At 43.4% G+C, this 140,757-nt stretch overlaps 11 protein-coding genes and 1 long non-coding RNA gene across 41 annotated transcripts in view; 4 read left to right on the top strand and 8 right to left on the bottom strand.

Moving 5' to 3' along the window:
* Positions 1–2,769: 2,769 nt before the first annotated feature.
* Positions 2,770–22,150, bottom strand: letm1 (leucine zipper-EF-hand containing transmembrane protein 1). Of its 5 annotated transcripts, none has more exons than XM_027029445.3 (15): positions 21,892–22,150; positions 15,589–15,646; positions 14,888–15,335; positions 12,376–12,519; positions 12,035–12,172; positions 11,447–11,650; positions 11,249–11,368; positions 11,007–11,138; positions 10,449–10,610; positions 9,922–10,044; positions 8,804–8,938; positions 8,344–8,537; positions 8,081–8,113; positions 7,098–7,254; positions 2,770–6,921 (listed from the first exon to the last, which is right to left on the bottom strand). In XM_027029445.3, exons 1-15 carry the CDS (start codon positions 21,953–21,955, stop codon positions 6,769–6,771), a joined length of 2,265 nt encoding a protein of 754 aa, XP_026885246.3. In that variant the 5' UTR covers positions 21,956–22,150; the 3' UTR covers positions 2,770–6,768. The 5 variants fall into 5 exon arrangements, with proteins under 5 accessions (XP_026885246.3, XP_026885245.3, XP_026885244.3 ...); XM_027029444.3 differs by having other exon boundaries at positions 7,098–7,236; positions 14,888–15,356; XM_027029443.3 differs by having other exon boundaries at positions 14,888–15,356.
* Positions 22,151–23,732: 1,582 nt separating this feature from the next.
* On the top strand, positions 23,733–41,608 carry nsd2 (nuclear receptor binding SET domain protein 2). 3 transcript variants are annotated; one of them, XM_081724115.1, is made up of 24 exons: positions 23,733–23,950; positions 25,761–26,549; positions 26,982–27,174; positions 27,266–27,432; positions 27,550–27,996; positions 28,109–28,198; positions 28,314–28,488; positions 28,649–28,714; positions 28,839–29,011; positions 29,575–29,671; positions 30,051–30,163; positions 30,522–30,620; positions 30,713–30,836; positions 30,964–31,164; positions 31,283–31,462; positions 31,603–31,759; positions 31,947–32,149; positions 32,252–32,355; positions 32,707–32,976; positions 33,207–33,323; positions 38,569–38,710; positions 39,369–39,475; positions 39,573–39,771; positions 39,989–41,608. In XM_081724115.1, exons 2-24 carry the CDS (start codon positions 25,788–25,790, stop codon positions 40,294–40,296), a joined length of 4,494 nt encoding a protein of 1,497 aa, XP_081580241.1. In that variant the 5' UTR covers positions 23,733–23,950; positions 25,761–25,787; the 3' UTR covers positions 40,297–41,608. The 3 variants fall into 3 exon arrangements, with proteins under 3 accessions (XP_081580241.1, XP_081580242.1, XP_081580243.1); XM_081724116.1 differs by having other exon boundaries at positions 28,652–28,714; XM_081724117.1 differs by having other exon boundaries at positions 26,985–27,174.
* Positions 41,609–41,760: 152 nt separating this feature from the next.
* On the bottom strand, positions 41,761–80,907 carry kiaa1109 (KIAA1109 ortholog). Of its 18 annotated transcripts, none has more exons than XM_081724106.1 (87): positions 80,752–80,907; positions 77,387–77,498; positions 77,125–77,241; positions 76,942–77,020; positions 76,613–76,677; positions 76,258–76,420; positions 75,863–75,944; positions 75,495–75,688; positions 73,843–73,922; positions 73,529–73,676; positions 73,285–73,441; positions 73,117–73,195; positions 72,890–72,981; positions 72,681–72,798; positions 72,403–72,558; positions 72,067–72,164; positions 71,742–71,923; positions 71,538–71,644; positions 71,064–71,227; positions 70,657–70,866; positions 70,405–70,542; positions 70,115–70,291; positions 69,873–70,001; positions 69,652–69,771; positions 69,198–69,478; positions 68,619–68,863; positions 68,237–68,432; positions 67,321–68,116; positions 67,154–67,224; positions 66,869–67,042; positions 66,657–66,777; positions 66,383–66,529; positions 66,166–66,287; positions 65,859–66,043; positions 65,517–65,738; positions 65,186–65,397; positions 64,948–65,099; positions 64,675–64,825; positions 64,420–64,572; positions 64,086–64,326; positions 63,838–63,983; positions 63,524–63,749; positions 61,899–62,063; positions 61,635–61,813; positions 61,348–61,523; positions 60,348–61,066; positions 60,007–60,252; positions 59,834–59,927; positions 59,275–59,325; positions 58,666–58,872; positions 58,315–58,550; positions 57,841–58,085; positions 57,614–57,719; positions 57,264–57,361; positions 56,859–57,044; positions 56,597–56,765; positions 56,292–56,503; positions 55,934–56,132; positions 55,748–55,807; positions 55,349–55,575; positions 54,838–55,062; positions 53,877–54,007; positions 53,578–53,701; positions 53,309–53,418; positions 52,615–52,702; positions 52,234–52,308; positions 51,205–51,308; positions 50,785–50,982; positions 50,425–50,605; positions 49,968–50,151; positions 49,034–49,195; positions 48,808–48,947; positions 48,409–48,601; positions 47,817–48,020; positions 47,452–47,628; positions 47,172–47,309; positions 46,865–47,077; positions 46,588–46,738; positions 46,251–46,408; positions 45,956–46,142; positions 45,409–45,626; positions 44,860–45,111; positions 44,406–44,609; positions 44,121–44,315; positions 43,829–43,963; positions 43,002–43,173; positions 41,761–42,860 (listed from the first exon to the last, which is right to left on the bottom strand). In XM_081724106.1, exons 2-87 carry the CDS (start codon positions 77,484–77,486, stop codon positions 42,641–42,643), a joined length of 14,910 nt encoding a protein of 4,969 aa, XP_081580232.1. In that variant the 5' UTR covers positions 77,487–77,498; positions 80,752–80,907; the 3' UTR covers positions 41,761–42,640. The 18 variants fall into 18 exon arrangements, with proteins under 18 accessions (XP_081580232.1, XP_035387618.2, XP_081580235.1 ...); XM_035531725.2 differs by having other exon boundaries at positions 51,205–51,437; XM_081724109.1 differs by lacking the exon at positions 52,234–52,308 and having other exon boundaries at positions 50,055–50,151.
* Positions 80,908–82,471: 1,564 nt separating this feature from the next.
* Positions 82,472–86,970, bottom strand: LOC113589683 (phospholipase A and acyltransferase 3-like). The gene is made up of 4 exons (XM_035531614.2): positions 86,115–86,970; positions 83,441–83,540; positions 82,898–83,166; positions 82,472–82,724 (listed from the first exon to the last, which is right to left on the bottom strand). The coding sequence occupies exons 1-4, from the start codon at positions 86,121–86,123 to the stop codon at positions 82,602–82,604; spliced, it is 501 nt and encodes a 166-aa protein (XP_035387507.1). The 5' UTR covers positions 86,124–86,970; the 3' UTR covers positions 82,472–82,601.
* Positions 86,971–87,105: 135 nt separating this feature from the next.
* c9orf72 (C9orf72-SMCR8 complex subunit) lies at positions 87,106–93,185 on the bottom strand. 3 transcript variants are annotated; one of them, XM_027029448.3, is made up of 10 exons: positions 92,925–93,183; positions 91,381–91,875; positions 91,177–91,272; positions 91,031–91,095; positions 90,651–90,723; positions 90,395–90,511; positions 89,938–90,173; positions 89,577–89,634; positions 89,238–89,347; positions 87,106–87,712 (listed from the first exon to the last, which is right to left on the bottom strand). In XM_027029448.3, the coding sequence occupies exons 2-10, from the start codon at positions 91,825–91,827 to the stop codon at positions 87,526–87,528; spliced, it is 1,389 nt and encodes a 462-aa protein (XP_026885249.2). In that variant the 5' UTR covers positions 91,828–91,875; positions 92,925–93,183; the 3' UTR covers positions 87,106–87,525. The 3 variants fall into 3 exon arrangements, with proteins under 3 accessions (XP_026885249.2, XP_081581251.1, XP_026885250.2); XM_027029449.3 differs by having other exon boundaries at positions 87,538–87,708; positions 92,925–93,185; XM_081725125.1 differs by lacking the exons at positions 89,238–89,347; positions 89,577–89,634 and having other exon boundaries at positions 92,925–93,185.
* A 2,582-nt stretch (positions 93,186–95,767) lies between these two features.
* On the bottom strand, positions 95,768–109,300 carry lingo2b (leucine rich repeat and Ig domain containing 2b). Its single transcript, XM_027029434.3, has 2 exons — positions 109,010–109,300; positions 95,768–98,496 (listed from the first exon to the last, which is right to left on the bottom strand). The coding sequence occupies exon 2, from the start codon at positions 98,488–98,490 to the stop codon at positions 96,667–96,669; it is 1,824 nt and encodes a 607-aa protein (XP_026885235.2). The 5' UTR covers positions 98,491–98,496; positions 109,010–109,300; the 3' UTR covers positions 95,768–96,666.
* Positions 109,301–114,411: 5,111 nt separating this feature from the next.
* On the bottom strand, positions 114,412–118,084 carry eif4eb (eukaryotic translation initiation factor 4eb). Its single transcript, XM_027029437.3, has 8 exons — positions 117,911–118,084; positions 117,726–117,801; positions 116,673–116,773; positions 116,382–116,477; positions 116,224–116,287; positions 115,953–116,066; positions 115,716–115,855; positions 114,412–115,544 (listed from the first exon to the last, which is right to left on the bottom strand). Exons 2-8 carry the CDS (start codon positions 117,777–117,779, stop codon positions 115,430–115,432), a joined length of 684 nt encoding a protein of 227 aa, XP_026885238.1. The 5' UTR covers positions 117,780–117,801; positions 117,911–118,084; the 3' UTR covers positions 114,412–115,429.
* A 98-nt stretch (positions 118,085–118,182) lies between these two features.
* Positions 118,183–121,143, top strand: fam241a (family with sequence similarity 241 member A). The gene is made up of 2 exons (XM_027029438.2): positions 118,183–118,367; positions 119,268–121,143. The coding sequence occupies exons 1-2, from the start codon at positions 118,263–118,265 to the stop codon at positions 119,550–119,552; spliced, it is 390 nt and encodes a 129-aa protein (XP_026885239.1). The 5' UTR covers positions 118,183–118,262; the 3' UTR covers positions 119,553–121,143.
* Positions 121,144–124,900: 3,757 nt separating this feature from the next.
* Positions 124,901–127,977, top strand: LOC113589673 (alcohol dehydrogenase 1-like). 2 transcript variants are annotated; one of them, XM_027029436.3, is made up of 9 exons: positions 124,901–125,038; positions 125,543–125,644; positions 125,906–126,047; positions 126,177–126,264; positions 126,367–126,586; positions 126,763–127,023; positions 127,134–127,266; positions 127,368–127,506; positions 127,598–127,977. In XM_027029436.3, the coding sequence occupies exons 1-9, from the start codon at positions 125,021–125,023 to the stop codon at positions 127,626–127,628; spliced, it is 1,134 nt and encodes a 377-aa protein (XP_026885237.3). In that variant the 5' UTR covers positions 124,901–125,020; the 3' UTR covers positions 127,629–127,977. The 2 variants fall into 2 exon arrangements, with proteins under 2 accessions (XP_026885237.3, XP_081580648.1); XM_081724522.1 differs by lacking the exon at positions 124,901–125,038 and adding an exon at positions 125,391–125,409.
* A 1,806-nt stretch (positions 127,978–129,783) lies between these two features.
* Positions 129,784–132,894, bottom strand: LOC113589679 (uncharacterized). The gene is made up of 2 exons (XR_003412012.3): positions 132,138–132,894; positions 129,784–130,867 (listed from the first exon to the last, which is right to left on the bottom strand). It is a non-coding gene; the product is annotated as an uncharacterized LOC113589679 (long non-coding RNA).
* An 87-nt stretch (positions 132,895–132,981) lies between these two features.
* On the top strand, positions 132,982–136,277 carry LOC113589678 (alcohol dehydrogenase 1-like). 2 transcript variants are annotated; one of them, XM_027029442.3, is made up of 9 exons: positions 132,982–133,095; positions 133,607–133,708; positions 133,970–134,111; positions 134,241–134,328; positions 134,431–134,650; positions 134,827–135,087; positions 135,198–135,330; positions 135,432–135,570; positions 135,662–136,277. In XM_027029442.3, the coding sequence occupies exons 1-9, from the start codon at positions 133,078–133,080 to the stop codon at positions 135,690–135,692; spliced, it is 1,134 nt and encodes a 377-aa protein (XP_026885243.3). In that variant the 5' UTR covers positions 132,982–133,077; the 3' UTR covers positions 135,693–136,277. The 2 variants fall into 2 exon arrangements, with proteins under 2 accessions (XP_026885243.3, XP_081580570.1); XM_081724444.1 differs by lacking the exon at positions 132,982–133,095 and adding an exon at positions 133,456–133,473.
* A 289-nt stretch (positions 136,278–136,566) lies between these two features.
* The window catches only part of metap1 (methionyl aminopeptidase 1), a 10,939-nt gene continuing 6,748 nt past the window's right edge, over positions 136,567–140,757 (bottom strand). For 2 of the 3 annotated variants that reach the window (XM_027023617.3, XM_027023616.3), the window contains 2 exons: positions 138,793–138,858; positions 136,567–137,654 (listed from right to left, as the gene is read on the bottom strand). In XM_027023617.3, coding sequence (XP_026879418.2) covers positions 137,488–137,654; positions 138,793–138,858 — 233 coding nt within the window. In that variant the 3' untranslated portion in view covers positions 136,567–137,487. The remainder of the gene's footprint in view (positions 137,655–138,792; positions 138,859–140,757) is intronic. The other variant, XM_081724443.1, reaches the window with a different exon arrangement.

Here is a 140,757-nt window from a genome sequence, read left to right on the forward strand (position 1 = left end):
GGGCAAGAGGGAGAGTGCGAGAACACTGAGATTTTGAGTGTCTCCTGAGTACCCAGAGGCATTCCTCAATCTGAGTCAGTCAAGTACAACAACAATTTCAAATGCTGTAAAACTCCTCATGCACAACCTCTCAGTAGAATGCCACACTGCTCACCTAAACCTAAACCACCCGAGGAGTCAGCCAGTGACGCACGCTTTTACAAGCCAGCCTTGTTTGCAAAGAGATGTTGAACTTAAGGTGTCAACACCCAGCCTTAAGCCGCTTACAGAGAACAGAGCACTCCAGCCTGCCAACCAGCTACAACAAGTTTACGTACAGGGCAAAGTTTACTGGCACATGGCACTGGCATTAAGGACGTGCACAGACGGCACAGGCTTCATTCTTAAGGTATGGGTTCGGTTCTTCAGACGGCTGGAGGGTCAGATGTCTGTCAGTCTACCATCATCCACGTCTCATATATGAGGGGGCTGCATTGGTGTAGGTTGGATAAAGGTCACGAGAACAAATTCCATTCGGTGACCAGATTTCACAGTTCTTTGTTGGAACGGTAGCTCTGAAATGATGAATTGATAAAGTGCATGATAGTTTATGGAACTTATAGACTGCTACTACACCTTTTCACACAATACACCTGAAGCGTAAATCAACTTACAAGTCCACTTGTTATCGCACAAATGGAAATGAAACTGCTTCATTGATATTTCAATATCAGGCCGTGCCTTATTTTGAACCAAAGCTCCCCCTACTGGTACATATTTCTACAATCTACACCTGACTCCGATGAATTGGTATACAGTTGTAAAGGGTGTAATATTTAAGCGTGAATGAAGAGAAACCAGAGATGTATAAAGTTGTACAAGAAAACAAAGCTCCATTATATGGCCAAATGTATGTGAACACCCCTACTAAGTATTGAGTTCAGGTGTTTCAATAACACCCATTGCTAAATGTGCATAACATCAAGCACACAGACCAACATTGGTAATAGAATGGGTTGTTCTAAAGAGTTCATTGATTTTAAAATGTGACCCTATTATAGGATGACACCTTTGCTATAAGTCAGCTCGTTAAATTTTTGCCATTTTAAATCTGCCGCAGATAACTAAGTGATAGTACTGTGAAATTTCATTTGCATTTTTAGACGCAACAGCAGCTCAGCCACGAAGCGGAAACAACAACCTCCGAGAGCATGGCACCTAGCGCAGCGAATTCAGCGAACAAACTCCGAGAGCAAACTACGTTTCCAAACTGCTTCTGGAAGCATCAGCACCGAAGTGTGCTTTGACCTTCATGGAACAGGTTTCCAAGACCAAGCAGCTGCACACAAGCCTCAGATCACAAACCATAATACCAAGCATCAGTTAGAGTGATGCAAAGCACACTGCCACTGGACTCTGGAGCAATGGAAACATGTTCTCAGGAGGGATGAGGCATGTCACTATCTGGCAGTCTAGATGACTCTGGCTTTAAAAGGATGCCAGAAGAACACTAGCCATCAGAGCGCTTAGTGCCAAGTTTGGTGGAGCAGGGATAACGGCCTTGGACTGTTTTCAGGATTTTGGGGAGGACGCCTAGTGCCAGTGAAGACTAATGTTAATGCTACAGGCTTACAAAAACATTTTAGACAGCTATGTGCTACCAAGGCACTTTCCTGTTGCAGCATGACAGTGCCAGCCAGTCCAGGATCAGTGTCTAACGTCACAAATGCCTTTTTGACTAAAGGGACTCAAATTCCCACAGACACGCCGCAATATTTCGGAAAGCCTTCTCCGAAGAATGGAAGCCCTTAAAGCAAACAGACGGAGGGGGCACCGCCATATTAACACCCATGTTTCTTGAATGGGACTTCCAACCAGCTTTAGGTGTGATGGTCTGTTGTCTACATACTTTTGGCTAGTGGACTTACATGGACGGAACGATTTCAGCTCATTACCATAAACTTGACTATTTTTGCTTTGGCCACTAATAAGTGAATTCAGCGTTATTGTACTCCCATGGGTCCAACTGCTACCTCAGATCTGAATCCTACTTTCCAGCATTAAGTTGGCCCAAGGCCTGCTGCACCTTACCCCTGAAAAACAACTCAAGCAGTCTTAGCGTACATACTGCCACTGACTACACCGCCCAAGCTGCACTGTCATGGTCTTTCAGGCATTTAAAGAGTTTAAAAACACTCATATTCAACGTGAGGTGCAACTCTGTATAGTCCATCGACGGTGCTGCAAACCAGTGCTATTCGCTGCCATTATCTTCTGTAAAGTAACAAACTACAAATCATTTCTTTTACTTAACTACAAATTTTAAACTGGGTTTGAATTTTAAGTCATTATTATGCAATAACTTCTACTCCACTGCATGTAATCCAGGTCAAATATTTTAACTATTGCTTGTTAAACAATTGTTTAGTTACTTGACTAATTCAAACATACAGACAACCATCAATTGCTGTCATCTTTCTTTGTGGTTGGCTAAGCAATGTGGACAAATTACAAGGTCCTACAAATTACCACTGCAGTCATGAAAACCAACAAAAATGTTTTCATGACAAATATATATGCGAAGTGTTTTCTTCCAGTTTGCTCACCGCACATTTCCTTCCAAGACATATTTGAGTGATCGTTACAAGGTTCTCTTTACCTGCCAGTCACTAAAGGAAAATCAGCTTTAAAGAGTCTGCACAAGTTGAACAAACCAGTTGCCAACTGGTTTCATCAGACTTAAATGTGTTTTAAAGGTTCATCGTGAGCATGACCAACAAACAAACAAACCCATGTTATGCACATCTTTATGGAAAATATACATACACACTATGGTGTGCTCATTTTCTAACACACCAAAACAAGCACATGGACATCGACATAAAAATTTATTTTTAAAAATTTAACTGTTGGTAGCAGAAACATTTCACTTTCACTCACTGTCCGAGAGACTTTTTACTCAAGTAAGATGCTGATAGCATATTAATATTTTTACTAAAGGATCATTTCTGAGTAGGTCTATTGTTAACCTTACTCATCATCTCACCTTAAGAACACACTACATACACCTTCAAAGTTCAGAATACAAACCTGCCTAGTTTCAATCTGATTTTTTTTTTTTTTTAAACCTCATTCAGTCTCACATGGCGTACCCATCCAAAAGTAATGTCCCATTTTCCATTTGACTGTGGGGTTCTCTATATACATATGCCCAATTTATTATTTTTTTAAAACTTTTTCACGTCTGGATATGTGAATGCACCATGTTTAGCAACCAGTACATCATAACTTTTCTGTTTCCAACAGCAGATGATTTTTTTTTCCTGAAGAAACATCTTAAAAGATGTGCAAATTACATTTTTCTTAACCTCTGTGGTTCATAAGACCAAAAGAAAAAAAAGTCTCAAAAGAACACGCCTCCAGAATAGGATTATTTTCCACAGGATTTAGCTGTGTCCTTCTTCCTAGAAACATTCATTTGTTTAGATAATGCTTGATAACATCCTTTTGAACCCTCCTTGCCCAATGAAACGTGATTTAAGAACTCGTTTCTGCCCACTTTTGCTCCAGCTTTCCCAATATGCTACCAAAGACAGAAGTTTGAATGTAAAGCCTGAGCCAGGAAACGCAGAACACACAACAAGGCTGGTCCAGGAACAATGCCGAGTTTGCTTAGAAACAGCGCAGTAGCACACGCACGCTAGCGCTGCCGTCAGGATCAACCTCGGGCACGCCTGGGCACTTTTGAAGAGAGTTCTGCTATTAGATCCTGGACTGTGAAGGGTATTCCAGTTTAGTCACAGAGGGCAAACATTACAGTCCAACAGTGCTGAAGCAGGGCAACAGAGATAGGGCCCTAAAAGGCAAAAGCCACAAGACATAGTATGAATGAATTAAATTAAACGAATGAAAGAGAAACAAAAGGGAACCGTGAAACCCAACAAAATACGGACGAATGGACGGTTGGCCTGGATACAAAGGGGAAATGTTACACTTGCCGAAGATTAGTTTACTGCAGTTTATTCAGCACTTCTCATACCGCCTGTATGAGAACCAAACTGGTATATCTACATTAGATTTAATTTGGATAAAATGAAAAGCTTTTATGTGTCAGTTGTAGGAAACTTTATATAAAAAAAAACAAAACACTGGTACTCTGTTTTCTGGATGATTCTCATATGATTACAATAAGATTATTTTATCTATTTTGTACTTGTACCTCGTATTCGTTTTTTTTTTAAATTAAAAAAATAAATAACATCAGAGGACAGAACTGCAGGCCATATTTCAGATATTCAGCAACGTCTGCAATAAGAAAATAAATTACTTGAATTAAAAGTCAACAGTGACATGAATAAATATGTAAATATTGTGCATCCTCCCAACGTTGCAAAAGGAGACTTTTGGATATTCGGTGCCATATTTAGAGGATTAATGTCTGCCTATTTACTTTGCTGTTTATGTCATTTCTAGTTTTGGTTGTTTGGTTAAGCATCTATTAACCAAGAAAAATGTGAGGTGCTGAAATACAGGACATCAGGCTCAGCAAATACTTCACACATGCCGCTCATCGACTCGGTGATGCCTTCCCACAATCGTCCAGTGGCCGTGGAGGGCCCAGTTCAGCTTAACACAGGGCTATCAGCTGAAATGCAGATCTATGACTCAGTATATCATAAGCTCCTGTTGTTCAGACAAGCTCCAGACTACATCCTGTCCTCTTAGGGAGACACTTCACAGGCCGAAACTCCCATGGATCCTGCTCTGTGGTTCTAGTCTAACCTAGTCTAAGAGCCAATATAGAGGCTGAGCAAATGCTCACATGGATAGTTATATGGGCATGAGTCAGTAATACAAATCTACACACAGCATTGGAAAAAATGCCATGGATTGAAACAAACTTGATCTTTGGTTCAGTACAGTAGCCATGACCTGGCGAGTCTTACCTCGCCACTAGGGCTCATTCTCCTATGCTTGTGTCTGCACCATTATAAGGTGATCTCTGCCTTACCTGTGTACAGTGTCTTAAAAAAAGCCCAATGATCTAGCTTTACACTGCAGCAGGGCGACCACACAGTGCCTGTTCAAGCTTGAGAAACTTGTCTCTCACTTTCAAAAAATCCAAGTCTTCCACTCGGATCCACTGTGCTGCTCTAAATCGCCTCCCGATTTCCCCTGCCCCACTGATCTTGAGATACATCACATAAATGTACCTGAGTCTAGTTCAGCTCCTCCAAATCATAATAAAAAGCATTAATCATAGTGCAATCATACATGAGCATTACATATCCATAACCATAATCAAATGAGATTAGAACGCGCAGAGCAATTCATGCAAGTGGTTTACTAAGGCCTAAATGCTAACACACAGACAGATGCTGCATAAACACAGGCTGGTACTGTGGTGAAGAATGACCTCTGACTTTTGTGCCTTGCTATAGCTAACAGAATATTTGAAGTAGGCACCCCGATTCCAATAGCCTCATTCCCTTAGATTCTCTTCTCTGTCTGACGGAACACAGACAGGGCTTTAGGGTCAGACGCTCTTCTGTCTGTATGACGTTTAGGGCTCAGAATGATGCATTTACTGTCTAGTGTGCCCTGTGCAACCACGCTACAAGCTGACAGAACGCTGCATGCACACATGCTCTGCTTCTGCTCACTACTCTCTCCATGTATGGAGTGCGTGTTTAGCCAGTCCTTGGACTGTCTGTACCCAGACTGGCCTTACCATGCTGGGTGTGAGCCCAGCCCTGCGCTGACCCCGTATGCACTGAGTAGAGCTCTCCATCTTCATTTATCCAAACAAACACACATGCAGGCACATCCGTGTGAACACACACACACTCCCACACACACTCCCACACACACTCCCACACACACTCCCACACACACTCCCACACACACTCCCACACACACTCCCACACACACTCCCACACACACTCCCTCTTCAAGCACATCTCTCCTGTGCAGTTACATACTGCAGCACAGCATAGCAAAACAGGGAGTCCGGAGCTAGCGTTTGTTCCAAGGCTAATTATACTTTTATGTGTAACTATTCTTCTAGGTTTCAGTAAGAGGTGAAAAGAACTCCAAATAATAAAGATTATTTGAATGGAGAAATTTTGTCTGTGTAATGATTAATCTTTAAAATCTAGATATTTTTTTCCTCCCAATCACTGAGGTTTTGTTTGCATAAGGACACAATGCAGTAATAAGAAAATAACACCAAAGAGCTCATTACACGCATGCAGCCAAATCTAAACTCATGTAGGGAGTTGGTCCAGATCCCACATCTGTCCGGAGCAGCTGTACACTGGAGCAAAAGTTCACCGCCTTGAGTTCAAGCTCTCTGCAGTACCTTTGTAATTTCACCCTCTTTGGTTATTGGACAGATACAACAGTATGCTCACGGGTCATCTGAACTACAGTCAACTGTTCTTCCTAATAATTCCGGTGTGAAGTAAAAAGAATTTGATTTAAATAACACAAAGGCAACTGAACATCATGAGAGCAGCAGCAGCAGAATGCTGGTGAGGATGATGGGTTGCAAAAAAAACAAAACCCCAAAACAAAACAAAACAAAAAAAAAACAAACACACACAGAAGTGACTCAGCTCACAAACTGTTACAACACAACTGTCCTCTAATGGTTAGAGGGTGATGTGAAAGTAATCAACGTATATAATTTCATTTCTTTTCAAGTATGAAACCAGGGAAGCCCCAGCACCAGTGGCTCCAGTGTCCTGCTCCTGCTCCTCCCCCAGGGGGAAGCTTGCCAAGCAGGGCTTAGCTCTGGACTTTAGCTGCCTGCTCCTTTTCGGCCTTCTCCTTGGCCTTCTCCTTCTCGACCAGCTTCTCTTCCTTCTGCAGCAAAGCCATGATCTCGGCCACCTGCGTCGTGGAGATGTCTATGTCCTCCTTGTCGATCAGCCCCACTGCCTAACACAGACACACCAGGAGACAGGCGCCTTGTTAGCCCCACTTTCCAGACCACAAAGTACAGAGAGGAGAGAACAGGAAGTGCTCGAGAGGTCAAAAAAGAGCAAGATGCATACAAAGCACATGCTGCTCGCCCTGTCTTTAGTCTCCTCTGATTCACAGTCTCCTCCTGTTACCTTGATAACATCATCAATGTCTATCTTGCCGTCCTTGTTTTCGTCCAGGGCGTCGGCGATGCTGAGCAGCTTGTGTTCCGGAATGTTCTGGATCTGCTTCATGATGGAGATGAGCTCGTTGATGCTGATCAGGTTCTCACTACAGGAGAGGAACATACTGCATACAGGAAACAGTTACTTGCCAACACAGGGAATAAGATTGGGGGGGGGGGGGGGGGGGGCGAGCTGGCTAACGAACCAATTATCTACTGCCACTGCTGCGCTGGGTTCACCAAACACAGAGTGCACTTCTATACATCTATGTAACTTGTGATTTAATAACCATGTTTGTTTAATAACCATCCCACACAAATGTAACTATTCTGAGTGGCAGAATTTAGAACATACTGTGTTTTACGTAAACCCCTAATAATCTAATCAAATCACACATTTTTTGCATTTGATCAATGTACCAGAAAAGGAGGGATAGCAAAAGAAAAATGGAGGACTAGTTAAAAGTGCTTGTACTTAAACGTTAGGGTTTATTGATCTGTATCACCAGCACCAAAAATTCCCGCAGCGTGAAATCAAGACGGGCTTATCTAACATGACCAAGGTTCTCAACAGCCACCGAGAGATGCCTGCACCTTGCTTTGTCGTTTCTCTGCTATAACACACACGTTTGGAGAGCACTGGGTCTAACTGCGACCCCTCAAACGTTTAGTGAAGGCAGGAGCAGAGAAAGCCGTAAACTCAGCAGTGTATTGTTCTCCTAGGACAGGTGTTGAGAAGCAACTGTGTGATATTCATTAAATCCACCTGTACAATTAGTGAAATAGCTCCCAGTTATCAGATCACAAGCTGAATTAATGATGAAAGTGATAAATTAATGAAGAAGAAAAAGAAAAAAAAAAGAAAAAAAATCAGGAAGAACTGACAAATGGTATGCATGTTAACGGTTAGCAGGCAAGAGACCCCATAGATGCCAACCCTCCTTTTCTTACCTTTTTAAGTCATTATGTTTCTCAAAGAACAATCTATAAAAAATAAAAAGGAACTATTAATTCAACTAGGAACCCCATGTATGTTTTTAACCTGACATCAGGTTTACTGAGGACCATAAATAAAACCCATTTTCCATGATTTCCTAGCCTGCATAACCTACCCACTACAAGAAGACACACACAGACACCTCGGTTTGCATACAGACTGTTCTTGCAGACATGTCGAACATTCAGGCAACCGAACAAATGTCTTCCTCTCTTACCCAACAGGCGGTGCTGTCCCCGTGTCCGCCTGCCCGTCCAGCACCTGCTTGTCTTTCTCCAGTTCGCCGACGAGCTTGTCTATGCGGCCGATCATGCGGTTCACCCGGCGCGACAGCAGCTGGCTGGCCTTCGACTCCTCCACCTCCTTCTCCTGGCCCGTCTTGGAGAGCTCCTTCTTTATCTCCTCCAGGTCCTGAGGCACAGCAGCACAGCTTATGACGTATCCTTTAAGTCCTAATAAATACCTCAACCTCTTTAGAGAAGATCACTTACTTAGTTTAGTCCCAGTTTGATTAAGGTATTAACTGAACAATGCCGCCAAGGAGAGAGAGTGCCCCCTAGGGTGGGATAGCTGCAAATGCAGCTAAACCTCACTGACGGTCATATAGACACAGTGTTGTTTGTAAGACAGCCCGCCTCCTCCCGTGGGTTGACTCCCAGAGTGCCTTTCGACCTCACCTCACTATACTCTTGCACATCATCCTTCAGCTCCTCCAGCTCCTCCTTCTCTTTGGTGAGGAGTCTCTTCTGCTCCTTCAGTTTGGTGCAGGCATCACTCAGCATGTCGATCTCCTCTTTGGTGATCTCTTCACCCTGCAGAGTCGAAACATCATAGTTTAGTGAACGCAACTCCGCCCGCCCAGTTCAGCATGCAGTGAGGCGGAGTTCCTGAGCAGAGAGGGAAAGACCCAAACGTCCTACGCTGGCTAAAGCAGCAGGTCTCCTATATAAAGGGCTAGGAGACAACCACAGCGTAACAGGGTTACAGGGTCAGTGGTTAGACACACACACACACTAAAGAGGAGCAGAGTGAAGCAGACAGAAAGGCAAACAGCCACACGAGATATCCCTGCGCTTCAGGACACCCTCACTGCTACTCGGTAAGGAAACAAAATCAAGACATGAATCCATTTCTAGATCAATCATTTTATGTAGTAGGACTGTTGATGAGAGGTATGAAGAGCAAATGGGCCTGCAAGCTTTTCCCTGAAGGAAAGACAGATCAGTACATAACATCTGCTACTGAACGCAGCACGAAGAAAACAACACACACACCCTGAAGAAATCAGTCAGTTAACTGAAGCCACAGGAACTCACGAATTTAATTACCAACAGGATGGTGTATATATAAATATTAAGTCTTGTAGTTGTTCAAATACCAGCCTAAATTAAAGACGTTCAATGGTACATTAATGAACCTATAAACACACGTTTTAAGATGTTTGTAGTGTTTTTGTGGATTTGACATGAATGGTGTAGCCTGAGCTGGAACATAAATTCAGCAGCAAGATCTCCCATTTACCTTCTGCCACAGTTTTGTGATTGTATTTTAATAACGTACATGCATGTAAACACTCCTATAATTAATTAGTTTACCTTTGCAGCAAACAGAGAACCTTTAGAGAACAAAAAGTTTCGATTAACTTCAGCAGTGTTGAGTGAATTTATGTGAGTAGGATCGGTGTGCTGATGCTGAGTCACCTTCAGAAAAGCTCATGCTGTTTAAAAACAATGAACTAATTCAGACAAAACCTGGGGCTTACCGGTGTGTGTGTGTGTGTACGCATGCTCCTTACTTTAACACCTTCCAGCATTGGTGCTGTGTCTCTTAATATTTCTGATTGGTTGGCCATGTCTACAGTTGCCAGTGCAGGTTCAGTGTCTGCCTGTATGTCTGTCTTCACATCCACCAGCTCAGCCTGTAAACACACACACACACACACACACACACACACACACACACACACACACACACACACACACACACACACACACACACACACACACACACACACACACACACACACACACACACACACACACACACACACACACACACACTGGTGCTCCCAAACCTGGCTGCATCATTAATCATACAGGCATGCTGCATCATTAATCATACACTCATGCAAAAATCTCACAAAGATTAATCCAAAATTCCCAAACAATTAAACAAACAGAAAAGTCCTAAAGTTACAAGCAGTGAAAATAGTGAAGTCATAGCAGCTAGGACTGTTCTCAGAAGAGCACAGCCACACTGAAAGAAGGCAGTGAGAGTGATGGACAAGCTGACCCTGGACCAGTGAAGGCCACGCACTCTCACCTGCTCCTTGGCTCTCTCGGCAGCATCAGCCAGCCTCTCCAGCTCCCGCTCCCTGTTCTCCTGACGGATGGCTGCCTCCTCCTGCAGCGTGGTCTCCACCTTAGTCTTATTATCCACCTTAGAGAAGTCCAGCTCCGCCACCTTTACCTGGGCTTCTTTAGCCTGGTGACAGACACACCCACCCAACAGGTAATTAGCATGAGCTATACTAATACTGAAGTAACACGGGAGACATTTCCACACTTTTCCATATCCACACCACCACCACCGATTTCTTCAAAATATGCAAATTATAAGCTCTGCCAAATATAGCGCTTTCTTCCAGAGACAGTAACAAAGCAGTAGGTTCTGAGGTTTCCATATGCCAGAGTCTAAATCTTGCTCCATCGTGCCTCAAAAAGTGTGATTCGCTATGCTCCTTACCAACTTACGTGGAGTAAAAACTCCGACACCGACACGTCATCATAGAGGGCCTCGGTGTGTGACTTCCCACTTTGTTTAAATGTCTGCGCCCTCATGTTCACCCCAGCATGGCAGGCGTAGGAGCACTGTACTTACCACGATCTCCGGCAGCGTCTGCAGCGTGGTCTTGAGCTGGTCTGTGGGGGACAGCGTGTCTGGCAAGTACATCGCCCTGGACAGCAGCAGCAGGGACGTGGGGATGTGCTGGTTTAGGTGCAGCTCCAGCCACTGACAAAACACACACACACATGCGAACGGCGTCACCACCGCTGGGGCACTCCTGTGGTGACCCTCTACAGCACGGCACCCGCGTGACCCGGGTGGGCGCTGCGCGTTACCTGCTTGAGCTGGTCTCGAAGCCTGTCCTCCGTCACGCCCAGGGCCCTCATGCCACGCACCCTGCACGCCGCCTGTAGCTCAATCACATTCAGGCTGTCCACTCCCTCCTCCGCGATCATCTGTGGGCACAAGATCGCAGCGTCACACGGTGCACGGGGTTGACTAGGGGAGGCGGAGCCGGGGGCGGGGCCGGGCACCTTGTCGTCAGCGCGGATGGCGCGGAGCTTCAGGAGGAGCTGGAAGCGCAGGAAGTTGTTGGTACCGATGGAGCGCAACTCCAGCAGCCGGCACAGAGCCACCAGCTGCGGCCGCGTCAGGTTGTCCAGGGTCAGCTCGTCCTCAAACAGCTTGGAGAAGCGGATGATCTGCTCGTTACTGGGCCTCTCGCCAGAGTCCCGGATCTGCCAAGGTGGGGGGGGGGGAGGAGAGAAAGAGAGAGAGAGAGAGATGACTGACAAAATGATAGAGCTGACAGACTTGTGTTAATGGGGAACTTCTACAGTATGGCCACACAGGGGCAATGTAGCGCTTCGGAAATGAACATTTACTGCTCTGATGACTCATGACATTCTACACTCAATAAAATATGTGCCAAATGTTTGACGATGCTGAGAAGATTCAAAAGTTCTGAACGTGTCCAATCTAGGTATCGGTCCTCTTTCTTATTTAATGTGTGGTTTGCACTTGTTTTGTGTTGTGTCAGGGTCCTCGAGGAACATCATATTGTCCATTAAAGCCTCTGACTTGTCTTGACTAATCACCATTATCGGGATGTTGGTGTTTACCTTCTGAAAGAAGGTTGAGAACTCCTCGGTGACGTTGCCTTTGTCTGCCTTGTTCCTGAGAGCAATCTCCTCCACAGTGTCCTGCAGGAACTTGGCCATCTCCAGCTTCACTCTCAGCTCCTTCTTCAGCCGCTCCTCCTGCAACACAGTACATACTGCTGATGGCTCACTGCAACCTGGACAATCCACACGACGAGACCGTCTGCCCTTACTTCACACCACAAAAATACGCTACGATCCATTTTTGCTCCGTGCAGAAGCCATGGACAGTACAGGTACAGAAAGACCCAATCACAACAGGTAATGTTCTGAGAACAGTGGCAAGGGGAAGTTTGCTGTACCTTCTTGGACTGAGTCTCAAAGGTGGATGGGAGCATGTTGGGGAACAGCTTGAGAGCAACGGGTAGGAGGAACTCCATAAACGGAACGATGATGAAAACCAGAAAGGGCAGGAGCCGGAATACATCAGCACACGTCCTCAGAAACTGGAAAAGGGCAAATATATACAAGTATGTTAAACACAGCATAGCAGATAAATGTCTATTATACAAGGAAAGACTGCTAACCTTCTAATACCCACTTTGATTTAAGCTCCAAAAGCCAAACACATGATTTTCACAGACATGAACCAGTGATGGTCAGAATATGAACACAGAAACAAGTACTGAACATAAAAAAAAAATTAAAAAAAACTCTTGAATTTCTTCTAGACGTGTCCATTTCCCCAACCAGCCGTAGAACCATCTGAGGGACTTGTTCAGGAGAGATGCGGGGCGGGTTATAGTAAGAACATCTATCCCACCAACCCCCTCCTCCCCAGGGTCTCCACCCCCTCCTCTCTCTCTTCCTTCCCCATCATGCATGGTTGTCCTCTTTAGCCCTCTTTGGACGAAATCTCCACTCATCTCCAACATAAATGATGTAACAGTTAGTAACAGCACTGACCGACCAGAGCTATGAGGAAAGCGAGTGGCCGCCCCTCCCCGAGTGAAACCCTGACCGCCCCAAACTGAAACTTGGACTCCACAAGCGTGTCAGAGAAGTCCGGCTTTAGAAGAAGGTTCCTTCGCCCTCTCTCCACCTGCAAGTCAGGGGTCCTAGAAGAACAAAGCCAGCCATGCTGAAAAGAACCTTTGTGCTGTCCCTATTGACATGTATATCACCCCGGTGGGGGTGGGAGGAGGGTTTGGGGTTGTTTTTTTTTTTTAAAAAGGAACGAAGGAAAAAGAAAGGCAGTAGGTTGGATAGCTTTAGCAGGAAAGAGGGAGGGGGAGGAATCGGGGCATGGATAAGAAGTGACGTCAAATCAAAAGCCTGAAGCCTGGACGCGAATGAGCATGTGTGAGGCGGCAGGGCGGAGGAACAGTAGGGAGATGGAGGAGATGCCAGCGGAGGCCAGCACCATGTGTGAGGCCATTTAACCTGCTTTTCTTAAAGAGAGGCCCCCATGAAGGCTGAAGGACTTATGGGACGGGGCGGTTACAATACGCATTTACATTCTGTGCTACAGTAACTCTGGCGTTAATCTACTTGAATCCACTCCTATAAACTACCTGCAGTGAAGCTCTGGGACATGAGTGCCAGCATTTTAGTGTCACAGTTTAAAACAACGCAGTGTGAGGATTTTATATCATACCACAAAGGTGCTGTTCATTTTTAAATGGCAATTATTAATTGTAAATCAAGCACATAATTTGCTACATTTTAATGTAAAACAAGATACAAATTCCTGCTTAATTTTTAAAATGCACATTTGCTTCGGTGTTAAATACTTATAACATTGTATTTCTCCACTAATGCAAAGGTGCTCAAGGTTATGTGCTCACTAATGTTATTGCTTTGTATTACAGTGTTACTAATCAATATCTGACAATTATCTGATAATTATCTGATACTATGCCAATGAAGTTTGCTCATCTTCACGAAGGTGAAACCAAAACCAAGAGTGTAACCCAGTGTAACTGCTGTGGAGTGATGACAGACAGCAGCTATTTAATCTATCTAATCACTGCTGTGAGTCACAAAGAGGAGGAGGCATCTGGCAGTACTTCCTGAAGAGTGTTCTGGAGGAAGGGCAGCATGTCTAATAAACACGACCTCGGCAGAGAGCTCGCTGGAATGGAACAGGCAGCAAGTCGTGTCTAAAAGACTGACATAGTCAGACATTAGCGGCATGCAAAGAGTAAAGCAGTGTTACGTAAGCACGGTATCTGCCAGAGTCGCTAAAGGAATGTTTACTAACAATATGATCTCACACATAACATGTAGAGTGAGACTAGGAGATGTAGTGTAAGCACAAGATCTGCCAGAGAGGATCTTAAAGGAATCGCTCTCACTAGACTCCTTGGTAATGTTGTAGAAATAAGTCACTACCAAGAATGGAATAAGGCAGTTTGCTTGGATTTAAAACCAAAGAGGGAGGGGAACACCATGCTAATGGTGAGTGCGATGTGACAATAAGCTAGTGTGTGTTTCAGTGGGGACACAGCTAACCTCCCTCTTACCTCAGTCAGAATGCATGCAGCTCACAAAGGACTATGACATTACCGCGATATCCACCGTGCGTCCGGCCAGGAGACAGACACGCAGAGCCGAGAGGGGATTTAACTCGGAACAACATGCCAGGATAGAGGCACTCTGCGGGTCAGTCGATCATTAGCCGGACAGAGCAGAGGTCTGGACCGAGAGAAAGAACGGAAGGAAGGCAGGAAGACAGACGGCAAGGAGGTAAAGCAGAGAAGAGGGAAGGGGGGGGGGGAAGACTGGGCACTGCACGGGGCTTCTGCTGAGCTGAACCCAGGCTTACACTGCACAATAAAGACAGAGACCACTGGAAACGTGGGGCGTGTGTACCTGTCTCCTCTCCCGCCGGGACAGGGCATGTCCGTTCAGCACTCTCCACAGCATGCGCGCAGCGATGGTGGCATCGATCCAGAGCAGCCGGAAGCCGTGGTAGTAGTGTTTGACCTCATCAATGACCCGCTGCGTCAGCGAGCGGCGAGCGGGCTCCAGGTCCACTGCCGGGCTGTAGACGGGGCCGCCCTCCTCCAGCTTCTTGTTCCGGTCTTTCAGCGAACGCAGCGAGCGCTCCACCTTCGAGTCATCGCAGAGGCGGCCCGTCGTGTGCATGCCACGCGTGGCTGAGGCCCAGGGCCAAGCTGCTGTCCAATGGGAGAAGGAATGGCGGGGTAGGGCGGGGTCAGGTATCAGGATGGAGCAGCGGAGGCGAGGCGCGCTCGCCGAGGGGCGATGATGCGGGGGGGCGTGGTCCAAGGACATGAGCGGTGTCCAAGCCACACAGCTAGGACCAAGAACATCAGGACTGTGAAGAGAACCCCACATCAGTGCACTCTCTACCTTCACCACTAAACCCACCACTTTAATCATTTCCAAAAACATTTAGCCCATGACGTTCAAATATCTTTGTGCACGCTGGATTTAAAGTGAATGGTCTTTTTAACCCTTGACAGACTTCACTGAATGTTCACTGAGGTGTGTATTGGGTTCTTAGGTGGGAATATAATCAGCTAGTGGACCAAATTTCATTTGGTTACCTATTCACAGCAAGCCGGAGTGCAGCACAACTGAAACATGTTCCGTCTGTGAGCGTCCCTGAAAGAGTTGAGAACAGGAATTAGACTGGGTGCACACATGACTTAAGAATCCAACAGAGTCATCAGTTAAATCCATATTACTGTTAGTGTTTCTTTACATTAACAGTAATATCACTGTTCGGCAATCAGTTCCTGTAGACTGTCATCTTTGTCCTTCAGTTAAAATTGCTAGTGTTTTGATTATGACCTAGACAGGTATTTGCATGAAAAGAATATAGTTTATTGTGTGAGAATTGGAATCATTTGATCCATGGAAAACCAAAACAAGATCTTGCTTTGACATCGTTCCAAATGTCCAAACAACATACAACAAAAGAAGCACTGACTTGTGCGTTACTATCATTAAACCAGCTGCCAGTAACACAAAGACAGAGACATGAGGTGAGCTTTCAATGTCACGGCCTCTACCACCACCACAGAATTAAAAAACCATGCAGAAAGCCTTAAGAAATGGAAGGGAGCTGGCTAGAGTTTTGCAGGAACCTACTGAAGACAGGACTGCACCAGTGCAACATTCATTGTGAAACTGTTGTATACTGATTGGCTTTGCTGTGTTCTGCCGCTTTGTGATTGGTGGTATTATGACCTTTTCCTGTATTTAGGAATTTGGAATTAAGTTGAAACCAAAAATACAATTTCATTGTTATTTAGTAGTGACTAGTGCGTGAGCCTCCCTGGTTGGCCACAGTGGCATAATGCTAAGAACGACCATGCACGTCAGTCATGAGTCAGCATAGGTTAAGTTCCTTTGGTAAGGACACAGAAGTGACCTTAAAACCAAACACCAGGAAAAATATAAATTGTCCACACAGGTGCCAGGAGAGAAGGCGCCCAGGGCAGACGCTCTCAGTACTATACAGTGAGACACTACTGCCTGAAACCATGTTAGCTGTTAGTGCCACAGCTCCCAGGAGAAATCATACTCTCATACGCCACTTTTTTTTAACCACAGTGCGGTAAAGAATCTCAAATACACTAATCACCTCTGCAGTAAAGCAGCAAATCAAATTTCCTCAAAATAGAGTGCCATACCTCAAAACACCCGTTTCCTCAAAACCCGTTTCCTCAAAATAGTGCCATGCTAGAAGCTCTATGGTTTTCAAACAGGTGTATCTGACAGCAGCTTTGACTGACCTTGCTTGCTTTTTCTGTAGCCTTGGAAATAAAATTGCAGATTTATAAGCGGCTCATCTTAGACTTATTCTCCTAAAATCAAAGATTTAAGTTTCACTAAACTGCTCACAGATTAGACACTGCACTAGCTCTCTCTCGCCAGAGTTTCTAGCTTTACCCAGCTTGAACTTTTTCATTTTAAAATTTTACAGAAACTTATATAAATGACAGCTGTGACAGACACAATAACTCCTCATGTAACCTTAGCCATATGTTCACTGTCACACAATTTCTGGTTTGATTATTTTATGACAATATTTAAAATGAGTGTGTGGGGGTGGTTATGGGGTTTTATATGACTATTAAAGAGTAGCACTGCAGCAATTTCTGCGCCATTACTTTTGTTTTTGTTTTCCTTGTCCTGGGTAATGTCACATTGGTAGACAAAATGACAATTTATATTGTGCTGGAAAGTACTAAAAAAAAACAGAATGAAAAAAAAAAAGAATACTAAAAATTTGTTTAAGTTTAAAAATGTATCAATGTCATTAAGAAGGGACAAAGAAAATAGCTTTATCTCTGAAATCAGAACTTGTCCATACTGGTCATTTTAGTACATTGATTTAGCCAAAGATGACCAAGGTTATCCCCTGTCTACTGGTCAACTTAATACCAGAAAGGTATGTATCCTCAATTAACAATAATGTTGCTTAGAATATACTGAACATCCAGTGATGACTCTAAAGTGAAAAATATATAAATTAAATGAATTTTTTTTAACACCCAAATGCAAGAGACAAATGTGCAAGTTAGAGCAATCAAACCTTGAAAGTTCCACTTATGTAACGATAAAGCATGAAATAACACAGAGTACATGGAGTTTATCAGAACTTTAAAGGCACCGTTTCAGGCACGCCCTGCTTCAGCTGTGCCATTTCAGCAGCAGGTCAGACATGACAGCCTTCCTCGCGGACTGCGTGTCCTGCGGTGAGGGAAGCCTCCTGCTCTTGGGCTTTCCCTCCTGGAGTGTTCGGCGTGGGTAAGGACGGAGCTAAGGCCACCAACTGTTTAACGCTCATACGCTTAACCTCAAGAAGATGCAGCTGGCTAGAGATCGCTGCCAGCAGACCACTACTTGTAAGAGAGAAATATAAATGAATGTCCATGTACATTCATTCAGCACATTTGAGAAGCATTAAATGGTTTGTTGTCCTAATGGTTTAGTCTCTGGTAAGTTGCTTGCCAAATTTACTGCAATCAGTGTATACTAATGATATGTAATTACTATTAAATGTTGATGCTTCAATAGAGAGCTGGAGACTCTTCTCTGGCTGTTTCACCAATCACACAGAGGTACCAGGACAGAGGGTGAGGGTGTGCCATGTCGGTGTGTAAGACATGCATGTTCATCGAGTACATGGACTCACACAAAACAGTGGCCACCACAATAGCAATTAATGCAACTGAGACTGGTGTGTTAGTCAAGAAAGACCTTTACAACACAATTGCTGTAATTTGTCCCGTACTGAATATCTGCTCTCAACATTAATGAACCTACAATTGTTTTAAGAGGACACAGACAAAGATGTCAGATGTTACATGTTCGTAATGTCTGAGACTCCTTAAGACTCCAATTACCAAAATTACCTAAAGTGTGAGCAATCATTGATTGCATAAATATATCTATCATAGAAAGACATTAAAACAAACATTACATCTTCCTCAATACCCTACCATATCAACTGAAAAGCTGCCTTTTAGAATCCATAAGGATAAATGACCTTCAGGCAATTATCCTCCTTCACTAGTTTTAACATGAGTAGATGAGGTAAGAAGAGCACGGTCAAAACTCCAACTGGAAAACAATCTCTTAAAGTCACAAAGGCTTTAAAACACCTGGCTTCACCCTGTCCCACTAGGGTGTGCAAGGAAGAACTAGATACGGAAAAACAACATTTGAAAATGAAATGAAGTGAGTGGTTTTCTAATTGATTTAAATACAAGAATGGAAAACGGGGAAAGGACACTCAAACTAAAGGTAGTGCTGAGCATATGCTGTGCCTGCTTAGACAGCCTCTCTGAGCAGTGTCTCTTTATCCATAATAACCATTCTCCAGCACTGTCCTCTTTCAGCTTTCTCAGTGTAGTCATTTTTCCATAAGACACCCTTTCCATGTTATTTTAAGCTACACCGCTTCCTTCTCTGTCCATACATGCTCTTTATCAATTTAGCACAAACCTGAAAAAAGCAGCAAGAATATTTATTCCACGAAAATTTAACAAGGAATTTTAATTTAAAAATCAAGAGCAGTCCGTTTTAAATAGTTGTCTTGGCTTAGCCAAATGACCCTGACTGCACCCTAACCTCACTGTTATCAGGACAACATTAGCCTCTTCAAGGCTCATTTCCTGTTCTGTCTCCTGTCTTTCCCCTACTGAATCTGGCCCTAGAAGATCTCTGCCCCACTGTCCTAAGGGTAAGCCTACTCATGGCTGAAAATCTCTGCCGCTCTGGTAATACAGTGCTTATCTGCTTTGGAAGAATGGTTTAGATGCTGGCAGATTCCCCCTTTTCACAGTTGCAGCGCACTGTGAGAACACTGCTGGTTCCAGCAGGTTCATACATGACCTAAACTCTCTCTGTTTGGAACAAAAGGCTGCGTAAACAGCCTACAGTGAGTGTGGATTTATAGATAAGTGCTGATTTACAAATTAATAACTTCTTTTGTAGACAACTGATATTGTTGCTTTTCGGTGCTGGGTTCACAAAGACCAATTTGTGACATTAGAAAAACTTTTGATGCTAAACTGGAGAGTCTGAAAGCATTACTGGCAACAGTACCAGGTCTGGTGCTAACTCACAGCAAGTCATTTCCCAGATCAACTTCCCTGACACACATTCACGCTTGTGTTCACATATACTCTCATCCTGGTAAACTGCTTGAACGCTTATGGATAAAACATGTGTTAATAGGGTTTGATAGTGCCACATTATACCATGAACAGAGTCATGAGTCCAAAAAGGCTTAAAATATTTGAACAGTGATATTCTAGTTAACTTAGTTCTAAATAGATATGTGGTGCTTGGTTTCCTGTTGCCATGGGGACCACATCTTCAGATTTCCACTGAGAATGTAACACTAAAGCCCTGACTTTTAATCTAGTGCTCTTTTGTCCCAGTCCTCAGGACTCTTACCTCCACCCTGCAGAGGTAAGCACTGCATTAGAACATGGTGTTTACACAGGTTGGCATGACAATCAACCTAAGGTCCCTGTCCATATTCAGGAATGGTTCTGGCCTTTTGGCTTATAGCAACGTTTTTCAAGATGTGGAAGACCAGAGTGCATTTCAGGCAACTGACCAAAGGTCAAGTAACTTCCTAGGCTCAGAGCAACATCTATAATTAAGATGTATTGTGTGTAATGCAATGTACCCTACTAACAGTACTGTATAATTATGCTTACACGGCATAATCACTAACAGACAACCAAGGAATAAGTGTAACATTGCACCTATTATAGCGTGAATATCACATTATAACAGCAGCTTGAATAAGGCCTCAGAGAAACCCAAACAGAGAGCAAGACAACTATGATGTAATATGATATAGGTCTTTGACTAATCATTATCATACTTAACTCAGGGTGTAGAGCATAAGATTCTGGAATCCACATTACAGTAAAGTCTATTCCACCAGTCAGCAGAACAACAAACACGAAGTGATTTATGCAAGCCTGTGTAAACAGTTTCTTTGACTTGGTCTCATACTTCAGCTTCTGCTTCTATACTGATGTTTCTTTTTAAGTGAAACTGCTGTTCCAATATTTTAATTTGAGTCATGTTTAATGTCAACTTTCTAGATGTCAGCAGCCTGTGTCTGATTTATTACGTATGAAGGGCATATAAACATCAATAACAATAAGAAGAAGATTTTTTTCTCTTATTTTTTCCAGGGTTGGGCAAGTTGATTGGTCAGTTGCTGGCTCAAGTGCTTCCACCAATCAGAGTCATGAATCAGTTTACCTGTGATGCTAACTGCCTTGAGCTAGTTTCTCAAAAATGACGGATTTCGTGGATTTTAGAAGACAAATGCTAAAATAGCTAACGCTAAATTTCACAGCAATTATTAAATAAACACTTAACTACATAACCAGCTAGGACAGTAACTTAGCCTCGCCAGTCTAGCAGCCTACCTTAATGGCTGTTTGGAGAACACTGAACATCAGGCTTCATTCTCTCTCAATGATATGATGCTCTAATCTTCACATATTTTAAGGATAAATTAAAACCAGAAAAAACATTTCCTGAATGTAATTTACTAACAATATTTTTTAAAAACACAGTTTCAGTTAGAAATCACCCACCTAGGTTAGCTAGCTAGGTTAGCTAGGATAGCTAGCTAGCTAACCACAGTATAATATGGTCCTAAACACCCAGCACGTGTCAGACCGCCGGCTGGTAATGCTACTGTCAAACAAGTTTTTGCCTACGAGCTAGCCAATTTAGTTTAGCTGTGACGGGCCCTTAACGCACGGTTGTTTTGTGGGTCGAACAGATTAAATCTAGCTAGCTAAATACCCAGCTCAGTTCGTCAATCTGATAATCTTGTTACTATACTGGCTAGCTAGATAATGTTTGCTTAAGATACGAGTTTCAGCAGTTAAGACTGCTTAATCAAGTACTGCTGAGCAACGTTAGCTGAGGATCTAAGGTCACCACAGCTAGCTAACTTTTAGTGTGCCAGAAGACGCAGAAAACGTTTTAAAAGGTGAGCCAACACACCACTTAAGTTATAGCTATCGAGTTAGCTAGGTATAAATACAACTTGTCGTGGCCATTAGTTACACACATATAAAAAATCTTAAAACCAAACGTAACAGTAGGTCTAAATGTAACAGGCATCTTACCGTTATTAGCTAAATTAGCTAGCTAGCCGTAGCCTACTAACGCTAATACGCTATGGACGTTAGTTAGCCCTGTGGTTTGTCTCGCTGAATCTGACATACAAGGCAACGAATAATACATGACACATGTGGAATATTATCCTAACCATCACAGCTACACACCACAGAACATTCACAACATAAAGAATCACAATTTAACAAACAATTAATGTTAGCTAACGTTACCTTTTCTGAATCTAGACGATGTCGTCCACGGAGTCCGACATCTGGAGAACAAAATTAATGCCATTTTTATGACGGTGTCGATAAAAAGATGACGTTAATCTAACGAGTGCAAAGACGTACGTCAGGTAGCGTTAGGTTGTGTATAGTTTAAAGGACAATTTTTAAGATATATTCCTGGCTAGTTACAAAAAGCATAACCCCAAATCCTCGCTCCCATGTCCTTGTTCTCTATGCGATGATGAATCTAGAGTCTTACTAGACTTCATTCGCTTCCGTCTTCCTGTGAGTCGAATGCGGCCAGCAGAGGGCGCTCCACCTGTTCCTCTCAAAGCTCTGGGCCACTGTATGAAGCATTTTCAGGGCGCCTTATACACAGTATTCAATTGCTGCTGAGAAGCTGGCATTTCCCCCCAAACGCTCTTTCTCTTTTTCCCCATAATTTGTCGATACAGGGTCATTACAACCGTTCGTTTTCTGCATGATAATAGAGCGCATTAAGTTCAAATTTCACAACGTTACATCGTATGTCCAAAAGAATGTTGTCTATACCCCCACAGTTGAAGCCGAAATCCCATTTCTATAGAAATCCATAAATAACTGTGAGGAAAATGTTAGCCAGGTGTGAAGTTCTTCAAATCTTAAACTCATAATCCTATCCTATCACAAAGTTTGCAATGATAGATTTGCTTCAACGCAATGCCTTAAGCCTGTCTTCACACATTGGTCTGTATGACTTTTTAATACTTTATTAAACATAACATGTAGGTCTGACTTATAAACACATGTCTTTTTCTTTCATTCTTTTGTTTAACCTTTATTGGCACTGCAGCCATTGATTATTTAGTCCAGATGCATCCTAGTCAGTCAGGTTTAGTTTTGTGTACTTTCTTACTGGGAATACACGTTGTAGCCTACACCCAGTGGTGTGGGCTATAACGTGTATTCATGGTACTTCCAACACGTCAAGAACGGAATTTCAGTTCAGATTGCACTATCGGCCCTCCCATTGTTTGGAGAACTTTGCATTGTAGAGATCATATTGTACTTAAAGAATTCTTGGCTAGAGGATAGAATATAATTTGCCAATTTTATAAATTTTATAAATGTATCCTTTACATTTATATGTACATTTATGGAATTTGGCAGACGCTCTGATACAGAGCGACTTACAAAAGTGCTTTGTCATTTACTCATAGAATACACCCTAGCCAGTAGAGTAGGTTAGAATCCAATATAGCAAAGATCTAGAATACTGAAGAAATACAGGGATCAATGCTGATGCATTTCTAAGGTTACACTTAGGTTACCCAGTCCCATGGTTTTAGGCCTTTGTAACTAAAATTCACCCACCAGACACTATCACTAAACTACAATTATTGGACCCTGTTTCAGTTTCAGAGGTTTACCATGTCAAGAATGTGTTCTTAAGAAGGGAATGTGTACATTCTGTGAGAGTATAGAACTGTATTTTGTTCAATCCATAAAAACTCTCAGAACTCTACTTTTATACTTTGAGCCATTTATACTAACAATTTTCTTGTAGGAATACCCATATGATCTGGCGCGCTTATTTATGGGTTGCCAGGCTTCACACATTTCAAATTTATTAAAATCAATTATTTATATTTTTGTTCTTTATCCTGGAAAGAGTTCTATTGCTATACTCTTTTATCGATGTATTTCAAAGTAACTGATAGAAATTATATTTAATTTAGACATAAACTACGATAGCATCAAATCCCCTGCACGTAAATTCCTAAAAGATATACAACTGGCAACCTTATAATACATCCGCCCTCTTTGTAGAACGTCACATTGCGAGGATGCCCTCTTTGGCTCATTCCTGTAGGCCGATCTGTTTCTTGCAGCGACGATTATTTTCAAAAACAAAAACAAACGACCATAGGATTACGTTTGTTTAAAGCGAGTTACAATTTTCGCAGTTTTGTGCAACTATTTTTACATTTTTGAACATGCTCTGCAGCGAGTCAAGACAGGGAAGACGTAAAATATTTGAAAAGGCCGGGTGAATTCTGCCGCTGCTGCCAACCAATCGGAAGTGAGTATTTTCGCGCTGATTGGAATAAGTTTCCCGCAAGCTTTGACTCGGATGAATAGAAGTCGGAATAATCGTAATGCTTCGAACAGGTTATTTTCAGCTAAAATCCATAATCAGATCGTTTGAATAATAAAAAAATTTGAGTCTATTAAGTTATCTAAAATTCCAGAAGATTTTAACTAATAGCTACGTTTCTGGGAACGCTACCGTCTAGCGTGTCACTGAAGCAGCTGTGGTGTGCTATGCTAACTAGCCTTTTGCCTCGGTGTCTCAGTCAGAATGGCCAACAGGCTCAGTACATTGAGAGGTTTCAAATGGTGTACTCCAGTTAGCCAGCCTAGCTAACTGACATGTCAAATGCTTTATTTATGAGTAGTTCGCTAGCTACTTATAAGCAGTGAGTAATTTCATACCATTGTAGGTTGACCGCTAACGTGTTTTTTCCGCTTGCCTACAGCGGTTCAGTGCAGTTTCTGTTCACACCACCGTTAGCTGGTCAAACTCAGCTAGCGCAGCTAACATTTAGCCGGGTTTGGCAAATTGGCGTTAGTTAAGTTATTGAAGGCTGCAGCCTGTGCCGCATCGCCAGTCTAACGTTAGTTAGTAGTTAATCTAAGTTGTCGATTGGTTTAAAATAGTTTAGCTTTGGGAATCGCTTATTTAAATAAATATAGGCTGTTATGGAACCTGATTTAAGTCCATTGCTCAGGAAACGTTTTCCTAACTGATGGCAATCTCATCATGATTTCTCACATCGCTGTAGCTAGTTAGAGGCGACTGGCTGAGACTACCCATTTTGAATTACAATAGCTTCCTACCCCGTTTAGGACTAAGCTAACAGTTGCATGTGTGTCCTTTCATATCGTTGATTACATTTGGCCCTACAATGGGTTGGCTAATATTAACACGCGGAAAACCGCATTTGAGCTTTATGCACTTAAGGCACGTCGCTGATGTCATTCAGCTTTAGGATAAAGTTAATGTTAAAAGTCCTTGGCGCTCAGATAAAAATCTAACCTCGCATTTGTAACTTGCATGCTTTTTCCAGATATCTAAACACTATTATTGGTAACTATCGTAAACTAGACGACTAGCTATCTAAAGAGAAAGCAGGGCGAATTATTTCATTCAACAGCAAACTAGCTGGCCACCCACTCACTGAAAATTTAGCTAAGATGGTAGCCATTTTTATGTGGAGCTAGACCCATTTCGTTTAACATGGACTCTGATTTTTTTTATTATTTTTTTTGTCCAATTACCGAGGCCAACTGATTTTATATCCTGACTGTTAGCACGCAATTTCACTCCTGGGGTGAAACGTACAGTTATTCGCATTTATAGGTCCTCTTAAAGCCGCCGCGCTGTAGCGGCTACAGGTGCAGCTGTCTGGAGACGCTGCTTGGGCTTTTCTTTCTGTATGCAGTGCAGGGATTGGCAACGGGGAAAGATATATCGGAGTACAATTATCATACTGTGTCTCCTTTCATCAGCTTTTTGGTAGATTTATCGTGAGTTTGGTAAGATCGCATTTGATTCGTTTGCCTTACTCCCCTCGATCGAGCTTTATGTTGTTCTCTTAAGCGTATGTAAATAAAGTGAGGTACATACTTAAGAATATATGCAAGTATGCCTTTTGTGATTCCAGAAGTAAAATGCAAAAGAAACCTCAGTTTGTGTAGATATATATTGTCAGACATCTTTTCTTCTGTTCTCTATTATTTAACTTACCGTTGTAAATACGGATGACGTGAACGTAAACAGTAAAGATGAATTTTGAAACGGCTCTCTCTCATTTGAGTTTGTGTTTTAGTATACAGCAGGCCTCTCGCTGGCACTGATGGACAGTAAGGGAAGTTCTCTGCCTGCAATGCCTGAGCCAAAGAACCCCACTAGTATGAAACAGCTCTCGGACTCCCCGGGTGGATGTAAGGGACGTGGTGACGGAAGCACAGATCCCGCCCTTCTGATGGATAAAGCTGCCACTCAGCTCGCTGCCACACCCCAGGACAGTGTTCTGCAGATACTAGGCAACCATAACCACACTCACGAGCGGCTAAAGGATCTCACTTCTCGCTTGTTAAATGGTGATCAGGATAAAATACCAAAGCTCTACACTGCCCCTGCTGCACCACCCATCCTCAAAGGGGTGGAGTCTGGCCCTCAGCACGACGGCCCCCAGAGGAAGGCAGACTCCTCCCCTGAGCTCACGCTCAAAATAACCAAGCGATTGGCTAATGGGAACTCGCCGCCGCCGTCAAGCCTTTATGAAGGCAGCTATGGAGAAGAGGGGGCAGAGGAGCCAGACACGCCTTTGAGCCTCCCAGAGGGCATTCTGGCTTCTCCGAGTGCTACAAAAGAAGGCAGAAAGAGGAAGAGGGCACCCGTGAGGAAGAGGACACCACCTAATAGAAGACATCCCACTGTTATCCCTGCTGCTATTGGCTCGGAGAGGTCCTCTCTCATACTCGCCGCTGTAGAGCCATGTGATCAGGTCACCGTGTCGCATGACCTTGTCCCTGACTGTGGGGTTCTGCTGCTCAAGTCACATGACTCTGCTGACACTGAAGTAGCTGCCTGCGGAACTCCGATACCTGCCGTGGTACGCCTCTGATCCCGGTTCACTGTCCTCCCCATGTCTTTTTCTTTCACTGTTACTACTCACTACTAGGGTAACTATCCACTTAAGTGTCACAGTTTGTGCAAAAATGTTATGTATAGAGCAAGCACTCTGCATTATTGAACACATCATATGCTCACTGCATGTTGTTCTGAGATGTTGCAATGTTAAACCAAAACATTTTTAAAATTCATATTCAAGACAATTTTGCAATGTGGGTGGCATAAAAGCACCATGAAAGAATTGCAGAGGGTAAAGGGAACAGCACCCCTCCTTGGGGGAGCAAAGCAAAAAGTGTAGTTCAGTATTGGTAGTGGTGGTTAGAAAACTACTCCATAATATTCCTGTGTGCTACTTGTCACAGCTACAGTTGGCCCCAGCATAGGATAAAGCCACTGTCATTCTTTTGTGCAGCAGCCCATGCCGGAGGCTGAGGAGGATGCAGGCGTGCAGGGCGTGGCCGACATCCAGGCGGTGTGCACGGACGAGCAGTCTCATGTGCAGTTCTCCGTGGGAGATGTCGTCTGGACTAAAGAGTCCGGATACCCCTGGTGGCCATGCATGATCACTACAGACCCGGAGTTTAACCTTCACTTTAAGCAGAAAGGTAGAGTACCAAGGCGACAGGAGCAGTCGTCGCGTCGCTGTCAGAGTGGGCTGCCTTCCCTGACTCGGTGACCCGTTTCTTTCTTGCTTAGGAGCCAACAGTCGGACGGGGTTGTCCTACCATATACAGTATTTTAGCGACACTCCCGAGATAGGCTATATTGCTGGGAAGAATATGGTCGTGTTCTCGGACAAAGACCAGTACCAGACACTGTGCCGTGGCAACAAAGAATTTGACTCTCATGCAGAGGTCAAAAAGGTACTGCAACTGTTCGCTCCCCGTATATGTTTTCTGAGCAGGAATAAACATGGGACATATCCTTCTCACATTTTTTTTGTATACCAATCCTCACGTGACTTGCAACCTTCTCTTTAGTTCTCGATTCCACGTAAGCTGCGGACACCGTGGGAGACGGGCATCTCCCAGGCAACAGAGGCTGTAGCTCTACCTTTGAAGGAGCGCCTGGCCAGGTTCACCTTCGCGTATGAGGACGGCCAGCCGCGGTTCGGCCCCCGCATGCAGCAAGAGCTCCAGCAGGGCCAGGCGGGGCAGGCGGACCTCCCTGGGACAGCCAGCCTCACACCCCCCAGCTCGAGTCACTCCAGCCCCCTCACTGTGGAGGCCCCCAGCATCTCCCTCCCCCTCCACGCGCCCGCCGACAGCAGCACTTCAACAGGGAAGATGCCCCTCGCCACTAAAGCATCTACAACCCCAGCCATGAGGGGACAGGGCAACCAGCACAATGTTCCTGCGAGGAGGAGGAGGAGGAAGAAAGTCTTGCCCCCTGCCGTTAGTCTTCCTCACGCCGACCCTACTGTACAGGTTAGAGCTGTGTGGCTGTGGTCACCACACTGTAATGAGTAACTGTATCCTTTGTTGGGTCTCATTTTGTTTCCATCTAGCCTAATTCATGTTGACTCTTTTTACTTTTTAGGGCATTTGTGTTGCCCCAGATAAACTTGAACCTAAGAAAAAAAGACAGACTAAATCTAGGAGGTTGACTACAGAGTCATCACTGAAACAGGTGGGCGGTCATGCATTTGGTCTTTATTCTGCTGGCCTCCATAACTGCACAGTGACCTTTGTAACATGCTGCTTACTGTGTGTGTGTGTGTGTGTGTGTGTGTGTGTGTGTGTAGGAACACATCCTTTTTGGTGACATTGATCCTCAGCTAAAAGCACATCAGAAGAAACAGAGAAAACTAAAACAGAAGTTTCCAGCAGCACCAAACTCTCTGAAAAAGAAGAAACTCAAGGCCGCCGCTAGCATTGCTGCAAGCGCGAGCACCGAGTCAGAAAGGCTAGCGTTCATCGGTGAGGCCCAAGGCTCGGCCTTGCTTTATGAATGCCTTTACTTATTAAACGGCGTGCTGACTGCAATGCTGTGACCTGATACTTTGAATAGTTTCAACAATCTTGCATGAACGTTAAACGAGTGCTTTCTTCCGTCCCACCTTGTGTCTTTCTTTGTTAGAAGCTGTGAAGGTGAACACCATCAGGGGAAAACAGAAAAGGCTCAAGGCAGATGCTATCTTTAAAGGTTGGAGAGAGATTGTGTAGTCACCAGCCTCACCACTCTTTCATGGCGTATTAATTCAGAATTATCATAACATCCTTTTGGGCTTCTGAGCAGACAGTAATGAGCAACTGTATCCTCTGTGCAGGTATGAAGAAGGGCTCAAAGCGCGCACTTGAAGATGTCAGCGAGGGGGAAGAGCAAGAGGAGGGGGAGGAGCAAGAGGAGGGAGAGGAGCAAGAGGAGGGGGAGGAGGCGGAGCCCCAGCCTAAGAAGAAAGCCAGACTGAGGGAGGGGCTAAAACAGCACCAAACTCTAAAGGTATGACCGTCGCTGACGAGGCCCTGTTACTACTCAACGGTACAGATCTAGTGTAACATCAAAGTGGGAGGCAGTAGGGTGAATCTGTTCTGTGGCATTTCGGGTTGAATTATGGGGACAGAGTGCCTCTGGGGCAGGTTGTGGTTAGAAAGCGTTGAATGGGTTGTGTGGAACTCAGAAACGAGTTCACTGGGCATAACTTACATTTACGGCATTTAGCTGACACTTTTATCCAAAGCGACTTACAATTATGACGGAATACAACTTGAGCGATTGAGGGTTAAGGGCCTTGCTCAGGGGCCCGGCAGTGGTGGTGCTTGAAATAGCAACCTTCCGATTACAAGTCCTTAACCACTGAGCTACCACTGCCCCTAACTATAATATAGTATTTCTATAATATTATATTTCTATAACTGTAATGTTTCTTAGTAATGAGCAAGCCAGGATTGCTGCCCTGCTCTGCTGGGAGACCTTTATCAGCAGAGCTGCCAACCATATACGGTGTTTGCGTTTGTGTTGGCTTTGATGGCGCCGCTCCGTTTTTCTCCCGCTCCCTTCAAAAGGAGCAAACAGCCGAGCCGACCATCAGCGTAAATTTGAGAAGGAAACGGAACTCTGCCAAGAATGAGGAAAGGAAAGGGCCCAAAACGCCAGTCTCAGGTAATGAGCCACGGAGCTGTGGGGGGGCTCTCTGATGTTGGTGGTGTTTCTTAAGCCCTCCGTTCTGAAGCTTTTCACTGGATGTTAATACAGTTCAGTAGAGCTATTAATTTAAGCCTTCAAATCCACAGTTCTCTATACTAAACCCATCATGTAGCTTGTGCCATACGTGGATAGAAACAATGAGAATTGACCTTTTAAAAATATTATTATTAATAATAATTTTAATTTATATAAGTTTTTCATACCCAATGTCACTTTACAGGAGCACAGGGAAAAATTCAGTGAGCAGAAGAATGAAATAATGAGCAATGACTTCTAAAATGGTAAAATTATTTAAATTTAAGTTCCCCATTGGTCAGCTTCCTTATTGTGACAGGAGAGGAGCCTCAAGTCAAGGCCAAACGTGTTAGGAAAAGGAAACAAGATTCTGGGAACCAATCCTCTGCCGCATCCAAGAAGCACCGCCCATCAGCTCAAGTAGAGCCAGAGGTATGTTTGCTTAAGCCCAGATATATGCCCGCATCTCTCGAAGGCAGTACGACAAACTTTCTTTGGAAATTCCTCACTAAGAAATCAGAGAAACTGAAATTTTAAACAAGTTTTACACTTCAAGGCTAAACATTTGGCAGAAGTGTCAGTAAAGAAAAAGAACCCATCAAGTCTGCGTTCACATCACCAGACAGGAGGTGGTGTTTCTAGAGCAGCGTAGCCAGTCCACTGGACTGGTGTATGAGGTTATCTGGGATCCTGTTTTTAAGTCCTGCTTGAAATTGTCAAGGCATTTTGGCTTTTTTTTTTTTTCTGCCTCTTAACTGTGAGGAATTATGAAATGTGATGTGTGCTGTAGACTTTGTGTGAGGAGAGACCTGATTCTCCCAGTGACAGTACTGATGAAGCCCACGCAGTCAAGAAGGCTGAGCGCACCAAAAAAGAGTGTGTGTGTCAGGTTAGTGTGCATATGCTAGAAGTTGATGTCTCATATTTTGTACGTTGCAGGCATGTTTTGGACAAGGTGTTTGTGTATATGTGTGCGTGTAGATTTGTGAAAAGACAAGTGAGGATTTGGTGACATGTGAGGGCCAGTGCTATGGCTCATACCACCTGCAGTGTTTGGGTGTGGACCAACCAACAGACAAAGTTCTTTGTGCTGCCTGCCGCACAGGTGAGCACGATGCCCCGTTAACCCCCCCCCCCCCCCCCCCCACACACACACACACACACTTGAACAACATATAGTGCCTGAGCAGGTTTGACAGTCCGTGTGCGTGCCCTTCACTTCTCTCCCTCAGGCGTGCACGCGTGCTTCTCATGTAAGCAGTCCGAAGGCGAGCTAAAGCGATGCAGCGCGCCGAGCTGTGGCCGCTTCTACCACGAGGCGTGTCTGCGCTTGAACGCCCTGACCATCTTCGACAACCGAGGCTTCCGCTGCCCCCTGCACACCTGCCTAAGCTGCCACCACAGCAGCCGTGGCACCGCCAAAGCCACCAAAGGTAGCGCACAGCGCCCCCCCCGCCCTCACGGCTGCCTTTGAAAGTCCTTTGCCCCCAGACGGCGCTCTTTGCGGGCCGCGAGTGGTCAAACGCTGACTTGTGTTTCCTCGTCGTTCAGGGAAGATGATGCGCTGCCTGAGATGTCCCGTGGCCTACCACACGGGAGACACATGCGTGGCAGCTGGCAGCGAGATGCTGAGTCCCACAGCGATCGTATGTACCCACCACTTCAGACCTAAGAGAGGCTACAGCCATCACTCACACGTCAACGTTAGCTGGTGCTTCAGCTGCTCCAAGGGTGAGATCATGACTGATAAAGCTTTGACTTAAGAGGACCGCTTATAGACTGCGTCTCAGCAGTGTATAATGACACTTTTTGAAGTTGAACCCCTTCTTGGTCTTTAAACTGTGTTTAAACTGCGTGTGCACACGCGATAGGTGGCCAACTCCTCTGCTGTGAGTCGTGTCCAGCTGCGTTTCACCCTGACTGTCTGAACATCGCCATGCCTGATGGCAGCTGGTTCTGTAACGACTGCCGCTCTGGCAAGAAGCCCAAATACAGAGACATCATCTGGGTCAAACTGGGCAACTACAGGCAAGTTCCAGTCAAATACATGGGTTACCGTTGCAGTACGCCGCCCACTCAGACAGGACCGTCATATTCATATCCAGACACAAACCTGGAGCCTTGTGGTGGGTTATCCTGTAGTTGCTTGTATATTGAAGGCTGTCTTTGGAGGTTTTGAACAGAAAAGGACACTAACCCCGCTCTAAAATGCCAGGTGGTGGCCAGCCGAGATTCGTCACCCGAGGAACGTCCCCACCAACATCCAGCACCTGCGGCACGACATCGGAGAGTTCCCCGTTTACTTCTTTGGTTCGAGAGACTATTTCTGGACCCACCAGGGCCGAGTGTTCCCCTATATGGAGGAAGACCGAGGGAGCAGAAACCAGAAAACTGGCATTGGAAAGGTCTTTAAGAACGGTAATGGCTGTGCACTTTAGTTTGGGTTTATCATTGCTGGTGTAATCCCAGGGCAGCCTCGCTGACACCGGTACGTCTTCTTTTCTCCCCGCCGGGCTTTAGCTGTGTTGGAGGCTGAGGCTCGGTTTAAACAGATCAAAATGGAGAGAGAAGCCAAAGAAGCCCAGGAGAACAACAAGAAACCTCCTCCTTACAAATACATTAAGGTAGCAGTTTCTCACATCCAGGAATTATCGGGTGGATCCCTCGGAACACCATAACTTTCTGCTTTTCAGTCAACTACATTCTCCATCGACTTAAAGTAGGCCAGGCTTTGTGACAACAATGTACTTGTATCTTCATCGCTGACACTGGTCTTTGAGGTATCTAAAAATTCTCCTGTATCTGTGTAGCACCTCTAACTCCAGCCCTTTGATAGAAGGGAGATGAGATGTTTCTATGTTTTTTTGGTTTTTTTTTCCTTGTTTTGGGGCTTTTTATTTCACACTTGTGTACATTTTGAACTGTTAATTTTACCCCATGCCCATGTCTTTATACGTATGACGTGCTCTCTGCAGATCAACAAGCCGTGTGGGCGCGTGCAGATCTACACAGCCGACATCTCCGAGATCCCCAAGTGCAACTGCAAGCCGTCGGACGAGCGGCCGTGCAGCTTCGAGTCGGAGTGCCTGAACCGCATGCTGCTGTACGAATGCCACCCGCAGGTGTGCCCAGCCGGGGCCCTCTGTATGAACCAGGACTTCACCAAGCGCCTCTACCCCGAGACCAAGATCATCCGCACGGCCGGCAAGGGCTGGGGCCTAGTGGCCCTCCGCGACATCAAGAAGGTGAGGGCCCGTGGGACTGGGGATGAGCAGTTTAGAGCTGCAGTGTGTGATTCACAGACGTGCCTCACAGAGTTAGTGAATGAGTATGTGGACAAACTGGTTGTGTGTATGTAAGTGTCTGGTTTGATTGGCTCAAGTGTGAGTTCTCAGGGACTTTGTGATTTGAAAATGTGGAAGAGCTGGTTGGTTTTCACGTGTGTTTATTTGACGGGCTGTTGTCTGTCACTCAGGGGCAGTTTGTGAACGAGTATGTTGGTGAGCTCATCGATGAAGAGGAGTGCAGAGCCAGGATCAAATATGCTCAGGAAAACGACATCACCCACTTCTATATGCTCACCATTGACAAGGTAATCCCCATTAAAATCAGGTGTGTGTGTTTGCTCTTCCTGCACCGAGGTGGCCTGTGCAGTGGCTGGATGGTGTGCAGTAGAGCTAGAGGAACAGTATTTCATTGGGAGTGCCACTTCACAGCCTACTGTGGTGCTACAGTACTAAATACTACAACCACTCTCACTAATTATAAAAAGGAAAGAATGAGCAAACGCTTTCTGAAATGTACGTATTGTGAAACGGCACCTTTTTGTTGTGTGGTTGGCGCGTGTGTTGGGCTGCGGCTAGTTCAGTCTTGCTACTTCGCAGCTTGCACTGTGTCTATAAAAATTGTCTTGACGTGTTTGGATAGTTACCCTGACTAATTTTGCCACCCATTCTAGCCTAAAATGGGTGTTTCTAATGTAGTGTAAAGCTTATGTAAGCTTTATCTAGCGTAGACTGGACAGTATTAAATTTAAATGGGTGTTTCTAATGTAGTGTAAAGCCTATAAGCTTTATCTAGCGTAGACTGGACAGTATTAAATTTACATGGGTGTTTCTAATGTAGCGTAAAGCCTATGTAAGCTTCGTCTAGCGTAGACTGGACAGTATTAAATTTTAATGGGGTTCTTGAGTAGCTAATTTACTATATTTTAGGATTAGCTCTGTGGTTTTCTCCATTTTCTTCAGAAAGTTAAATTGCTTTCTGTTTTGTCAACCTCAGCAGCCATCTTTTAGTACCTTATTTACCCTGGTCCAATCAAGCGAAATCTCCTAACCAGTCGATGTGTTTTACATGTGTGTGGTCAGACTGTCAAAGCGATAGACATACTTTCCAAGTATAAGTTAATACAGATCCCTGAAGAGTGAGTTATTTAATTTAAAAATGCATCATGGTTTCTAATAATAGTGAGTTTCCGGTGGTATCAGGACATCTCCAGCGTAGTACAAAGCTTCAGCGAGAAAGAGGTGAAGGAAAAGATTTCTAATTATTTAGACCAAAACGGATCAGCATTGCTGGGGATGCCAAATACGACCGTGTTTGCCGAAGGCTGTAATTAAATCCCTAGTATTATGGGGAATACTTCAAATAATACAGCCAGAACTGAGAGTGGATCAAGTCCAGCACATGTCATGTTAGCTGGAGACTGCATATCTGTCATGTTCTGGAGGCACATGAAGAGGGGGAATAATACCAGCTAAAATACTCTCCCACCAACCCTTCTCCAAGTATGATTTCATTTTATCCATTGTGCTAGATTCCATTGTTATAATTGGAGTATATATCCATGATCATCATCATCTTGTCATAATGAGATTATCTAAAGGTTTCTTCACATTTGAATTGAGAGCTAAATAAAGGAAATGAGTGGCTAAAACAACAGATCTATAAGTAGTGGAATAAGATGAGCTGTTAAGTCAAATTAAGTTGATATCATTTAAAAACTGGCAAAGGTGTTACCTATATAAAGATCAGTGAAATTTTTGACCCTGTTTGTCCCCTGTAAACAATAGGATTACAATTGTAAATGCTGCTGCACACTGGAATTGGAGAGCAGCTGAGGGCCTGAAGAGTTGGTGAGGAGTGAGTCACGTCCACGCCAGTACTCACCTGGGTGGTGTGTGTCCCGCGTCCATGCCAGTACTCACCTGGGTGGTGTGTGTCCCGCGTCCACGCCAGTACTCACTAAAAAGCAGGATAGAACATTCATTTTAATAGACTGAATTCTACCAGCCAAGGACAGAGGAAGAACATTCCATCTTGTGAGATGTGACTTTAAGGGGAGAAAGTTCTCGATGTAGCGAGAATAAAAGGAATGGCTAACATTCACTAGTAGAGTTCTGAAGATGGATTTGAAATATGAAATTTGAAAAGGAATTTAACTGGGTTTAATTAGCAGGGCTGTCTTGCGGTAGCATTCACTTTCTGTTAAATCTATTTTGCAGATTGCACCAATAAGTCTGTAATCTCTTGTACGTGAGTAACTGGGTCGGTGACATAAATCAACAGGTCATGAGCATAAAGAGCAGAATCTGTGGTCCACACCGCCATGATGAATGCCTGTAATTGTTGAGCAGAGAGGGGACAACCTTGGAGGTTGCTGCGCCAGAGAGGAACATATGACTGTAGATTGCTGGTAGAAACGCAACCTAATGGCAACAGAGAAAGGAGACGAATCCATGAGATTAATGTTTTATCAAAACCAATTTTCTGCTAAACGTTCTCTGAATCTGAGAAATGGCTACATGTGCAGTGACTGGTGCTTTGTTTGTCTCATCTCTCACAGGATTCTAGCAGGTTTTTTGGTTGCCACTAGACAGTCAGTAAGGTTAATAACGTCTCCTAGAGATCAGGAGCGGGCGGTGCTGCATATTGACAGTCGAGTTCTAGAATGGACACTGTACGTTGTTCCACATGGGCTTTCTTGTTTTTGTATATATTGGCCAAAGAAGAAACAATATGACCTTGAAGACCTGCGTTCAGTGTCTCCCATGGCAGTGAGCTGCCGGTCGCCATGGCCCTGTTCAGTCACAGCCTCAGCCTCGTGGGCTGTGAAGGGAGTGTAATTATATGACCACACAATGCAAACATGCTGCAGTCTACTAGGAGATCGATCGATCTATCCATCCATCGAGAGCCAGTGGAAAAAATGTCTTTCAATTTAGGTTTTTTGTTTTTGTTTTTGTTTGTTTTTTGGGGATTTTCTGTCTCTTAAGAGTAAGACAAACATCTTACAATGCAGTTTTTCAAAAATTGTTATTCTTAGTTTAACAGCAGGTCCACTGTAGAGGACATCAGGATAACTTTAATGGGAAAAAGCTTTTCTGTATTTTTGACATTCCAACTACACAGGTGATATTAAACCAGGTGAACTTTTTCACATTCTGTATTGACATATTTCAATTAAACAAAAATCATTTTTCATTCTGTTTCTTGAAAATGTTAAATTCTTGGTTCTGCTTGACATTTTGTAAAAGTTCAGCATTCGGCCACACAAGTGCACCACTCCCATGTTTTCATTGTATTCTCTGATGACTGCTGGTCTTCTCACTTGGATGTGTGACTTCTGTTTGGACCATCTTGTGCAGATATCCTCAGGATCTTTTCCATGTATGGTAAAGGCCATTTAATACTGGTTTGTCATACTATTTTGTAATTGCCAGCTCAGGACTATTGCTGACAACCCTAATTAATGCTCTTCTGCCTTCTTTTTGCAATTGTTTGTCAACAGTTAGTTGACGTGGCTTTGGGACCCTGTTTTTCATTAGGGTTCTAGTTGCAGCAAGACCCTTTTCCAGCAATACATCCATCAGGTTCAATCATGTGAAATATTGGTCAAAGAACAGCTGACTTCCTGTGGGTACAGATTCAACAGCTGCCCCAATGCCTGATTTAAAAAATATATATATTTGTCAGCAAATGTATTCTTCCCCTGATACACTTCAAAGTCTAGCATCAAACCATCTGGAGAAGCAAGGAAAAATACCTTCAAGCCAGTAGGGTACGGCTTGCCTGGAACAAACTGCCTGATTCCTGTAAAAGGAGTGATTTGCTCATCGATACAGAGCTTTCTTGGTTTTGGAAGGCTAAGGCGTCCCTGCCTCACTCTGTCAAAGAGGTCTTACTTTCCAAAGAATGTCTGTCTGTTTTCTTTGTTTCTTCTGTCACATCCAGGTCAGCGACTATTTTTAGTGAGTTTCTTAGCTTGAAGAACTTATCTGTTGCTAATTATTGGCACTTTTGTTTTTTAGGACCAAAACATCTTGATTCTTGGGTAACCAAGGCAGGCCATATGAACTGATATTCCAAAGAACACCTTAATTTCTTGTGGTGTGGTATTCAATCCTCTAACTTGCAGTTCCCTTTGATTTGTGAACATTGCCATGTTTTTAAAGATGTTGCTATCAATGTACTGGGAAAAGGACTCAGTTGGACTCCAATTTGCATGGATTGTAGGATCATGTTGGTAATCAGATGGCATAGCTAGCACAGGACTAAATCTATAGGGATGCAAAAATTCCAAAATATGTTGGTAAATAACCCGAGTAATTATTTTATCTCTAACCACTTTGATCACAATGAAATCTAGTTATTTACCATAAAATACTTTGCAGCAATTAATAACAACAGTGTAGCATATGATGCATGTTACTATGGATAGCATCATGTATGGTTACCCTGGAGACAATGAGAACATGCTTGCTATTCCTTGACCACAGAGGACGGCGGGTTTCGTGTTCACCTTTGCCTGTTAGCTCGTCTGATGAGCCTCCTGTCTCTTCTTCAGCGCTCTCTACCTCTTCATCAGCAGGTTCAGACTCATCCTCAGCATTTTCCTCATCTGATAAATCTAAATCTAAACCTCTATTATTCTGTACAAAATCTCTGCTTTTGTCCTGTCTACTACAGCAATGTGGAAAAACATTGTAAAAATGAAAGACATCAAGATTATCCTGGTGTCCACCATAGAGGACATTCATAAGATGGCTATTATTTCAACACAGTAATAAGAAAGCTACTCTCAAACCTGACTACATCATTCCTGACATGTTAATAAACAATACAATATAAAAACAGTTAAACATCAGTAACTAATCGGTATTTGACTTACCTTTTCTCTTTCTATAAAATGTACTTGTTCCTATGGAAGCCAGTTTGTACTGACAGGAGGAAAAAAAAAAAAAAGTTGGGACCGTCCCGTCCAGACACACATGGTATCACTGGAAAGCCCAGGATGTACTCTCTGTAGGACAGCAGGAATCGACAGACTGACTCAAATAAGAGGAAAGACGGAAGCAAAAACACAACGTCCAGGACCAAGGAGACACATGAATATGCGGGGTCTCAGGAGGAGAGATATTAATTAATTATATATATATTTTAAAAAATATGACTGATCCACCTACAGGAACACTGGAAGGACACCAGTAATTATGCAGTTTTTACTGGCTAGACGTTTGTGCATATACTTTTCTTCTTAGCGTGGCAGGTTGCAATTTTGATAGCAGGCTGTCAAGCCAATATGCTCATTGCCATGTTAGGAGCACAACCAACCAGACCCATGTCAGCTACAACTGATGAGTCAGCTTGGTTGGTTTTTAAGCAGTTCTTAATGCGTGTTTTTTTGGGGGGGGGGTTTGTTTGTTTTTTTTATCACCAATCATGTAACATATACAAAAATTTGTAATGTTTTCAATACGTTCCCTGTGTAGCATTCTTTTAGAGTGATTATTTTTAATACCGGCATTATCTTTACCTGTGTGTTTGGTTGTGTGTAGGACCGAATCATTGACGCGGGGCCTAAAGGGAACTACTCCCGCTTCATGAACCACAGCTGCCAGCCCAACTGTGAGACTCAGAAGTGGACCGTGAATGGAGACACGCGTGTGGGGCTGTTTGCAGTGTGTGACATCCCAGCAGGTGAGTGCAGACGAAAACCCCGAACACATCGGGCTACAGGTGTGCCTTTATTTCTAGAGAATGAACAAATTATAGAATGATTAAGTGAAAAAGTACATTTACAATTAACACAATCTGGTGCTTACAGCGACCAATTGTGCACAGTGTATTCTCCACCAGAATAGGCCAAATTTGCATTGGAATTTTCAAGGCATTATTTGAAATATTGAATGGTAAATATAGCAGCATACATTTACACAGCACTTTGGGTTCATATGAAACAGAAGCGCATGCAGCCTTTATGTTGCAACAATAACGGACCACTCAGTTCTTTAATTGGCTGCCTCCAAGTTTTGTCCTTCAACATTCAACTATGACCAATAGGCTGCTTGCCTTAAGGCATATCCTATTACAGCTAAATATTTTAGTCAGCACTTCATTGGTAGCCACTAGACCATGTGACGACCAGAGCGGCTCTATGCTGCCCTCTGGTTGGCTGCAGAGATGTCTTGTGGTTTTTAAACTTGAGCACTTGTGTTTAATATTTTAATTATTTACTATTTGTTTTTTTAAGACTTATTCATAATGCATCAGTGCGAAATGGTCAGTTCTGTGTAGAAATCCATCCCACGAAGTGGTGATTTTAGTCGTGCAGATTACTGAAGACATTGTGTTGTAGGTACGGAGCTGACCTTCAACTACAACCTGGACTGCCTGGGCAACGAGAAGACCGTGTGCCGCTGCGGCGCACCCAACTGCAGCGGTTTCCTAGGAGACCGACCCAAGGTGAGGCACACCTGAGTGTGCACTGTCGAAACTCCTTGCCTTTGCCTCTTGAAGAAACGTTGTGGCCCAACTGAGGTTCCGCTTGCCTTTTCCACAGATCACCCCGACTTCCGAACTGAAAGCCAAGCCCCAGAAGAAGAAGCCGCGGAGGCGGCGCTCCCGGAATGACGGGAAAAAACAATCGGAGGACGAGTGTTTCCGCTGTGGTGATGGAGGGGAGTTGGTCCTGTGCGACAGGAAGGGTTGCACTAAAGCCTACCACCTGTCCTGCCTGGTCCTCACCAAGAGGCCCTTCGGTAAGAGCAGTTCCCCTTGCGCTAGCCTGGGCTTTCACAGACTTGTAATTTTAACAGTGAAGTGTTGCTCTATTGTCAGAGACTGAGCCTGTTCCTGTTAACAGAAGTATTATGTATCTAGTTCTTGACTTTTTTTTTTTTTTAGCAATATTAAATATGTGGAAGAAATATAAAACAAGCTTGGTTTCAAGATCACTGATTTTTGCCCGTCGAGCAGGTCGCTGGGATTGCCCCTGGCACCACTGTGACGTGTGTGGGAAGCCGTCTGATGCCTTCTGCCAGCTGTGCCCCAACTCCTTCTGTAAGGCCCACGAGGAGGGCGCGCTGCACCCACATCCTGTCTCCAGCCAGCTCTGCTGTCAGGAGCACGACGACTCAGACCTGCAGCCGTTGGCTGAGCCTGCCCCTGCACCAGACCAGCCCATCAAACCTGCGAAGCACAGTCGCAAAGGCGGGGCCAAGAGCAGCTCCAGCACAGCGCCCGAGAAGGGCTCCAAGAAAAGCTCTAAGAAGGCAGAAGTGTAGAAGTGAGGGGGCCGCCACCTCCCTCCCTGCGCTGCCCCACCCCCTTTCTACCCATGATTCAGTGGTGTCGACGTCGTCGTGACTGTTTCTCCCAAACTGAAAGCACTGTGTGTGTCTAATCAGGGAAGTACGCGAACACTGTAGAGCTCCATAGAGTTGCCACATCAGGTCCCTCTGCCATGCTCTCAATCTCTCGCTCCGAATCGGGTGTGCGCACAAATGAAAAACACACTCAACCCACAATCGCATTGATATGTGTTTGAACACAGGGCTAACTCACCAAACATCCTCATTACTACCCAGCATTACCGACGCCAAACTTGAATATTTTTACACCCATTTTAATCTTTGGGATAGATGCTTCTTTTTTAACAGTAGATATGTATATGAAAATGTATATGAAAGACCAAAATTATAATAATACTGGAATTATTGATAGTAACAGACTGCAAGTACACAGCGTTTTGTGGTTGTTTGTTTTGATTTTTTTTGGTGGGTTTTTTTTTATAACCAGTTGTATTGTTAATTGTAAGACACTATGGATAGGCCTTGAATTACATTTTGTTTATAGTCAGTTATAGCACACATTTAACTATAGAACACCACATTTTTAGCACACTTTTTTGTTAGCTCATTTTTTGAGTTTACGTAACATGGATCGTAGAATGTTAAAGTGAAATCCTACCTTTTTCAGAGTTTAAAAAAAAAGCCAGTAAATTCAAACAGGGCCATGTTTGTGATTGTGGGTGGAATAAAGTTTCTTGAAGCCACAGAAAATGTTCAGAGTAAGTGATCCTTTTTTTTTTGTGAATGGATTGAGAATTAACAGTACATGGTTTGCAAGCCAGAAGCCCTAAACAGAGTAAACCATTACCCCATACAAGCACGTCTTTGAGAGGCAACAGCAAAAGTACTGGGTCCCTGGATTCTTGCATCCTTGGAAATGTTTACTGTTTTTAGGCATGGAATGCAAAGATTTTTCAAATGCAACATTAAATAAACATAGGTCTTTTATACATTCTTATTGGTTATGAAATTATCTTGATTTCCAGGAAAGTAAAATGGAAATTCAAAGAAACCATGATACTGAAAGTAGATGTAAAACATTTTAGATTTTTTTGGCAGTTTTTCTCCTTCCTCGAAGCATCACCGGTGTCTTGGCATTCAAGATTGCCTCAATTTTTTTTTTCTTTTTTTTTTTAGTGAGTTCAAAAAATGATAAATCACCTATGCACTTTCTGACCAAACATGAGCATGAAATGGACTTAACTGTCAGGCCTTACAGACCTCAGCACTGGCCAGCTCTATGCTGAGCTGTTCACCAACTGTTAAATACTTGAGTGTGCTTTTATTTCTGACGTTTGCATGGTTGTACTTGACAAAATGGCTTCACTTCTTTTACAGAGCCCAGCAAACCTAGACAGCAGAGACCCTGCCCTCTGTAGCATCACAGAAGCCTGTGCACATAGTGCAATGATTTTATTCAGATAAAGCCCACTGCACCTTTGCACTTGTTTATATACAAGCCTATTGCACTTTGCTTATACATTAAAATCATGGGCCTAAAACGACTTATGGATTATTCACTTTAAGATATTAAATAACCCATTGTGCATGTCAATAAAAAAAAAATCACATGGCATTAGAAAGATTCACATTTTAAAATACAATCCCAGGTTGGCTCTTGTTAGAACTACTGTTGTAATTGATTTTTCAACCTGAACCCAACAGCAGATGTCACGACATTTGGTCATTTGAAAATGATAGTGGTTTTAAGATGCCCCAGCTTCCCACAAAATCTGAAATGGTAGTGCAACATAACTGATGTATGTGCCCCAAAATACTGACTTTAGTTAGTTAGTTTGTTTTTTTAATTTAAATGGACTCATTTTTCACAAGCTTGAGAGGGTGACCATAACACCAAGAGACACTAGCTGTGAACTCCCGTTATAAAGAACAGCTCAAACACTCAGATAGCTTCTGTCTCCTTGCCAGTCACTGTTAGTGAAGTGTTAATGACACTAAATATAAAAGGGTGTATAATCCATGTTAAGAAGTCCAGCTGCCATTCAGCAGCAAGTTACAATAGATTGCTATTTCGGCTCAAACTGTACAGACAATAAAAGAACCACCTTCAGCTGGTTCTGAAGGAGGACAGACACGTGCGCTACAGTAAACATCTGTCACAGTAATTTCACAGAGGAAACCAGTGAGCGAATATACAAAGTGCACTGTACAATAGTGGTAATGTATCCAGTGTATGAGATGAGTTTATAGTCACATTCCATCCGGATCTCACATCTGAATGTGTCGGAACGAAAGAAGCAGGCCGAGGGAAAGAATATTAATGTTCCTCTTTGTCTCTCTGTCCTTTCTTCTCCTTTTCGTCCTGCAGTGCAGTGCCAAGTTTCTTAATGAGAACAGACAGGACTTTGTCCAGTGGGTCCATCACGCCTCTCTGAAGCCACTTGGGAATTGTAGTTCTTGCATGGTGGAAGCCCAGTTTCTGAAGGATATAGTCCACTCCTACTGGGTCAATTTTCCTGCCTGTCCATGAAATCAGCCTGAAACAGACAGAACACACACACACAAAGAACACACATGCATAATTCAAAACCAAACTGCTGTGGCATTGCAATTTACAATGCTTCCAACTGAGTGATTTAAATGGGCTTTTATAATGTGGGTCTTCGCAGCAGTTTTACCGCAGAGTGGGCTCCAGGTGCCAGGTGTTGCACAGGAAGTCCCTCCAGTCCACGGTGGCGTAGTTCACTCCCTCCTCTTTGGGCTTCTCTTTTGCGGGGGTGCCGTCCTCCTGCTGTGTCGTCGGGCTCTTCTGACCCGGTCGTGACAGAAACATTCGTGGTGCAAACAGGGCTGCACACACACACACACACACACACACACACACACACACACACACACACGCTAAACTCTAAGTAGACTAGCTCAGAAAAGTTCTGTGTAAAGGGAAGTTTTATTAAACAATTTTAATAATCATCATAAGTTTAATTAAATTTAATACCAATCCAGCAGTGCTTGATAAAATATGTTAGTCCTAGATCTCACACACTTAAAAACAGCACTGTAGACCATGTGTGCACCTCTGACTATACTTATTTACAGCCAGCATATTTTGCTGTTGATTTCAGAAAGCTGTGCTTCGATGTTTACCGTCCTGCTTCACTTAAATGCAGACAGCTGTTACTAGGAAACAGCAAAATTAATTAAAATATTAAAGTGCATATATATGGATATTAATTAAGCGCTTACAAAGAAATACCATATATCAGCCATTTTCCCCTTTTAGTGTAATCAATTATTATAGTTTCTGAGTTTGTACTTTTACATTAAAATTACATTAATATGCTTTATTTAGACTTACCTTCATTCATGTTGGCATTTAAAAATAAAAACTTGTAATAATGCTATATATTGTTTTTATTTTGTAGTAAATGGACCTGTATGGTGTAAGTGGTGGTGTTTGGTAGTGTGTGAGGTTTGGTACTAGTGCCAGATCAACATGCTTCACCTTTCTCCTTCTCCTTCAGGTAAGCAGAGACCAGGTCATGCAGGAACATGATCAGCTCCGCGTCCATGGTAACGCAGATGTGATCGGTGAACTCCGTAACCACACTGCACTCCACTTTGGGCTTGCTCTGGGAATCTACACACACACACACACACACACACACACAAGTGCCTTTTAACAAGCAGCTACCTACAATCCCACATAAATCAGCAGCACGCTCCCCTTAAGTGGAGACCCAATCCCTGGCGGTGTATTCAGCATGGCCGAGCGTGCTCTGCTGCAGGGGCAGTACCGCTGAGGGAGGGCTCCTCCGGGTCCTGCACGTGGATGGATTTGAAGTCAAGCTGCATCCTGGGCAGGGCGAAGATGGTCTCCGTCTCATGGTTGTAGCTGGACGAGCCGCGGAAGCCGCTCAGCAGGCTGGAGCTCTTTGCAGCGGCTCCGCTCTCCGACGTGTTCGCATCCACGTTCCGCAGCTGGTGCAGCTCTGAGAACAAGCAGGATGCACTTTTTTTAAGGAACTGCTTCGAAAAGAAATGTGTGATGCGTGTGGCGTGCGTGGTCCTGTTTGGTTTACCTTCATTTCTCATGGCAGTAACATAGTTAAACCATTCTTTGACCGTCGCGACTCCGTGAGGTGGGTTCTCATGTCTGCGGCGGGTGACCTTGGTGATGGTTGCCATGGGACTCTCCAGTGCACCACAAGGCTTGGTTACCATGGTGTTGTGTCCTAGGTGAAAGTCCAGAGTCTGAACGATGTAGGTGGAGTCATCGCTGGAGCCTAGACAGAGAGAAATCCCTGGTAGTTATACGTTCACCAAGCAATATGATGATGGTTCGAAAAGTACTGATCCAATTAGATTCATGAACATGACTGCACTACAAAAAGAAGGTGGGGTGTGTTCCAGTGCAACATAAAATCAACATAAGTGTGGCCCACTCAGAGAGTGTCTGCACTCATAACTTTGCTACAGTAAGTGTTGATTCCACTATAGCAGTGTGTCAGAATGTGAGCGCTGTGTTAACAGTACCATCCTCCCAGATCTTCTGCGCCTCTGTCCAGAATGCAATGTTGGGCTCCTCCAGGTGGAACAGCACCCATGACTTGGAGCGGAAGTTGGGCCCATGGAAACAGGCCAGGGTCATGTGGTTGCCGTGGAGACTCATAGAGCCTCCCAGCTGCACAGCATCCTCAGGGAGGGGCATCTGGAACAGGGAGATGTGGCAGCCAGCCACCATCTTCAGCACTGCCGGCCAGTGCCTGTGATGCGCTGCATCCATGTCTGTGAGGAGGGAGAATTATTTAGACTTAACTCACTAAATTTACATTTAGGGCATTTAGCTGACTCTTTTATCCAAAGCGATTTAAAATTATGACTGAGTACAACTTGAGCAATTGAGGGTTAAGGGTCTTGCTCAGGGGCCCAACAGTGGCAACTTGGCAGAGGTAGGGCTTGAACCAGCAGCCTTCCGATTACAAGTCAAGTACCTTAACCACTGAGCAACCACTAAATTATAGTTCTGATTGCTCTTCTACAAGAGGCTCACAGCCAAGTTCAGAAGTTCAGCAGCTTACTCACAGAGTTCAGCAGCTCCTTTCTCCACACTGGCAACAGGTGTTTTGGGGGGCAGGTAGGGCCCCGGGCCCCAGGTGGACAAAGCACGCTTGCTGGTGTCGAACTGCTGAGTGAAGAACTCTTGCAGCTTCATGCCGATCTTGATCAGATCAGGAGTGGTGGAGCGGGAGATGATCACTTGGAAGATATCCCACTGCAGGTCTCCATGCACAAAGATCTCACTGCATGGCAAACATTCACACATATTCACCTTCACATATGTGACAATTGTGGAATCACATGTGGATTAATCAAATAACTTTAACATGAATGTACATATGAATTTTATTTTGAACAATACATTATTTGTCATGACCAGTAAACTTTCCTAACAAACTGTAGATCAGTGTGTAGTACCATATTGCATTTTGCTGATTGCTTTCTAGTAATTCTGCAAATTGATTCTACAAGTATTCCACAGTAATTCTTTATAAATATACTGATCAGTGCTTTGGTCATACTTTTTTTCTTTTCTCTGATAGGCTGGTCAGTATATTTGTAAGCTCCTTACCTTTTCTCTGAAAGGCTGGCATCAGCACAAAGGTTGACCTTCCACTCATCCTGGAGCTGCAGGTCGGCGTTGCTGAAAACCCCCATCAGAATGCTGGAGCCCATGTAGTCGAGGCGGGCCTCCGTGGAGCCCATGGTGATCTGGATCTTATGGCTGGGCTGCTGGTTGGGGTGCTCCGAGATGTGGGCTACACACCAAACACAAAATCTGTGAGCGGTGCAGCGGTTGGCAGCAGATCAGAGATGAGGGAACCTTTAAGGAGGCGGGCGTGCGGGTGAGGGAGGCGTGTACGTACAGACCATCTCCAGCGTGTTGACATCGATGTTTCCTCCCACCACTCCTCCTTTGGAGTCCAGTTTGGAGCGGCCCAGACCTACAGACATGCTGATCTCACGATCTCTGTTACTGCCCACTGACAAGCGCCCCTGGCTCTTCAATCCACTCGTCGTCCAGCTACACGCATGCGCGTGCGCACACACGGACACACACACACACACACACACACACACACACACACACACCAACACACACAAAAACGCTAGATACTCTGAACATGGTTTGGCTGTATGGCAGAGTACACCGTTTGTGTTTGGCTAGCAGGTGTGTGGCATGTATGGCGGAGCTTCTCATACGTGTTGTTGCCCATGACATTACTCATATTCATCTGGACGTTGAGCTGTTTGAGGTTGATGGCAAACACCACCAGTGTCTCCCATGGTGAACCCTGCTGGGCTGCTGACTTAGTGTTGCGGAAGGACGGCGTGGAGGTCTTGGTTACTGAGTCTGCAGGGAGACACCGCATTATCGAACAAACCACAACGTGTGTGTGTGTGTGTATATGTGTAGAAAGGCAATAATAGGGAAAAATACTGTGCGAGTGTTCAATGACGAACAAAACTGTGTGCGTACCTCTGCGGGGTGCGGAGGAGTCAGATACACTGCGGGAGCGCCCGGGAGCAGGGGATTTGAGGTGTGTGTGGTTGGGTGTGGCATCACTGAAAACACTGGAGTGGTGCTGGGCGGCCTGGCCGTCCCATGTTCTCCAGCAGGCTTTGCGACTCGACTCTGGAGACAGGTGCTGTGCTACGCTCTCCGCCGAGTCGGGGGTGGCTGGGCCAGACGCTGGCGCACACACAGACACGTATGCACACTTGAGCTGGGATAGCAGGGTCAGTACTATACGGATGGAAATGAAATGACGGTCATAATGTCTGACCTGGTAGGTTGATGGTCTGGTCTCCTAGGAACAGTCGCCTGGCAATGCTGCGGCGGTACCAGGCTCTTGGGAAGGCCAGGATCTCACTGAGACGTCTCATGTCATACTTAAACGAGGCTGAGCCAATATCACACACCGCTAAATTAGAACACAAACACAACACTGTCTCAGTCCCTGTATAGTGTCCAGCAATAGCAAAGCCAAACAGAATTCTGACTGAAATAATATTAATTCTCTTGGAGCATTCTCTTGGCATCTGGATGTTGTAAGGTCAATGTACCTGAGATGTTAATGAGCGTGGTATCTATCTTGCCTCCCTTGCTGGCCAGGAAAGTGTCAATAAATGCAGGGCATCCTGTACGTCTTATCCTGGACAGACTGACTTTGACAAACTCCAGGTTAATGGAGAGAGAATCCTTTCTGCCTGTGACAGAGGTACTCTCCTCCTCTACTGATCCTGCAACACACACACACACACACACACACACACACACACACACACACACACACACACACACACACACACACACACACCACTTTACAGTAAATTAATGTTCGCATTCAACTACAAATTCATATATAAATGGCAGCACAACATTGTTTAAATGCTGTTTCATAGATAAGCCCCCCCAGCTGTGTTCTTACCCAGTGGTCCCGGTCCGGGAGGCAGGCCGGCTACGGCAGACTTCTGCTTGCCAGCTCCGTAGGGATGGAATACATAGAGGGAGAAGTCAGACATGCATGCTGTGAAGCTCAGCCCAGAGGAGTTAGTGGGTGGGCCTGATAAATCGGATTGGCTGCTGCTGTGCCGACTCCGCCCCAGAGGGCTGCCCAAACCCAGAGGTGGACCTGATGAAAGACACCACAGAATGGGTTTAGAACGCAGTGCGGAAATGCAGCTTTAGGGGCTGCTGACAACACCTTGTTGGACTCTCCGAAGCGCGTTCCCTTTCGTGCGCGTTTCATGCTCCTCTAGCCTGGGCCGCACACTTTGCATTTTTAAACCATGCCATGAGGTCGAAAAACCTGTGTGTTGAGAGCGGCGCAAGAGCGCTATATCATCCACCACTGACCAATCGAGGATGCAATCAACTCTCTCAGTACAGTTTTGATGTACTCTCACTGTCTAGAAGAAGTAAGTTTTGCTTTTTCAAGTGATACAGCACACGTCGTGTTAAAAAAAGTGCCGTGTGAACCCCCCCCCTTACAAGGTCACAACATTAACTTTTCCTCCTACCTTTGCTGCCAGGTATCCTGTGGGCGTGCACAGATGGAGGAGTGGAGGAGGGCGTGTGCTGGGTGTCTGGGTTGGCGGGGCCAGGGGGGTCCAGCTCTCCCCTATTGGAGGAGAAGACGAGGTCCAGAGAGGGTAGCTTCAGCATGCACTCCACACGAGACATGGGCAGACAGCTGAAGCGGATCTGGGACGGCTGAAAGACACAAATCCAGCCCAATATTCACTGCACTGCTAAAACCCCTGCGTGGGGCAAAGGAATTACTGTTTTAAATTCAGAAAGTACAACACAAAACTAAGAAGAATGTCAACGTGAGATGGACTGATATGAAAGTGATGCTACTCTTGGCATATCTGGATATTTTCCTTCGGATCTGGACATTTGTGATGGGCTTGTAGTACCTGCACTCTCACGTAGACAACCACGTCCACGGGGAAGGAGGAGTACGGAGAGGCAGAAGCCGACACCAGTGAGACCTGAGACTCCTCCAGAGGATCCACGGAGTCAAACTGACCAACATCCTCCTCAGGAGCACTCAGTGCTACATAAACACACACACACACACATTTATGCCATAGAATAATTCTTCACAAAGTGAATATTTCTTCTATAGATGAGGTGTGCCACCTGTGTAGTTCCTGTCCACGGGGGTAATGGGAATGGTCTCTAAGGCTTTCTCCAGAAAGTCCAGCAAGCAGGGGCTGATCACCATTTCCTCTGGAAGAGTCTGCAGGGCTACCCACGCGTACAGCTTGGCAGTCTTCACACCCCCCCCTGCCTTGCTTTTAGCTGCACGCATGAACACACACACACACACACACACACACACACACACACACACATACACACACACATACACACACACACATACACACACACACATACACACACACACATACACACATACACACACACACATACACACACACACATACACACACACACATACACACACACACATACACTAGTTAACCTCCCGAGGAGAGAATCAGATAATTGAAGTACACCATAGTGCCTGGACAACAGATTTGTTCTTCCTGTGACTGCAGGCCAGGCACTACAGTGAAGTCCACATCTGGAAACGTGCGTGCACTGCGCAATGCAGAAATGGCATAACTGAACAAGGCTGAGAAGTGTGCATATTTCACAAAGCCACAATGCATTTAAAAATAAAACGCATCACCATACCTTTCCAGACTACACATTACTGAGAACCTTTTCAGTGAATTTTCCTCCACAGGCAAAACTGAAGTAGAAATGTATCCCAAAGCATTCCAAAGCCAGTATGCCATGCAAACAAAAGTGATGGTGAGATCACGTTTACATCAGCCATGCTGAGCTACACACACATGCTGACAGTACGCATAAGCGTGTCACGGGCAGAGATGAAAACCACAGTGATATGAGCACTGAACTAATGCAGGAGCAACGCGTGCTGATTGGCCGGCCATGCTGACTGGCTGGTCGTGCTGATTGGCTGGCCATGCTCCATGAAGGCAGGCTGGGAGCATGCAGCCGGAGGCGCGTGGAGAGGGCAAAGCGAGAGACTGAGAGCGTGTACCTGAGGGGAGGGGAGGGACAGGAGGGGACAGGAGGATATTAGTCTTGTTGGGGGCTGTGGCCACAGGGCAGGGCGATTCTCTCATACCATACAGCTTGGACTCTTTGGAGAGGGTTCTGGGCAGCGAGGAGCCCCGCGAGGCGTTAGGAGAGTCCGTCTTCAGAGTCTTGGAGTTGTAGTGCAGCTGTGGAGACAGTGTGACCACGAAAAGTCAGGACCCACCTACTGCCAGCAAGGACCGTCTGTCTCAGGCAACTATATTCGAGTGTAGGTGTTATGTGCGTGTGTGACATCCACTCTGGGGACACAGACAGACAGACAGAGACAGACAGACAGACAGACAGACAGACAGACAGACAGACAGACAGACAGACAGACAGACAGGGAAGGAGGGCACTGATCCTGCGGGAAACATCGGATGGCAGTGGTTTGTGTGGAGTTGCAGGCGTGTGTAGACCTTGACATCCACTCCAGGGATGTAGAAGACGGTGGTCTCCATGTCGCTACTCTTGCTCTGCAGGGAGGAGGGCACCCTCTTATTGCTCAGCATGTTGGAGCTGGACGTGAAACCTGGCTGCAGCTTCCGCTTCTTCGGAGGGGACTCTTGATCAAGACTCCGCGAGCTCCGATCGCAGTTCCTACAGAGAGGAGGGAGAACGTTACTTATGCGCGCGCACACACACACACACACACACACACCCCCATACCCACACACCAGATGCCCACCACACGGTAGACAAGTTTGGCTGAACTTGTGTTATATGCGTGTGTGTATGCGCGTGCGTGTGTGCGAGAGAGAGAGAGATCTAGTATTAACCTGCGCACTGAGAGGTCTTCATGCTCTGGAAGCTGGGCGGTGGGGTGTAACACACACTTTCCACTGTCGATCTCCACACGCACATCCAATTCAAAGTCAATGTTCCGTTCGCTGGGCGGAGTCAGCGCTCCACGCTGAGGAGGTGTGGATGGCCACCGCTCACCAAATAACGCTGCCAGTCCCTTTTTCTGTGTTGATCTGAGGAACATTGATGCTTGCTGTCAGTCAAGGAGTAGGTGATAGTGTGTCTGTGTGTATTTTGAATAAAAGCTAGTATGGAAATGCAGTGCACTATATGATAAAGTTGAATTCATACTTTATCAAACTAATTACATCAGCTTAAGACTGCCCTGAGGTTTGTGGTTTGCTTTCCTGAGTTAATGTGAAGTGTGCGTGTGTGTACGTGTGTGTGTGGCTGACCCTGGTCGCCGGTAGTAACCATGTCTCTCACGGTCAAACTCATCATCTTTGTCCGAGTCCTCTGAAGAGGAGGAGGACAGGTCATCACGGCGACTGTCATCAGGCTGGAAGGGAATGCTGGGTGAGAAGACTTCAGGCGTGGTGAGCGGACTGAGCACTGAGTATGATGGGTAACGATGGGTGGGATCGTCGGCGGTGACAGACAACAAGTCCATCTCTGTCTCCTCCGGGAACTTCAACAGTCAGCAAGAATTAACTGTCAGAATGTTCACTGGCCCCATTTATCTGTCTGTCTATCTATCTAAATCCATCCTACAGGCTTTAGGAATTTTGTCAGCCTTTTCAAGGACCAAGCAATCTCTCCAGAATGTTCTACATGGCAATGGATACTAAGCCAATCTTTTGTCATCTGCATCTTTTTGGGGTTTAAAATGAAAGACAATTCAAGGCTAACCACTAATATAAAAATATATCCATTTGTGAACACAAATTTCATATGAGGGATTTACACAAACAAATCCACAGGTCCCTCAGCTCCTCTACCTGGACCCACTGTACCTAACTGTCATCGTTTGAAAGGTTAGTACTTTGGACAGTGCACCTGTCCATTTCCCTTAAGCCGATTTTCCATTAGGTTCCCAAATCATGCACTTCTCTAAAATCCAGCGGAGGAGAGAGGGATGAAAGATGCAGCCACAAGAAAGACAAGACGGATGAAAAGGAAGATATGATGAACAGCATGCCACAGACTCAAACCCAGGAGAAATGGAGAGGAAACGTCTAGTCAACCAGCAAGACCTACATAAGAAGCAAACTGGGAGCAAGTTTGAGAGAGTGAGAGCAAGTCCACCTCATTTCAGTTTCAGAATAGCTGTGGCTAGAGAGGCAGGAGCCAAACTGACCCAGTGCAAAACCAGAGGCCTGGACAGAGGCGTGGCAGCTCTGTGCTCTGCGGAGATCTTCGATTAGGTTTTGAAACAGCAGATTGGTTTATCCAGAAAAAAGGTGATTTTCACATTTGGGCAGTACCTTGAAGACAGAGTCTGCTGGACTCTGGGGAGGAGGGTGTAGAGTTTGGGGAGTGTCCAGTGCCACATTACTCATCTTAGGCACAAATAGACATGAAAGAATGTATGGGGTCAAAGTGCTGACACAGGAAAAGCTCTGCTGGAACAAAGAGCCTGTCCTGACATGAGACACTGAACACAGAGAAATTAGACTCCAAACAAAAGAGGTAGAAAAGAAATAAACAAAATGTACAAATGGCATACAGCAAACAAATATAAAGCAAAACATAGCACATAATGCTGTAAACACAATTTTACACACGCATACTCTCAAAAAAAAGCACTCGGCATCACACATGGACACACTCCCATGAGCACACACACATGTGCACGTGCACACTACCGTGTCAATGTTGAAGGTAACTCTTGGTCCTGGAGAGGCAGCATCCACCTTAATGTCTGGTAGGTCATCCATATCTCCTAGTCTAGAACTAAAAATGTGGGCACACACATGCACAAACACATCATTGTCACATAATATGCATATAAACATCTCTCTAAAGAGTAGTGTAATTGGTAACTAACTGCACTACTCTTTTTAGTGTTTTTACTAATTAAACTAATATTTATAATGTTCTTACTATTTACACTACTAGTGTACTGTAAAGAGTTCTGTAATTAGTAAGCACACTAAAAGGAGTTCTGTAATTAGTAAGCACACTAAAAGGAGTTCTGTAATTAGTAAGCACACTAAAAGGAGTTCTGTAATTAGTAAGCACACTAAGGAGTTCTGTAATTAGTAAGCACACTAAAAGGAGTTCTGTAATTAGTAAGCACACTATAAGGAGTTCTGTAATTAGTAAGCACACTAAAAGGAGTTCTGTAATTAGTAAGCACACTATAAGGAGTTCTGTAATTAGTAAGCACACTATAAGGAGTTCTTTAATTAGTAAGCACACTATAAGGAGTTCTGTAATTAGTAAGCACACTATAAGGAGTTCTGTAATTAGTAAGCACACTATAAGGAGTTCTGTAATTAGTAAGCACACTATAAGGAGTTCTGTAATTAGTAAGCACACTAAAAGGTGTGCGCGTACCTCTGTCTCTCTATTCTTTTCATGGCTGGTCTGCCTGTTGCTGAGATGCTCTTGGACCTGTTGTAGCTGGGTTTATAGCCCAGACCCCACTTATCTTTAAGAGACGCCGCCTGAAACACACACACACACACACACACACACACACACACACACACACACACACACACACACACACACACGTCGCTAGTTTTCTAAGCGCACAGGGATAGTGAAAGGGGGCAGTAGTGAAGGGGCTGTGTGGGGGGGGGTCATAAAGGACTGCTGCTCACCCTCATGCTGGATCGGCGCAGCTTCTTGCGCACATCCCGGCGGATATCATTCACTGCCACCGACTCGAGCTGCTGGTAGCGCTGGATTTCCTGATTAATAGTGCCCTCACTCGCTCCTAGTTTCCTAAAAGAACATGAGAGAGTGAGAGTCAGAGAGTGAGGCAGAGAGAGAGAGAGAGAGAGAGAGAGAGAGAGAGAGAGAGAGAGAGAAAGAGAGAGAGAGAGAGAGAGATCATTAAGCTTCAACTCAAATCAAATCACGCTTCGCTAGTCAGCCTGAATTATCGAATCTGTCTTACTTGAGGTCGTCAATGACTTTGGCCTGTTCATTAAGCTCTCTGATGTCTACCAGGCGCTTGTTAAATTTCCGCCCCCGGGCATCGATGATCTGATTACCCACAACCACCTGCCTGCGTGGGTCAAAGGACTCCTGCATGAAGGAAAAATCCAAGAACATCCCATTAATATAAAACAAGCACCGAGAGAGCGAGAAAGCTAGAGAGAGAGATCCCAAACTGAGCAGTGCGATGCACCTAGAGCAGCACATGCCTCAGGAATGTTCTGCGGTCCCACACACTTATTATACCACGATAATGAAATCAAAGCACCAGCCCACCTCACTCACACAGGGGCACACACATGCACACTCATTACTGAAGCACGATGAAATACATCCTCACACAGCAACATACCCTTTGAGCCCTCTGTGATTGGAGGAAAGAGGTATTGAAATGAGATTGGTCACCCATTTCTTACAGTGAGAAGAAATCAGGTATCAGACAGTGAGCAAGAGGTTCCAGAAAAGTCCAAGCTGACCCTGCACTTCCAACACTGACAGGACACCAGCAATTTCAAGTCACTGACTTCTAGTCATAAAGTCTGAAATATTCTGAAAAAGTTGATCTATACTAGACTTCATCCCAACCCAAAAGTATGACAAAATGTTAAAACTATAAAGAACTGTCAATGGACGATCACATGTCCAATATGGTGTTTGTAAAATGACTCGGAATAACCAGAATGAACACTGCCCATGAGTTGTGAGATGAGGTTTGCTTTCAGAAGATTTTCCACCCGAGAGCCATATGAATGCAGAGAAATAAGAATGCAGAGGAGAGAGAGAGAGAGAGAGAGAGAGAGAGAGAGAGAGAGAGAGAGAGAGAGCGACCGAGCACAAGAGACAGAGAGCACCCAAGAGTGACTGAGAGAAAGACAGTTGACGAGATGGCCAGAGACAGCCGGGAGCTCTCTAGTACATACACAGCCCCAGGACAGGGGTCTAGGGTGTCTAGCTCTGTGTGCACTGGCAGAAGGAGGCAGCCGAACGCTCCTCGACTTGGCGCGAGTGATGGACGAGGCAGAAGCCTCCCGAGAGTCGGAGTGTGCCGATGGAGAGGGGGGGGGCAGTGGGGGGCTAATGCCCAGAATTCTGTTCACCAGCCGCTTCCTGAACGATACTCTGGGGCTGAGATCCCCCTCCAAAGACTGTAAACAATGGTCAGACATACTCATACAGCTAGCAAAGCACACTCCCACAAACATACAAACACGAAAAAAGAAACACTTGCTCTGGGGTTCCCATGTAATGTAAATACTGACAGGAACGCAAACAAACTCCCAAAAAAGATATTAAACAAGTGATGTCAAGACATGTGACAAAAAGAAAACAAATTTAAAAACATCCGTTTCATTATATACACACACATACAGACATGTTGACCAGCACCAGCCGTGCTGGCTAAAGATTAGACGTTTAGGAGGGAACACTGACCACGGTCACAGTGGGGGACATGTCATCACTCTCGTCTTCGTCGGACAGGTCAGCTATGGTCTCAGAGTTCAGGTCGGTGATGTCATCTACATCTTCCTCGCCGGTCAGTGAAGTGAGGGTGTTGCCCAGGGCATTGAGCCGTTTGCCAATGTTGGGGTCCATGTGCACGTCAATCCCACACATCTTCCACAGCACGTTGAGAGTCCAAGTACCCGCACTGCTGCTCTCTGCAGGATGGACATGCAGTTTGCCCTCAGAAACGCACAGACCCTCTCACACAGCCACGCCCACCACACCCAAACATGTACACACATGCACAGACAGACAACCACACCCACTGCACCCAAGCATGCATGCACTCAGGTGCAGACACACAGGCGCGCGCACACACACCCGTACCTGCAGCAGCTTGGCCAGTGGTTCTTGAGCAAACCTCATACGTGCCATCAGGCACAACACCTGATGACAACAGATATCTTGTTTAAATCAAATCCAACTACCGAGCTTCTATCCAGTGCTAGCTAATGGTGGAGCAAGCCTCATGCCCTGTACGGACTCGTGCGATTGCTGCTGAATGCTACTCACAGGCGTTCATGACCAGGTCTCCTCTGACCTCAGGCTTCCAGTCGTCCCACGAGGTCTCGAAGCCCTCTGCAAAGCGTATGCAGAAGTTCTTGAAGTGGCCTTTGCTGACCAGAGACTCAGACGAGCAGGCCGTGATCAGAGTGCTCTCTATGGTCAGCACCAGCGCTGAGCCAGTGTCAAAATCCAAACTGTGATTGGCCTAAGAAACAAAAGCGAGGAGGCGCAAAACATTAGTGCGTCCGATTAGGCCATCCACCCATGCTCCTGTGTAAAACTGCACACAAGTGAGCATGTGGCATGTTCGTTTCTTAAGTCACTGCAGGAGAGCGCGCGTGTGCAGACGTGGGCATGTGTTCACCTGTGAGGTGCTGGTGATGGGCAGACAGATGCCCAGGTCATTAACTGTGAGCTGCAGGAACAGCGTGCTGAAGGCCTGCACACTGCTCTGCTGGATCCCTGGGAGTTTGTCTACCACCTCTTTAGTGGCCATGTGGATGTCGGAGTTTAACGCCAGCCGCTGCTCCTTCCAGTTATCGTAGGCCGCCTTATAGTTCAACCAGAACAGTACAGCTGAAACACACACACACACAAAACTATCAACGTGCCGATGCAAAAAGGTGTAATTATTAATTTACAGACTTCCCTAGTACAATATTGGCTTACCTCTGTCAAATGCTACCGGTTGGGCAAATACTATTGGACGGTTAAGTGTGATAAGGACTGCCTCTTTGTCAGAGCAGCCACTGATTTCCTCCTGGAGAGCATTTCGTAAGCCAATCCGAGTGCGGAAATATGCAACCTGATGGAAATCTGACCCGGCCTCCTCGTAGACCTAACACAAAGAGCAGCATCACAAATTAAGAAGTATTACAATAGTGCGTGAAGTGAACATTGGTGTATGGGAAGAAAAAAAGAAAAAGAATACCTGGTGTTTGACAATTTGTCCCAGTGCAAGGTTCAGATCCACCTGACATTTCCCAAACAGCTTCAGATAGCTGCTGCCTGTTGGTGTAGCTTTGCACTGAATTCGATTGGACAATTCTAGTTCGATTAAACCAGTCTCAAAGCGCACAGCTCTCATAGAGGGAGTGGTGGCAGTCATCTGAATGCCCTACAATTAGTCATTCATTAGTCATGTTGATCATATACGGTGCTGTCATTATTCATGATTAAGCACACTTAAGAAATTCAACCTTAGATGCATAATTTCTATTTAATGGGGAAATGGTGTTTAATCAGCATGGCCTAATTATTAGAACAAAATAAAAAGTGAGGCCTGACTAAGCAGCCAGTCTAGCCAAACAAATTAAAATAAAGGGTTATATTATACCTTAAACATGAGGTGGAGAGAGTAGAGCAGGATTTTAGGCTTGTCCCCATCAGCGGACACGTCATATTCATTCCACAAAGGAATGGGCTGCTCTACCCCTACACACACACACACACACACACACACACACACACACACACACACACACACACACACACACACACACACACACACACACACACACACACACACACACACACACACACACACACACACACACACACACACACAGAGTAAACATCGCACCACTACATATGCCAATATCCCACACTTGATATGTGATTCAATCATTGATTCATTGCAGCACCCGTAACACATTCATCATCATTAGAATCTGTTGGGCTGCACACCTGAGACTTTCTGGATGACCTCATTAACTTCCTTCATGAAGACCTTCTGCAGGAACACCAGGTGGTTGAGCAGGTCTGTGGTCAGACTGTGTTCAAATGACCCGATCTGAAGGTCAAAGAACAAACTCAAGCTCAGTTGCCATCCACAATAAAGTAAAACGCGAAGCCTGTGTGATCGACAAAGATGGGCGTAAATCCACCTCAGTCACTCGGTGCGACTCACTCACCTCAGCCAGGCACCGCAGGTAGTTGCCCTGCAGGTAGCTGCCATGCTTGGTGGGCATGTCGTCGGGGGCCCAGGCCGTGTCGCTGTGGCCCTCGTGCTCCTGAATGATGTATTCCCCTGACATGGTGACCGGTGGGAGGGTCAGGCTGGCAGAGGGAGGCATGGCCGACATGTCCACCGGCGACACCTTAGACTGGAAGCACAGCTTGTGATTGGGCAGTTCAAACGTGAACCTCGTCTGGGCCCCTGCGAAGCAACGAGGAACATTATAGCACCAATTTAGCACAATGCTTTCTCCTCTACAGTACTGCTACAGACTGAATATTACACATTCAGGGTGTAGCAGCTTCTAGTTTGAGTGACCAATAAACCAGGATCTATTAAAAAAAAAAAAACCTCTTAAAGGCAGAATTCAATAACTCATTTGGCACATCATCCACACATCACTATCCAGTAATAATGCAATTGCCAGTACCAGTCATCCCATGGCTCTTCATTCTGCCCATCTTGTACTCTGCCTTGAGGGAGGGCAGCAGGGCGGCACCGATGGTGATGCCATCCAGCATGGCACTGAACTTCAGCACGATTGGCTTCTTCTCCAGGCCTTCGGGTAGCTGCGGGAACTCGATAGCTTCGACTGGAGTCTGATTGACACTTGAGGCCTTGTCAGATGGCTGTGGGGTGGGTGTGTCTTCCCTGTTTGGGGGTGGGCTGAAATTAAATTGATCCGAGTTAGTATCTGGAAGAACATGGGATACCATGAATGTAAAGTATGGTAGTGGAGTGAGGCTTCTCAGTTGTTTTTCCAAGTTTGCATCTGACTCACGAATTGGCAGGCTGCCGGATGAGGTCGGAGATCTGCTTGGAGAGCTGGTGCGAGCTGCGCACCATCATGCTGTGCAGCGTTGCAGGGTGTTGTGGGATGTTGATCATGATGGCGCCCACTTTAAACACAGCAGCGTTATTGGTCTTCAGCCCACGCTGAGCGCTGTACAGAGCCTGAGATTTAGCAATGTTACACTTCACCACCGTCCTAAAACACACACACACACACAGACACACACACACACACAAATAAAACAAAAATCACCAAACCTTTACAAAACCAGATTATACATGGAAATTCAATTTATGACATCTGTGAATAAATGCATTTGTCCCCTTGCTTGTCTTGTTTGATGTCACTGTTTAACAGTAAATGACCCAACACTGTACACAGACTAGTTAGGCATCACATAATGATCACTTTTAGTAGAGCACACGATGGAGTAAGAAAACATACAAATGTTCCAAAAAAGCCACAGACAAGCTCTGCAATTTATAGTGTTAAACTGCGTCGGTCACGGGAGTTGAGCTCACAGGCAAGAAGTGATGAGAGGTTGTAAAAAGGGTTATGGGGAATAAGGAAGGTTTGTAGAAAGGAAGTGGAACATACAGAAACTCTTGCTTGGCTGTGCTGGTAGGGGAGGTTGGGAAGTCCTCCAGTCTGCCAGTGAGAGAGGCAGAAAAACAGAGAGAAAGAGACAAGAGAACATGAGAAAGAAAATACAGACAGAAAAAGAAAGACAGAAAGACAGAAAGAAAGAAAGAAAGAAAGAAAGAAAGAAAGAAAGAAAGAAAGAAAGAAAGAAAGAAAGAAAGAAAGAAAGAAAAAGTTCTCTCAAAATAACCCAAGAATGGCCAATATGTCCATTAGATAAAATCTAAAAAACAAGGTTAAAAAATAAACAGATAAAATAACTAATAAGGAAACAAGTACACAAAAGACAAAACACTGTCAACATGTCAGAATATCACACTGAAAGTAACATAAAAATTTATTTAACATTTTTCACTGCATACCAGAGGTAGCACACATGCTGTAATTAAGTTGTGAAGTGTTTTGTAGCGAAGGTTTAAAAATACATATTGGTGCTTAGGTTGGTTACAGATCAAATTTTAGAGTTTAGGTCAAAATGAGTGGGCCGTATGGCTAGGCTTAAGCTCATACTGACTGGATGTCTGGTGTAATGCCCTCCAGAAGCACAATGTTCACACCGCCGATGTGAGCCGACGCACAGGTTTCAGTCATCTTCTGATGAAGGATATCTGTGCAGGGCGAGAGATGTGTTAATGCGTGTGCATGGGCACTGGGAATGAAGAGTGGGTGTGATTTTGTAGCAGTTACCCTTCATTTTTTCCTTCAGTGTGAAGCTGCCGTGTATTTTCTTTAGTTCTGCCTCCATGGTCAGTCCTCCGATGTCTGCCTCCAGGTGTGTACGGTTCACCATACCCACTCCGAACACGATCAGCGTGACATGCTGAGGCTCTGAGCTCACCAAGCTCCGTCTCCGCCCTGGCCGGCTTGGCGGAGACTCCGCCTCCGAGTCCAATGCCAAGCGGCATGAGGGCTCTGCAGGGCTCCGCCCACCATCTATGAAGGAGAAAAGCCAAAAAAACTCTTCAAACGCAAAACAGCTAGAAGGCTCAGCCAAAAGGCCTAAACAGCGGCAGTACTGCTTTGCCAACCTGACAGCCCGTTTTCTTGGGTCTTCTCCAGGATGCCTGTCGGGTCCGAGATGAGTGAGTAGAAGTTGAGCAGCTTGTACATGTTCTGCCAGCACTCGGCCGACGGCTCACTCTGCTCCGACACCGTGATCGAGTCCGAGTCGTCCATCTGGATGGCCACGTGGTCGGCCACATCTCGCGAGCCTTTGCGCGACGCCTTGGACGTGCGCCTCTCGGACCTTCCCAGCGAGCTCCGCCCCCGTGGCTCCCGGTTTCGCGGCAGCGTGTCCATGCCCGACCCGGCGCCCACACGCTTGTTCTTCTGCGCAGTGAGGCGCAGCACACCGTTCAGGCTGCCGCGGGAGCTGCGACTGAACTCGGACGAGCGGAACTCGCGGTACGGGCGCCCCTTGAAGGTGGGTGTGGGCGAGGCGGAGCCGGCTGTGTAGCGGTTCAACTTAATGTCCGTCTGCGTGGCCTTGATGTCGTCGATCATGGTGCTGAACTGGTGGATGAGGCGCACCAGTGCCATGTCCACGTGCTGGCGGATGGCCTGGCAGGCCAGCGTGAAGTGGCAGTGCACACTCGCCTGTGGCCGCCGGCTCAGCTCATGGAAGGAGAGCGCGCTGGTCGACGGCACAGACGACATGCACTTCTCCAGCACGACGGCGTTCACGCTGAACGTCTCGATCATCAGAGCAGGTTTGAACTCCAAAGGCGGGAGGTTCACCATGCCCTGCCTGCGACACACACACACACACACACACACACACACACACACACACACATACACACATACACACACATACACAAACTATGCTGTCACACAGTAATAGATTACTGCTTGAATATTGCCCTGTACTACATCTAATACACTGTGATGAACATGACAATCAGCTAAATCTGACTAACCAAAAAAAGTTATAAGCCATGGTTGCCATAAATATCAATCCTGATGGCTCTAATCACAGTAACTTTGCAGGCGTGGATCTGCATGAAGCCAAAGCGAGATGTGCATTACCTGCGCACTTTCTTGTTCTTCCTGTCTTTGCTGGTGTCTGAGTCCACAATGTCAGCCCTCAGACACTCCAGAGTCCCACTGAAGGACAGATGCTCTCCGAAATACATCTTATAGCTAAGTGGGGGTGCATCCTGAGGCTGAATCCCAGTGTGACTCAGCAAAGGCTTAAACACCACCTAGACACACACACACACACACACACACACACACAAAGTTAAAGATATGATCAAATTAAATTTCAAATGTATTAATTGAGTGTGGGAGTTTGGGTGTGTGTATACACACACCTGTGCATCAGCCAGCTGCACCGCTGCAGGGCAGAGGTTGGTCTCGTCTTGCTCCAGCAGGTCTTCCTGGCTGGTGCTGTGTTGTGAGTGTGAGTGCTGAGAGTGCGTGTCCATCGTGTTCTGATCACTTGATAGAACTGTGTTAAAGTCAGATGCTGACGGAATGGTTGGGAGCATGCCTACAGAGGAACAATACATTATTCATCACTGTGTAGAAACACACACATGCCAAAGCCACAAAGGCCCACATGCATGCCCACACACCTCCTGTCTGCAGGCTGTTGTGCTGAGAGCGGTTGATTGGAGACTCCTGCACGTTGCCCCCTGAGCGGTTTCCCACAGCGATGGACATCCAGTTGTAGAAGCTGACGGAGCACGGCTCAGACAAGAGAGGATGCTCAGTGAGCACATCTGTGCCAAGGCTGTTACCTAGGCAACACCAAATGGTGATACTTCAATGAGATTTTTTTATTTATATTTATATTTATTTTATATATATATATATATAAACACACACACACACACACACACACACACACACCCTGGCCAAAAAAAAGGTCACCACCTGGATTTAACTAAGCAAATACGTAAGAGCCTCCCATTGGATAATTACTGCATGGGTGATTATGTTTCAGCTGGCAACAAGTTATTTAACCCTAACTGATGCAGTGAGTAGCTTCTCATTTGTTAAACAACCATGTCAAAAGACACATCCTGTGGTCGTGGAAAAGATGTTTCAATCTGTTTCAGAAGGGTCAAATTATTGGATCAAAAAGAGAAAACATCTAAGGAGATTGCTGAAACTACTAAAATCGGGATAAGAGCTGTCCAACGCATTATTAAAATGTGGAAGGACAGTGGGGAAACAATCTTTGAGGAAGGAATGTGGTCAGAAAAAAATCTTGAATGATCGTGATCGGCGATCATGTAAACGTGGTGAAATCAAATCGAAGAAAAACAACAGTAGAACTCAGGGATATGTTTAATAGTGAAAGTAAGAGCATTTACACACACACACACACACACACACACACACACACACACACACACACACACACACACACACACACACACACACGAGAACTCAAGGGATTAGGACTAAACAGCTGTATAGTCTTAAGAAAACCACTTGGCAGTGAGGCTAACTGGCAAAAACAGCTTCATTTTGCTAGGGAGCATAAAGATTGGACTCTGGAGCAATGAAAGAAGGTCATGTGGTCTGATGAGTCCAGATTTACCCTGTTCCAAAGTGATAGGTGCATCAAGGTAAGAAGAGAGGCGGCTGAAGTGATGCACCCATCATGCCTAGTGCCTACTGTACAAGCCTGTGGGGGCAGCGCTATGATCTGGGGTTGCTGCAGTTGGTCAGGTCTAGGTTCAGCAATGTCATGTGCCCAAAGAATGATGTCAGCTGACTACCTGAATATATTGAATGACCAGGTTATTCCATCAATGCATTTTTTCTTCCCCGATGGCACGGGCATATTCCAAGATGACAATGCCAGGATTCATTGGGCTCAAATTGTGAAAGAGTGGTTCAGGGAGCATGAGACATCATTTTTACATATGGATTGGCCACTACAGAGTCCAGACCTGAACCCCACTGAGAATCTTTGGGATGTGCTGGAGAAGACTTTGTGCAGTGGTCCAAATCTCCCATCATCAATACAAGATCTTGGGGGAAAATTAATGCAACTCTGGACAGAAATAAAGGTTGTGACATTGCAGAAGCTTGTGGAAACAATGCCACATCGAATGTGTGCTGTAATCCAAGTTAAAGGCGGTCCAACGAAATATTAGTGTGTGTAACCTTTTTTTTGGCCAGGCAGTGTACATATTTAGATTAGATATTTAATGGAACCACTTTCCATCTGAAGTTGGCAGTATACCTGTACGTGTCAGAGAGCTGCTCTTGGCTGCCACTGGCTCACTAGTGCGAGGAGGCGTGGCATCCAGCAGGTTATGGAGGCTAGGGAAGCTTCCTGTCAGGTAGCTTAGCAATGACTCCTTGCGCGGGCTATGATTGGACTGAAGCCCTGTCCGACTCACATGAGCTGGCGAATCAGCTGCTGTGTCTCCACTTGTGTAACTAAGAGACTGGTAAGGATGGGACCCCTGAAAGCAATAACGACAACAGTATTACAAGTTCATAACACATCACACCAATAACACAACTGAAAACTAAATGACATTCGTCACATACCTTTATCCTAAGACCGGACTCATTGTGTGTGTGAGATTTAGACAATTTCCTCATGATCTCAACACCACTCACAGGAGCCGAATTTCCAGTGGGAACAGGGCGACTGCACACACCCTCCAGTAGCATTGTGTGCTCACTAACAGTGCCTAAACACAGCATGACAACCAGAGGAACATGTATTATAGATCAAAACAGCACGTATGTACAGTGTGTGTGTGTGTGTGTGTGTGTGTGTGCGCATGCGTTACCTGCATCAAATTCAAACTCCACACCATCAGCACTGGTGTCACTTTGAAGGGCAGCGCCACTATCCACACAGATGGTGGGGTCCAGATCTGTAGGTGCGGGCTCTTTGGGTTTTGGCAGTTGATTGGGTCGTAGCAGGCCAACTGCCTTAAAGGCTTGGGTGACGATGATGAACTTCATCCACTGTCGCGCCAAAGCGACCAAACCTTTTTTCAGTGTGACCAGGGCAGGGAGGCCATCATTCTGAGCAACGAGAGAAGAAAAGTTAGAATGTGCAAAAAAAATGTTCCTCCCTTCCTCTCCCCACCCCCACACAGTAACAGTATGAACTCTTACCATAGTAGCCTCCTCTATAATACTGTAATCTGCTTGTTGTAGGTAGCGGTGTAAAATATTACACAACAAACAGGACGGGTTTTCGTGAAGGTACCGTGCTCGCTTGGTCACGCGATTATACTTGCTCCGTAATGGGATGTGAATGCTCTTTTTCTGTTACAATAAAACACACACACTTATCAGATCAGTGGGACTACCTTTGAGCTGAAAGTGCTGAACGTGTATTCGTACTCATCCGGGGGGTGTATTTCTGACCTCCAGAGCCTCGGTCATGATGCAGCCCATAACGGCACACACACGCAGGGTGGCCTCCATTTCCAGTTTCTGCAGTGAGGATTTCAGCTGGTCGATCGGCACTAGCCATGCACCAACTGCAGGGGTCGCTGTGCTCAACAGGTTCAGCTGCCTGTTACAAAACAGAGCATCCGGAAAATCCGGAACAGTGGAAGGTTTTTACCTTGGTTTAGTAAGAGGCCAAGTTTGTTAGGGGCCAAATGAACTTCCACGTGACTGTTTGACTGTTTATACCTGGACATGGCCTGTGTTTGCGAGCGTATGTTAGTTGGAGCGGCAAAACTGAACCAGATCTCCTTTATGGTAAGCTTCATACTGCTGGAGTCAGGGGGAGGGGGCAACAAGGGGAGGTCCTTCTTCAAGTCGTCAGACTCCACCCCCTCGTCCTTAAAATGACCAACATTTGTAGCCAGTGAGAAAGCATCACGAAACAGAGGCTGGCTCGATCAGATAGAAGATGACGCGTCAGTACCTGCTCGTCGGAGTCCGAGTTGTTGTTGGGCTCAGAGGTGGGGCTGTGTGTATCGTTGGGCAGGTTGTCATCAGATACATCAGTGCTGTAGCCACTTCCTGTCTGAGAGCCACTCGAACCATTTGATTTTGACACCCCGCCCCTAACACCAGCTTCAGCACCACTCATCACTCCAAATGCGCTGTAGAGCACTGCCCCTGACTGACGTCCCCCTGGGAAAAGCAGAACGACCAAGCAAACACACACACAAACACACACACACACATCTATTTCACAGCATGACTAATTACTTACAAAGCAATGTAACCATATTCCTAGTCATGGACAATACCTTTAACAGTGAGGTTCTCAATCCCACACTCAAACATGATCCAACCCCATTTCTCAGGGCTCGCCCCAGATCGGGAGGGGTCAGAGGCGTGATCTGGGATGTGGTCCATGGTGACTGAAGCTTCTGTCTCATCCACTAAGGCAAAGTCGTCCGTCTCCTCTAGGCTGAAGAGGACTTTGGACTTCTCAAATGGAATGGCAGTTATAGCACTCGCACCCAGATCTGCAAACACAGCAAAAACCTCATGAAGTGACCGGCAGGTTAATGCAAATTCTTAACCACGTGAACTGCTACAGAGCTGATAAATGGTGCAGGCGTGAGCATGGCGATCTGGGCACCCACCTGACGAGTCCAGCCCACGCAGCTGGCTGTGTATGCGATGGATGTTGAGTCTGGCCGCGATCTCTTTGCCTTTCTCCACGCCAGCATTGGAGCGCAAGGAGCCACTGGACTGAGGTGCCATCTTGGAGGCCGATGAGAACTTCTCCAGCACTGCGGAGGTCTTCTCCGTGTCCTCCACTATTCCCCTGTACATTACGCCATGTTAAACGCAACATAACAGTCTCTTTGCTCCCATTATTTACCATCCTGTAGAAGAGATATAGAGAGTGAGAGAGATGAGAGCATATGGGTGTACGCTTCTTCATACCTGTTCATTCGGAGCTGGGTAGCAATTCTGTCGAAGCAGAGGGCCACAAGAGAGACATGTGTGATGTTCTTATTAGAGGGAGAACCTTCTTCTACTGAGGCTTGCAGCACACAAAGATTCACCTGCAGATGTGTGCGCAGACACACACAGTCACACACACAGTCGATCTGCAGATTTTCTATGCATCACAGAAGCACCGACACACAGACACAGATACCTTTGGGATGGTAACATTAGCTTGCAGGCCCTTTATTTTCACATTGTCTGGTTTGATTGACAGGTCTGTCTGGCCGTGTGACATGTTCAGGGATCCTGGAGTGGTGCCTTCAGTCTTAGAGATTTTATGCTCTGGCTTGCCAGTACTCTGCATCGCACACACATGTTGAAAGAATTATAACTGATGTCTTTGTCTTCATTTATCTATATTTCACCACAGCAGAGAAACATGCCTGCATTTTCCACATGCCTGGAGCATGTACACGGTTACTTACGGACTCGGACACCGTGGACTTGCTGATCTGATATGCCTCATTCAGCACTTTGCCATGAAGATCATCTAGGATGGAAGCTGGATGACGTATGCTGGCATAGTGCACCATGGACCTGATGTACCTGCAGGACACAATACAGCAACATTGAGCCTACATTATGTCATCCATTAAAGCTCATTAATAAACATCCAGGTTGCTAATGGAGTACTGGCCTGTCCAGCGCTTCTGCCACCAGGGGTGTGAGCACCACATTAACTGCTCCTTTCACCTCGACGATAGCGGTGGTCCTAGTCTGGGCCAGGGGCTGATCCATGGTCCAGTCTTCCGTGGTCGTGTCCTCATCAGTGTTTTCCATTGCTCGCTTGTCAAGAGGGGTGTATGGAGTGCTAACACACACAGACAGACACACGCACACGCAAACATATCGGTAAATACTAGACATATGCTCATAAATGGCACATACAAGAGTAAGGCATCGGTGCACCATGTCACGTTACCTGCTTAAATCTCCCATGAGCTGAACCCCCCTGTCTAACAGCGAGCTGGCAGATAGACCTGCCTTCATAATCTGCAGAACATCAGAGAAATCCCATGACATTTCATAGCATACGTTTCAAGGTTAATATGAGCTCTAGAAATCAAACACGAATACACACATACACACCTTAAAGGAAGGAATGGACAACTGATCAAAAGACACAGAGCTTTCTTCACTAGTGGGTGTGTCCAAGTCCAGAGGCCGGTGCAGAGATGACTTGGATGTTCTTTTATTGGTGGGTTGCCTGACAGACCAGTTTGACACGTGATAATGTGCAAGATAACTATGGTAACAAGCCATCAGGTGGGGCTGCGTTGTTAGCAAACCAGGATCAGCTCTCTCTGTGTCCAAGGAGCCCTCTTCTTCCAACCCAAGTGCGGAGACAAAAGATGCCTGGGAGGCGTGGCTAGGCAACTGAGGTAGGCGGGGCTCTGTAAGTGAAAGTGGCCCTTCTACACTGTGATATATTGATGTGCGACTATGTTCAATATGGGGCTGTCCTTGCTGTCTCCGTCTCCGTTTCCTTCCAGGGTATGTGCCCGGGCCCTCGTCACTGCTGATTGGCTCAAAGTCCTCATTGGCACTGAAATAAGCCTCACTGTCGGCAACAGACATGGAAGAGTCCACTGAGCGGTACTGATGGAAAGTGCTCGAATCTGCCGAAGGAGTGAAAGGGAATGAGCTGTAGCTCCGCCGTTGTCGTGGCGAGTCTAAAACATTTTCATCACTACGGGACACTTCGCTGCTAAACTGCACACCGGCAGGGGGTGGAGCCTTCTCTGCAAAAACAGCAGCCGATAGGCTCTTGGTGCTACCGAGGCGGCCCGAATGAACAGATGACTGGCGTTTAAGGGGTGAGCGGAGAGGAGAACGCATTGGTTGACCTTCAGGGACAGGTCCATCAGTGGTCACACTCATTAACCTGTACAAACACACACACACAGATTATATGAATTCATGATGAGACTTCCATAAACATACAATCATACTATCCCAATTTAATTTACTTGGCTGTGTGTGTGTGTGCATTTAAGACGCTCACTCTGCACAGGGGGAGGGGCTTTCTCGCTCGCTAGCCAGCAGTGGTAGGGCAGCACTGGAAGATGAGTTTTCCTCAGAGGAAGAGGCAGAGCTGTGAGAACGCTGAGGTACCTGTAGACTCAGATGCTGGCCACGCCTCTCCATGTCAGCCATCGGAACAGGAGAACATGCATCCTTACGTATGCCCACGCCTTTAGCTGCAAAAAAGACAGAGTTAACCAGCATGTACATCAAGTCTACAATATGAAATTAAAATGTTTTAAAAAGTATTACGTTAAATCAGATATGAAAAGCAACAAAATGCAAAGCCCAAGGAAAGCACCTAAACAAGGCAGCTGAGTGAGACAGAGAAACAGGAATCCAGAGTAAAGTAATTAACATACTGTCAGGTAGTTTAGGTTGTTCTTTGGTGACTATCCACTCCCCAGGTTGCAACAATGATTGGCCATAGCTCATGTCATTCTCAGCACTGCCACTTGAAAAGGCGGAGCTTGACGAGGGGGTGATTTCTTCCAAGCGGAAAAAGTCCAAACCACCAGTTGAGCCTCCGAAAAAACGGCATCCACCCAAACACCCACAACGGTTTCTGCTTCGCTTATACTTCTCCTCTGGCCACAAGAACCACAGCCTGATGCACAGACACAGTCACACACACACACTTTCACCACAACACTATACGCATGCAACACTATAAGCATGGCAAGCAACTAGTGCTTTAAAAATCATTTATGGATGATTTTCCTTCGGTGTGAAATTGTATGCGTTACTGGCATTCCTGTGTCTATTACAATTCAAACGTGTAAACATAACTGTGAATGAGTTTTTTATGATTGAATTTTTTTTATTAGATTCTACCTGGTTAAATTGATAGTGGAGTCCTCTGCATTGTGGAAGTGGGCAATCCTTTGACAATGCCTGGCAAATGTGGCTGTAAGGCATTTATGGCTTATAAATGCACTCACCTCTTGGTCTGCATGTCATGGAGTTCCAGGAACTGCCTCTGCACCACATGTTTGGCTGGATGGTCAGCAGCCAATGCCACATCCGCAGTGATGAGGTTAAAGGTCACAGAGCCAGCCTCTAGCCAGTTAGATCGTCGCAGGAGGGGTTGAGGCAGGCCTTGCCTTGCTACTTCTTGCTGCTCGATGAACTGAGCAATAACAACATCCTGAAGAGCAGCACTGATGCCCTCCCCTACCGCTGCTGTGTGCAGGTTACAGTTCGCCAGCCTCAGCGCTCCTGTCTGAGGAGGGAACACACACATACACTCAATCTAATACTTATATTTACTGTAGATTTACCTTAAGAAAGTCCCTCTAGATCAGTACTGCCATAACAGCTCCAGATGAGTGACTGCTGCAATGTTCATTCAGCTATACATGGGGTAGAGCGCATGGGGCCATTTCTGCGACGGACCTTAATGTTGGCTGCACAGCCGTGCTCCACGATGAAAACCTGGGCTCCATCCACTGACAACCGAGTCATCGTATACTTTAAGTCTTCAGATGTCCGACAAGGTCCAGGCAAGGCTGCGTACTGCACACACAATTTATACGCTTCAGTTCAGCAAGTTCACTTTCTGGCACCATAGCAGAGTGGTTCTGATTCATGTGCAAGTTCTCAGTGAAAAGTCCCACCTTGGAGTCACAGACTCTCTGGTCAACTCCATGCTGACAAGTGGCAGAGGGTTTAGGCTGCTCCAGCTGGAACTCTCGAGACACCACATGAAACAAAAAAGACTCACCCCACTCTAGCAGGGAGGCACACTGAAACAAAGACACAAATATCATCGCCCATCATCACTTACACTTCATCCCCAGACTGATTCACTCGATTATATGCGAAGTAATCCAGACTTTAATCACATTCTGCCACCCACCTGCGGCACAGTGACTTTGCCCGTGAGAGCGCCAGCCTGCACATCAATTAGCCAGGCATACTCAAGTGTGTCGCTGCCCACTGGTAGCCCTTCAGCTGAGAACATGGCATGAGCTCGCATCTGTAGACCTGAGAGACTCAGGTGTCCATCACGCAACACTCCGTCAACAGCAGGACGCTGTACAATAAAGAGAAGATGCAAGAATGACAGCAAATAAAATAACTGTTTAAAAGCTCTGTGTGACCTGAGATAAAATGACCACCATCATAGCAAGGCAACATGAAGACCACCTGGTAGTTATCACTGACAAACACGTGAAGAGGAGAGAGGACAAGCTGGAGCAAGGTCTCTTTGTAGCCCTTCTTCATCTCAAAACACAGACGCTCCAGACACCCAGTCGGACCTTCTGGACTGTCAGTGCTACAATGCTGTCATACAAAGACAAAGCTTCATTAGCAAAAATATGTGCATGGGGTTCCACAAGGTTCTGCCATAATGCCACTAATGATCACAACCAAAGTTGTTGTGTGCATTTTACCCACCGTAGGCAGGCGCCCATGGACCTTGTGAACATTGATGAGCACAGTTATGTCCCAGGGGCGTAGTGTGAGAGGGTGGGGCATGTCTTTGTGGCTGTTCTCCTCCAAACCCACTCCAGTCCAGCCAGAAGATGAGGAACATGAACTCAGGACTGGGCTGGACAGAGACTCTTCAAAGTCAGTGTACATGTCATCCTCACCAAAGTAGTTCTCCTGCACAAACCCACAGAGTCACAGTGAGCAGAACTGTCTTACTTTAACTTACTAAGACAAAAACTGTGCTTTTCGATCAGTTTGTGTTCTTGTACATCAAGCCAGGTTGAAGCATGCTGTGTAAGAACTCAATAGACTTTACATAAATTGCTCGCTCCTAGGGCCACAGGGAGTTTAGCTTAGAGGCTCCTTCGTACCTTAATAGACAGCAATGCTCTCAGCAGGGGCCCATAAAGGATGATATGGGAGTCAGGACTGAGTTCCATCTCCACATGCAGCCGGTCTGGGGGTAAGAGGCTGGGGTCAGACGGTACCCGAGGGGGAGGAGGAACAGGGGGTGCGTGGTCCTCCATCTCAGACACTACAGACAGGGGAAGATAGGTATTTACACTATGGTCTGCTCAGTTCTAATATTTACTTAGACCATGCAGTGGCATGATAATACACAGATGCAAATTAACTTATGCAGAGCTAGAAGCATGGCCAATGTTAACCTTAAACATAAGGAGTGATAAGTCTCTCACAGGCCCAAACACAGCTATTATATAATTATTTTGAATATACAACACTTACTCATATTAACCCAATATTGAACTTTTGGCCATACCGTACAACCCACAGCTTAAAAGCATAAATGTGACTAAACAGCCTTAGAACATTAAATAACTCACAGGACTGTTTGAGCTGCTGGTCAGATTTCTGAGGGTAAATGGGATGCCAGGTATAGTCTATAATGAGCAGAAAATTTGGCACACTCCAGCAGTCCACCCATCCAGCCCTAGACGAACCAAAATCCATGAGTATTAGCCAACAGTATAACAGACATATGAAAATATGAAAGTAAGGAAGAATAAAAAAAGGTAGAGTCTCCATACTCGGCATGGGTCATGTTCCTCCAGCGAGCCTTGCCGATCTTGGGAGGAGCTCCTTGTGCCTCAGGTTGCATGCCGTTGTCTGGAGCAGCCCTGCTGTGCTGGTAGTCCTTGGCCAGGGTGAGCAGGGGATATCGGCTAGGGTGGCAGTCAGGCAAACACAAACGCATGTCTGTGTCTTCAGCCTGTGAGAAAAAAGATAAGGGACAGTTGCCAACAATCAGCCATCAGAGGCAACGACGGAGAAAGTCAGAGGCATATGAAGGTGTTCTTAAGCTTGCCAGTACAACCAGAAACGAGTGTGTGAAGTTTAAGTTCCTCTACTCACTCTCAAAGAGAAACGTGTGTTACAGGTGGTGGGAACAAACTCGTTAAAGGGTAAAGTGAAGTCAATGTTCAGAGTTTCTCCGCAGGCAGCGAGATACACTGGAAAGATAAAAGAAGCAGATTCAGGAGGATCCTTGGGAAGACTTTTGAAAAAATAACAGCATGCAAAACTAGGAAACTATAGGAATTATAGTAGTGTTGCAAATCACTAGAAACTTATTTGGGAGTGTTAGTTTTTTTGAGGCTTATAGAAAGTTATAGAAGTTTTTTTTTTTTTTTAATAGAAATTTCAGAGTTCCTAAAGCATTATATCAACTACCTTACTAGACCCCCTCACCATTCTCTTGTTGTTTGGTGGAGCAGTCAATCCAGTTGTGCTGATTGGCAGCCCATATCATCTCGAACTGGTGTAAAAGCATTTTGAACTTCCAGGAGTACGGAACAAATGAGTAGATATCTGGCTCACTGTCACTGGCCCAGTCTTGGATCAAATCTATACACGAAATCAGAATGACATGAAATCAGAAAAGGGCAACAACTCTAAAGAGAAGATAAAGGCAGACCCAAGCACCTGTAAGATGTACAGCTGCAGGCCAGACATTTAAGTGTAGTTACCTGTGAAGAAATTCTTCTGTGCATAGATGAAGTGGTAAGTGGCTTTGTACACCTCAATCTCACATTGCCAGGACTGAGGCATGTTCCACACACGTGGATAACTAGCGATCACGTGGAACTGAACAGGAGGAGAAAGGAGAAACAGTTAATACGCCGGCCATACACCCACCCATACATATACCTCCCTACACACAGCCACGTTAACTCACAGCCAGCATCTCAGTCTCCAGAAGGGTCCTGTACTGCATACTGCTGGTGGTGTCCACATGCAGTAACTGGCCTTTAACAGTGGGGGAGTAACCTGGGTGTGTGGGGGAAAGAGAGAGAAGGAAGAAATGATATGTTCTAAAACCTTGATCTCAAAATATATCTTACAGAACTAAATCATTTAAGACCATAAATTGGAGCTTTCAAATATGAAAGATTTTATAATTACCATTTTCTCCAATAGTCATTGGAATGTTGACCTCCAAATATGATCCTGCACCAACATTCACATGAATGGCATTCGTCTCCTGTGAAAATGAATATGAATAATAGGTGGACTGTGAGCTACACTGAAAAACAAGTAAAACACACAGAGGGAGAAAGTGCGAAAGTATACCCTGTTCTTGGTGAACAGCAGGTCTATAGTAGCATCTGCTATGATGTTCATCCGGAGCTCGAAGGCCAGGATTTGTCTGGCCTTCCCTGGCATGGGAACATCACTCACTTTCATTGGCTGATAGTCTGCAGGCAGGAAAAATTTCCACAGGCTATCCCTGCGAAGACACAATCAGCAAATTAGGAAACAATGCTGAAACACTGTGTTTGTCTGTCCGTGTGTGTGCGTGTGTGTGTGTACACACCTCTGTCTGTCTGCCCATGGTCCATAGTTGAAGTCTGTTCCTTTCCCACACACTATGTCCAAGCCCCAGCATGGAGGCAGGTCCTGAAGCTTAGTACCCTCAGAGCAGCCTTCCGTATCCCCGTTCTCCAGCTCCTCAGGGACCAGACCTGCATACAAACACACATCACTGCAAGGGCAGTAGCAATTACCTTCACCTGCCCTTTGTATTACTGTAAGCCATGGAGTATAGCCAGTCGAAATGTTCACTTGCATTAATAATCATCCATTAAAGAACAGATGAATGAATAGATAAAAAATAAAACATGCACAAACCTGGTTCATCCTGGTAATAGTAAATGTCTACATCGTTTGATTGCATGACAACAAATCCCTCTCCCATGAGTCTGGGTGGCCTGAAAAGTAAGCAAAGTAATTGGAACAACTGTGTGTTAATAATTATGTTTTAGCCCGTACATGACCTTACACAATCATTTATAGTCAGATACAATTAAACCTCATTTAACCCCTAAAACACTGTAATTAATGTCATTGACACAAAATGTGTCAACCACACTGAGCCTTCATTTCACTTCATCTCACTTAATTATGTATAATATCAAGGGAACAGTGAAAGACCAAGCAGGTGGTGAAGAAAAGACAGTTTTGCAGTTTTCTCAAAGGAGTTTATTCAATAGAGATGAGCCTGTTAACTAGAGAACTAATACAATTATTAACATTCCCCCTAGTGCTTCTGATCTAATTACATAGCTGTTTGTGGGAAGTGTCTACCTACTATAAATATTTAGTAATTGTTTGTAACTGAACATAAGGAAAGTGTGCTAACTAAATCTTAAAGCTCAGGGAACCCTAATCTATGTTTTCTTCCAAAATCAGCTATTTTCCATCATCTGGCTAAACTATACCCATATACAAAGTTTGTCATTTTAATACCATTCCAAAGTCTAAAGTAAATGGCCAATTTTTCAGAATTTCTGCCTTTCTAATCTGAAATGAGTGACTACAATGTTGAGTAAAGTTCCATTAGCGTTAGCCTGCTTAGGCTAAACTGACATTAACTACAGGAGAACTCATAGTCAGTGCTAGTTATTATGCAGTTAAGTCCATGCAGGTTCCCACCTACTGTTACTGAAATTTCAAAATGATTTGCATTCTTCATTTGCATTTTCAATGGTAGGGTCATGTATAGTTGTTTGATTCCAATTCTTCTTGCTTATGCCATTATATAGCCGGCTGTTAGTCTGTGATGGCAGGCTGTCAATCAAGAGCACTTACTGGAATGTTAGGATCCCACTGAGGCTGCTCTCAGCTAGGATCAATGAGCCAATTTGGTTGGGTTTTGAGCGGCATTTATGGATGCTTAATATGTCTTGTTTACTATCATACAAACATTTTTAATATGTTACAATATCTTTCTTGTGTCTTGAAAGCTTATAATTCATTTAAAATGAAGGAATCCCACATGCTCAAGGAATAACAAGTTTAAAAATCTGCACCATTTATGCACTATTGACGACACATTTCAAGGCTACCCAAAGTATTAATGAACAATATATTCACATTTCCTCCACAGAGCCAAGTCTGTTTTTAACTAGGTCATTAAGTATTTAAATGCAGTCTAATTTAAATGTCTAAACATTCAGATAGATGCTAAGCGAGAGCTGTACAACAGTGCTGAACTACTCACACAAGACTCATAAAAAGACCCAAAAGATAAAACGTGAAATAAACAAGAATAAATATGCCCTATTAAATCCCCAGTTATACATCTTTAAATTCAACTTGAATTTTGAGTTTAATTATGTAAATGATCTCTGGTGACATTTATTCATTTAACACATGATTTATAAATCTTAATGAACACATTAGAACAGCATTAACACGCGTGTGGTTGAAATACACACTAAACACTTCTACCCTACTGAGGCTTTCCGGGCAAGGCTTGGTGGTGGACAGATGAAACGTACTCATCGTTCTGAAGGCCAAGGTAGCGGGGGCTGGGCACCAGCATCACACGCACGTTCTCCAGCGACCCCTTCACTATGTGCATGAACTGATCCAGGTGGCTGCTAGGAGGCTTGGTGGCATATGTGAGGAAGGCGTCATCAAAGCTCATACACAGAGTCTGGGGAAGGTGGTTATTACCGAACGCTACCCGACCCTGAGGAGGACACAGTGAGGGGGAGACAAAGAGGGGAGTGGAAGAGGTTGAGTCCAGTTTTCCTGATGTTTAGAAAGAAGCATTTAGCTTGGTTAGATCAGGGAGGGGGGTGTCTGAGTGATATGGGCTCTACAAGCAAATGAACAGCAAGTCTTGCCTCACTGCAGTACTCACCGTGCTGATGTTGAGTTTTATGACAGGTATGAGAGACCTCCAAGATGAAGAGGGGTCCTGAGATTCAGCTGTGATGTGAACACTTGAAAAAGAACGCACAAAATCCCTTTATTTAAAGACAAGTGTGCACCAGAGATAAAGCATTCATACAAACAAAAGGAGCATGGGGCAAAAAATGTCACAACTATACAACTGATTCAACAGAGGAAATACCCTTCAACAAACTTATCAGGCTTTTTTTATTAGCCAGCAGAACATGTTCCCCCAAGGTATTCAGCAAAAAATAAATCATGTGCACTTTGGGATATACAGAAGAAACATAAACCAAAGGTAAATCAACAACAAATCTTAGTGTTTACATTGCTTCAGGGGAGGATTTGGGAGATTACGGTTACCTGTTTTGCTCCTCATGGCCCTTCTCCTCATCTCGCCGGGGCGGGATGAGGGTGGGCTCCAAGCCAAATGTCTCTTGAAGCCGCGCATAAAGATCTGTGCGGTTATATACGTGGAACTCAAAGCCGTTAACGGTGACATACAACCGTGTCTCAGCCTTTGGGTCTGCAGGCAGAAACAAAATCTAATCACAATTCTACAGAATTTGACCTGACATGACCATGCATAGACTTGCTAGAACGTTTGAACTAAAACACCAGGTCAAAACTAATTATTACCAAACAAACTTCTTAGTAATAACTTTCATGCAAGAATACAAAATACATTGGAAATAGTACAAAAAGGTTTTGCACTTACCATGCTGTTTCTGATTGGGATTATACATCTTCCACCAGCGAAATATAAGGAAACCATCTTGAATTCTAGGAAACGTATTTGGTAGTTTGGTCAATGAAACATTAACATTTTTGTCTCTTCTAGACTTATGCTGATATAAGAAGCGTTCAACAGGAATGTGAAAGCATAATTCAAGTAGTATTGGATGTCTCAGGCATGTGTGCTGAAGTACTTCAAGACTTCAAGGAGGGGAAAAAAAAGCAAAGTCAGTTCAGTGTACAAAACCTAAACAGAGCAGAAAGGCCAGGCTGATCGATGAATGAGTAAAACTGTTCAACAGGCGGGGATACCTAATTGACATGTCCTCATTGATGTAGTAGACATCTCGGAACATGACCTTCCCGGAGAGCACAGAAAAGGAAAATGAGCCTGCAAGCACAAACACCACACTGAGCCCACTAAAGCATGGATCAGGAGCTTATCCACCTGGGTTTTCTTTCCTTTCTCACACATATAAGCACACATTTACTGACCAATGTGAAGATATCCATTTTTGTATACTCTGTTGATAATGAGGGTTAGGATGAGTCCAATGTTACGGGAATTGTAGTAGGTCAAGTATATAATCCATCCACAGGACAGAATAGTGGCTGTGAAAAACACACACAAAAATGGTTAAAAAGCAATTTAGGATAACCACTTTATTTCAGTTGCAAACTTGAAAATGATCAATCTACTGGACACAAATGTCAAATTTTGAGGGACTGAGAATGTCAGCAATAAAGGATGTCTTACCCACAAGCAACCATACCAAGTTGGAATTGTGTTTGTTGAGGTAATTATCCAAGTCATCGATACTAGGAACCAGACTGTGGTTGATCTTGTTGTTATCCATGGTTAGACCCCACTACAGATGAAATACATAACAGTCATCTCAAAATTTAGCAATACATATCCAATAATTAATAATCCTACATACAAGATACCCTTCTTAATAAACACATTCATAGGAATTTAGTATGGTCTAAAACGGCATACACCAATAACTGAAATCATTCTAAAATAATGCTTAATGGCAGTCACAATCTGTGACTGAGTTTAGGGGCTTCTAATGGATGACCTGTCGCTGCTTCTATAGTGCAAAAAGGAAGTGATGCCTCAGATATGACAGAAGGGTCAAATGTAGGGGGCCAGATGCTGATTTGGAAGCCCCCACTACAAGTATGGTTTGAATCAACTTTAGACCTTTCAAACTATTTCTGAGAAACAGGTAAATTACAGCTGGGAAACAACACGGACATATAATCAGTGCTGCTCATTTATACGCCAGTAATGATAAATGCATTGCAACTCCAGCGTAATGCAACTGGGGTATATAGTATTAACCAAGCTATGTACTGCGAGTATACTGAGGTTACAGTATATATGAGATTGTCAGTCTGCCCAAGACTTTTAGCAAAAGCAGGATAAGGCTGAAGTAGTGGTTGTGGCAAGGCTGCAATGACATGGCAAAGCTATTTTGAATTATATCTAAAGAACAAGGGGCTACCATCACCCTTCCCCGTCGTTCATTTATATGATCATCTGCCTATACACGTTGCAGCACTAAGACCAGACAATGCTCAGACATGCCAGTATGAAAGCCCTGTGTTGTCAGCAATGCGGAAGCAAGAAGTATGGCAATACACTCAGCTCATGGCACACTTTAGGAGAAAATGAAACCTAAGCTTCTAGATCCTTTGAGTGATGGCATTCTTAAATTCATTTTTACAAAGTTTATCTGTATGTTAAATGTACAAAGAGATTACGGTTGGGTAGTATTTAAATAAAATTGTAGTCCACAAAAATTTGAAGAATTACCATTTTTGTTGTTTTGTCTCTGTACTCAAGCACACTGCACAGTCATGGACAAAAGTTTTGAGTGACAAATTTTGGTTTTCACAAACTTTAATGCCTCAGTTTTTTAGATCACTTTGTCAGATGTTTATATAGTGTAATGAAGTATAATTATAAGCATTTCACAAGTTTTTTAACCTTTTATTGACAAATGCATCCAGTTTAAGCAAAGACTTAATATTTACTGTGTTGCCACTTCTTTTATAAGACCTCTGCAATTTGCCTTGGCATGCTGCTCCCAATGATCCAGGAGCAATTTGGTGATGAACAATGCTTTTTCCAGCATGACGGAGTTTGTGGACAAACTGTGATCAACTCCAAGCACTGATTAGGCAAGAATGGTTGCCTTCAGTCAAGATTTTGTCCAGAAGCTGATATCCAGCATGCCAAGGCGAATTGCAGAAGTTTTCAAAAAGAAGGGTCAACATTGTAAATATTAAGTCTGCTTAAACTGGATGTATTTGTCAATAAAAAAAAGTTTTTAAAAAAAACTTGAACTGCTTATGTGGTATAGTGAAGTACAATTATAAACATCTGACCAAAAAAACCCCCAAAAAAACAGAGGCAGTAAACTTTGTGAAAACCAAACTTTGTGTCAGTCTCAAAACTTTTGACCACAACTGTATTTGTACATAAACAATGGAAATTATGTCAAAGTAAAGACTCCATGCTAACATCTATAGCAGATAACATTTCAGCCAACTATTAAAGTTCTTATTAAACACAGTCCTTCTGTTTTAATGACCCAAGGTAATTTGACAGTTGGCTGCTTATTTGTGCTATCTGTGTCTTCGCATTATTAGGCCATGTACAAGTGAGCTAGTGAAAGGTCCAGAGTTGTTTTTACATATGGTATTTGCAATGCCAGTAAAGTAAGTACCAGAGGTGTCAAAGTCTACCATAAAGGGAGAAATACACCAGATATATATGGAACACAGTGGACCTGGTTTAACTGTCATTAGTGATTGTGACTGTTGGTGTGAAGAAAAATAAATGCTGACGTGTAAAGAAACACCTTAACCGATCCAACTCAATTCTTTAAATCTCATCAAATGAAGCTGCTCCATGGAGCAATATCATGCAGGAATACGAAGCAGCAGTACCACACAGGAACAACAGTCGTACCGCTACAGGGTAAAAAACTATGTGGAGTGACAAACCACTTAATTTTTGCCCATCATTCATCAAACAGCAGCATAAGATTTTTTTCACGCGTCATTTGGCGGCGCGGGGGTGGGAGGTCAAAACAAAAACGTGACGGTCTATTGCATGTCAGAAAAAACACGAAATATTGGATGGAGGACGCGCTATTTAGATGTAGATGTGGGACTAAATTTGCGACTTAGGCGGAACGTCTAGGCTGCCGCGAAAGAATGATCTGCATGAAGGGAATTTTAGCAACAGCTCCTGGGCATGTCAGAGCAGATGTACTAAGCGGTTTCTTTCTTTGTGCTTGTTATACAGAAAGCCCAACAGCCTGACCAGCTTCTCTGAAATTACAGAATGCCACAAACATCGAAACGACACGGAAATTGCTTCGTGAATACTAATCATAGTGTGATATGGTGGTGATATATTTACGAGAATCATGCAACAAGGGAATCATCACATAGCTGCAAATAAAAATCCATTGAACATGTCACAAGCAGATACGCAGATTAACTTTAGATGCTAAATTAACACTGAAAACACGGCCTGGTCTACACTTTTCACGACTGTGAACTCGATCACTTTGATCAGACGGCTAGCTGCCTTAGCTAGGCAGCTAGCTACATTATCCACCACTAAAATACAAAACCTTACTATGAAAGGCTGTAGCTGACATGATTTTAGTGAATGTTAAATCTAGATTCAATACAGTGTATGCTACCGTATCCAACCGGACGAGCAGCATTTGTACTGCTTGTGTTGATGTGACTGTCTGAAACCCAAGGTGGAAGGATGTCAGTCAACTAAGCACTGAATGTCGCGAAACGATAGACAATACAGCTAGCCAGCTAACCTAATAACGCCTGTCTAGCTATACATATTCGATCACCCACTAGACTTTCTCTTGACTTTTAAATGTTAGTCAATCCTATAAAACAGTACATTTATTCAGGTTTCGTGTCGGCGCAAATGGGGGTCCCTGACAGTTAGCGTTAGCAAACATCTATCTAGCTAACCTAGCTGTTTCGCTAACGCCAGTTAAACTGGGCCTCCGTTTGTAAACAGTCATTCTTTGTGGGGTAGTCTTAATTTAAAAAGACGTAAAACAAATGTACCTTTCGCTGTGGAACTACGTGTCACGTTGCCATAATAACTCTGAGTGGGTCCTTTTCTTATTTTACCCCCCGCTGACGGAACCCACATCTCCGAGTAGACAGTAGTCTAGTTTTCCGGAGTATTTACAGACTCCATTGGGTTTTCCTGGTTTCAGATCACGTGTACAGCGTAACGAATGGGGTGCCTCGTTTACGAAGCGACCCTCTCCAAACGGTAGCGCGTCTGTGAATATACAGGCCTTTCCCCGCGCACGGCCCACGTGTTTACAACTAGAAAGCACAACGGGCTCATATGAAAGCAAAAATCTATTTTCTACGCAAAATTGTTTGCATCAGGCGCCCGCGGCTGCGTTGTCTCCAGCAAAAGTTCCTTGAGTTACATCTGCGATATGTTTTTATTTGTGCATTTGTTAATATTTATGTAAGGTTTATAATTTGAACACGATTAATCTCTCGATTCTTACTTATACTAAATTATTTTTTCGTGTATACTTTTATGACTTAAAGTGCTTAAAGTGCCATTAAAGTGCCGGACCACTGTTGCCTCCCCCTGAGGACCACTAGAGGGCGCTTCACGGCGCTTCAGGGTTGATAAACGCTGGTCTGTGGTAAAAGGGATATACAGTTCAGCCAATGGGCGCGATTTTTCTCAGGAGACAAAGAATAATACATTAATGGAGTGTATTCTCACATTGCATACACTAACGGAGTTTGCTTGAAAAGTAAGCAAAATGCTTCACACTGATAATGTATTCCAAAATTATTTATGGCCAATGAATCGATGGCTTTAAAATATTATTAAAATCAAATCTAGATAGATAGATAGATAGATAGATAGATAGATAGATAGATAGATAGATAGATAGATAGATACTTTATTGATCCTGAAAATAGGAATGGGTTACACTAGCAGACATGTTTTATTTATATAGTATTAAAAAAGTAAATTAAACCTAGGAGTAAAAAAACCCTCATAATAACACAAAATGTGCAGAGGCTAACAGCCATGGATAGGAAAAGCTTTACACTACAACACTTTAAAACAGTGCTTTTGTTTCATTCATTAATGAAGATGATCCTATGTTTGACCAAGATAGAATGCATGGGGTGAGAATTCCTGCTCAAGATAGACAGGTTTTTTGAGTGTTCTTTATTCTACAATTACCCCCAATTACTAACATTGCGCTGCAGGTGGTTCTGTTTTCATACTCAGCAAAGTCCTTAACTATATCCCTGTATTTATCGTCCTGCCCACTAGTCATACACCCCCCCCCACACACACACACCCACCCACACATTCTTATCATCAGATAATTTCTGCATAGAAGAAGGATCAATCAGATATTGAGAAAACAGTGCTACACTGGACTCCAGGATCTGAGTATGAGTCTCAATTCTCCATGCAGACAATCTAAACGAGAGTGTTATAGAGACCATCACTTCGGAGTTTAAATAAGAATTTCAGATGCCATACATAAGTAATTGTTTCCCTCTAGAGCAAATTTGTTAATAACATAGCTGGTTTACATTCACATTCAATCTTTTCGATCTAATTTTCATTTTGACACACTAATCCACATGCACAGTTGGAATATAACCTGAGCGTGTAACTACAGAGACTGAAAATTAAATGGTCTTCATTAAATGTGAAAACTGGAAAACCCCTGAAATCATGGAGCTATATTAACTGGAATTTTAAACGCATTCACATTCATTTGATTTTATTTATTTATTTCAAACCAAAGCACTTAGAGTCAGACAACCTCTCATGTTATTGCATATAGAACCTATTGCATATAAGAAGGTTGTGATAAAACACAGTGAAGTTGTTTCTCAGATAAAGAGAAATATCAATATTTATTCCTCTTCTCTTTTTCAGAATCAGAAAACAGTGCTACCGTCACTGCTACCACTCCAACCACTCCAACCACTCCAAGCACTCCAAGCGCTGCAGCAGATGCAACTTGTCTTACCTTCAACACAAAAGAAGTAGGAAAAGAGAACAAATATTTGTCCTGTGCCTTATACTGTAGTTTGGATTCATTTAGTCCTTTATATTTGTTAGAACATATTACCCCAGCATGCAAAACACTGTATGTGCAATTTATATAATGCAGTACAAAATTATAGAAAACATGTAGCCCACCTGACGTGATGTCGGCTTTCCGTATCTTAAATCTGTGACAAAATGCTCACAATTCGCAGTGGCAAGGTTGTAAGTTTTCTTCTGATCTACAAGGCTGTGAGCATGTTTGAGAATTTCAGAAACTTCACGGGGCTCATACGTATCGTCCAAAAGGTTGTTGACTTTATATTTATCTGTGCCCACAACAAGCAAAAGCTTCTCCTTCTTCACAACCGCCATTTCACAAAAGACTGACATCACACTGTTGGCCCCAGCATTCGCCACCTCATCTAACGGATAAAAAAAGAAACCTCACTTTTATATTTGTCGTGTCCACGCTGACATCAGTTAAAATGATCCAGTTCAATGTACGGAATATCCAAATATTGTGTAAATAAATAGGCAATAGCTCAGAAGAGAAGCAGTACAACTAAAACTGTCTTAGAAAATGTGAAAGAGAGACGTCACTCAATGGAAGAACAGGAGCTGTGATTGATGGAATATTTATATATATGTTGGGCTCCCTTGGAACCAGATTCTCTTTTTCTGACTTCATTTACTTACATGGCGGTACAAGGTGAATGACATATCCATCACCAACATATATGGCCCAGTGTTGGTACATTGGACGAAAGATTTCTATAAGATCACCAGCTTTTGGCTTCTGAAAGAAATGATCAGTTGAGACAATGAGCAGATTCACATAATCTTTGAATGAAACTTAATATCACAAGGATTCACTATTTTGCCTAGGCAACATTGAAACATTTGGACTATAGTCTAATTGAGACTTATTCTAATTAAATTAATAATAAGGTAATATAGAACAGAAAAAGACCATTTGTGTGCTGCTGCAGATTATGTAAATGGTTTCATATAAGCAACTAGCAACCAGAGACCTTCCCTTCACTAATAAAAGGGAGCAGTAAGCAAGTTTAACAAAATGTCTGTTTGAATTCATTCCTTTTGAACATGCTATATGTTTGACTGGGAGGAGACAGCCTATGTTAGCCAGCTAGGTTCGGTAGATGTGAATGAAAACTATTGGGTTTATGGGGTATTTGTTGTTAAGGCATATTTAGCTGTTGGGGTAGTTGTACCTGAGGAATTATTTAGCTGTGGGGGTAGTTGTTGGGGGAAACTTGGCTGCAGGGGTAGTTGTAATTTGGGTGAAGGGTAATTGACTGTAGGGCAGTTAAGGATAGTTGAGGTAAATGCCCTAGTTGAGCTAGCTGTGGTTGAGGGGTTATTTAGCTGTGGGGGTAGTTGTTGTGGGCAATTTAGCCATTGGGGTGGTTGCTGTTCATGGTCTGTTGGGAGTAATTTGGAATGAGGGGTATTTGGCTGTGAGGTAGTTGAGAGGTTGTTTATCAAACTAAGTATTTGAATTTGTTGAAACAGTTGTAGTGAAAATAGACTACAAATTGTTCCCCTGATGAAACTTTGACCTTGACAGGATGGGCTTTCTCTAACCCTTGGGCAACAGACAGGACCCAGAACACCTCTGGCACCTTAATACTGAACAATAAAGCCATAAGCAGCCTAGTGTTATCACGCTGGTTTGGTTTTCTGACCCTTCCCCCTTTACTTTGGTGTCATAAAACGCACAGATTGGAATGTGAGAATTTATGGAACAGTTCAAGGATCTGTGACCATAGATTCCATCAGACTCTAACCCTTATCGGAACAACCAACTTTTCTCTTCTCACACAAATATGTTCACATATATATGTTTATCTTTCCCACAAATTCACAGAGTAACAACTTGTGATTTAACCTACTATGATGTCAAATGATAATCATCCAGTAATGTGTCGTAATTTTAATATAATCTCCAAATTGAGACGTTTGCTCTTATTATTTGATAATTCTCTATTATTTCATTATTCTGTTCATTACCTGATCCTTATTAATTTGTATTTCCCTGTTTTCAAGGAGGTGACCCAATTAACCTTATCAACTCTAATTGATAATTTAAACCGATACATAGTTAAAACCGATACATAGTCATACTATTTGTATTTTTATTTGAATAAAAGTGAATCCTTGTTGGAAAATGGGATAGCGGGACAGCAAATGAGTGTTCAGAAATAGACTTATATCTACGGAGGTAACTTAACTAGTAGACAATGAAGCTAACAGGAGCTATGGGTAGGTGATATCGAAACTCCGAAGTATACCCTCTGGACACCGAGACATACCTCCTAAAAACCTGCCCGACAAGCTGCGCTACGTCCACGTTGGCACAGTAACTGCTGACAGTGACACAGGCTGACTGAGCAAAGGGTACAGCGTGTCTAGGCATTTTGTCTAATTTGTAAAAACTGGAATCAATACGTAGAAAATGTTACATTAAAACCTATATTTAATATATCATTAATTAAATGGATTCGATAGAGTAGCTCCTTAACACCTAGCCAGCTAGTTTAATTAACGTTAACGATGCTAATGAACGCGTGAACCCTGTTCAACGTTTCTTTTAAAATCACTGAACTTGGCAATAGAAAAGCAACTGTTGCAAATAGTGCAGCGAGCAACACTCAAACGTTTGGTGCTGCTAACCGTATTCCACACGTGAATTAAATTATATTGGTGGGATATCTAATCTGAAACTGATCCAAATCTTATCCGTTAATTTTGCTAGTGATAATTTCGTAGATAAATCTAAAAAAAAAAAAAAAAGATAAATAAAGAAATAAAAGAAAAAGAGAGATGACGCTCTCGTTTGAATGGCTCTTGGAAAGGAACGGAGCCATAAGAGCTGGTTCCCTTCAAGGAGCCGTTATACCCATCATAATATCCACTGCGCTAATAGTTATGAGGAATACAATGTATTTAGCATGTGTTTTATTCCTGAAAACAAATAATAAAAATAATAATTGTTCGAAATAAATACTCGTAAAAACCAACTAGGCTGTTTATGCTTTGCTAAATCCTATAACGGATTCGGATTCGGCTCCAGCCCTACTTTACAAAAGTAAGGTAATAGTAAAAGGTAGTAAAAATCAGTTAGCGAAAAGCACTAGCAAAATCACGATATCAGTTATTTTATTGCGACGCAGATAACGTAGCTAAATGTTTTCGCATAAACAACAAGCGCTGCAATTTTACTTCGTTTCCAAGCATTATGCTTTCATTCTGTTTCAGAATTTAAAATAAGCCCGAGTTACAGAAGGTTTTTTTGCGGTTGTAAAAATCCTTAAAACCAATTACTTCAAATTTCTTTTCATGAACTTACCACCGACATGGATGAAGAATCAGTGCATCAATGACACTGATGCAGTAAAATGAAGGTGAACGAGCGTTTATGGGCGGCGGGTGACTTTAGGTTGCTGAGCAAACCAGTAGGTTACAGTAGTGTAGACTGGCTGGGCGGTTCTAAACCGGTCCCATGCATTTATCACAAAAGATCAACATTCCGTGTAAGTGAGTGCAACACACGCTTTCAGTTTCAGTATTACGTGAAAGGGCCGTAGAAGCAACAGTAATTAAATACATGTATACAAGTATTAATCGAGACTGACGGAAGAACATCCTCACAAGAAGCTTCCTTTCTGAGAGACTCTTTCTGAGACTAGACATGTTTAGTTTTAAAAGAGTGAGCAGAGAGCAGTGTGCGTAGGTAGAGAAACGAATCAGAACGTACTTTTATCTTTTCTAAAAATCTGATAGTTGCTGCAGAACTTCACATAGAAAGGACCATTACCAAAACGAGCAACACATTCCATTTTACCGGCTAAAAACTGTTAGAAATACCCTACTACATACACCCTGCCCCAAATCACTATGTGGCAGTATGCAAACAAAATTTTTTTTTCTCCCAGTAGGTCTACAGGAAAGATACCCAGATAACATACTATTCCTGCCAAATATTCCAGCACGCAACCAGAGCGACTTCGTCCCGTCATGCAACTGTAGTGGAAAAAAGTTGGCAGAACTTTTAAACGTTCGTGTGACACTGAACTGCATAATACCACGGGCATGCAGTATACAGCATATACTGAGTAGAGGATGCAGCATACAGTATGTAGTGGGCTATTTCAAACATAATCTATGATCAGATCAAACTGAACACTGTCCTGTCCAAGAACTTCAGATTTGGTGGCATGCGCTAAAAATAAGGAATCTAATAACCCGTTGGTTATAAGGTTCCTTATTCAAACTCGGCAGGCTGGTTGGTAGCGGATAGCATTTGTTAAGTTTCTGAGCTGATCTTTAATAGACGTGGGAAGCATTTATGAAGATGTGTTTAATTTATGCTGAGGCCTCATAGCAAAGTGTTATGTACATTGTGTAACATTTCAGTGTACAGAGGAAGATACCCGGGAGTAAGGCCATGTGTTCAGGGGGCATTCACTAGCAGCGTCACAATCATCATCGTTTAAATCAACTCATCATGGATGCAGTGAAGGTTTTAACATTGCACAGGCCCTCAGTATTTAAAAGCAAAACATTGTACCCATCCAAATAACACTATGCTTGTCAGTCTGAAAACACAGTGCCATGCAAACTGAACAGTGATTCTCCGTAGCACCCCATATACGCAGTTCTTTACACAGAGCTGCCCATCTGGCTGAAGGACCGCACGTCCAGCAGAGGATGCTCTGCGGGCTGATGACTCTATCCTTTAAAAGTTTGCAGGTGAACGGTCAGAAGTTCATGAGGAGGTCGCGCTCCTGCACACTGGTGAAGAAGGGCTTCCCGAACACGAAGTAGTGAAGGCCCGCCCGCAGCTTCTCTGCCATCGCCATGACAATGCTCAGATCCCCCTCCACAGTCAAGTCCAGGTCAGTCTTCATATTGCGCAGAGATCTGAATGGCTTTTTCCCCTTCTGGCTAAAACAATTAATACAACATCTGTGAGTTATACAGCATCCCTTAACAACCACTTCCCACTCTGTCTGACTGATCAATGGCAGCAAGGCCTACATCAGTGTACATTCTGACTTCCCCCCAGTATTAGTTGTATTTCTACCCAGTGCAGATACAATTTCAAGTACCTAGTACAATTACCATATATGTTCCAAGATGCCACTCATGCAACATCATACAAGAGTTACATTATCTCAATTCAATTGACAGATCCTCAATTAGCTACTATTACTATGTACTGACAGGAGGTGAGCTATCCATCTCAACGGCGGTCACATCCACTCGTAACCACTGGTGGATGTGGCACTGCTGAGACCTGACCTCAAATATGTACTTGTTAAACCAAACGTTAAGATGGCCGAACTACTTTGGAGACTCTGAATATGTGATCTATGTCTTAAATACTTTAATCCTAATATGCTGTTACCTTCCCACCCTGAACATATTACACCAGTGAATAACCTCTTTCATTAATGTCAATAACCAAAACAGTACCAGATAAGATACAATAGGCCAGTTTGATTAATCAGTTGAGAAAGTCCAATCTGGGTGTGGATAAACAGGGAGTTACAGATGTGATTACGTACTGTTTATAAATAGAATATGAGTGTGGACAGTAAATATGAACAGGGAAGCGAAATACGAATAGGGCAGTGGTAGCGTAACTGTTATGGTACTCGACTAAGTAACTGAGTAATCGGAAGGTTGCCACTGTTGGGCCCTGAGCAAGGCCCTTAACCCTCAATTGCTCAAGTTGTATTCAGTCATAATTGTAAGTCGCTTTAGATATAAGCGTCAACTAAATGCCGTAAATGTAAAATATGTAATAATTCATGTCTTGTCCATGCACATGGTAATTATAGTGTAGCATTATAGTGTACTGTAGTGTAGGATTATGGTCCAGACTGAAGTGTAGCATTACAGTGTAGACTAGTGCAGCTTTATGGTGTAGATTGTAGTGTAGCGTTACAGTACAGACTGCAGTGTGGCATTATTGTGTAGACTATAGTGTATATTATAGTGTAGTACATTATTGTGTAGACTATAGTGTAGAACATTACTTTGTAGACTATAGTGTATTACTACAGCGTAGAACATTATTGTTTATAGTGTAGTATTATAGTTTAAGAACATTATTATGTTCTATAGCCTACCATTATAGCATAGCATGTAGTCTAGTAGTCTTGTAGTCTAGACTTTAATGTATCATTTGTATTTGTAGGGTTTGACACCACAGAGTTACATAATAATTATGTAATTAAATAATATTACACAATGAAATATCAGAAAACGTGGCACTCTGGTATCACACACTTGTCCAAGAGGGCCAAAGTCCAGTGTGGTCTGGTGATTGACCTGCTTAAACCCACCTGATTCATCATCAATCAACTGCCAGGTTTAGTAGGTGTGCCTGAGCAGAGAAATCACCAAACTTTGCTGGACTTCGACGCCCCTGGTGTAGATGGTAGTGTAATATTATTGTACATACGTTTCATCCTCAATATATCTGAGCAGTGTCAGTGCTTTCCTGTGCAGCACCAACAGAAAATGGGACAAGTACACACTTCTCAAGGACAGGCCTGGCTTCAACAGGAAAACCTACACACACCCACACACACACAGGCAGGCGCACACAGACACACAATGTTACACACATGGAAGAGAGAGATATACCTGGCCTGGTGAAGTGTGTTCAGTGTTAAGCTTTCAGCACACAGCAAGGGAAACTTTCCCACAGACTCATCTCTTTGAGAGGCAGCCCAATTGTTCATTGTCATTTGTGAATCCAGGAACAACAGAAAGAGATGAAGAAAAGAGTAGCCCTTACCTCATCTATAAAAGACTTCACCAGTGTGTCTTTGTGCATCACATCTTGAAATATGTTCCTAGCCAGAGAGTACAATAATTATGATATACAGCAGTATGTATATGATATACATTCATGCCTTTTTATACATTTCTTTCACAGAGTGAGTAAGTCATTGTGGACTACGCAAAGTGACTGGCTTGACCACTATAGGATTTTAATAGGCAATATTAGTCATACAGTAACTAAATGGCTAATACACTAAAGAGAAGTTCAACAGAGTGACTAAATGTAGCCAGTGGTGTGCATGTCTGGAGTGAGGACAGGACTGAAGCTCCGATTATACGCGTGTGGGGGTGGAGGAGAGGGGTGAGGATCGTACAGGTCAGGGGTGAAGGAGTCCTGGGCGTTGAAGAGGTTGTCGGAGCTGATGTCGTCCTCGCTGGTGGCTCTCCACAGGGCGGCGAGCTCGGCACGCATGTAGCGGCGCTGGTGGTAAGTGTGCTCGTGGCAAGGGGGCATCTGCTTCACCGTGTTGATGTCCACATCAATGTGCGTGCTCGGATAGGGAGAATAGAGCACCTGCCGGTAGGGCAGCACAAAGCTCCCAGTGGAGTCCTGTGGGCAGAGGTCACAGGACCACTTACATGGGCCAGCCCTCATGAATCAGTTATGCACACAACACACCACCACTGTCCTCTTGCCCATTTATATTAATTCTGTTGAATGCTTTACAATTTAACTTCATGCATCTCCAGAGTTAATGCGGTGATGGGAGGTTTCTGGGCAATTGTAGTGCGTGTAGGATAAGCTGCACTGCTGAGAATGTGACGGTGTACCTTCAGAAGGCCCTGGACAAACAGGCCCGTGTCGTACTTGAAGGAGCCCTCAGCTCGGCACAGTCGCGAGCACTTCCTCTCAGTGGGAGTGAGGAAGAGGCACAGCGTGAGGACGATCTACAGCACAGAGGAACTCGACCAGTTTAGCGACACTTAACACACTAACTCAGTTTCATTTGAGCAGAGTAGTAATACTGAGCATATAGGTGTGTGTGTGTGTGTGTGCGTGAGAGAGAGAGAGAGAGATAATGTAGACCTTGTTGACTTTGTCTGGGTTGCTACCAACAACAACGGAGCAGCCGCAGGTCTGTAGATGAGAGCTGATGGATCTACAGCACCCACCCCCCAAAAAAAGAGAGAGCGAGTTGAAGCCTCATTCTTTTTAGAACATAGTAAACATACACACTCACACACACTGAGAGAACTATCTGGTCCACAGGTTGTCCCACTGCTTTACATGTATTGATCTTTACAGGTATTCATAATATATTTCCTTCTGAAACAATCATAGCCTAACCAATATTTCATATATCTATATAGATTGACTGACAACTCACACCTTAATATCTCTGGCCCTATGGAATACAATCTACCACTTTTTCAACATTTAGTCACTTTAGTGATCTCAGCACTCACTTGTGCAAGAAGTCCTCATGACAGCTGTCTCCAATATCATCATCATTCAATACTGTGTCTTTGATCTGTTACCAAAGTAAAAGATGATAAATACAGAAAATATTTCAGAAAGCAGAGAAAGAATGTAAAGAGAGAGTGAGACTCACATCAACTTCCTCTGGTACATTGTGCGTCTTCATGGAGGAGAGAAGCTCCATTATTGGAACAATCTCAGATGTCAACGTGGAGATGATATTGTAACCCTGCCACACAGACAAGAGCCCCACAAGGGTCAGAATCGGACCAATCAGAATGCAAAGCCTTGAAGGTTTCTGCTCGGGAGGTAGGAACAGACGAGGGAGGCCACACACCTTCTGCATGCGGATGCGACCCTTGCGCACAATGTGCTTGAGCCTCTCCACACAGACGCTGTGAAGGGGCAAGTAGAATCCCAGCTCAGCCTGGGGCAGGATGATGGACAGCGCGCAAGTGTTCTTGTCGCCCTTCAGCTCGCCATCGAAGATCAGCGAGACGATGATCACGCCCTTTTCTGCCAGGACAAAAAACTTGACATCCACAGCGCCGCTCTCTGCGCTGCGCAGGATTTCGCCGTTCAACGTGTGGTTCGCCAGGAAGGTCACCTCGCCATCACTGAGCAGCAGTGATCCTTGACCTTTGGGGGCCCAGATGTGCCGCACACGGGGCCCCAGGATGTTGTCCCAGTACGCAAAGGTGGCCGCCAGTAGGGGGCACCATCCATCCACCACCACCTCTGTCTTTGCCACAGCAGGAGACTGTGGTGGGCAAGCAGCAGACATGGTGCCTCACGCACACTTATTTTCTTCCAAAGCTCACAGCACGGCAATCTGATTCAGAGATGACAAGCCTATAATTAGCTCTTTTTTTTGGTTATATTTTTATTGAGGAGTTAGTCAAAGAAATTAAAAAAAATGAATAACAACAAAGCAACGAACTATGGATGTAGCAAAGAATAATAACAAAACCTCTATGTGTGATTTTAAGCTATGTATACATTCTGTGTGAATGGCAATAGGAAAAACAAAGACATGGAACTGGCCCAATAAATTGTATATCTGAGCACTGTAAACAAACAGCGTACCAAATCCAATAAGTAATGTTCCAAATTGCTTGTTTATAATTACCACACACACGTGTGTATATATATATATATATATATATATATATATATATATATATATATATATATATATGGCTTAATTTATTCAGTGTGATATTGATAGCAGTGCCATATTCAGTTTTACCAGCCTACAGCCAATGCAGTCAAACAAGCCTAATGCAAAATAGTGGCCTATCATGATAGTAATGTCCACAATACTGATAATGTTCATGCACATAATGCTATCAAAAAAACATAGTGGAAGCACTAGTGTAAATCTATAAATAAAGTAGCTAAAATAGCTAAATTAATCATCTTAGAAAAAAACGCTTTGTGTTTTACGCTTTTCTAAGCATGAGGTCTTTGGCTTTCTAGAATAGATATTTTGAGAGTTACAAAAACATAATATAATGTAACACAATATGACCCCAAAGCAAGAAACCGCTACCTTAAATTATTTACAAGATGGCAAGATACGCTAACGTTTTAGTCACATATATTTGAAAAACCGATAACCACTGTTTCCAGTGACCAGATGACAACCTGTTCAAATCGGCTCATGCTCACACCTTCCCAACATGTCCCTTATCTGGAGCCGAGTGCCTGTACGTTAGCTAGCACGGCTAAGGCTAGTCGGCGTTACTCAGCCACTTCCATGTCAGCATCATTATACTGGACATATAAGACGAGTAGGTTTGAAAGGGCAAATAGCTGAAGAACTGCTCTTGTTAGTGTAATGTCTAAATACTTTAAATGTCCAATTCAGGAAATCCTTACCCGTTTTCAAGCACTTCATACGTGAGGAAAATGTACGGATTTTCCTGTTTTCTGTTGACATTTCCGAAGAAGAAATGGTCCTTGTTGAAATAGTCGACAAATATAGCATTGCCCTCTACTGGCAAGTGTTAATTTTTTATAAAGGCATTTTATAGACAAATTCATTAGCAATATTATGTACTCTGTGCATTTGTTTATGCGCCGTGAAACAACGTCAAGCCTACATTATGTAGAGAGCCTCCCGATGCACATTCAGTGAAGGTTATACCTGTCATACAGAGTGCACTCGATTTGTCACTAGATGGGGATGTTTTGCAATTCTTATATGCTTCTATAATCCTGGCTCCGTACTGATTTATCGTAGTAGAACTTGTGGCAGTGACTATTGCCTAAATGCACGCGCGCTCGCTCTCTCTCTCTCTCTCTCTCTCTCTCTCTCTCTCTCTCTCTCTCTCTCTCTCTCTCTCTCTCTCTCGCTCTCTCTCTCTCTCTCTCTCTCTCTCTCTCTCTCTCTCTCTCTCTCTCTCTCTCACACACACACAGGGTGGTAGATTACATATACCAAACCTTACAGCGGTAGATTACATATAACAAACCTAACAGCACACCACAGTATATAACATAATTCAGTATTTTCCCAAGATTGCAGAATACTGGTCATTATATATACACCATAAGTAAATTGGTCAAGTGATTTTACATTAAGGTAGTATTGAGTAAAATCTTCATCAAAGATGTCTAAAGGTAGCATGTTTGAGTGGGCAAAAGGTCAGACTATGCACTGAAGGGTTGTCTTCTTAGATGATTCTTCTGTGATTTAACAAGCTGACAGAGAAAGAGGTATAGGTATTCAAGTTGTCATGGTAACAATACTGTGCAGCATCGTTAGCAACACTTTTAGGCAGCACCTAGCAACCGTCTCCATGCATCTAATGGCCATGTTACTAGACAGCACCACGGAAAAGGCATCTGGGTCCATTGGCTGTCTGTCATAATGGGTGTTGCCTCCAGATTGCTTCATAATTTGTGAGTAACAGCTCATCCAGAGTTGAGATCATTTTGTCTGACAGTATATTTGCACAAGTCTGTTTATTTGTGCATGTACATGTAAGTAAGTAAGATCTGTCTCTGTACATTTGCACAAATACCCTCTCCTGGTCATTGCACTGATTAGCAGTTTTCATATTTGCTTTTTACTGAGCCATTACATCTGCCTTGGTGATTTCCCACCGCTCTGCTCATCCTTTCAGCCTACACCGGTGTGGAAGAGTGGAGATGCATGTGTCCTGTGCCACACTCTCTCACAGAGGAATGAAGGGTACTGTTATTTCTATATCAGCCTTCCTCATGCCACCAGCCTGTTTTTACATCACATACACAATATGACTAGAGCATTAGTGCACCGAAGCTGAACACAATGCAGTCAGTCTGGGACACCAGTCTGGGCTTCCCAGCGCACAACTTGCTTAACAGACCTGCAGGTATGAGCCTCACAAAACGCCTGTGGCTTGCGGTCTGTGAGCAGAGTGACTATGTATCCGATGGCCCCAGGAGATTGGAGAAGAGCCCTGAGATTTATGACTTGGGTTCAGCCGGAGACGCACTGATCTTCCAGAGCCCCTTGTTTCCTCTTTTCCCTGTTCGGCAGGCTGACGGGCGGCGCTGGAGAGCACTGGGCATCAGGCAAAGAGCTCCGGACTTCCTGCTCACCCCTCACAGAGCTATTAGTAGAAAAAGGGGCAAGTGGTGACCCACACCTTCATCATTAGGGACCTTCACTGTCAAAATACCAAGCAGAGGAAAAAATGCTGGTTTAGACAGGAGAGGTTAATAGACTCTTTGAAGTACAGTTTTTTGTGTTTTTAGGTCAGGAACAGCTTGTTATGACAGCTTGTAACTTTATAAAATCATGAGCCATTATAAGATACACACTCTCTGTCTCTCACTTCACCCCATCTTTCCCTCCAGACAGCAGACGGTTCCTTGGGTCCGGCTGAAGGCTAAGCTCATGCATCAGCTCATGCTGTGATTGGTCTCAAAGGGAGAGTTACTCACATGGGAAAGCCACGCCCCACTCTGGCTCTCATCTCTCAACTCATTCTGACAAAACACAGCAAGGTCAAACTGCAGATAGTCAGGACACTACACCCATCTTATAGCAAGGACACAATGATACACTCCTCTCCTCTCCGAACACATACACATGCATGGCAAAGGGCTAAATTCATTAAAGCTTGTTAGATAAACTGTACTGGATAGATTAACTGTGCTGAACTGATAATCTGTGCTGGACAGATAAATGGTGCTGATTATGTAACTTTGCCACAATTTGCAGTCTTTCTAAAAATTTTGTCTGCTCTCATGGCCTTGTCTCATGTAGCTTCTGATTACATAGCAGTCCTGTACTGGGAGGAGATCAGCAAGTAACTCACTCCACTGCCTGCATCAGCAGGGAGAGAACAATCCCGTGTCCTCATTCCCAACCAAAGTGAGGAGGGTCACTTATACTCTCACAGACACCTGGCCACTGAGACCAAGAACTGAGATTCCAGCGATAGCGCTCACCTCTGCACTGCAGAACCACGACTTCAGCTATATATAAGGCATTTAGACTTATTGCTCTGACACAGTATTGGCACTGTTTTCTTCTAAACTATCTCATGGACGTGGTTGAATGGAACAGCAGGTTAAGTTTGACCAAATAAAGTTTTTTTTAGTCAGTGTTTTGCTGTTTGCTTGAGATAACATTAGACTAGGATATGGTGCAATACCAGGTAGACAGAGGCAATACAGACCGCTTACCTATCAGAGCAGAACCAAGAACCGGATTCAGGACTCGTAACCACAATCAGGCAGTATGATTCATATTTATTTTCTTTGGAAAATATATCCAGATATTTAGTATGTAAAAACATTTGAGCAGCATTTGACAGAACATCAAAAAAAAACAAAAAAAAACAAAAAAAAAAACAGTTTCACAGATTTCCACTGAGTCACAAACACAGCCCCTAGAACCCACCATGTCAAATAGGTCCTCACATTGGAACATCTTCACGACGAAATGGCAGACGACTCTCTGCTTCCCCCAAAGGCTCTTTTAACTAAAGGATCTCCCAGGAGAGTGCAGCGATTCGGAGCAAAACCAAACACTTCACAACACAGCACTGCTGAGGCTTCTTTTTTTTCCAGTAGATACTTTGCTTGTTGGGGAAGACGACTTGAATTTTTGCAGTGATTTGAAGGTTAATTATAATAGAACTTAAATGTGTATATAAATAGATGTTCCCCCCTCACAAATACAAGCTTTATACAACAACTCAACCTCTTCGCATGTGTGCACTCTCCAGGTAATGCTGTCCAAAGCACTGGAAAAAATGCGCAATTACTCTTTTTGGACAAGTGGTATCTGTTTGAATAGCATGTATAAAGTCTCACGATTGAACACATCCTTGTAATACAGGCTGTCACACACATGCCCAAGAACTTGTACACAATATTTTTATACACACATTCATACACACATTCACGCTAAAACGCACATCTCCAACTGAAGCGGCTGCTGTTTAGCTCCACAGTCTCTGCTGACCACAATGTCACTGTTTTTTTTTCGTTCTCTTTTTCTTCACTGTTCTCTGTTCATTTCTATTTTTGTCTCACTCTGTCTCTTTCTTCTCTCATGTGGTTTGACTGTCAGCAGATCATTGTCATGTTAACCTTTCTGCCTCTTCGAACTGCTCAGCTCTCAGATCATCTTCATGTTGACTCGTCGGGGTCCACTGGTCTCCGTGAGATCACTGTGGGCCCCTTTCCTCTTGCGGGGGACATACTGGATGTCAACACTGCCCCTGTGCTTGCCTTTTCCCCGACTCCAGGCAAACAGCAGCAGGAAGCAGAAGAGGACCACTCCCAGGAAGCTGAGGCAGCCCATTGCTGTGGAGACCAAGATGGTGGTGAAGTCTAGCACCATCCGGATGGTGTAACGCTCGGTGCCGTTGAGCATGGAGCTGTTGTAGTCAGGGTCGAAGAGAAAGCTGCGGTTGGCATAGAGCACTCCATCCCTCACGTCCAGGCTCTTGACTGCCAGCGTCACCGACAGGGTGGCGTTGCCAGCTGGGTTGGATGCAACACACACGTAAACGCCGCTGTCCTGGGGCTCCGCCATTCGGAACTCCAGCGAGCCGTTGCTGTGGACGACCATGCGGCCCGTGCTCTTGGTGGTGATGTGGCGCCTATGCGGTGTCAGCCAGGAAACAGAGGGAGATGGCGCACCATCTGCTGTACAGTACAGCCATGCCCTCTGGCCCTCCTCTGCCTGCGCTGGGTACGTCGACATGGAGATGACCCTGGGCTTGGTACACACCACATGGCGGGACAGCAACGGCTCCACCACATCGCTGAAGGGTTTCCCAGCAAGGGCGGCAGGGGTGCTGCACTGAGGTAGCACATCCCCGTACAGCAGTGGTGGTGTCTTCTGCAACAGCCAGCGCAGGCGGCAGTCACACACTAGCGGGTTCTGGCCAATCAAGAGGTTCTGCAGAGGCACTGAGGCAGGCAGGGCGGTGCGCTCCAGCGTGACCAGCCGGTTGGACGAGAGGTCGAGCAGGCGCAGCGAAGATGCCCCCTGGAGGGCCTGTGCCTCTACACGCACCAGCTGTGCCTGTCGCACGCGCAGCACCTCCAGCCGCTCCATGCCACGCAGCCAGCCAGCTGACAGCACCCTCAGGCGGCTGTATGACAGGTTCAGGTGCGTCAGGTAGGACAGGTGGCTGAGCGCCGGTGCCACCGACAGGTTGGTGTGAGTGACGAACAGAGTGCTAAGGTTGAGGCCCTGCAGGGCTGGGGCAGGCACAGCCTCCAGCGCTGGCCAGCGGTCCACCTCCAGGTGGCGCAGTCGGTTCAGGCCTTTGAAAGCACCAGGCAGTAGGTCGGCGATGTCCAGCTCACGCAGGCGCAGGCTGGTGAGGCCATGCAGGTGGGTGAGGGCATGCCCGGGCACAGCACTCAGGTTGCAGCGCTGCAATGTGAGCGAGCGCAGCACTGGCAGGCCACTGAAGGCGCGTGGTGCGATGAACACCAGTTCATTGTCGCCGAGCTCCAGCACACGCAGCCGCCGCTGTTCCTCAAAGCCGTAGTCCAAAAGGATGACCAGTCGGTTCTGGCTGATGTCCAGCAGTGTGAGCTCGCCCAGGCCGGCCAGCGCACCGCGCGGCAGCAGGGTGAGCTGGTTACTGCGGAGACGCAGTGTGCGCAGCCGTGGCTGCGCCCGGAAGCTGCCCGGCTCCACCGATGAGAGCAGGTTGTTGCTGAGGTCCAGCTCCTCGAGCAGCAGCAGGGCAGAGAAGTTCTGCGGCGTAATGGTGCGCAGGCGGTTCTTGCTCAGGTCCAGCACCCGTGTCTCTATGGGGATTCCCTCAGGCACCTGTGTCAGTCGTTTACGGTGGCACAAGACGGAGCGCGTGGGCACAGAGCACTCACAGCGGGCGGGGCAGGTCTTGGCAGGGTGTGGGAGCAGGAGGAATGGCAGGAGGGAGAACCCCACAGCACAGGAGAACAAAGAGAACAGCATGACCACCTGCAGGGCAGGAAAGGGAAGGCAGAGAGACAACAAGAGATGTGATCAGATGCTCCAATGACAGCTGCCCTACTGAACAGACACGAATGTACTGAAAGGGAAGAGAGCTCACATGAACCCGCTCACTCACACAAACACCTACACTCTCAAATGTTTCTATTGTCTTACACACACACACACACACACACACACACACACACACACAAATACAGTCATCTGTTGTCTTCACACTACATTCTACTCCCTCCCCTTGCAAGACATCTCCTGCTCTTGACAGAGATGAACCATGCATTGCATTGATCGTGACACATGCACACACACACAACAAGTACACAGAGGCATAACCACACACACACACACTCACACACAATCACGCACACACACCCACGCACCTGTACTCACATGCGCATAAGCCCTGCTATCAGGCATACTTCTCCAATCATGCTATTACCATGGAAACCCCATGTTCCCTTGGCACTAGCCCTGCCTTGCCCATCCGAATCTATAAGAGTAAAAGTGAAGTGCAGGCATTCCACAGGTACCGCGGGACTCACCCCTCGGTGCCACGGCACACGGCATAATACCTCTGGCCGCACCCATCCAGCCTTACTGACTGTCACACCGTGCGGCATGTACTTATGCTGACCAATTCATCATCTGGCAGAAATGGAAGGAGAAAAAAAAGGCAAAGAATTTCCGGTGGACTTTTTAGATTGTGTGGTTGCATCCACCGAGGCTGAAACTACATGGTCGTTCATTAATGGCATTAAAAATGAATGACTTCCCCCCATACGAGGAGCCTCACAGCGCACTCTGTGACTCCCAGAAGAGGAGCATAAAACGTCTCACCTCACATCTCTGACGCTTACCGCGCCTCGCATGGGCTCACCATTTCAGGAGGGTGCTATTCACCAGCCGCCTCTCACTACCACTCTACTGTCACCTGCGGGGCAATTCAGAGCTCAGAGCTCTCCTCAATCACCCACCCCCCCCCTTTTAGACACAGCACTAATAACACCCACGTATTTGGAGTGTTCTTATGGCTGTCGTTAATTATGATGGGATGGGGGGGTATGTCTGCTGTATGGCTGGCTGTTTCTAAGAAACCTCTTTTCAGTGCTGTTCGGATGGCGATTTGTTTTTTAATATGTAAAAAAAGACCTATGCTGACATGTGCTGCATGCGCTTGGAGAACTTGCTCAGCATTGTGCTCTCTCTCCCTGTCTATTGCTCCTGAATGGCCATAAAGAGGAATGACAGACCTCAGTGATCGTAACAGTGATTAAAGAATGAGGCACTTATCTCTGAGTGAGTGCCATCGGGCCCCATTGTGTAAGGCTGTAAAAATCTATGGGGAATATGTAGACCTAAATACAAATTACTAGGCACAAACCACACTGAAAATATTACAGCCTATGGTATCAGTTTAGCAATATTAGAATAATTCATCACTCCTCCAATCGCTTCAATAGATTTTAGCCTATTGTAGGCAATTCATTGTAGGTTTCTTAATAGATGACAAATGGTTTAATAAAGGGCTGCGCTTTGCACATTTAGGCAAAATATACAGAAATTTGTCACGTTTAATATATGAAAAGGGGACATGCGGACACATGGGAATTCACTGAGTTAGTGAAAAGCTTTAGGCACACATCGCAGACTCGTTCACATTCAAACAGCGGAGACGCTTTGACGCAGACGGAGAGCACTCAGCTATGTCGCTCTATTCGATTACTCAAGAGCGATTAGCAAGCGCAGTAGTAGGCTTTCCTTTCAAATCAATATCGCCGGGTACCACGCCATTTGTCACCGTATCAGCCTCCGCGGGCTAGCGAGACCGCAAACGGCCTTGACTGTCGGAAAAGCATCGCCGGGGCCTGACAGTTTCATTCACGGCTCCGGCTCCTTTGCTAACTGCGTGCCTGAAGTCCGCCTGTCAGCGGCGACAATATCAGAATGAAGACGGAGGAGGATGTCTGCGCGAATGGTGGTGGGAGGGGGTACCCGAAGCTAAGGCTGCGCTACGGTAATGAGAGGAACTCGCTCACCGGATGGGTTTATTAACTTTTAATCAGTAATTCATTCATTTATTTCCAGTGGAAGCCGTGTAATGACAGTAGCCTCAGCTGGAGCACAAGCGTGGTGATGTAATTCGTCCTAACGCTGACAGGATCAGAGAGGGATTTAGACGTCGAGTTAATCAATTAATCATACACGGCAAGCGAGCGGAGATCAACTTGTGGCGACTGCCACTGCATCTTTGGGTGGGCCAGGAAAAGGCGCACGGCGAAGACCCCCAGGACGACTACCAGTGCCTCTCCGCGGACGTTATTTAATTAAACGATTCGTGTGGTTGTTAAAGTGGTTGATTTGTGTGTGTCTTAATCGCGCCCATTTTTAGCTTAATTAGCGTGTTAGAAATGTGCCTGTCTTGTAGTCGTCCTCCGGTCCACAGTTACTTACTTAAGGTTTGTTTGATGATAGTCTTTGTTAAGACTGCAGTATTTCAATAAAGAGCGTTTCTTCGAGCAGAGGTGGTGTTTCTTAGTGCTTCTTTCTCGCCGACGATACAATAAACAAAACGAGAAGATGGGGACAAGTTGTGCTATTTTACTCTCTCTCTCTCTCACGCACGCATAGACAAAAAATGTTCACATATATTTCCACATTCTTCATGAATGCAATTTACAGAGAAATATTAATCACCAGTGACATCTAAAGCACTTCTCTGTGCTGCAACTGTTTTTCTTTGTCTACCGTTTCGACATGATATCTAGGAGAGTTTACTCATCTTATTGCAGATGTGTGTACGTAAAAAAAAGAATCTTTGTCACCTCTGTCTGTCAGTCTAGCTTCCTAAGAGCTCAATTTTGAAGCCTGTGGTCTCTCTTACTTTGCCTAATTTTAGTTTATCTAATTTTAGCCTCATCCATTTTTCATTGAGTGAAAGCACCACAGTCACTGAGAGCCAATCTCCCACAGGACACGTGTGTGTGCGTGTGTGTGTGTGTGCGTGTGTGTATACGTGTGAGTGTGTGCATTTGCTTGTGTGTCTTGCTGTGACTGTTAGCAAGGGAAAGGAAAACAAAGTACAAACATGCTGGCGAAGTGTGAGAGTGAAACCTACATGTATATGTTTAGTATGTACTTGCTACATAAAATTTGGTGCATGCAGTCATGACCTTGAGCCTACACGGTTTTCACACATTGTGTTAAATTCATCTGTACATCCAGAACTACATTTGGTGATCATTTCAAGCATATGCATTCACGTATAGTTCCCACAGCCTCTGTGTAATTCTTTCTCACAGGACGTTTTGAGGTCTCTATGGGAGCCTGATCAAGTCTTGTTGTGCACCAATGATCTTTTGCTATTGATCTGTGTTATTACACATTCACTTCCTCTTACGTCCCTCACATTACACCAGGTAGAAACACTCGTGCTGCTCACCCATGGCAACCTGGCTGTCACTCAAGCTGCTATCTCTTCATGTTTCATGTCCCCAGAGCTTAGGTGACATCCCTGTGAGTGCCTTACACCTGCGTGCACATGTCTGTGTGTTCTCTGATATTTTGATATTATTGCAAGCTTTGGTAATAATGCATGTGTGTGGCATTTTGTTTGTTTGTTTGTGGTTTAAGTAATGACTACAGTAATGACTCTAATGAACGTAATGACTCTAAAGAACGTTTGTGTGTGTGTCAGAGAGCGAGAGTGAGTGAGAGGAAATGTCCTTTTTGGTGTGGGCAAGCCTGCATTAAATTTTCTTCCCTCTAGTCTTAACTCTGGCAGCCTGTGAGGTGGAATATGATAATGTCTGCCTGCTTTTCATATGACATGGATTATGTTTTGATTATATCAGATATGTTTTGTTCATGTTTCCCTTTGTGAATTAGTAATGGAAGTAAAACCACCTCTGATTTGCTTTTATAGATATCTTTGGCATATTTATTAAAATATGCATCATTTGTCAAACAGCTTTATCTAATATTTACCACATATTTACCACTATGAGAGTACATGTGCCCCCTGGGAATCAAACCCATGACCTTGGGTTTACTAGCACCATGCTCTACCTGTTCTAGCAGATGAAATACAGTAGGCAATTTTATCAATTAACATCCAGGAGCTAAATATTATTGGTTTATATTGCTGTAGATATAGCTTACACTCAATATTTTGTAATTTAGCCCTAAAGATCATCAATGCTTTAATGAGTGAGTTGTTTATTATCAGAGACACCATGGAATGATGGACAGCAGAGGTTTGCAGAGAATTGTTTAATATCTAAAGGTATGAAGCTGTGAAAGAGAAGTAGGAGCCAGACATATTTCTCAAAAGCATTTCTAAAATGAGATGGAGATATGGAAAAAATAATGACAGAAATCAGGCATGATTCACTGCTTAATTTCTCTGCCTGCCTGCCTGAGGTAATCACACTGATGTGGTTGCAGTCACGTATGTTTTGCCAATAGTTTGCTCTTCTCTTTTATTGCACATCATTTTTGAGTGTGTGAGTGTGTGTGTGTGTGCACATGCTTGCATGAAAGGGGCATTTCTATTCATATTGTGTTTTCTGGTTTATTTTTGTGTTGCATCTACAGACAATTTTTCCAGTAAAACAGTAATCATATGAAGAAAGCACAAGAGAGAGATAGAGAAAGCGAGAGAGAGCAAAAGAAATGGACAGAGAGAGAAACTGTGAAAGGGGAGTTTGATGAGCCAGTGACCACTCCAGACATGACCTCTGCAGTGCTAATTAACCCTGTAGGTGAAGCAATAACCATCACCATACCACATACTCACATCTATCTATCTATTATATATATATATATATACACACACACACACACACACACACACACACACACATTATGTGTGGTCTAATTGCATACATTCAAATCCATCACAGAATAGTCTATCTGTCTATTCTATTTTTAGAATATTATACAGTAACTTCAGCACATCCCATGTATATATTAGCTGCTGCTGTCTTCCTCTTACTGCTCATGGTTGCTCTCTATACACACACAGTGTAATAATGCAGGCCTCCTGATGGAGTGCTCCCTTTCCTCCTACTCGCCATTTTGGTGTCATTAACTTAAGAAGACAGAAGACGTCAAATGAGGCCACGCTGTTAGGTGCGGTTGGGACTGGTCACCGCACAGCACACTACTATTGTAGTAGTAACATGGGTTTGGTGCAGGACAAGCTCCCCTTGAAATCTCAGCACCGCTGTGTATGCACACTAAGGCACACATAAATCAAATACAGACTAAGGGTACTTCAGTTCTCAGCAGAGAACAATCACATTAACCAAACAATTGAATGTAACATACTGATATATCAAAGTCCCACGATGCCTCATTGTTGGACTGAAGAGGAGGAAAAAATGCTGCAAAACTTTTCTTAAATGAAGATATTTTGTCACACAGGAAAATACAATTACACTTACTATGTTTAAGAACTTTAAGTGTTCAATGTATTATTCAGATTGTACTGCCTGAGCAAATAAAGTTTGAATTTTATCTTACCAATTCAGATTCATTTTTTAAGGAAGAATATAGCTCCTTCTAGTTACAACACACTCATTGATAAAGGGGCACTCCTTTTTTTGCCTTGATTGTATCAGAAGAAATCATCTTACTCAAGCTGGTTACAACCAACCTGCTCTCTCAATGAATTTGTTAGAATGGATAGAAAAGTATTGGGAAAATGGAGTTAAAAAAACAAGAAAGACAATAAAAAAGGGAAAATTGAGTTGCTAAGATTAACTCAAAATCCTTAGCCATTAACTTTTCATTTTATTTAATGACCTCATACATTAGTGATAGCTAACATTAAGTCTGCAGACCTAAAATCATTACAAGGTCAGTATGAAATGAGAAAAAAAAAAAAAAAAAACCTTTACAGGGTCTAGTAATGGAATGCAGTTTGTACTCCAGTACTTCAAAAATGTAGCATAACTAATAGTCTGTACGTTTTTCAATCAAATTCCAACTTTAGACCTTCTCTAAGATAAATGTAAAAAAAGCTATTAAATGCGCTGAGACTTTTTTCAGGCACATATTTAGAGTCCTTCGCCTCCACTGCTTCAAAGTAGTTTCACAGCAGCTCCAGTGAATGGATCCTGGACAGCCAGCACTCAGACACACTCACACACGGGTCTGACAGACAGACCCCCCACATCTCCACATATACATATTCAGTTTCTAGGCTGATATATGCTAATTCATGCAGACAATGCAGATTGCGAGTGGGACAGTTATCAGGCTTCATCTCTTCGGAGAGAGGCTTGTTCCCAAAACAAACTACCAAGCCGGCAGGAATAACAAGTACCTGGCCTCATATGCTTGTGCGGTGTAGTGCAAAGAAACAGCGGTCACAGTAACAAATACACTAATGATTACACTCAGCCCCTCTCATGCTTGGAAGTGGCAAGGATGTGCCCTGCATGCTGGAGCAATCCTACAGGGCCCACTGCTCACAGAGAGACTGCAGCTTCAATTTTTCCATGGCCACAGGGGAGCTGGGACAGGTATGGATAAGAAAGCAGTAGAGAGAAAATATAACAAAGTAATAAAGAGTCTGGAAACTAACCATTAGAAAATGAATAATAGTGATGTAAATGAATTTTGTCAAGATGCCTGGCACTTCACACCGCACCCTGGAGGACATACAGGTAACTGGATGGGGCAGTTGGGCAACAGAACTGGGTGAGTGCAGTGTACTTTTGGGAAGGAAATGATACTTAAGGCACAAAAAAATAAAAGGTGAATTTGTTTACTGTAATGTTCATTTGAAGTTATGGGAATTTATATTTTTAAATATTTAGATTTGAAATTGTCAGTTAAAATTCCAGGCAAAAAATAATTTTTTGAAAAACAATTTCCAATTTGGTATTGAAAATTCTGCTTCAAAGACTCAACCAGTCCTTTGAAAAAAAACAGACCATTTATTTTAGGTAATATTTTGACAACTGTCATTGATTATTGATGAGTTTGATTACATCCAAGATCTCTTCTTGTTCTAGGCTTCTGAGCCTAAGATCTTGACCTTTGCTTTCATCTTCCTCTTTAGAAGCTTTTAGAAGCTGAATAACACCATATTCGCAACACCTGACTGATGTACCCTCAGTAAAGAAAGAGCCTAGTCTGTTCTTGAAATAAAAAAAACTTTCTAAAAATACAAATATACAATAAGTATTCAAAATTTTATCAATTCACAGAACAAAATCTTACTAACTCCATTTCAGCATTCTACCAATTAACTCTGGGAGCCCACTGAGGTAAGACAGAAGCCTTCTGAACTGAACCCTTGTACCTACCCTTCATCACGCATACCGAACACACGGTTCCAATGTTTTTCTGACAGGTACAATCCTACTCCTGTGGCTATGTGTGAAATTTGCAGAAGGGCTTAGATTTACATTTCTCATATCAAATGACAGTGCAGTTCAACTGTCAGACTTATTAGCCTGGCTACTAGAGCACAGTCTGCTGCTTAACAATCCCTCCAGGGTCATTACACAGTGCCTGGTGCCACCATTTTATTGATATGAGGACTAGCATACAATTACACAGACTGAAAGTGAATACCAAGTTTCTTTGTTTCTTTAAATGAATTCAGCACCAAGTGCTAACAGTACTGTCAATAATTTAATTGCATTTCAACAAATAATTTTAAATAAACAATGTGATTTGTGCACTTCCTTTTTTTTTTTAGCAACTATTCAAAATAAAATACCTATTATTACTGCTTTCCATATTAATATTATAGCAGATGACTTAGAAAGCAATGTCTAGAATAAGCTAGAAAGGTGCTATACTAAAGTATTGTAGGAACATGAAAATCTCTTATTCTTTTGTGTTTATATTTTACGCATCTGGCTCTTAATCCACACACCTACTGACCCACCCGCACACACTTTGCATTTTTGCACAGTTGGATGTGTACTTAGTAAAGCTTAAGCCTTTTCCATTGTTCATGACCCTAATTATGAGGATCATCAAAGCTGCTACAACACACAAGGTGCTATTGATTATTCATTATAGTCAAATTAAACGTAAGCAGCCCAGGTCTTATTGCAGACCACCTTTGAATGATAGGCCAATAAGCTTAACTCTCCAGTCGAAGCATTCTCAGTTCTCTTTTTCTGTAGACAGTTCATAAGATGAGCTTCAAGAGATTTTGAAGTCTTCTTGAAAACACTCAACCTTTTTTTCCTCAAACATGGAACAATGACTTTCTCTCTCACAGGCTGTCTCACACTTTCACACATCCATGTACACATACAGTTGACTTACACATGTGGAGCTCTCACTTACTCACTTACGTCCCATTTTCCCAACACGTATACTAATGCTCTCACTAGTAAATAAGACAATGGAAGTCTGAATTTTCATAAACCCTGCATTTTATGTAACACCTCCGTTGGAAACCATATGCATTTATGCCTAATGGTGCATACTCATGCATAGCAATTCATAATGAATACTGCACTACCTTTGGTCTACTTGAGAGAGATCACAGTTGTAAAGACTGATGTACAGTATGTTCTGTAAGCATTTTAACAAATCATCCATCTGACGATTTGCTGTATAGGTCTACTAGGATTTGGACTAGAATGACTAATAACGTGTATAATCTCTAACCAAATTCTATATAAATTCCACTCCAGAAATGCTTGGCGTGGTCACTTTAATGGTCTATCAGTTTCGTTTTAAATTCAACAATAAATTTATTGTGTAACAAATGAGTGCCCAATACGTCGAGACATGTATGTTTGCCCGGCTAGTGAGCAGGCACGTTTAGAATCTATTGGTGGCTAATTAATTCATAAGCCCTATTTTACCATTCCAACCATACCAGCTTTTACACTGAGACCCAGGAAATCAAACACAGTACCAAGAACCCTAAAAGTCGCAGAACAGGAGGAAGAAATCTCCTGTGTCCATACGTGCCTGCTTCATGTATACGTCTCACGCACGCATGCGTATACCTCTACTCTTAAAGCTTTTAAAGGGGATGAGGTGAACTTTTTGTAGATCATAAATAAGGCCAAAAAGTGTGCTCACCCTAGTATATACAACCCATATGAATGTTTTGTGCATAATTAAACTATGTTTTACTATTTATTAATAGTAATTATTCATGTTTTACTATCTATTAATATTATTTATTAAATATTACACTATACATTTACATTTTGAAGCAGTGTGGTTTAGTAGTCATAGTTAACCGGTATTTATTTTTGGTGAGTATGAAAGATGTAATTTTATTTTCCTTTGCCTATAATGTATCCTTGAGTTTCTACAAAGGTGCATGCAAATCAAATGCATTCTTCTTCTTATTATTATTATTATGTGCAGTTGTCCTCACTGTAACAACATCTAAAATGTAAACTCCTGCTTCCATCTCTGGCCTATCTCCCCACCCTCTGCGCTGCTCCCTCTACACTCTCCCTTCACCCTCGCTCTCTCTCAATCTGATTGTGCTCTTCAACATCTGGGGGATCTGCTGAGCTCATAACTCACCCTATAAATGTTTAAAACAAATAAGCATGGCCTGCCCACACACCTTCATTATCAGAAACTGCACCCCAGTGAATAATATGCTTACACACTAATTCATTTTCTAATGCATTTACTCATTCACTTCCAGACTCTTCTGTCTGTAGTCAGAGGACTCCAGCAGGGAGAGTGTCACCCACTTCTCACTGTGACAGAGCCACGCTGTCCCCCTCTACTCCTGAAATGCAGACTTTTTGCTCTTTACTTGGGAACGGCATCCATCACTGTCTTGCCACCTCTGGTCTATCAGCAAGAGTGAGGGGCTGGTTGAGCATCAGAGGAGTCGGCTTCTGCCTCCTCTATCGCTCAGAGAGAGATCTGGCGAGCACAAGCATATCAACACTGACACCTAACTGTCGCAGGCGGCAGGTGAAGCAACTATCAGGTCAGCCTCCTGATACTCACACGCGCGCAGAAACACACCCGCACACATGCATGTGCGCATGCGCCACTAGTTTTCGTACTTTTCTAATAAAATATCCATTTTCTCAATGCTACGATATCCATATCACATGCTCACAAATGCAAATAAACAGATAAAACACACACACACACACATTTACACTTTGTGCTCCTCCTTCCTATTTTTCCCAACACAGCGGGAGAGGAGTGTGGATTCACGCCACGCGCTGTGGGAACCTACTGCATCTCTCTGAAGCCATGGGTAGAATACATCACCACATCCCCCTTTATGACTCACAACACACACTCACTCACACACCTCTGATGTTCCTGCACCTGTCACACAGATTACCCTCTGTAGTGCGCACACTGTTTTTGTCTTACACACACAAAGGCACACAGACACTTTTTTCATCGGCACCAAATCACTTAATACCACATATGCGAATTTACTCTAACAGACCGTGGTACACTATGTCTGTCTGTTGAGCGAGTACACAGAGGTGTCCATATGAAGCAGCGAGGGTGTGCTGGTTACCTGTGGCTGTGGCTCTTGCCATAAGGATTAGCCTCCCCGTGATCAGCGTCTCAGTGATCAGTCTAGAGAAACAGAGACAACGGCTCCTGGCCAGTTCTCCGTCTCCACGACAACGCCCGGAAAATGCCACACCTCCAATGCACGCTGCTTGAGAACAATAAGACTTTATCCCCTCCCTCTTCTGTCTGTCCGTTGCCTCCCGCTCTAAACCGCGCGCTTACTAAGTGTGACGCGCTTCTATGTGTGTGCGTGTGTGACGTCTTGCCGAATACAGAGAGGTGATGAGCAAAGCGGAGCAGGATTTCGCAGGTAAGTGTGTTGCATATGTACATTTGGAGGGGGGAGATTGCATTCCACAGGGAAATAAGGCACTTTTCATGTGTATGACGCACACTAGAGAGACAGACAGTCAGTGAGAGAGAGAGCGCGAAAGAGAGGAGAGAGGTGAGAGAGAGAGAGAGCGAGAGAGATGTAGAGAGTGGGGTCGTCATGGAGATATTCATCCATGAAGGGAAAGCAGGGTGAATGACAGAGAGGAGGGACTAAAGGAAAGCGCTACTAACATATATTCACAGACCCAAATATACTGTGGTGAATATTCTCAGATTCACACAGAGCACACGCACAGATAAGGCCCATATAAACACCCAAGCTCACTCTTAAGCAGACACAAAGTAAATGCAAATATGAACACATGCTCTCTCTCTCTATCTCTCTCTCTCTCTATCTCTCTCTCTCTATCTCTCTCTCTCTCTCTCTCTCTATCTATCTCTCTCTCTCTATCTCTCTCTCTCTCTCTATCTCTCTCTCTAATTCACATGTTGTTCCCCTTCCTCTCTTTGGCTGAACCCTGGGGGAGAGTCTTAAGATTTAAATAGCTGCAGCCAAATAGCCTAAAGTGGCCTCCTTCTCTCCAATTACAAGGACTAATACGTCATATCCACAACTGACCCAACATGGTCCCAATGCTGTAACAAAACATGCATTAAAACTGTCACAAGCACAAAGCTGCTGCATTAAACTCCTTTAGTGCCTGCCTGTCTAACTCCAGCATGACTTTTGCTGATGACAGCTGACAGCCTGCAGCAGGTGCAGTGACAAACTGGAGTCTTAATGACATCAATGGATATCATGTAGCATCTGAACATCAGCATAGGCCAGGTCTCTCTTTTAACATTTTAGGGTTGATCTTATCTTACAGAAATTAAAGCCAGTGTATGTAGGTGGTTATAGCTCAAAGCTCCACACCCATGGACTTGGACAAGGGTGGCATTAACTTATTCATCTTCACAGATGATCTATAAGATGACCCAAACTGGATGAGAGTTAGGGTTGCCACCTCTCCAGGTTTTCACCCAGACAGTGCTGTTTTTAGGTTGTATGTTCAGATGTCTGGTTCCATTTGTCCACTATTTTGTGAGACAATTTCATTGCACTACAATTTAATTTGCTGTAAAATGTGCGGTTGTGTGTGGACAGTGAAGAACACTACCTCAGTGCATGCAAATGGGTGGATGAATTCCCCTCAGATCTCCGATGACAGGTCATCACCCCTGGGGATGGTCTGAATGCGAGACTAGAGAGATGTAGACCGAGAGATTACATTAAATGGTAAAATGGCACTTGAGATCGAGGTGAAGAATGAGCTTTTAAACCTCCAGGCATTTATTGTTCCAGAGTAATGGCTAGAAGGAGTCTGGCAAAATGCAGGCTTTAGTACCGCCAACATTTTTTTTTCTCCATAAATAAGATCAAAGGATTTATTCTGAAGCAGCAAATGATGTTAATGAAATGCTGAAATACCGATACAGGCTAGCCTATTTGATGGGGAGCGGGTCGAGGGCCTGATATCGCGTAGTGCTTTTGCAGGCTAAATGGCAGACTTGCGAGTACCTTATGAAATTCGCCGTCTCGTGTCGTCGGCGTGAGTTTAATTGCAGACGCTCCTTCGATTCTCTCGCAGTCCGTATGTGGACCATCACTCGCTAGTCAGTTGCCATGGGAAACCATCAGGCCGCATCAGAACGAACCCTCGAGGGATTCCCGCTATGAACAATTCCGTCCACGGAAACGCAAGCGCGCGGCAGAGAGCGCCTGAGGTCCAGGACAAATGCGTCAGCGCGCGAATACAGTTTAGTTCAATGATTTCATCACCATCAGAAATCATCCATTACAAAACACAGCGACTTATTTACAGGAACTAAGAAAGATTCATATTTAAGGGCTGGAAGAAAAATACTGGGCCTCTCACTGGTGTGCGCGCGCCATTAGTCCTAATTACACTAAATTATGCTAGTGCGTGTGCGTGGCGGCTAAGTGTTACTTTAAAAGCTCTTTAGCATACAATGTTTGGAAATAAGTGACCTACAGGAGATAACTACCTTTCACCTCCCTGCATGAAGACTATAGACTCAGTGATGTATTAAGGCCGGCACCCTGGAAAACAGGTTGTGTTAAAGATAGGTATGTTAGGATTAAACTGCATGGCAGATCATCTCTAGGACCGGAGTTCGACACTCCTGCTTTAACAGGTACCTTGTGAGGGGATAAGTTGGCCTTAACATCCTTTTATTTTGAATATAGCTAGCCTAGAATAAAATATAAAGATCCACAATTGGTGGCAAATACAATATCATATTAAAACTGTAAACTTCTCGTCTTATCGTTTAGGTGCATGAAGGTCTATCGACTCTGAAATGACTGAAATTAAATTGTGACATGTATTTCTTTTAATATACTTTATATACTATGATATACTTGATATAATGTCCTCTGGGGCTTCCCCTATGACAATGCCTCTGAGCCTGACGAGATTGGAAATTAGAACAGGGCTCCATCTAGTGGCCTTACAAAAAGCTTTATATGCCGTTTCATAATACAATTTTGGATATATTATGAATCTATGCTAAACGAAGCAAACAAGCAAAATGATGAAAACCCCAGAGTGATTTAATGTTACACAGTACCTACTATTTCCTTTTGGACATTTGTACTGTGGCATTTACACAGGATAGGTTTTAGTAGCAGGTTTTTCTTTTTCTAAAGAGTCTGTCTTACACCCACTACTTGTCTACCTCGCTGGTGCTGTCTCCCATATTTTTAATGCGCTTTTGATAAGAGGTGGATGCCCCTCTCATGAACTGAGTCTTGCCTGTGACATTTATGTAAAACGTGTGCATGAGAAAGAGAGAGATGGCATATTTTCACACTTAAAAAAATATCAAATGAAACAGCAACAATGTACATCTCTGCCAGATACATTTTATTAATTAAGTGAGCAATAAACTGTGTTTCTTTCAGGTCATCAACAGTTTAGGCAGTCTCTCGTTACAAACACTATAGCCACGGTCTCAGCCGCTTATATAGTGGCCACTGTCCTGTGCGTTTTGTTTCTATGCATCTATCATTAAAGTGCTAGCCTAAGCACTTTTACTGTAAGTCTTAACCTTTTTAAAGTCGACCCTGTAGATTGGTTTATGTATTCAGAGCAGGGCAACTGAGAACATGCTTCCCCAGGCACTCTGCCTTGGGTAGGGAAGGAGGACATTACACCTCCAGTAGTTTGAGGTTAAGGGGCCCATATGGCACAACGCTTCGTTTGTGCTGCACCTAGACTGGGAGCTTCAACAGCAGAGCCGGCAGCCACAGGCTGGCTCCTACAGTGCCTAAACAGGACAAAGCTCTCCAAACTCTGCATGCCAATAGGGTAGTTGCGCTTACGGTAAGATGCATATGTAACAACTTTCTTTTGTGTTTTTGTCCTTGTTTAAAATAAGTGTTTTAAGTTTGAAATGTATTTGTGCTGTTATACTCTCAAGGTTATTTTTTGGAAGGTATTGACATTTAGGTGTGAAAGTAACCTATTCTGACTCCACGTTTTTCATTTCTGATTCGGTCTCTTCTGATTTTTTCATTTATTATAAGGGCAGCTGTTTGATTAAGGCCAAGATCAGAACAATCCTAATACAGAAATTAACTATAACAATTGATACAAGAATGCAAATTCCATTTTTGATTACTCAAAGTTTAAGAGAATGTTCACTCTGACATTTTTTGGCAGAGAACATATTTACAGTGACATTTGTTCCACTGTGAAATTAGTGCATATGTTTACTATCTAACAGTTATAATTAATACAGTCTCTTGCTTTCCTCCTGCACTGATGCACTTCTTTCAGTAGCATTGTACTGCATAGACCCAAATGGTCCAACAGGCAATTTACAACACAACTGATTTATGGCAAGCTAAATCAAATCAAAGTGAATCTGTGCTGATGTGTCCTGAGTTATTAAACTGAGCTGACCCAAACCGAACTCCACTACAGGAGACATGGCAGGTGGAATGAGGTGTAAAGTCATAAGTATTATGTCTTGTGCTGAGATGAGACATACATGTGCATAACTAGACATATTTTCTAGGATGCAATTACTTGTAACCTGTGCACACCTGTTATTCAACACAACCTAAAGTCTCTGCAGCTAGTGTCATATTTAGACACAGCTACCAACAAGATGCAGTACTGTTGTAGTGACAGATCCATCTTATAGGGGCTTTATCAAACTTGGAGAGTAGCAGTGTGTTCATAGGCATTGGCAGCATGCCCAAGACACTGTTCAACTCTATATCAGTATTTAAATTGGCTGAGTGAAGATTAATTACTATGAATTCATTCTTGATATACATTTACTGGGCTAATTTAAAAATCTTATGTGACATCATGTTCTTTTGTCCCCCACCCTTCCCCCCTTTTTTCTCTCTTAAACAATCTGTGAAACAAACAATTAGCTCAGTAAATATTCCAGTGGCTCCAAGACTTCCATATTCAGTCTTCAGTATAGCAGTGAGGCCAAGTTATAAATAGGAGAGTACAACGTTAGATTTTTTTTTTTTCCTCCAGACATTCTAACAAATGTACAGTCATGAGCAATGAACTGTTGCAGTAGACACATCGCCTGAGTGAGTCTGAACTAGTAAGCAGTCTAGATCTGGATTGCTTCTTGTGCTGCTAGCTTAGACCTGCATGTTCCCCCTAAAACTATATTTGCAGGAGCAAAATTAAACAGCATTTTAGATCCACTGTTAGTGATCAATCAGACTCAATCAATGTTACATACTGATTATTGAGAACACAAATGTCAGCCTCAAACTCCAAACCAGCTTTTTTTTAAAATGGAAACCACCCAGTTTGCATCTATTTTTAAGTAACTGTCTAATAATTTTGTTTTTAAAGCTCATCCGTTGACATGAAAATCAAATTCAATGTTTAAGGGAATTCAGTGCCACAGTTAACACTGTGGTTTTGAAAGATAATTTGGGAGACTCCTCTATTCTGCTGTTGAACCCATAACTAATCATTCATCTCACAGCAACAAGCAGCTTAACCACAAATGAATAAGCACATATGAAACACTCCAATGTCTTTTTTAATACATGTCATATAACTAATTTGTGTTCATGCAACACAACAGGATTAAACATTTATGAACATATTTTTGCCATTTTTAAGAGAAATAATTTCAATCCACATAAACCTATTTAAGGACCTAGTGATAAGATGTGTCTAGGCTGAATGAAGTTAAACTCAACTTCATTCAAACAAGAACAAAACTGTTCATTACAGCATCACTAAAGTCCTGCATTCTACCATTATAACAAGGAATGTAAAACTCATTTGCATCAAATAATTCAAAATATAAAAAACACTTTACTGAATTGCAAAACCCCAAATTTAATAATGTTAATGCTGAAAGAAATAAGGCAGTCTTATGAAGATTTGCTTGATTACATGCACTCAGTGGCCTTGACCAACCAAAATGAAATGTTAAGATAAATCTGAATAAATTAACATGTTTATGCTCAATAGGCACTAAGGCAGCAAGGCTGCCAGATAAGAGCACACAGGCATTTTCTTTCCTTTGCCTTTAAATAATTCAACACAGATTTGTTTTAAAAAGAATATCTTACAAACAAGTCCTGTATAACGATGGATATCTGAGCTGATTTAAGTCATATTTTGTGAACCTGCATTGTTATGTTGGGACGTCTGATTCAGATCATCACACCTGAATGGTTTTTGCTCGGGTGGATTTAATTTGCTTGAACGTTTGTAGTGTGTTACATGCTGACATAGTTCCCATTGACATACTTTGGGACTTGTATAGCCTATAGGCCTGTGCTACCTGAAATGTGGAAGATAGGGATTCCTACCAGGGCTCTGAACTATTAGTAGTTGGGGGTTGATGGTATTTTGAGCCCAAATCTGTTAATATGTAGCTTTGGTTTAGGGTAGGATCTGCTCAACACCCCCCCACCCCCACCCCCCAAAAAAAGAGAATCAAAAAGCATCAGATAGTGAGACAGAAAGGAAGGGAGAGTGAGGAGAGTGAAAGAAAGTGTGTGAGAAAAACCAGGCTCAGAACCTCAGGCCACAAACTTGTTCTTTGTAGTAGAGCCACTTTTAGTGGCTGTGTCGGCATGAGACTGATAGCCAATTGTCATCTTCATAGGGATGCCTAATCTCTCCTTATACACCCTCCTGTGGAAGCAACCAGGTATACACAAACAGATGCACGCATCCACAAATTCTCACACACACACACACACACACACACACACACACACACACAAAGATATGCCTGTTTTTTATACAGTACTTACAACTTAAGTGTTTCCTCCCCCAAAATGTGTTCGTGTGTATCCACCTTACCCTATGTGTGTTATGGCTTCTCTGTTCTCATAGTCAGTTGTCCAGACTGCAATTTTATCCCCTTTTGTTCGTACATTGACTACAGCACCGCACACATCATCGCTGTAGTCATCGAAAGCCTCTCCTATGAGGCATAGGAGCTGCGACCACACAGAGAAAAATTACAGCAGGCTTGAAGCTGCAAGCGGCTGTGAGTGTGTGAGCAAAATGAAGGAGCAGACCCACTGGGACACCCACCGTTTCCAGCCAAAAACGGTCCAGGTCAAGTTTCCTCTGCTGCTTGTTGAGGGTGATGAGCCAGCGGCCTCCTTTCTTATTCCTCTCGTCCTCCCACATGGGCTCGATCCCATCCTACCACAAACACACGTGGACCACACTGACATCACTGCCCCAGCTATGTGGTTTAAAGCTAGAGGCTGAACTTATAGTGTATCACCACAAAGACATATTTCATTGGCCTCACTTCTGTTCTATGGAGAGATATTTAAAGCTTTAAACCAGAACTCACCTTGAACAGTGAGTAGTCACAGCCCGACATCAAATTACTGGACAGCTGAATGTGATTGTAAAGCCTAGAAAGGCAAACGATCTGTCAATCTGAAAGTAAGATGTCGCTGTCCTGTAAATTATCCTCTGGTATTGCATAAAGCATACAGATAGACTTACGCCCAAAAATCCTCTACCGTGTCAACCTTGGAAATCAGCCGCAGGTTTGCTTGCCATGTTTTGCTCTTGTCATTTTTGAAGAACCATAAAGACCATCTGTTGAAGATTTGCAGAGCAGAAATACATCCTTTGCAATGACAAATGGGATCCGAAAGATTTTAAAAATTATTTACACCTAATACATTACATGCCTGCCAAAAAACAAAAACAAGCAACAAAAAAATATAAATAATGTGTTAAATTCAAAGTGCTAATATGAACAGAAGATACTATACAGGACTGGTGATCTACCTGTTTTGTAGCGGATGTTTGATGTAGCACTCAGGGCTGACAATCTCTTGGCTTTCCTCTGAGTTCTCTTCTTCACTCTTAGATGGATTTGAAATTATTTCCTGGAGGACAGGAATATCAGCAATAAATGGCTGATACAAAAACACTCATTATTACAATATACATCCATTTCTAACATTTGAAGGGGCCTCGATCTGTTTGGTCATTTGTGTTGAAATTAATCATGCCTTGAAACATGTCTTTATCTCTGCTACCTATAAAACACAACAGCTGGAACAAAAACCAAGCAAGAGGAATGTCCAACAGGGCCTCGTGGTGGTGTTTCATTTCACGCCAAGACCGTGAAAAGCATTATTTTAACATTGTTTTTTAAATCGGTAACTTGCTCGCCATCGGCTGTACTACGGTAGCCAACTATACTAATGGAAAACCTTACTGAGGGCGCACTGTATAGGTGCAGATGTGGCAAGCGAAGTTACTCGAGCATATGTTAACCGCAGCTGTCAGCCCGCTTTTACCACTGTCAATATACTGTTTTCATGATAACGCAAGCTAAATTAACTCAGATTCTGAGCTACAATGTGATGGCAAATTCTGCCTAGCAATAATGAACAGGAAGGGCTAGCTTGCTAACTAGCTATGATTTTACTCTCTTGCTAACTATTGACAACGCCATGAGGGGTAGCATACGACAACAACAACAAAAAACTTAAATGTTAAAAATGTCTGCATAAGTGGCCAAGGTTATTGCACACATCTGAAATATCTAATCTTACTTAAATTAGCTAGCTAGTTAGCCAAGTTACGGTGAGTCTCAAAACAAGACAACTAGTCTCAGCCTAACTTGTTAGATAGCTCGAAGTTAACGTTGTGAGACTTTAAGCTATCCCATTCAAACAACTCGATTAAGTTTAATAAAGTGTGAGTGTAGGTTACGTTACGTTGTCATTATGAGCTAAACCCATCTATACATTTATTCCTGTTGGAAGATCGACTTCTGATTGTTGAACAGTACACGGAAAATAAAAATATTAGGGTAATGCATTGACTCACCGGCTCCGCAGTCGCCATTTTACATGACTTGTGCACAGGCCTCATGTGGAACATTCAATCTCATTGGAGAAAGCATCTGAAAATACATGTAGGACTGGATGAGAGTCCAACACAACCTCAGGCTGACGGATCATCAGCACTAATGTAAATATTCAGCTCACACCAATTTAATTAAAAATAAATACCTATAAGATACTATTGTTTGGCCTTATCCTCTTCTGCTTAGGCTGATTGTAAGAATTAAAGCGGTTATGAATTTGTAGGGCAACATTTGCAGCACATAGCTAAACAGACATTGTAGAAATATAATATAGAATAAAAATACACCTAAAATAGTAATCGATAATAGCAATAATAATGCATTATATAGTTCTGATATTTATGTGGGTTTTGGTATGGCGAATGAAGCTTTTATTCACTCGCGATTTTGACGTCACCGAGTCCCGTGTTTGACAGATTATACCGGAAGCATTTCAAACACGGTTCACATATTCAATCTTGGCTGACGCTTCAACTGGTTTTGGCGTTTAGCGAAACATGTCTAGTGAACTGCCGGCAGTTAATGACGCAGCGATGATACAGCGCGAGGTAGGGAGTCGAAGCAGGTATCCCTATGAGTATGCAGCGCGGGCGCCTGAACAGGTAAGCGAGTTCGTTGTACTGTATTCTGATCATTGAGAAATGTGTGGGCTGGCCCTTAGCCTAATGGCTGGGTTATCTGGGAAATCAAAGACTCATAGACAAACATCACGCTTAAAATAAACACATTTGGCGTACTGAATATCTTTTGTTATGATTGGTGCTTCTAGACAGAACTTTAAGAGTTTGTCATACAGCCTAACTATCACTGTGTCTGTATGGAAATAAGCCTATTCAAATTTGCCTTGTTATCATGTTAAAATTTGCCTTGTTATAATTCGATATGTACTTGTAGGCTTCTTAGCCTAAATCAAGTCTAATTTGATAACCGTTAAATGGATTAAAAAAAAAACCTCATTCTATCACTGTGCAGTTCTTCAGTTGCTTCATGGTGAGACATGTACATAAGATCAAATAGACAGATAGTATCCTTCATATAACAGTACAAAACATTGATCATACACATATACACGTTGTGGAGTATATGTGTATAAGTACCTATTGTTCATCCTCCATCACTAAAGCCAAACCCTAACACTTACTTTGTCCTAACATAAGATTAACTCTAAAGTTGGTCTTGATCGTAAACAATCTTAGCTTCATCTGAGGCTACCAAAGAACAACACTCTGTCGACAACCTGCATGTTTAGGAATTTCACCATTGATTTGGGGATTTTTGGTTCCCACAAAGACAGAAGATCAAGACCACACATATATTTGCATAGACCAGACAATGTCATTTACAAAATGATATTCTTTTCAGAGTCTGTACAGTCACCCATTTTGATTTTCTGCTTACAGAGCAGCAGCTGTCCTTGTATGGAGGCATGCCTTCTAAATTGGAACAAATCATGATATAGGACTCATTTAATCATTTAACTGAGTACACTTCTTCCTCCTCAGAATGACCTCAGGGCAAGGGCTCGACCCCCAGGAACACCCAGCACTGAGCCTGACTCTCCTACCCAAGAGGCAGTACTAGTGGATGACTGCGAGAGGTTGGGCACCCTGTTTGGAGAGCTGAACAAGTGTTTGCGAAGCATAGGCTTTGGGCAGCTCTACTTTGGGGAGAAGATTGTGGAGCCTGTGGTGGTCTTGCTCTTCTGGGTGCTCCTTTGGTTCCTCGGCATCCAGGCCCTGGGTCTCGTGGGAACTCTGTGCATTGTCATCATCTACATCCAGAAGTAAAGACAGTGGCAGCAAAGACATCGGGGAGAACTGACTAACAAGTGCCAACCTCAGGGCAAAAGATGGAGGGAGAGGCAGATGGAGATTCTTTCTTTTTTGTGCCTGTCTAACACAGATCATTTACGGTGGTTTTTGGGTCTCTGTCCTTTGCCAGTCTCAGATAACTGCATGCATGTACAGTGCCTTGCAGATGTTTTTGCTGGATGAATATTTGGAGCCTGTGTATCATTTATAATGCAGAAAATTGGGGGGGGGGGGGGGGTGAGGGATTAAAAATGGCTTTAAGGAGCAACAAACGATGGGATTCTAGTAAATGATGTATGTCTTTGATGATGAAGCAGAGCAGGATTATGGAATCATACAGTACCACAGTAGCAAAAGATTAATTTATGCTATGTATGCCCTAATTGAGGTGTTTTTGATATGCATGCCCTTTTAATATAAATTCATACTGAATTGTAAATGCATATTCATGACTACCATGAATATTAAAGATTTTTTAAAAAGACTTTAAAAGAAATAATAGGAATGATGCAATTTACCTTATTCAAACAAAATGATACTTAGCATATCAGTTTTTTTAAGAGGAATTCTGGAGAGATTGCTGGGTATACCATTTCGATTCTGCATTAGTCATTCTTGCGTTCTTCATACAAGTGCACTAGAGGGCAATCTTTTCCCTGACCACTATGTTCAGAAAACATAAACAGAAGATGATCTTCACTTAAAAGTTCATGGCTGGATATAGGCATGGGAACAGGGTAAATAGATATATAATAGGGTCCTTATAGGGTCCATCATTATTGTTTGAATTGCCATAGTTCTGCATGGACCTACTGCATGAGCTTATATTGGGGATAATGGATATATCTGATTTTATGTACACTCATGATTAGTGAATTAACCAAAATGCAGCTATTATTACATGAGACTGGGAATCTGTGCAATATCAATTTGCATCTCTGATAACTGCATTACAATTACCGTGATCTCTGTCTCTGTCATGCTAAGAAACATTTTATCTATACAAATTCATATTTATTGCATACTAATAATGTATTCACATAGTTATCTGGCTTGTTAATGCAAATTAGTGCAAAAATGTATCCTTCAAATGTATTGATACAATTGATACCTTTTTTGTAAAGAGGCAATACCCAACTAAATTATGTTCTTTAAATGCTTTAATTCTGAAGAGGAAGTCCTGAAATGTTGATATGAACAATACACTATATTTATCTAAATTAGACTTTTTTTTTTTGGATGATTATCTGTAAATGTGATCACAGAAGGGAAGACTGGTATTGCTATGGCCATATCACAGTGTTTTGCCATCATTGTCATTCACTAAAATAATTTTCTGTGCATAGTTTGCAGTTTAAGGCTGTTTAGTTATGCCTTAGTTATCACACCTTTTTCCATAATTTAGATACTCATTTAAGAAATCATGCTATATTTTCTATCACTGTTTTGGGAAACTGGGACAATTCATTTTAAAGCTAGTAGTTTTTAAAATATTGTAAATCTCTATCCATAATTGAAATGTACTTAATATTATCTAAATAAAAAATTCTATAAGTTTTAAAGAAAATTGTGTTTCATTTGAATGTATATATTAATGACCATGCAAGTGGCAGAGAATCTAAATAAGAAAGATATTTCTTGATTAAAGTTCTGTTGTGTAGATGCATGTGCAAATTAACAGATCATGACTGGAGTAATTACAGATAATGGAAAACTAGCTAAGAATCTGAAGAGCCAGCCATCTACTTTTGGAATGTCACTCACTACTTTTGGAACATCTGATATGTTAGAATTGCCATAAAGAGCTTAAATGTCACTTATTTAACATACTGGCTTGGCAGTGGCAGTGGCTATTGATAGGGGCTAATGAATGAATGTGTAATCTTGTAACATACTGGCACTTAGACCAGCCAGATCATCAGGTTAGAGCAGGTTAGCTTCATCACATAGCTACACTGCACAACTTCACTGTATTTCAACCAATTTTTCTTTTTTCATTTATTCTACATTTTCATATATATAAAAAGCCTAATGTTTGCCTTACCTTTGGAGACATGTGAATAGTGTTTCTATAGAACTATGAACATAAGTGTGTGCGGCAGGGTGACCAGTTTCCCGGTGAAGGTCAGTGGCCAGAGCAGGGTAGGCTCCTGGATGCATTATATCATCTGGAGGCAGAGCTGTAGGTGTGCCATAAAAGTCAGAGGGAGCTACATGAAACCATCTCAAGCACTCAGCATAACTGGAGAGTACAGGAGATCTGCCTATGTAAAGAAGGGATACACAAACACATGCACTATAAACACAAACAACATACACATGAAAACACCACACACCCCCTGCAGGCTACAGCCACCCCTGCTCGCTAATGTGAGTATTTGAGCATTGTCAGCCACCTCGCTAACAAGTTTGCTGAGAGAGCAGCGCTCCATGCCAGATCGTCTGATAGAAATGGTCAGGACAGTAGCTCAAGGCAGCCAAATGTGAGCAGATCCACCTCTCAGCAAGGCAAGAGCTCCACAGCATAACCAATCTTAATGCCAAGCTTTGGTGAGCAAATTCACTAGTAGTGATGTTGACCATCTGCTATTTCACTAATCACTTCAACGATGAGGTAAACTAGTCCTTTCTTCCACTTTCCTGTGGCCACACCTAGAACAAGCTACAACACAGTCATCAGTTCAGCACTGTATTTTTACAGCGCTGGTGGACGAAAACCCATGAGAACTGCAAGGGCTTTAATATATTGTTCAGAAAAGCATGTGTTGACTGTGCTAACTTTGTGACCTCTTTATATTGACACACGCAGTGCTAAGACGACAAATACAGAGGCGGACAAGATGATGAGGTACTTTTAATGCCCCTATGAACATGTTGGATCATACGCACTAATACTTGCAGATTCAGTAATAAGCCATTGCGGTTGTAAGGTATTCATGGATGCTGCAGAAGGGAAAGGTCATGTGCTAAACTGTCCTTGTCTGCACTGCACCTTCATTCTGTCACATACCCGCACAAGTGATCACCAGGACATGTACACATATTCCACTGGTTCTTAGGTTCCACAGCTTCATGAAGAGCTGAACAACAAGATTTGGACAGGTTTGTGCATGTGTCTATGCGTATTATGTAATGCATATATGCTATTTTTACTTTGCTATGTCGAAATGATCCAAGTCCCTCGTTCAAGTGTTTCTTTCTGTGTAGGTCTCATATTTGAGGTGCAAATCAGAGCATGCAGAGACTGGAGTAAACATTTTAGAGCAGCAGCAGAAGAAAGAGATGGAGTTAAGCTGTAGCTCCACCCAGGAGCTTATGTCCAGTCAAGATATGGGCAGCATCGTGGAGAGCTTGAGACTTAAAACTCAACAGGTCTGTAGCACTGTACAAAGGCAAAACATCTTAGAAATAGCCCAGCGGGTGTGCACTCGCTCACTGTCACCAGCAGAAGCCTCTGAGCGGCCAATGGCTACAGGCTAAGACAGAAAAAGATGCAGAGGGAATACAGCAACTAACCAGTAGGTCACTAAGAGGGCAGAGCCTGGACTAAGGGCTATTGCAGGCCCTAGATGAACATCTGGAAATCTGGAGGCAGAGACAGAGAGAAATGAATTGATTTGCCATAATATTAAACTGCAGTAAACTGTGACAGCTGAATAACAGAAAGTGAATGAATCTGTTTGCCTCTTTGTTTCTCAGTTGTGGTATCCAGCAAAAGTTGGAGGTGTAGTGAAAGCGATCGTGTGAGTTATGGGAGAACAAGTATTTGTATTTCTCCAGGGCACAGTCTTTATGCTCTTCAGCCTCTCCTCCTCTGCCTCCAGCAGATTCTAGTGGAGGCCATGAACTATACCATTTAACACACACTGTGATGACTCAGTGTGTCTTTATGTGTGCAAGTGAGTGAAACATTTCAGAAAGTAAAAATGTGATCTCCCAAGAAACAACAGAAACAACAACAAAAAGGAATCTGAATTATGTTTTAAAATAAAGTTTTAAAACTACATTTGATAAGGATAGGTTTTCGAACTATAACCTGTAAAAAGTCTAAAATGTGTAGTAGAGAGCTGAAAACACCCTAAATGTTTTTAAAACTCCAATACCAGGTGTAGTCCTAATATAAAACATATTCATTTGATTAGAATCACTGCACAGAAATCTTCTGCTTTGGTCAAAGTTTCAAACCTTTGCTATGTGTGCTATGAAGAAGCTTCTCTAATTCATATGCTCTGGCCTTAATAACTTTTAAAAAACACCCTTGAAATACATAGCAATACAAAAATCAGCTGTGTCTCTATAGTTACTGTGTCTGGTACCTCTCACTATACTCTATACTCCTGACTGAATTTCCAGTCTGTACATACACAGACACATTTACTGCTAAGTTCAGGCAGTTACCTAGAGATTGCATAACCCCAAACCCTACATATCCTAAAACATGCAGCTCTTAGCTAATCTGTTTATTTAAATTTCTAGCAGCCTAACTTTCAATATTCAGCAAACACAGGAACATGAAAAGAAAACAAATTGTTTAGCTAAAATGGCATGTTATAAAAAAAAATAGACCTATCAGAACAGAATACATTCTGCAGGTTATCACAATGGCAAAAATGCTGCATTAAGGTAGTAAGGTAGTAAGTAAGGTAATGCTGCATTAATTCCAATTCATGCTGAGGCAAGTGTTCATCTTGGGGAAAATGTACACAGCTCCTTTCTGGTTGTCATGACTCATGTGCGATAAGTCCTCTTTGTGATTGCTGACTGCAGGTCCATTTGCTCCTGTGACAGAAGTGGCACAGAGGGAGCGAGAGGGGAGTGGAGTTCAGAAGAGTCTTTATTATCCATAACCGCTAATCTGGAGCGTGGAAAAAAGACGCTAATAAACGCAGCAGCGGAGAGTGTTTGTGGATCGGGCACTGGCGAAAGCTCTATAGAAATAAGAGACTGGCACTGTGCAGCGCTGACAACAGGTACCTCTGGGCTTATAAAGGGAAAACACAAGAGGGCAAAACATGGAACAGTGCTGGGGTGCGGTTTGTGTGTGTGTGTGTGTGTGTGTGTGTGTGAGAGAGAGAGAGAGAGAGAGAGAGAGAGAGAGAGAGAGAGAGAGAGAGAGAGAGAGAGAGAGAGAGAGAGAGAGAGAGTGGGCGTGTCCCTCCTGCTGGGAGGCCGGAGTACCCTGACAGCTTCATAGGCTACTTTATGTTTACTGGCAGCTGGCCTTAATTATACTCTTATGTATGCTTTGCAGTCAATTAAAATGTAATGTATAATTGTGGTACTTGCTGTTTTTTTCTTTATCAGTGAATCTGTTTACTGTACTATAGTCCCTCCCTAAAGAGGGAGAGAGGGAGGCCTTACTTCCTTACTGAGACGTTGGTGTTGGGATATAAATCAGTGCCAAACATTTTGTGCTCCCTCTTTCCAACTGACTGCACAAAGCCATGGCTACTGTAGGAAAGGTATGTATCTTTTGTCCTGCTTTCTTTTAGAAGAGCTCTTCAATATCTGCTCTTTCCCTTTTTCAAATTTTGTTGGCATTCACCAATAACAAACAATAATGTCAACAATCAACGTTTTGATGCTCCATGTACAGTTTAACAAAGCTGTAATGCACATTCTGACGGTGTTTAGAATGCAATTGCAGCAGATATCATTTGATCTGAGGTAACTGCTTTTCATTATTCAGTATAGGATCTTGCAGGTTGCTTTATTGTTACATAATGATGTTATTACAGTTACACCTGCATTTTATTTTTAATATTTTACTGTGGTTTTAAATTCAGCTCTACTGTCTACATAAGAATCAGTGTTCCAGTCAGAAAAACAGATGGTTTGAAAAGCTCCCTGTATAGCCATAGATAAGTGAATATACAGAACTCACACATACTGCACTACTGGTATGAGAAGCAGAATTTTTATTCACAGATAATCTGTCTTAGACTCTGTGTGTTTGTATGCTTTAGGTAATTAAATGTCAGGCTGCTGTTGCCTGGGAGCCCAATGTTCCAATGGTGATAGAAGAGATCGAAGTGGCTCCACCCCAAGCAAATGAATTACGAATCAAGGTTAAACATCTCCTGTGTATTTCTTGACTGTTCAGACCACAGTGCCAAATCTGCAACTCAACATAGCAGAGAACAAGTTCCTTCTTCTATGAAAACATGCCAAATCAGTGAGACATAACTAACAGGCTTCCAAAAGATTTACAGCACAAAACAAATATTGTAAGATTAAAGTATCGATTCAAAAACAAGCTCAGTCAAACTGATCTTCAGGCTCTGGGTGGGAATCTGGATGCTGATATGTGACTGTGCCCTGGGCTCTAGGTGATAGCTACAGGTGTGTGTCACACCGACCTCTACCACCTGTTTGAGGGGAAGAACAAGGAGGGTTTCCCTGCTGTCCTGGGCCATGAGGGTGCAGGTGTGGTGGAGAGTGTTGGGCCTGGGGTAACCGAGTTCAAACCAGGTGAAAATAGCCAGCACATTTAACAAACTCTCGGTCACTCACCAGTCCTGCTCCATTTTCTTTAAGATTGCATTGATTTGCCCTATGGAGGATACTGAGAGTGTCTCTCTGTTTGTTGATGCGTTGCAGGTGATAAGGTCATTCCCCTTTTCCTCTCTCAGTGTAGAGAGTGCAGGTTTTGCAAGTGCCCAAAGACTAACTTGTGTGATCAGAGTTGGTAAGAAACTTACATAATTGGTCATAAATATGGAAATACCCTAAACGACAAGGCAAACAGGCTGTAACGGGAGGTTTATAAATGCAGAATGAAAATTTACAGGTCTAGCGATCGGTATGCTCAGATGTCAGACACCACCACACGCTTCTCATGTCGTGGTCAGCCCATCCTGCAGTTCATGGGCACCAGCACCTTTTCGGAGTATACCGTCCTGAACCAGGTTGCCGTGGCGAAGATCCACGATGATGCCCCACTTGAACGCGTATGCCTGCTTGGTTGTGGCATCTCAACCGGCTACGGAGCCGCTATCAACACTGCCAAGGTATGTGCAATTCCACAGTTAAAGATTAATATGCAGTAAATCTCAGTGGGACTAAGGGGTGGAAAATGTACTGTACACATTGGTAGAGCCCAACCCATCATGTGTAAACAGTGTTGACTATGAGACTAATGGCTTGGGTGTGCTGCTGCAAAAATAGGTCTTTATTGTGCATGCAGGTGGAGCCAGGGTCTGTGTGTGCAGTGTTCGGGCTGGGTGCAGTGGGCCTTGCCGCTGTCATGGGCTGCAAAAATGCTGGCGCTTCCAGGATCATTGCTGTGGACATAAATGAACAGAAGTTTGAAAAGGCCAAGATCTTTGGAGCCACGGACTTTGTAAACCCGAAATCGCACAAAAAGCCCATCAGTGAGGTTCTGGCAGAAATGACCAATGGGGGGGTAGACTTCTCAATGGAGTGCGTGGGCAATGGGGCTGTTATGGTAAGCAGCGTTAATGTGGGTTTGTATATTGAACCTTTTCCATATGTGTAAGTTCTGATTAAAGTGCCTATGTGTGTCAGTATTTCATATATATGAGCATTTATTTGTAGAGGAGTGCGCTGGAGTCCTGTGTTAGAGGCTGGGGAGTGAGTGTGCTGGTTGGTTGGACTGATGTTCAGGACTTCTCTGCTCGGCCAATTCAACTAATTTCTGGAAAGACCTGGAAGGGATCCCTTTTTGGGGGTAAATGGTCAAAGGCAAAATTAATTTACAAGGAATCAAAGGGTTTTACTCTGATGAATCTTATTAGTTAATATGTGAATGTCTGTGTATATTTATTGCAGGCTTTAAGAGTAAGGATTCTGTCCCAAAGCTAGTGCTGGACTACATGGCTGGACGTATAATGCTGGACGAGTTTGTGACACACACTATGAGTCTGGATCAGGTCAACGACGCTGTTCAGCTCATGAAAACTGGCGGCTGGTACTTTCTCCATTATTCTGCTACTTTCAAATGTTTTTGTTTATAAAAAACTTGTGTATTTAAGTAACACACATTTCCTTTTTTCAAACAGCATTCGAACCATCATAAATCTATCCAAATGAGAAGTCGATGGCCGGTCAAATACCATAGCTGTCTTCCCATTCTGCTACATTTTTTTATGTAATTGGGGCTCTGAAATCCTATAGTACTCATAAAAACATAAAATCATACACATGCAAGAATTCATGAATTTGCCTGAATTTATGCTAGCTCTGAGAAATGTCATCTGCATAGAATTTTAAGTTTATAACCGACAATTTGTGAACTGTATTGTATTTGTGAATTGTATAACTAATGTTCTAGTTAAACTATTACGCAAATATTAGAAGAAGCTTCCCTAATACTAAAAGACACATTTATGCTCCTATGTAAACTTAGCATGTGAGAGAATAAAATGCAAATGCAAAGATACTTCAGCTTCCAATCTTATTTAAATATTACAGTATTGTCTCCTTACCTTCATAATAACGTTGACCTTGGCTAACTCACTGTGGGTCTAACTTGGTAATAAAAAGAGAAAATTTAAGCTATACTGATGATGATCATACATCCACACTTTCTCTTTTCCAAATATGACTCCACCATGTGTCTCTGTGATAGTGCAAAGAAGATCTTTGTATGTCATTTTGTCTTTGTCCAGTGATTTGCATGTTTGGGTCCCCCCCACTAAAATTGTACATGGAGACATCAATACAGCCAGAAACAGCTCTGCCAACATCACAACCATCTATCCCTCCTCCACCTCCTCCACCTCCTCCAGCTCCACCCCTTAAAAGGCGCAATTATCGCCTTATAAGGGGTGGGCCAGCCCCAAGATGTTACTGCTCTCTGAGGCAATGTGGACATTGAGCATTACTTGACACTTTTGAGTGAATTGCTCAAGCCTGTAGGTGGCCAGGGGAGGACTGGACACTGCACCTAGTAACCCTACTCATGGCTAAAGCAAGGGTGGCCTATGTCACCATGGATACGGAGGAATTGGAATTATGACCAAGTCAAAGTGGTACTGTAAAAGTACAAGATCAACAGATGGCACTTCAGAGCCAACATGGTAAAGGAAGGTGAAACCCCTAAAGAATTATGAATGTGATTAGAGGATTTGCATGACAAATGGATGACACCAACGAAAAGGAGGAGAAATTAGTGTACTGGAACAGTTCCCCAAGGTCATAAAGGTCATGGTGATACAGCTGAAGTTAAGAGGGAGAATGGAATGGAGAAAATCAAGGGCACCACCATGCCAGAACAATTACCCAATCCTAATTTCCCTGAATTTATTAAAAATAACATGCAATAATTCAAACATTTGCCTGAATTTTTGCTAGCTCAGTGAAATTTCATCTGCATAGAATTTGAAACTTTAAATTTGTGAACTGTATGTGTGAATTAGTTTCTATAACTAATGTTCTAGTTCAATTATAGGGCACATACACAGACATCTAGAATACACATTTATGCTTTTATGTAAACTTTTAGCATGTCAAAGAATAATAGAATGTTGAACTAACTCTTCATGGACTTGAAAATAAAGAGAAAATATGAGATATAGTGGTGAAGTTGATCCATCTACTCATTTCCTCTTTTTCAAATGATTCTACACCATGTGCAACACCCTCCCTTTCGCAACATGAAGAGTTAGGAAATTCTGGAATACATCCACTCGCATATTTCTCCAGAAGACTGAAGCCAACAGATAAATTTACATCCAAACATCTTTAACAAATACAATCTGTGGACTTCATACGTGTTTTTTTTTCTGATTTTAACACTTTGTTTTGTTCACTGGCAAGTTCACCCAGAAGCATAAACCAGAGCTAGTCATTTCCACAGACTCCTTTTTAACATTTACTCATCTACTGCTGTGTAAATTGGATGAACTCCAACTGCTAAGAATCTCCCTAAATAAACATGTCCCCTTTTGCACTATTGATTTGGCCAGCAAATTATTTCTGCAGATTCTACATGGTTCTAAATGGTTAAAGTCTACAACTGATCAAATAACCCCTCTGGTAATGTGAGAGAGTGAGAGACACAAAGGGTCAGATAGGGAAATGACGATGACATGCGTTTTTTCTAAAAGCATCAGATTAAGGCTCTTCTTGCTCATCTACTTTATGTTCTCTGTTGGTATTCTAGGGTTTGTATGAATCTCTGCTATATTAGACAAATCTCAACCACACAGGTTTATAAAGTTGTCTAGAAAACACACAGAGACCATTCACAAGGAAAATATGCTTTAATTCAGCTTGGATGCAGACCACTGAAATTGATCTAGGTTTCAGACAGACAGAGAGCACCAATGACCCAAACCTCCCACTGTTAAATCAACCCTGCTGAACAGCTCTGTACCTGGCAATGCATAAGTCAATGACAAATTGTACCTTTCCAACAGAGAAAGATTCAACCAATGGGAGAACCTTCTGCAACTGTTTGGTCTTTATATGGTCACAAGACCTCAACATAAATGTTTTCCTACATGTGATTACATACAAATATGTCATAAAAGAGTCTGATGCACGCTGGTAAAACTTCACAAAAGACTGTTTTAATGTAATAATGTTGTGAAGCACTCTTAACAGGAGGCTGTGGTCAGAGATTTTTCTCAGGATAAACAATGAAAGAAAAAAGAACTACAGAAAGGTTTTGTTCTGTTTGGTATCATTTGGAATGACACTTTCACGTATGCTCACCATCCATAATCACCTGGCCATAACCAGCACACACAATGTTCTAAACTCCCACAATGCCCACTTAACCAACAAAGCACACAAACAAATCAGAAACATATGGGTATTCCAGGCTACCCACACACACCCACATTCACACCCCCCCACCCCCATCCCCAACACCCACACACACTCCCAAGCAGCCAGAGCAGGACGGTACTGCAAGCAGGTCAAAGGTCACTGCCTTCCGGTCTGGTCATATCCAAGTTGAGCCACATGACTGTTCAGATGACATACTCGTAAATAAACAAATCACGGCTCGTCGCCCAATTAAACACTCCGTTACCATAATCACTCAGCCAGTCTCTTGCCCAACAGGGAACTGAACTGAGATTGGCTGATCAGTGACACGGGTGGAGTGGATTTGTCCTCCACTGGAGGAAGGCCATGTTGTTCTCACCGACCACTCTACATCTGAGACAGGAAGTGAGCGCGGCCATTGTCTTCAAGGCGACGTGTGAGGATGTCACAACCTGCATCGGTCACCAAGAGTGTGTGTTCAAACTGGGCAGAGCGTTTACCATCTCGAGTAACTGCTGTCCAACCATCAGGCCATGTTTCATCCTGCCAGCCACCTACACAAAAAGGTTAAAAAAAGTTTTTAGACTAGTGACTTTAATGACTGATCAGATATGATATAGTGGAGTTTTACATTAGCGCACAGCACACACACACACACACACACACACAAACTACAACCAGGAGGGAAGGTTAAGGCTGTGTGAAGACAGACGAACCAGCAGGTCAACTTCTATCAAGTGCTCAGACCTATACAATTGTAAGCTCCTTTTATCTAAATACATTGCTTCTTTGGTTTTAGCCATTGCAGAAAACATTTACAGCCAGATATAAATGTATCTTTATTGGCACTTGGTTATTTAGTAAACACTGCTCTGTCCTGTGCTTTAAGATTGATATATCCCAGGTCACCTTGTTTGCTAAAGTTTACAAAAGCTGGGCTACTATACTTGTCCATGAGTCTAAGACAGGCCCTTGTTCACTCATGTGCTCCAAGTGATCTGTGTGGCCAACCAGAGCCCATAAACTACAAACTCCACCTTGCAACTCTCAACCTTTTTCATGCTGGATTTGGATTAGGTGAACAACTATGCGTACTATATTTAAATAACACCAAATTACATTTAATCAGTCACATTATAGGTTGCATAAACCTAGCAGGCTGAATAAACAATGTGGGCCCTGTCCCTAAATTTATTTGCTGAGTCCATAGCACATTTACACGGTCACTTTAAGATGAGCACAGTCCTCGTGATCGATAGTCTCTCGAGAGGTTAAGAATGGATGTCACATCACATGTAAGATCTGCTTACATAAATATGATAAAGGCTGACTGAGCTACCCTGCTTTAATTTTTACGAAAGCTTACATTTCTGTAAACACTACAGTGTTTCCTGTGTCTATAAACACTAGTGTTTTCTGTAGGTTGCTTGTTTGAGTGATTCAGCTTCGCCAGCCATATCCTTAAAAAAAAAGATGTGATAACTAATTTCGAACACAAGCGATGCACACTTGCAGCAAACGTCAGATAGCTTACAGGTCTGTCCTTTTGTGGAATAAGTCCAAGTCAGCCCCATCTTGCCAAAATGAACATCTACTTTAGCATTTTGTATCATTTAGCTGAATCATTTAGCGGAGAACTTGAATGTTAACGTGTGTCAGAGACTTTGACAGCAAGCATAGCACAATCTCTAATGGTTGGGTAGAGCCTGGAATAGCCTGAAATAGCCTGTTGGTTCCCCCACCCCACCCCCCCTTACCAATCAGCATGCCCATGAGGCATGTGTTAGTTGATGGGGTTTTATTTAGGTTTGATGAGGCTCTTACCTTCACAGATCATAGGTTCAATAGTGAAGACATGACCAGGCTTCATCACCCCCACAGCTTTATTCTCTACACACAAACACAAAACATCTCAGGACCGGCACTGGTATATGCAAAATGTTCAGACTGTGGCTGTTCCAGAACATAATGCTTAGTGGGACATGCAACCCTTATTCCTTCTACCTAAACATACTGTGCATATTATAGTATACAAAGTGACTAAAGTGTTCACTCTCCTTGGATTTTTTTGTATATATCTGGGGATTTTTTTGGCCACTTGATAACACAAAGTACACCATAACATCAAAGTGGATAATACACACTTCTTGTTTTTCTAAACTATTTACAAATAAAAACAATAAATAATTGACTGCATAAGTACACCCTTGCTTTGACACACAAACTGCATCTAAAGCAACCAATTCTCCAAGCAAGAGCAGGATTCTATGGTGTAACGATTCAGCTGGCCTGAGTGCCGAAGGGCATGGTGCAGGACACACAGACTCCGTCGATAATGTGATACATTTTTTAACACAACATACGAATAACAGTGGCACTCACACACAACATTACCGACAGACATCACGTAAACATAGAAGTAAACACAGACTACAATAACATTTAACAAAGACTACATGCGTGTATTGACATACAGTAGCAGACTAACAATAACCAACACAATACAAACACTGTCTGTTTAAATAGACAAAGAAACAAGGCATACGCGTTCAAATGGGGCATGTATGCTTTGCAGTCAATTAAAATGTAATGTATAATTGTGGTACTTGCTGTTTTTTTCTTTATCAGTGAATCTGTTTACTGTACTATAGTCCCTCCCTAAAGAGAGAGGGAGGCCTTACTTCCTTACTGAGACGTTGGTGTTGGGATATAAATCAGTGCCAAACATTTTGTGCTCCCTCTTTCCAACTGACTGCACAAAGCCATGGCTACTGTAGGAAAGGTATGTATCTTCTGTCCTGCTTTCTTTTAGAAGACCTCACTAGTCTTCAATATCTGCTCTTTCCCTTTTTCAAATTTTGTTGGCATTCACCAATAACAAACAATAATGTCAACAATCAACGTTTTGATGCTCCATGTACAGTTTAACAAAGCTGTAATGCACATTCTGACGGTGTTTAGAATGCAATTGCAGCAGATATCATTTGATCTGAGGTAACTGCTTTTCATTATTCAGTATAGGATCTTGCAGGTTGCTTTATTGTTACATAATGATGTTATTACAGTTACACCTGCATTTTATTTTTAATATTTTACTGTGGTTTTAAATTCAGCTCTACTGTCTACATAAGAATCAGTGTTCCAGTCAGAAAAACAGATGGTTTGAAAAGTTCCCTGTATAGCCATAGATAAGTGAATATACAGAACTCACACATACTGCACTACTGGTATGAGAAGCAGAATTTTTATTCACAGATAATCTGTCTTAGACTCTGTGTGTTTGTATGCTTTAGGTAATTAAATGTCAGGCTGCTGTTGCCTGGGAGCCCAATGTTCCAATGGTGATAGAAGAGATCGAAGTGGCTCCACCCCAAGCAAATGAAATACGAATCAAGGTTAAACATCTCCTGTGTATTTCTTGACTGTTCAGACCACAGTGCCAAATCTGCAACTCAACATAGCAGAGAACAAGTTCCTTCTTCTATGAAAACATGCCAAATCAGTGAGACATAACTAACAGGCTTCCAAAAGATTTACAGCACAAAACAAATATTGTAAGATTAAAGTATCGATTCAAAAACAAGCTCAGTCAAACTGATCTTCAGGCTCTGGGTGGGAATCTGGATGCTGATATGTGACTGTGCCCTGGGCTCTAGGTGATAGCTACAGGTGTGTGTCACACCGACCTCTACCACCTGTTTGAGGGGAAGAACAAGGAGGGTTTCCCTGCTGTCCTGGGCCATGAGGGTGCAGGTGTGGTGGAGAGTGTTGGGCCTGGGGTAACCGAGTTCAAACCAGGTGAAAATAGCCAGCACATTTAACAAACTCTCGGTCACTCACCAGTCCTGCTCCATTTTCTTTAAGATTGCATTGATTTGCCCTATGGAGGATACTGAGAGTGTCTCTCTGTTTGTTGATGCGTTGCAGGTGATAAAGTCATTCCCCTTTTCCTCTCTCAGTGTAGAGAGTGCAGGTTTTGCAAGTGCCCAAAGACTAACTTGTGTGATCAGAGTTGGTAAGAAACTTACATAATTGGTCATAAATATGGAAATACCCTAAACGACAAGGCAAACAGGCTGTAACGGGAGGTTTATAAATGCAGAATGAAAATTTACAGGTCTAGCGATCGGTATGCTCAGATGTCAGACACCACCACACGCTTCTCGTGTCGTGGTCAGCCCATCCTGCAGTTCATGGGCACCAGCACCTTTTCGGAGTATACCGTCCTGAACCAGGTTGCCGTGGCGAAGATCCACGATGATGCCCCACTTGAACGCGTATGCCTGCTTGGTTGTGGCATCTCAACCGGCTACGGAGCCGCTATCAACACTGCCAAGGTATGTGCAATTCCACAGTTAAAGATTAATATGCAGTAAATCTCAGTGGGACTAAGGGGTGGAAAATGTACTGTACACATTGGTAGAGCCCAACCCATCATGTGTAAACAGTGTTGACTATGAGACTAATGGCTTGGGTGTGCTGCTGCAAAAATAGGTCTTTATTGTGCATGCAGGTGGAGCCAGGGTCTGTGTGTGCAGTGTTCGGGCTGGGTGCAGTGGGCCTTGCCGCTGTCATGGGCTGCAAAAATGCTGGCGCTTCCAGGATCATTGCTGTGGACATAAATGAACAGAAGTTTGAAAAGGCCAAGATCTTTGGAGCCACGGACTTTGTAAACCCGAAATCGCACAAAAAGCCCATCAGTGAGGTTCTGGCAGAAATGACCAATGGGGGGGTAGACTTCTCAATGGAGTGCGTGGGCAATGGGGCTGTTATGGTAAGCAGCGTTAATGTGGGTTTGTATATTGAACCTTTTCCATATGTGTAAGTTCTGATTAAAGTGCCTATGTGTGTCAGTATTTCATATATATGAGCATTTATTTGTAGAGGAGTGCGCTGGAGTCCTGTGTTAGAGGCTGGGGAGTGAGTGTGCTGGTTGGTTGGACTGATGTTCAGGACTTCTCTGCTCGGCCAATTCAACTAATTTCTGGAAAGACCTGGAAGGGATCCCTTTTTGGGGGTAAATGGTCAAAGGCAAAATTAATTTACAAGGAATCAAAGGGTTTTACTCTGATGAATCTTATTAGTTAATATGTGAATGTCTGTGTATATTTATTGCAGGCTTTAAGAGTAAGGATTCTGTCCCAAAGCTAGTGCTGGACTACATGGCTGGACGTATAATGCTGGACGAGTTTGTGACACACACTATGAGTCTGGATCAGGTCAACGACGCTGTTCAGCTCATGAAAACTGGCGGCTGGTACTTTCTCCATTATTCTGCTACTTTCAAATGTTTTTGTTTATAAAAAACTTGTGTATTTAAGTAACACACATTTCCTTTTTTCAAACAGCATTCGAACCATCATAAATCTATCCAAATGAGAAGTCGATGGCCGGTCAAATACCATAGCTGTCTTCTCCTTCAGCTAAATGATTTGGTTTTATTATAAAATCGGTGCTCTTAAGTCCTATAGTACTCCTAAAACATAAATTTGTGCACATTTATTAATTTAAAAAAAAATGCCTAAATTTATGTTAGTTCAGTGATAATATAAAGAGATAAAATAAAGAGAAAATATAAGCTATAGTGGCGAAGTTGATCTATCTACTCATTTTCTCTTTTTCAACTGATTCTACACCATGTGCAACACCCTCCCTTTCGAAACATGAAGAGTTAGGAAAAATTCTGGAATACATCCACTCGCATATTTCTCCAGAAGACTGAAGCCAACAGATAAATTTACATCCAAACATCTTTAACAAATACAATCTGTGGACTTCATACGTGTTTCTTTTCTGATTTTAACACTTTGTTTTGTTCACTGGCAAGTTCACCCAGAAGCATAAACCAGAGCTAGTCATTTCCACAGACTCCTTTTTAACATTTACTCATCTACTGCTGTGTAAATTGGATGAACTCCAACTGCTAAGAATCTCCCTAAATAAACATGTCCCCTTTGCACTATTGATTTGGCCAGCAAATTATTTCTGCAGATTCTACATGGTTCTAAATGGTTAAAGTCTACAACTGATCAAATAACCCCTCTGGTAATGTGAGAGAGTGAGAGACACAAAGGGTCAGATAGGGAAATGACGATGTCATGCGTTTTTTCTAAAAGCATCAGATTAAGGCTCTTCTTGCTCATCTACTTTATGTTCTCTGTTGGTATTCTAGGGTTTGTATGAATCTCTGCTATATTAGACAAATCTCAACCACACAGGTTTATAAAGTTGTCTAGAAAACACACAGAGACCATTCACAAGGAAAATATGCTTTAATTCAGCTTGGATGCAGACCACTGAAATTGATCTGTGTTTCAGACAGACAGAGAGCACCAATGACCCAAACCTCCCACTGTTAAATCAACCCTGCTGAACAGCTCTGTACCTGGCAATGCATAAGTCAATGACAAATTGTACCTTTCCAACAGAGAAAGATTCAACCAATGGGAGAACCTTCTGCAACTGTTTGGTCTTTATATGGTCACAAGACCTCAACATAAATGTTTTCCTACATGTGATTACATACAAATATGTCATAAAAGAGTCTGATGCACGCTGGTAAAACTTCACAAAAGACATTGTTTTAATGTAATAATGTTGTGAGGCACTCTTAACAGGAGGCTGTGGTCAGAGATTTTTCTCAGGATAAACAATGAAAGAAAAAAGAACTACAGAAAGGTTTTGTTCTGTTTGGTATCATTTGGAATGACACTTTCACGTATGCTCACCATCCATAATCACCTGGCCATAACCAGCACACACAATGTTCTAAACTCCCACAATGCCCACTTAACCAACAAAGCACACAAACAAATCAGAAACATATGGGTATTCCAGGCTACCCACACACACCCACATTCACACCCCCCCCCACCCCCATCCCCAACACCCACACACACTCCCAAGCAGCCAGAGCAGGACGGTACTGCAAGCAGGTCAAAGGTCACTGCCTTCCAGTCTGGTCATATCCAAGCTGAGCCACATGACTGTTCAGACGACATATTCATAAATAAACAAATCGTGGCTCATCGCCCAATTAAACACTCCGTTACCATAATCACTCAGCCAGTCTCTTGCCCAACAGGGAACTGAACTGAGATTGGCTGATCAGTGACACGGGTGGAGTGGATTTGTCCTCCACTGGAGGAAGGCCATGTTGTTCTCACCGACCACTCTACATCTGAGACAGGAAGTGAGCGCGGCCATTGTCTTCAAGGCGACGTGTGAGGATGTCACAACCTGCATCGGTCACCAAGAGTGTGTGTTCAAACTGGGCAGAGCGTTTACCATCTCGAGTAACTGCTGTCCAACCATCAGGCCATGTTTCATCCTGCCAGCCACCTACACAAAAAGGTTAAAAAAAAGTTTTTAGACTAGTGACTTTAATGACTGATCAGATATGATATAGTGGAGTTTTACATTAGCGCACAGCACACACACACACACACACACACACAAACTACAACCAGGAGGGAAGGTTAAGGCTGTGTGAAGACAGACGAACCAACATGTCAACTTCTATCAAGTGCTCAGACCTATACAATTGTAAGCTCCTTTTATCTAAATACATTGCTTCTTTGGTTTTAGCCATTGCAGAAAACATTTACAGCCAGATATAAATGTATCTTTATTGGCACTTGGTTATTTAGTAAACACTGCTCTGTCCTGTGCTTTAAGCTTGATATATCCCAGGTCACCTTGTTTGCTAAAGTTTACAAAAGCTGGGCTACTATACTTGTCCATGAGTCTAAGACAGGCCCTTGTTCACTCATGTGCTCCAAGTGATCTGTGTGGCCAACCAGAGCCCATAAACTACAAACTCCACCTTGCAACTCTCAACCTTTTTCATGCTGGATTTGGATTAGGTGAACAACTATGCGTACTATATTTAAATAACACCAAATTACATTTAATCAGTCACATTATAGGTTGCATAAATCTAGCAGGCTGAATAAACAGTGTGGGCCCTGTCCCTAAATTTATTTGCTGAGTCCATAGCACATTTACACGGTCACTTTAAGATGAACATAGTCATATAAATACTAGTGTTTTCTGTAGGTTGCTTGTTTGAGTGATTCAGCTTTGCCAGCCATACCCTTTAAAAAAAAGATGTGATAACTAATTTCGAACACAAGCGATGCACACTTGCAGCAAACGTCAGATAGCTTACAGGTCTGTCCTTTTGTGGAATAAGTCCAAGTCAGCCCCATCTTGCCAAAATGAACATCTACTTTAGCATTTTGTATCATTTAGCTGAATCATTTAGCGGAGAACTTGAATGTTAACGTGTGTCAGAGACTTTGACAGCAAGCATAGCACAATCTCTAATGGTTGGGTAGAGCATGGAATAGCCTGAAATAGCCTGAAATAGCCTGTTGGTCCCCCCCACCCCCACCCCCCCACCCCCCTTACCAATCAGCATGCCCATGAGGCATGTGTTAGTTGATGGGGTTTTATTTAGGTTTGATGAGGCTCTTACCTTCACAGATCATAGGTTCAATAGTGAAGACATGACCAGGCTTCATCACCCCCACAGCTTTATTCTCTACACACAAACACAAAACAGCTCAGGACCGGCACTGGTACATGCGAAATGTTCAGACTGTGGCTGTTCCAGAACATAATGCTTAGTGGGACATGCAACCCTTATTCCTTCTACCCAAACATACTGTGCATATTATAGTATACAAAGTGACTAAAGTGTTCACTCTCCTTGGATTTTTTTGTATATATCTGGGGATTTTTTTGGCCACTTGATAACACAAAGTACACCATAACATCAAAGTGGATAATACACACTTCTTGTTTTTCTAAACTATTTACAAATAAAAACAGCAAATAACTGATTGCATAAGTACACCCTTGCTTTGACACACAAATTACACCTGCAGCAACTAATTATGCTCCAAATCATGTAATTATCTGGCTGGACTCCACCTGTGTGGAGTTTTCATATGATTTTAGAGTAAACACAACTTTGGGCTCCTCCAGTTAAAGCATTTCTGAGGACGCACTATATCATACAAACCAAGAGCATTCCAAAGAGATCCAAGACATGATTCTTGAAAAACACCAGAGTCAGGGCAAAGATATAAGAAGAAACTCCCAGGCAATAAATAAAGCAATTTAAAAATATGCACCAACTATGAATCTGTCAAGAAATGGCTGTCCTCCAAAACCTTACTGTCCAGGCACGAAAAGTGAGCTCTAAAAGTACATTACAAATATGGGACATTACAGTAAAAGGAGAAAAAGTCACATCAGTTTACATTACAGAGAAGACGTCACATGAGGCTGGAGTTTGCTTTAGAGAGCTGCATGGGTATGACTGTATAAATTATTTACTTTTTGCATTTGGGTTGGTTTTATTACCATTAGAGGTATAATAGCATGTTCACTCATATGGCATAGAAACACATACAAATGTATTTCACAGAATTGCAAAAATGTAAACATTTGTTCATAGACTTTGTCTCAACTTGCCAGTCTCAGTCTTTATTAAGAGCTGTATTAGAATTTTCCCACCTTTTCAGCAAAACGTATGAATATTTAGCTGCAGCCATGCATCAGAAGCATGTATGCAATGTGTGCAGCTAACACTAAAAACACATTCAACTGATGACAGAATGCAGTACAAGTCTGCTGTAGTCAAGCTAACATTCTGCAAACTAAAATGTAATGCATGTCCATCAACTTTCTAGATATCACTTTTGGCATTATTTTTTACAAATTGTAATCAGTCGATTTTCTGATGAATAAGTGACAATGTTCATCTTAAGAATCAACTTTCTGTCTAGTAAAAGATGACATGGGATAAAATAATTGACACACCTTTTGGCCAATCATAACCATTTTTATGCACTACTTCATCAATCATATGAAGAAAAATCTCAGAAGCTGAGAATTACCATGGTGGTAACCATTACTATGGTGGTAACGAGACATTTTAGTTCCATTCCCATTGAAATCCCACAAAGCTTATGCCCATTTCCATTGTCACTTTAGGAATATCTTTAATTATGTCCCCATACTCATGGACTATTGTGGCAATTATTGTGGCAAAAGAGAAGGACTCTATGATCTGATGAGTTCTGATTCTATGTTCAGCAGAAACCCAACAGGTCACAAGCCACTGACAACCAGTACCACCATCCTGTGCTGCTGCAGAGACAAGTAAACCCATGAAGACAGAAAGAAAAGGGACTGAGCAATGTAGAGAAAAATCATGGAGGAAAACCTGCTGTAGTATTCATTAGCACAGTCAAGCAGAAGACAAGACATTGTCCAAGAGGAAAATGAACCTGAACCATACAGCAAAAGCTTCACTGCCATGACTCAGATCTAAAAAGGGATAACATTCCGCCCAGGCCCAGTCAAAGCCCACGTCCAGATCCTAGAGTCTGGGGAATGACTTAAAAATTGTTAATAAATGGATCCTATCCAA

The sequence above is a fragment of the Electrophorus electricus genome, chromosome 12, assembly GCF_041902795.1.
Source record: "Electrophorus electricus isolate QZ-2024a chromosome 12, ASM4190279v1, whole genome shotgun sequence".
NCBI lineage: Eukaryota > Metazoa > Chordata > Actinopteri > Gymnotiformes > Gymnotidae > Electrophorus > Electrophorus electricus.

Bases quoted from the DNA above. Each gene is read 5' to 3' on its own strand.
- letm1 (XM_027029443.3), bottom strand. From the start codon at position 21,955: ATGGCATTAATTTTGTTCTCCAGATGTCGGACTCCGTGGACGACATCG. The intron at 12,520-14,887 runs GTACACACGCCC...GCCCTTTTCCAG, and splicing joins CCCGGCGGGAGAGGAGACAG to TTTCTGAGGACGTGTGCTGA. The intron at 8,538-8,803 runs GTGAGGTCGAAA...GCTGTGCCTCAG, and splicing joins ATGTGCAAGAGTATAGTGAG to GACCTGGAGGAGATAAAGAA.
- nsd2 (XM_081724115.1), top strand. From the start codon at position 25,788: ATGGACAGTAAGGGAAGTTCTCTGCCTGCAATGCCTGAGCCAAAGAAC. The intron at 26,550-26,981 runs GTACGCCTCTGA...TCTTTTGTGCAG, and splicing joins GAACTCCGATACCTGCCGTG to CAGCCCATGCCGGAGGCTGA. The intron at 38,711-39,368 runs GTGAGTGCAGAC...ATTGTGTTGTAG, and splicing joins AGTGTGTGACATCCCAGCAG to GTACGGAGCTGACCTTCAAC.
- kiaa1109 (XM_081724099.1), bottom strand. From the start codon at position 77,486: ATGGATAACAACAAGATCAACCACAGTCTGGTTCCTAGTATCGATGAC. The intron at 64,826-64,947 runs GTATAAACAGTC...GTTTTGTAACAG, and splicing joins CAAACACAGGCCATGTCCAG to GCAGCTGAACCTGTTGAGCA. The intron at 44,610-44,859 runs GTACTGTTAACA...CTCTCTGTCTAG, and splicing joins GCAGAAGATCTGGGAGGATG to GCTCCAGCGATGACTCCACC.
- LOC113589683 (XM_035531614.2), bottom strand. The intron at 83,167-83,440 runs GTAAGTAAATGA...TTTATCCGTTAG, and splicing joins CATTCACCTTGTACCGCCAT to ATGAGGTGGCGAATGCTGGG. The intron at 82,725-82,897 runs GTGGGCTACATG...TTTGTGTTGAAG, and splicing joins GAAAGCCGACATCACGTCAG to GTAAGACAAGTTGCATCTGC.
- c9orf72 (XM_027029448.3), bottom strand. From the start codon at position 91,827: ATGTCTGCTGCTTGCCCACCACAGTCTCCTGCTGTGGCAAAGACAGAG. The intron at 90,724-91,030 runs GTGAGTGCTGAG...TGGGTGCTGTAG, and splicing joins CATGAGGACTTCTTGCACAA to ATCCATCAGCTCTCATCTAC. The intron at 90,512-90,650 runs GTCTACATTATC...TCTGTGCTGTAG, and splicing joins ACCCAGACAAAGTCAACAAG to ATCGTCCTCACGCTGTGCCT.
- lingo2b (XM_027029434.3), bottom strand. From the start codon at position 98,490: ATGCTGTTCTCTTTGTTCTCCTGTGCTGTGGGGTTCTCCCTCCTGCCA.
- eif4eb (XM_027029437.3), bottom strand. From the start codon at position 117,779: ATGTTCCACATGAGGCCTGTGCACAAGTCATGTAAAATGGCGACTGCG. The intron at 116,774-117,725 runs GTGAGTCAATGC...CCTGTCCTCCAG, and splicing joins AAATGGCGACTGCGGAGCCG to GAAATAATTTCAAATCCATC. The intron at 116,478-116,672 runs GTAGATCACCAG...AATCTTCAACAG, and splicing joins AAACATCCGCTACAAAACAG to ATGGTCTTTATGGTTCTTCA.
- fam241a (XM_027029438.2), top strand. From the start codon at position 118,263: ATGTCTAGTGAACTGCCGGCAGTTAATGACGCAGCGATGATACAGCGC. The intron at 118,368-119,267 runs GTAAGCGAGTTC...CTTCCTCCTCAG, and splicing joins CAGCGCGGGCGCCTGAACAG to AATGACCTCAGGGCAAGGGC.
- LOC113589673 (XM_027029436.3), top strand. The intron at 125,645-125,905 runs GTTAAACATCTC...CCTGGGCTCTAG, and splicing joins CAAATGAATTACGAATCAAG to GTGATAGCTACAGGTGTGTG. The intron at 126,048-126,176 runs GTGAAAATAGCC...GATGCGTTGCAG, and splicing joins GGTAACCGAGTTCAAACCAG to GTGATAAGGTCATTCCCCTT.
- LOC113589678 (XM_027029442.3), top strand. The intron at 134,112-134,240 runs GTGAAAATAGCC...GATGCGTTGCAG, and splicing joins GGTAACCGAGTTCAAACCAG to GTGATAAAGTCATTCCCCTT. The intron at 134,329-134,430 runs GTAAGAAACTTA...GAAAATTTACAG, and splicing joins AACTTGTGTGATCAGAGTTG to GTCTAGCGATCGGTATGCTC.